Here is a 132,862-nt window from a genome sequence, read left to right as displayed (position 1 = left end):
AAGAAAGCTAACAGGTAACTTAGGGCGTATTCACACCTACCTCGTTTGGTCCGGACCAAACGACCAAACGGACCAGATTTTCGTTGGTTCGGACCTTTTGGGATGGTCTGAATACAAACCACCGAACTCTGGTCCGGACCAAACAAGCGGACCGAGACCGAGCTGAAAGGTCGGACTCGGTCCGGATCAAACGAACCCTGGTGTGGATCTTTTGGAGGTGTGAAAGCAGACCGGACCTAATCCCAGACTATTTGCTTTTTTGTACCTCGGGAGCATCCGTCGTTTGTCTGCTGCTTGGTAACAGAACAGAGCGTCGTTCTTCTAATTACTAGACCGGCTGTGGTAAAGCTAACGAAAGACCGAATCAGCGTTCTCCTCCGTAGCCGCCTTGCCCTTTGTCGTCGTTGTTGATAAATTACTTGTACAGCAGCATAGTAATTACACAGTTGTGAAAATAGCAAAACGTTGAAAAAACATATAGTTTTGATTATATTAAAAGCAATAACGGCACGGAAAGCGTCCATGAATACATTCACTTTTGAACTTAGCACTTTGTGTTGCGCGTGTCGATTCTGACCAATAGCCGAACGACTTCAGGGCGCGTGGCTTTGTTGACATATTTTGGTCCGTTTACTGAAATGTACAGTCTGAAAGCAAACCGCACCAAAATGAAAAAAAAAAAAAAGGTTCGGACCAAAGCAAGTGAACTATCGGACTTTCCTGGTGTGAATACGCCCTTAATGTGTCGAGCACAATCTCTTCTCTTTTGTAATTTTAATTTCCCCAAAATAAATAACACTTTTCAATACAACATGGTCATGTGATAAGACTGAGGACCAACGAATAATCAGGATTTAAGAGAGACCAGCTCGCTATGTAATTACCCAAAAACTCAAAGCGCACACTGCAGCATTTATGTTTCTTCAATCTACACATTCTTCCAGTCTCCCTGAGAGTTATGCACATACTACCCTCCCCCATTCTGCCCTGGCAAGTTTTGCCTTCTCACACAGACAACAATAACATCCTGGCCAGAAGTTCGAAGTTGTCTTTGTGGTAGGTTCAAGTGCTGTTTGTTTGTTCTGATGCTGGCGACATGATGAGACACGGCGAGGAAGTCTCTAGTCGCTGCTGGTCCTTCCATCAGTCTGGAGTATCGGAGCCCTATGATGGACTGGCTACACTCTTTTTTTGGCTCCATCACAACTGCTCTAGGCCTCTGCAATCCCTAATAAGATACAATAGTAGAGGATGGGTGGGTGGAATGTTAATCTTTAACCGTGTCATCCTGTTTTTTGTTGCTGTTTTTTTATTTTCCTGATATTTGGGGGTCAGTAGTGTTCACCGTCTTACTGTATGTCTAGTTTGGGATTAACATTTCTCGGTCTCTTTGCATTGTGATGACACCCATTGAAAATATCCCAGGTTGGCACAGGTGCTTTAGGCATGCCGAGGCAGCTAGCCTTGACCATCCAACCATTTTCTATACTGCTGAATCCGTCGGTCAGGTCGTGGGGGTCTGGAGCCCATCCCAGCGGTCAATGGCAGGAGGCAGGGTACACCCTGGACAGGCCGCCAGTGCTAGCCTTGACCAAAAGAGGCAATTCCAAAGTTGTCCTATTTAAATGTCGTTGGCTCTTACCTGCCGATCTATGGGACTAACATTCAAAAACCTTTTGTCCTTTAGATTTGGAGTGTTTGACTTGAGTTGCTGCAATAACAGAGGCTAATCTAGCTGCTGAATTCTCAATAAAACATCCCAAACTGCAAGGACTACCTGCTTATGTTTTGTTTTCTACTTCATAACACCAATATGGTTTGATTTGGAGTAGTTAATGAAGTAAAGTAACTGTCAAACTTAAACAATATCCTAAAGTATACCGAGGAACATTTGCCGATCTGATACAGAATGTACAACTTGTGATTTGGATGCTAACAAAGTTAGACAAGAAGGTGGGGCAAATGGACACACACTGACATAACAGAGTTGGGCAGGGGTTGAGTTAGATGGGGGAGGTGATGGGAGCAAAGCCGGTGTCGGGCTGGTGATGGTGGAGCATGAGGGTCTACTTGGGTGAGTGGCGCAGTGGGATAAGAGCGTGGGGAGTTCATGCCCCCGCCAGGCCCTTTTCGCACTGCCTAAACAAAGAGATTACAGTGAGAAGGGGCTCCGTGCTGCTAACAAGCAGGGATACTGCACACATTCATTTTAGCACAGAGGCACACACACACACACACACACACACACACACACAGTCATATTTAGGAATCATGCACCCAAACACACACGTATACACATTTTAAGACATAAACGCACCCACATACACGGACAAGCCCATGCAAAAAAAATGTGCTCTCACAAACACAAGACACAAAAAGACTGACACACACAACTAACAAGAAGCATCACAACATAGTGGCGCCACCTGTCTCCTCTTCACCAATTAATGAGCTCCAGGCTCCCGGGATGCTACAACGGGATGGCAATTAGCAAGGGCAAAAAGGGGGAGTCATGAAATGAGGGGGGAAAACAGATGACGAAGAAGGAGAGGGGGGTAACGAGAGAGAGAGAAACAGGGGGAAAAAAAGAGACCATTGAAAATCTGAGATGAGAAACAGAGGAGGTCAAAAAGGGTGGGGCACAAAGACAATGCAAGACTAAAAGATCTTGGTTTACCCTTTAAGAGGTTGACAAAGAAAGCAGAAATATTTCTGTAGTTTACCCCAATTCAACTATTGTTTTTAGTTTAATGCAAAGGGGTTATTTCTGAATGACTGCTTAAAGGCCTCAGTATTAAGACATGGAACACTATTGCCACATATCTATACTCATTCATCGTCATATGACTTGCGTGTGAAGAGCGTAACTTCCATTATTACAAAGGAGGCAATTGGTATATAAGATAGGTGGGTAAAGAATTTGGTGCAGGTGTGATTACATAACAGCCCTTTTTGTCTCCTATATTTAATGATACAGGTTTTGAAGCAAAGGCAGTTTATAAAGAACTAATAAACTTCGTCAACTTTCACTTGTTTAAAGAAACTGCAGCAGTTATGGGAAACACACCGTGCTTCCCTCAGCGATGCAGTCTGTTTTCATGTTTTCTTTTTTCTCCTGTTAGTGTTTTTATTTCAGTCAAGCCCAAACCTTTTGCCTCCATCTTCTTCCTTCTGTCACTCAGTCATACTGTTTCCTGTTCCTTTCTCTTAAATACATGCACACACACACATTCTTTTGTTCACCACCTGATAACAGTCAGCCATTCATATACCGCCTCTCGACCCCCATGACCCTTGAACTCTGAGACCTAAATACGGAACAAGAACTGAGAGACTGGTCATGCATTTGTTGGAGGTCACTGCACACAGACACGTACAGATTTAAAAGTTACAGATGTCTACTTTTTCTCATTTTTACAAAGAAACTACATTCTTGAAAAACGATAACAGAGAGATTAAAACAATCCAGATCTGATTAAATAAACACAACGGCACATGTAAATATACAGAACAAGTACTCACAATTTAGGCCTGAGTTCTTAAATGAGTTCAACACACACTCAAACCCACACCAAATCACAATGTAATAGAAGGAGGACTGGAAACTCCAAACCGGACGCACACACACAGAGACTCATTTACATCTCCCCACTCTATCCAGCCTCAATCATGTCCACAGACACACACAGTGGGCAGGTGTGGGGTCAGAGGTAGGGTCAGTGGTGTCGGTCCAGCTCCCAAATATAGAGAATCCACTATTTGGGGAGCCTTAAGTTCACCGCAGGTTCTCACATGACCACCACAGACCTTTTATGTTTACAAAAAAGCACAGATATAAAACATGCCTTCATTTATGCTTACATTCACACCCCTACAGCAGAAGTACCAACACTCTGGTGCTGCATATGTTTATGTTTATGCATTTGGTGCAGACACTTTTTATCCAAAGCAACTTACACTCATATCCCAGGTAGGCAGGTAGCGTAATGGGGGTCTTGCCCAAGGAGCCCTACTGGAGGTAAGACCTTTCATGCAGGGAGGGAGGTCAGGAATCGAACTCCGATGACCCACATGAAGGGCAGCAATCTTATCACAACACTATCCAGCCGCACATTGAGGTAAAATGAATGTATATACACAAAATACAAAAACACAATGACACATACAGTATATGTATGTACAGTATAACACACAATGTGTTACACACTCTGTTACCCTCACACATCATTAAGATGTCTATGATCCTGCTGCCTGAAAACATGAATGCTCATTTCTTCTCTCGTCCTACCCCCAAACCATTCATCCATATCAACTTCTCTTCGTGTTTCTATTCTATTGTTTGCGCTTTCCTGAATCCCACCTTATCCCTGTCTCTCTCCTGGAAAACACTGTGGACAGTGTCCATTCAGCGTGGAACAGAGGTCCTCTTCTCAGTGTGAAACATAAGACTAAAACTCTGACCTCTCAGGATGACCTTTGCACTCCGGACTTACGTGTCTGACACGTAGAAACACGGCTAAACGTGTGTGTGTGGGTGCATGTGCGTGTGTGTGTGGATGCATTTGTGTGGATGCATTTGCATCTGATCGTCTTTTACTTTTTATGACTGGAATCATCAGTGTAAGCATGTCTTCTCGGCAATTGCAGAAATGTGTGTACGAGAGAGAGAGAGGGAGAGAGTTAAATATTTCACCACAATGAAAAAGGATAATACTTTGCCATGGCAACAAATCACATTAAATTAAAATAAAGACATATTAGCTTTTGACTGTAGATAATATATCTGCTACTAATATTAGATCATACTTGGCTTAAGGAAGTTAATTCAAAAGGGAGAAAGATAATGAATAAAAATTAGGAGCATGAAACTCTGCAAATAAAGAAAGGTTTATAGTAAAACATCTGACACAAACCACATGTGTTGAGCAAATGGCGGACAGACAGCTTTTTATGTTACTGTATGAGCTTCAAAAGCTGTAGCAATACCAATAGTAATTCTGCTAGAAGGTATAATCATATAATCAAGAAAATAGAAAACCAAAGAAGTAGCACTACAAATACATACAAAATGTCATGGTTCATCATGCTACCTCTGCCAGTGGTTCTTATATTGTAGTTGAATGACTAAGGCAAACCAGACTGACTATTCGCAGAACACAGAACCAGCTGTGTCAAGAAAAGCTAAGTTTCTAAATCAAATCTTCCTATGACTAGAGGCGCATGCTATACTAACAAACCATTTAATGTGATTGTATGTGCATGTGCATATGCATGTATACACACATCAGTCAGAGTGACAGGCTGCACTCAGAGAGTTGTGAGGACAGGTCTCCACATTCCTATATTAAATCAAATTCTCCTATTGAGTCCGCATGACCTCAATTCATATGGAATGAACAGCAAACCGGTAACCTCTCATCCCATCCAGGTCTTCAGATTGTTGTTACACAACAAATTTCTGTTGGGCTTCTGGTCCATTTTATTCATTCTAAAATGTATTCAAGCCATTGCCTTTAGGTGCTCACATGTCATCATAACAGTTCATTATCAGTTGGAACTTTGGTCTACAACTTAAAAAGCTGTTAACAACGTGCGGAGCCAACATGGTTGAGCTGATGACATAAGCTGCAACACTCTGACACATTGGTGGGTTTAAGCAATTTACCAAATGTCTGGTTTATCTGGCTGCTCTCTGAAATCAAATCTAAATGCCACTTCACCCCGGTGTATGATGGATCATGCGTTTGCACTGGAGTGTTTATATGTGTAATGTAATTTTCAAAGTCATTCTTAACACAAATTATTAACATATATACAAATTGGGTTTTCAATCACTTCAAAATAAACAAGTCAATGTATGCTTGGCAGATGTTTTATTTTCTCTGCACAACTCGTAACTTAAATGCAGCTTGATATAATCAAGGTCAACAGAATGCACTGTAAATGTGTTGTATATTATCAAAAGCAGGTTACACAAGTCAACTCAATCTTTTGATTACTCCGTCAGGAATACAAACGACCACTGTCTGTGCAGAGAGGACAATTTAAAAACCAAGAGTAATTTCAGTGCACCGGGACATCAAAGCCAATCCAAGCTATGAGACAGTTGGAGGCAGGTTTGTAGAGATTGTTCAATAAATCCTCTATTCAATAGAGTACAATTGTAGACAGCTTGCTCTGGCTCCCTTTCCCCTTGCCTCCAACCTCTATAAATATTTAATGTGAAAGGGACCTGCTGACCAGTGACTGAAAATTATGATGCTGTTGCCTTTTTAATAAAAAAACACTTCTGCAACCTTTAGTTACTTAAGCAGCACGAAGCAACAGCCTGCTTAACTTTCCTCTGCTTTCTTTGCATCAGAAGACTTGCAGCGTAGACGGTCTGTGTGGTCAGAAATGCTGGGCTGCAGAGGGTGACACGGGCAGTTGAGGAAATTTACATCATGCAAATACAAAAAAAACATGAAATGACCCATTTCGAATCGAAAGATACAATCTATGTTAGTCCACAGCGGAGATATCAGTTTAAAACCTCCTGAGTTGCAGCCTCATGTAACAAAGTAAAACAAAATGCAATAAAACAAAATTGTTTAGGGTGGGTGTGTTTAATTTAAAAAAGTTTTAAATTGTATAATTGTTCCTCATCCTGGCAACAAAGAAAAATGTCTATCTCTCCATTTGTTTTTTTTTGTAAATCCAACCAGGTAGTTTCACCACGTTGATGGATCCGAACAATGACAGAAAGCATTATCTAATGTAATAATTTTGTGTGGAATCATGTGGAAGTTTGCATATCATCAACATGCACAATACCAGTATCAGAAAAGACTGTTTGAACTTCATTTTATTTGACCCAATTATATTTGAGAGTGCCATGCATTCATGCTCTGCATGTCAATAATATATTTAGCCACTCAGATGGACCCTCACTGCCCTACATGCCTGCCCCCGCCTATATGCAAGTGCCTGAGACGCTACAGCACAAGGAGAGTGTTGTGATCATCGTGAGGATAGAAGCGAAAGACGGGAGCGCTGAAATTGTAATATTCTTACAAATCATATCATGATTGCTGTACACCACAACGATATCACATAATGCAAGTTTTCCTTATATTGTGCAGGCCTACTGTACAGGCGTTCTTAACACAGTGTGTTATGGCAGTTGTGCTAGCTACATGTGCATGTTAACGCAGAGTTAACGCCGAGCGAGTTAACGCCGAGACTCTAAACTGAAAAAAAAGTAATACTTTGGCTAAAGGCCTCGCACAAACAGAGGCTTCAGAGCTGAGTCAACCAGGCTCTGCTTTTCCAAAGACAGAGATATACTTGTTGTTTGAAGGGCTCCAAGTGAGGTATTACATACAGTTTTGGGTCAGTTTGTTTAAGAGACTGTGAAGTTTTACCAGTAAATAGATAAATAACCTGAAAACAAAAACCTTATTACTTGAAACAAAAAAAGAGGTTGACTAATAAAACAGAACTCAGTCTAGAGATAATATATAAAACCTATTGGTGTCAGAGGAGACAAACGTGTTTTGTGAAGTCCTGTACATGAATTCTGGACCATCATCCTTCCTCCCAATGTCGATTTTATCGCTTTTTCTCTTTTGGAATGACACTTGACATATCAGGTTGACATTCACCAACATTTATTTTCTTTAGTTCAGATCCAATACTGTAAAACTAATATGTTTTGTCATATGAACCTGTTATACAATCTGATGTGAGAACGGTCCAAATGATAATAAAATTTATTCTACAAGAGTTCTACATGACAAATGACATAATGATTATCAAACCGATTGTTGCATAGATGGACACTATAATCTGGGTTTTAGATCTATATGATCTCATCTAGATGTTTCTGTTTCTCATGAACTGTTTCTAGAGTTCACCACATTTTATGTCACTCAACACAATCTGCCTCTGCATCTACTATACCTATAGTTTCATTTTTTTTGTTCCTGCTACATTTCTGTCACATTCATCCCTTTGTGCACTCCTACATAATCCAGCAGTCTATGTGTGGTTGTGTCTTTGCATGTGTGTGAGCATACATTTGTGTGTAGGTGAGGTAGGTGCCGGAATATTATTGGTTATTCGAGAAGATCGGCCTGTGACATTTAATAACAAGCTCCCGTCATCTTATCTGAAATACCATGTGATCCGACCCAGTATGAAGGAACAGATGAGACCCTGAACTAGTAAAGCAAAACTTCACATACACAGACACACAAGCATGAATGCGAACACTTGGCTCTAACTCAGCCTTCAACAATGCCACATTTGTCCAACAGCTGATCTCCATATGATAAGAGATAAAAGTATATTTGGCAGAACACCCACACACACACACATACACACACACACAATTGTGTCTATAGATGGTTATCGCATTTACATAATCATTAGTTGTGGGTGAGACTTTGTCACGATCTGTGCGGTGCACCCACAGCTTTTAGAAGTAATTAGTGTTTGAGAGACAGCCTGTGTGCACACACATGTTCATACTGAGGACTTAACACTTTCTGAACACTGAACAACATACAATACATTATAATTGTGATTATTTGCCATGAATATGAAGAGAATAATAATAAAGAAAATCCCAGATATAAACCACAAGCCTTAACTCAAATTTAAATGCATACACAGACACACTCAGGCACAAAAATGCTACCCTACTGACCCCCCCCCCATGGCTTAGAGAAATTACTGCCACCTGAAGCGGAACCACGTCCATCATGAGGAGGCCCCATAAAGCCCCACAGGTGTCCTTTAACATGTCCAACGGTCCCCTCCCCCGCAGCTCTCCATGTGGCCATTTATCTGGCTGCAGTGGAGGACATCAAAACAAAACACAGCCCTCAGGGGAAAACCTCACAGCTAACCATGCACATGAATTACTCTCCAGAGAAGACACAGCTTGGTGCTTCCAACATAGTGACAAGACAATCAGTCTATTAAACGTCTCAGTTTCTTTGAAGAGAACAGAACTATCACTCACAAATTCACTAGCTTTTTTGCAAACCCCTTTTGTCAAACCCCTTATTCTTCTGAGCCCTTATTTGACAGACACAAGTACAAAGACAGTTTTCACTTTGATTTTAAGTTTTCTTCTCAGACCACGTTTCCTTGGATTTAGGAAATATCAACTCATCAAAAAAATTGAAAGCCAGCAGCAAGTTGGGATCGGGGCAAAGTCCCACAGAAGCACCTATGAAAATGGACAGGTAACACTGAACAGATTCTACAATAAGCAGGTTAACTAGTGACAGGTGAGGATGTCAGGATTTGCTATAAAAACAGCATCCACCAAAGGCTCACCATTTTGTGCTAAATTTGGTCAATCATTCATGAGTTCATGAAAATATTTCCCAATGCAGGATTGGAAAAATGTTAGCTGTGTCTACATCTACAGGGATTATTGGGAAAAGATTTGTCCAAATGCTGCGGGAGCATGTTGGAAAATGATTGTCACTCAATACAGTCCGCCTCTGCTTCCAGAAATGTAACATGAAACATATCAACGCTGCCATATATCAGTGCCACCGACTTCTCTGAGCACAAGGTTATCTAAGATGGACAGAATGACAGTTTGCTCAGATGAGTCCAACGTTCGACTTCCTTTTGGGAAAAACAAAAAGGACTTCAGGGGATGCATTGGTGTCCAGGACATGGGCAGTTTGCTTATGTATGAAGGTACAATAACTGCAGAGGGGCATTTTGGAATTTAGGAGCAACATATGCAACTATCTTTCCCCATATGATAGAATAAGCTAAAACTTTGTATTCAGCAAAAATGAACACAGACGCTCCTTGCAATACTGCAACGATATGGATCCTCAGTTCCCAAACAATTAAAAAATTGAACTAAATGTTTTTTTTAATCTATTCATTAATTTATTTTGACATTTTTGAAAAGTCCCCAACACATCTGGAATTAGAGTCTGTTGTATTCATGCTACAAACTCATTAGAATCACATCTTTTTACAGTTACTGTTACTTAGTTCACACCACAACCTTGTGTTCTGTTTCTCATCTCCACTTGTGCATGTTTTTTCTAAAAGATCTGATCTCTAGCCAGGAACCAAAGCACGAACCACTTCACCCTGACCAGACTTGTTGTGTGAAAACTAACACAATGAGTTATGAGAGACAGGTGGAAAACACTCCAAACCACAAAGACCATCTTTGCATTCTTTTTTTTTTTACAAAGATTTCCGCCGGCTGTGGTTTAAAGGAATGCTACTAAGCAAAGGAAAATGGAGAGAAATTGAGCAATGACCAATTTCTGCTAAACGGCATTCAATGGAAAAGCACAGAAGAATTGGCCAAATCCAGTCATTCCACATTAACAGCCAGTGGGCTGACAATACAATATAAACGGGAACAAATAAACGCTAAGTCACTCACTCTGCAGTGAAAGTATGTAGTATTTTTTGATTTGTCAAAGCTAACCTACGTAAAATAACAAAATGAACCTCAGAGAGATTAAAACAAAGAGAGAGACAGCTGTACAGAAAGTGTACGCAAGTAATCAAACAGACAGACCGGCAGCCACTGCCAAAGACAGAAAGAAACAGACAGCAAGATAGTCAGTTTCAGAATAAACACAAAGCTTTCAGTGTCACCCAAGAAGAAATTATTTTCTTTGATGTCATGCCATGTGACCTTGCAGCAATCTGAGGGATTGAAGCGCCGTCCAAACAAACATCAACACTGCTAACACCCTGAAGGGTGGGTGTGTTTCACTCATATCTGGCGTGTGCCTGTGTGTGTGTGTGTGTGTGTGTATGTATGTGTGTATGTGTATGGGTAATGAGAAGATGGAAATGTGCACCCCAAAAATGTGGGCTGGTTCTGCATTTTCACAACTATTCCTCTTTCTCCACTCTTGGACAAAAGAATATATTAGAGAAACAGCTTATTGTATTTCTACCTTCTTAAGTAATCTGGTATTGTTCTGCACTTGCTTGTCAACCCAGTAATCAATTAAAGTATAATTTGTAGTTGTATTTAGTTCTTTTGTTAAAGGCTGTACATTTTGAAACTGACAGTTTCTGAATTATTGGTTCGCATTGAGGCCAAGATTTGAAACTGGAATGTAATGCTGAGTTCGGCTTTGATCATTAGATTAGCAGGATGTCACAGGCACAACACGTGCAAAAGACAGACTGAACTGTTGGTGGTTGAGCTGATTGTGGTATTATGGAAAACGTTGCTGCCAGGTTTTGACGATAGGTTTGCATCATTTTGAACAATTTCTCGTCCTGTCAGTCCAGAGACGTGCAAGATTCTTCGATGTTGAGAGAAACGTAAAAATAATGCAGTCTCTTTTGAATGAGATGAGATCAACCTGCAAAGCACAGTGACCGATATATTAATACAATATTAATAACAATAAAAATCCCAAGTTGTCTTAAAACTGGGAAAGCTTGTGATAAAAATGAAGCTTTACATCTTTGGCAGAATCTTATCGAAGCATTTGTTGAAAAAACCACTTCTGTGTGTTTCCCGCCGACCTTCATCACTGGATTACTTGAGCCATTGTGTTTTTGGTTTTGGTTCATCACAGCTGAATGAATCCTGAGACAACACTGTTACACTCTGAATACAATTCGCTTTGCTACTGGTAAACAGTGGTGTCCCATTGCAGAAGTTTATTTAGGAGCCTGTTCTATCCCAAACGGGGATTAGGTCAAAGCCCACTGCTCCCTGTTTTAGACCACTAACTGCTTTCTGCTGCTCCTGCTGAAGGCTAGCGGACTGCTGAAGCATACGAACAGCTGTGTGTGTGTATGAGAGAGAAAGAAAAAAACAAGAGCTAAAAAAGCACATAAAGACAAAGAAAGCAAAAACAGGTGACAATGAAAATAACTGCACTTGTGGAAAATGTCAGAACAGCAGCGTGCACACAACCTGCATGTCTGTTTAATAAATATCCATTATGCTTAAAACTCAGTAAAACCCTGACTACAATCCACTGGTTATGTATTCAGAGGAATGTTGAGATAAAGGGAAATGTTTCCATTCGATAGTACACCAAACTTTTACCATCTATTGATGATCATCAGACTGCAACAGGTAAAAAAATAATAAAGTGTGGTGCCCTCTTGGGGACAAATAACATGCAGCCCCTGTACCTTCTATGGCTTGAAACACATATTACTTCATGATTAGGCGGATGATTTTCACTTTTGAACAGTAACTGAGGACATGTTAAATGATCTGATTTATGAAAATTTGTCTTTTTGAGGAAATTCTGTATTTTGTACATAAAATGTAACAGTGCCAATAACTCCAATCTTAACAGTATTATTTCCTCTCAGAGGAAGAATAGGAACATTCATCAGTCTGGCTGGTATCAACAAAAATCTTTTTCTTTTTCCCGTCTTCTTGTTTAGAACCTCACCAGAACTAACTCTGCTCTTCTCTCTTAGTTTCACTCACACATCCATGCGCTTGTAAAGTTTCTGCAGTTGTCATTCCTGGTAAAACTTTGTGATGATGAAAGATGCTGTTGCCAGAGCACCTGTGAGTGTGTGTGTGTGTGCGCGCAGGTATATTTCTTGAAGTGTCTGTGTATTCTTAAGTGTATAGGGTGGTACTGTGCTCACATGAAAACAGCTTCTCCTGTTACAACAGTAATGGTCCTGACGAAACACGCGTCTCCCACTTAAAGGTTCCAAGCTGCCGTGTAATATGGACCACAAACAGCAGTGTTTCCTCCAAAACTGACTCTGCAGAGTGTGAGTCATATCCTTTATGTAGTCAATACACAAACTAAATTAGTTTGATCGAATTGGTTAGATTGATCAATAATCAAATACTGAATTTACACAGACTGAGAAAATGATTCAATGGAACAATGAGAGTAAACAACTTTTTTGGGGTATTATGAAAAAACAGTTTCACCAGAAGTTATTTCTAAAACTTGAAGATATTTGTAGATCTACGTAATTGTGGCATTAGAAGTCTCAAAACAGTTATGCTGGACTAATGTTAGTTATGAAGGCAAAGTGAGCGGAAAGAAACCTTTTCTCATTCTTTCAATCATTACACAATTTGTTTCACACTAAACTGAGGACTTAACTCAAATTTATATGTGAAATAACTGCAACAATAAATCTAAATTCAACACGCTTCCAGGGTATGTTCTTCACTTTTCTTTTCTTCTTTAGTGTTTGGCATAGTCGTTGTTACAAAAGCCAACATTTTATCAGGTTATAACCAGTGGTAGTAGATATTTGATTTGAACATCTTAAATTCTAAAACGCTTATAATGGAACATTTCACTCGGTTTTCTTGCTACAAATTTGAATACTTCTTCCACTACGGCAAAAAAAAAATCTTCCAGATAGTTAAATTAGTACTAAAAAAATGCTGGGTAGCTATGTAAAATGTAAATTCGAACAGTTTGCAAAGGGGGTTGGGGGATGGATGCATGTGCTGTGCGAGTGTTTGTGGATGTGTTTTTTTATTTTATTTATTTATTTATGTATTTATTTATTTTTTATTTTTTTCTTATATGATTTATGGGGTGACGGGGTCTGGGTCCTGCTGTCCTCTGGGCTGCTTGTGCTGTTCCTGATTGGGGGGGGGGCATTGCTTCTCCCCGCTGCTCACGGCCTCACCCACCTGTGGGCACGTCTTGACTCCCGGGGCGCTTGCCCAGGGGCACTGGGGCAGGCGCTAGCCCACTGCGGTTGGCTGTCTGGGGCGCCTGGCCCTCTCGGGTGTTGGGCAGGGCCCCTGCCAGAGGGTTTTGGTGGCGCTCGGGCTCGCGGGGGGGCGGTTCCGGCGCACAGCCCATGTCTGGGTGGCGGGGGCCTGGCGGAACTGGTAGGCTGCCACCTCTGGTTGCCGGGGGGGCTCTGCGTGGTTGTCCCTATAGTGGGCTTCCCGGGTTCTGTGCTCCTTGGGGGCTGTTGGTGGCCTGGGTCTGGGGGCCTCTCGGCCTGCTTCTGATTGCTGGGGGGGTGGGGATTGTGGCCCTATACACTGATATTTAAGCATGGTTATTATGTGGGACCATCTATGTGTATTGCATGTTCATGCACACACACACACACACACACACACACACACACACACACATTCATTAGCCCAGTAGCATGCTCACTAAGCAGTTGTTGTGCTGTACTGTAGTTTAAGGTCACCTGTGTATTATATGAGATTGCTGCTGCTTGTGGTTTTTTTGTTTGTGTGTTTGTTCTCTGCTTGTCTGCTTACAGGTGCTCCTGGTGCTTCTAAGGCTGGATTCCCCACAAAAGCCGTGAATCGTCTTCAGTTTTGTTTTTACAGGTGTAGCAGCTGGTTGTCTGATTTTTCATTGTTTTTTTATGTTTGTCTCTTCATGTTTCTGTTCCTTTTTTCTCTTCTTCGCTCTCCCTCTCTCTCTGTCCCCCGGTCCGGTTCGGCACTATTATCATATCATGTTAAATATTGTAACAAAAAAAAATAAATAAAAATGAGGAGTTGATGGGCATTAACTTGGCATTGCAAATGTGTTTAGCATAAACGGTATTCAGATTACAATTCTGCTGCCATAATGCTGGACAGGACAAGTGAAAAAAAAAAAAAAAAAAAAAAACAGATTGCAATGGTTTGCAAATAAAGTCAATATTTCATTCACAATGAGAAATGAGAAATGTTACTATTTACTGAAAACATCTCTCAATGTAAAATTCTGAAGAAAATTCCATTCTACAGCGCATAATGTTATGAAACGATTGCAGGAATCTGGAGACACCTCTTTGCGCAAAGTACAAGGATGATGATTAGTTTTGGATGCTTGTGATCTTGGGCCATCTTCGGGTGCTGCATTACAAACAGTCATGATTCTGTCGTGGAAATTGCTGCATGGGCTCAGGAGTACTTCTAGTAATCATTATCCTGTGTACACAGTGTGCCATGCCATTCACAAGTGCAAGTTAAATCTCAATCGAGCACAAAAAAAAAGCCATGTAAACATGATCCAGAAGTGGAAAACTATTATTTGGTCGGACAAATCAAAATTTGAAATTCTTTTGCAAGTCACGGACACCGCACTGTCCTCCAAATATAAGAGACACAACTCTTTTAGTTATGAATTTGTAAGTACAATACAGAATGTTTTCTATGTGAATGAATAAAACATTAAATTGATACAGCAACGCACCTAGCGGTGATTTTTTTTTTTTTTTACCAGTCACAGGCATAAATACCACATATACAACAAAGGCAACTACATCAGGACAATCACAGGCATGTATAGCTGCAGACATGAAGATCCACGCAGCTGCACTCCCACAGCTGCGCAGAAACTGACAAAAAGCAGTGTACCAAAACAAAACGACTTTCCACTATGAAGAATGAGGTGTGCCAGCTGAGTCTGAGAGATTTAACAGATGACCCCGCACATCAGAAAGGCAGAGGAGAGCACCTGTTGTGTAAGTTTAACTTTAGTCTGGGCCTCGGTGTCCTTGACTCTGTTCCCACTTGTGTCCTGCACTGACGCTGAGTATGATTTAATCAGCTTTTGTGCTCCCGAACCAGATTTTGTCACACAGCTGCTGGTGTTTTATTTCTTTTTTATTTTTTTATCAGTCACGACACGCTGTTGTTGAAGCTTTTGAAATTGCATTTTTTTTTGTTACCAAAGTTACTTGATGTTAGTGTGGCATTCCCTGTGAGACTAAAGTATTTGTTAGTGGGGCTCTACTGGCTGAAATGCTTTCAATGGTGTGCAGAAATGATCAAATAAAGTGGGCTATGCACTGAGAACATTTCTTCTCATTTTTTTCATCACAGGTTGATTTTCAGCATCTTGATGGTTACCAGTAAAACACATTGAATGCAGAGATGTGGCTGTAACAACTCAGAAGGCCTTGGGGCCCCTTAAAATATGAGGAAGATAACTCAGAGGAGCTCGTAAAAAAAGTAAGAAATTAACTTGAGCAAGTTCCTTTTTGGGGCAGTGGACTTAGTTCAGAATTTGAAAAGGTGAACTAGAGACATGAACCACTTTGATTTTAATCTGTGTGAACTTGCGTGGACAACGCAGCCTAGAAGGAAGCTTGGAAAGCTTAGGCCAGATATTTTAGGTCAAATGAAAAAAATTAATTGCAATTCATGAACGATACTGTGTCATTCCTTTCATGTTTTCATTGGCAAGTTTGAATTCCAGATCGCCATGTATCCTGATGCAATATCTGTATTTACCACCAGTAAAGAGGACGATAATCCCAGTGCTATGATTCATTTGGACTGATTTTGCTCTTACCTGTAATTGTGCAGTTGATGGAAGTTGGGTTCCACTTTTACAGGTGGAGTTGGACGCACAGCTCTGCAGTACCTACACGCACACACAAACAGGGGAAAAAAATGAATGAGAAATTCCAGAGGCCCTGAATAAAAACAAGGGTTGACCTCATAAAATGACATTCTCACTTAATTACCGAAGAAACTCACAAAAGAACACTGAATATAACTGGTTCTTTTATAATTGATGTTAAACCCTCAGCTGCACCGCAGTCATACTTTCTATATGCTTTAAAGTAGCTCATATGTTTGTTTAGATTTTATTTACTGTATCAAGTTAAATATTACATTAATCAAGTCATTGATTAAAAAAAAAAACAGAGACATACATGTATATAGTATGGCTCTCACTATTACTTTCTGTAATATAGAAACAGAGGCTCGTTGGCAAGGATTGCAGGCTAAATGGCAGTGATGAAGCGAGGGAGGGATCAGGTCGTACGGATTCCCACCTGTAGAGTTGGAAAATTAAACTCAAATAAAAGTTCCTTCTATAAACACAACTCTCTGGGTGGATCCATTTCTTAATCTCTAAGAAAACACAGCCTCAAAAATAAACTGCAACTCACACTGGATTCATTTCGCACGGCGCTTTCCTTTTATTGCCACACCATAAACCAATCCAGCCTTGTGTTTGAGAGAGTGCGTGTGTGCGCAGACAGAGTAAGCGTCTATGTTTTGTGTGTGTTTGTCTGTGGCCTTTTGTGCATGTGCTATCCCCCATAGTCAGAGCCACAGTTTCACAAAGAGGTCAATTCACCTTAGGTGTTAAAACAACCAAATCGTCCATAAATCAAAAGCGTCTACAAATTTTAACACATCTGTCAAACCGCAACCAGTGGAAAAAAGAAATTAAAAGTATTATATTTACCCCAATAAAAGTGTCATTTGGTTAACGACAAAGAAAATGACATTTGTAATTGCTGTGGGTCAGAAATGTCCAGAATAAATGCTTCTTTTAGCTCGCACGGCTGCAATAAAATCCAACCCCTGAGGACCAAAGCTCTCCATGCTTTAACAGTCATCACACGGCACAAGCCTTATCCAGATTAAGATAGAACGCAGCTCCAGATAAGGTTTTAAAAATTTCCCACTGATTAAGAAAAATAAAAATCAGAGTCTGTTTGCATTACAGAGAAAAAGAAGATAAATGATAATCGAGCTTGACTTTGACATGAAGAGATTTATGAAGCAAGATTAATTACTCAAACTCATCTTGGCAACTACTCAGCTATAAAGACGGAGACTATTTGTTTAAAAGTGACTGAACTAAGACTGTTTATCAGCTTCAAGCGAGCTCAAAAAGTCAACTTGAAGATATTGAAATCAAGGATGTTTACAAAAGTTCAACAGAGGACATCTACAAGGTCCTGTTTGACAGAAAAGTGAACAAGTCAATCTTTGTTTATACTATAAGTTCTTAAACAAAGTAACTCTATCTGTTTCTGTTTGACCTGACCTGAGTGGTTAAAACAAACCCATATTCTAACAAATAAGAGTATTATTGCAATTTTGCAAATTGTAATGCTGAATGACACAAAAGGCCTGGACAAAAATGACAACATTATTATGAACAATCTGAATGCGTAAACCTTTGGATGCACAACTCCGCCCACTTACCACCTTAAGTAGGAAACTTTAACATATTTCAGATCTAAGGTATGTGGACGGCAGCAAATGCCACTCTGGGTGTAAGTTTACAGTTCAGCCTTCAGGTATCAGAAGCAGGCGTGCTGTGGCGAGGAGCAGGCTGTGTGCCAGACAGTTGGTTGTTTCTGAAAAGGATCATTGAGGCGGATTACGGCTTAAATCCCTTCATTCACTGGGATCCTACGAACTGTCATTTCGCTCTCTGCTTCACAATAGGCAACAAAAACAACGGCAGGTAGGGTAACCGAAGAAAACCAGCAGCCAGCAATGGAAGCGCATACAAATTTAGACATTTCCTCACACTCCCCTTTCTGCACAAATCCTCTTTTGATAAGAGCTGAATATGATTTACTGTGTCTTGTTATCTACATGAGATCATCCATTGATGAGAGAAAGGTGTGGTTTGAAGAATACAGATGGAAATTTGATGTATTGGGATGATTGACAGATTGAAGAATCAACATACTTACTCTGCAAGTTTCACAAAGCCAAGAACAAATAAGCATGGAGCGTAAATTACACGAACACACACACACATCTAGTTTATATGACTGTGGGGACTCTCAATTGAGACAATATATTCCCTAGCCCCTCGCTCTAACCTTTACAACCCCAACTGAATGCCTATTAGGGATGTTAACCGATGACCGTATGACCGATGGTTGACCGAATCAACGTCGTCCGGTTAGAATTTTTCTGCCGTCGGTTTAAAAAGAAAAAAAAAAAAAAAACTCACTATATCTTTAGAAATGTTATGTGAGCATGAGCCATCCCACGATGGAAGAACACGCAGCAGAGCTCACGTAGCGCCCTCCTCAGACGTCCTCTCTTACACCGGTTGCAACTTGTACGCCGTAGCCTACATGACAGGTCCTGTCTGCGCAGTTAAAAAAAAATCGCCACTATTAACCTATATAAAGCCAATGTGGCTGCGTGTGGACTACAACATAATGATAATTGTAACATTGTAATGGCAAAAGACACAAGACTAACTTAGCCTACTTGTTGTGATATATTCATCTGTACTTAAATGGCATGACGACAGGGACTTATTGCAAAGGATTTTGTGCAGCATAGGCTACGCCACAGAGGCTGTTGGCATTTGGTAATTTTTTTTTTTAACAAAGTCATTGGTTAACCTACTTTCCTGTAACACCGCCAAATGCACCGTTCTCTGTTTGTGACTTTGTAACGTGGGCTTTTAACAGCCCGAGTTCGGTGCCGCGTTTGATTCGTGTTTAAAAAGTACTGTGACTGGAAGGGCGCCGTTGCGCGTAATGTGTGACTGTGCGTGTCTGCGCAGGCACAGCAATTATTTTTCTACCCAAAACCCTTATTCCTCCACAAGTACGCCTAGAACTAGTGGTCAATGACTGGGGAAAATCTATAATACCAAGGGCACGAACTAACATTGATTGTGTGGTGGGAGCCTAACCAGTCTAAAATGAGGGCATAACTTGTTCCACACGGCAGAGAAAGACGCGCGACAGGACACAGATATGGCACTTATAGAATTTTCGGTGACCGACTTTAATCGACTAATGAGGCTCAGTGGTCGGTCAAGACTTTTTTTAAATTTCGACATCCCTAATGCCTATCCAAAAAACCAAACCTACGTCTAAATGGTAGCCCTAAAATCACTTTGTAACCATGGGGACTGAAATTTTTTCCCATGGTTACAAAGTGATTTTTAAAGGGAAGTCCTCATAAATTGGTGAACAGTCAGATTTTCCTCCCTACCATGTAGGGAAACCAGCACACTCACACAAACATACATACCACACACAGTATTGTTTGCTCTATATTGAGCACAGCACATGTTTAAATTCTTCTTTTGCAGAAGAGTGTTTCTGGGTATGGCTCAATCCACTTGTCTTTTTGAAAAGAATCCATGCCACAACATTCACATTCACCGACACAGTGACTGCGTTTATAGTATCATAATATTCACACCGGACCAGCAACTGTACAGCTGTACTGTATTCTAATTATGTACCATTCTACACGCCACCACACCACCCATCCCCCCAACTTCTGCAGCGCTACCCAGTAAAACAGTAATGCCATAGAGGTTTTAGGAAATCCTAGAAAACCATTAAAAGAAAACACATGATCAAATTCATGTGAGTCTGTAAAAGCCAAATGTCTGAACAGAAGATTGATTCATGCTTATGGGTAATGTAGCAGTCACTCAGCAAACCTGGCGTTTTAGCCTGCACTCACACATACTGCTCTAAGGCACTTCTGTTAACTGTTCTCAAACACACACGCACACATACATATACATGTATATATATATATATATATATATATATAGATAGATAGATAGCTAGAACACACACATGGACCCCACCCACATTGTAAAAGAACACACCAGCATACGAGTGGAATCTATGTGTCACCTGGCAATGTATTTGATGCTACTTGTCCACACTTCGAAACTCACACAAGCACGTTCTTGTGGCGATAGCAGAGTAGCTAAGTGATGAGAATAAGTCACTTGGAATAAATAGCTAGAAGCTTTTGTCATTATATCAATCGTGACCGGCGATACAAAATTATCAGAACTCAGGCTGCTAAATTCGAAAACAGTTTCACAGAAAACATCTTGTTCCATGAAGAAAAGATTAACATGGACGGTAAAATAAAAATAGAAACCGACTTGGAAATTTTTTTATACTATTTTTTTTTTTTCAATTTAAATAAAGTACAAGATTTGAATTAAAATATTGATTTATTTTAGGAAACTGTGTGTAAATACTTTAAAGAAGACTGGGCGTTATCTAATGTTCAAAAGACTGCTGGTAGAGCATTTCTTAATGAAAAATGTTGATCACCAATGGGTCATAAACATCCCAAGTTTTAAAAAGAACATCTTGTACATGTAGGTTCTTTCAGAATAAATAGGAGTTGTGAATGACTGCATGGGCAAATAGCTTAAAATCAATAATTGTAAATGTAAAACTGCCAACAGCGTTTCAAATATTCAGGGAAACTAGCAAAATCTCTTTGAACAAGAGACCATGGTGAAACTGGATACTGATTATTAAACCCACATATAAACAAGATCCCGAAACAGAAGTGTCCCAGGGGCTGACGATTAGACATTCAAATTTCTATCTACAGTATTCTGCCATGCGGGTATTTACAGGGAAAGTCTTGTGTATTTCAGCAAGACAATGTCTCAACATAAATGTAAACACGGACACGGAAAACTGCAGAAAATAGGACAAGTAAATAACAGAGAAGAGGGGATATGTATTGATGAAGACTGACAACAAGGAAGATAACTGCTGTAATAGTTCAATCATTTGTAAAAATAGAGCATGCAATGTTTTATACAGTTCAACAAAAAAAGAATCTCACACACAGGCAGGCCTCTTTTAACTTGTACGCCCAATTAACATAGCGACATGTATTGCATGTATTTAATGTAAAACATTCTCAGGATCCATTCATGAGATAATGGCAACATGAATGCCAGTAAATGAAAACAGGGAGCTTTAGTTCTCTTAAGCAAACTCCCGCCAGCTCCAATAAACCCCAGGCAACCACGTTAACCTGACCTCGGCAGCTTTCCCCTTCCAACAGACTATTCTGATGTAATCTTTCCACCACAGATGGTAGATGTAATCTATAAAAATCAAAGCTTTTAAATTTGAACTTTTGTTACATTTGATGACTCATTTAAATCTGCTCGCAACTTCAAACCCCGTCAAATGTGATATCTACACATAGGATGTTGCTTCTACATAACTATAGGATGCGATAAATAATATTTCCATTTATTTCCTAACTGCTGCCCAGTGTCAGTCACTGTCAAAGCATCTGCAGACCACCCCTGCAGGATACCCCTGCCAGATAAGGCTGACTGTGTTTGAACAAGTTTGAGTGACAAGACGCTCAGATTGGCAACTGACTGCCTTGTTTGACCAGAAAACACTCCCACAGGAGGGAAGTACAGTAGAGTCGTGAACAGGTTAGAGGTGTGCTTTGGTACGTGCACGTATATGTGTGAGATGGTCACACTGTAGGGTGAATTTTAGGAGGTGTCTGAGATAGAAAACAGCAGTTTCAAGGATATGACTCATTGCTGCCTTTACAGTCTGTGCACTGTGCCCTTTCTGACTATGAGAGTTAAAAACAAGAAACAAATCTATTTACCTGCTAGGTTACCAAATATTTTCCGCCTGTTCACTCTGGAAACCGTTTTTAACTCAACACTGCCAGGTTGTGATCCGCTGCATGCAAAATGAATATTTAACTGTTTAAATGCGACGCAAGTAAGTATACCTTTTTATCTATAGCTATTTTCTTGTTTGTTGCAGTACCGTCTTTTTCTAATAAAATTAAATACAATAATACGAAACAAGATGACAGCATGTCATGTATTCACTTTAAATTTGTTATTCTCAGGGTTAACATTCCCATGAAGACATGTTTTTACAGGATATTACCCGCTGACGTAAAGCGGGACTAACAAGTTTATGTGTGGAGGTCTCCCTGAAAAAAAACAGTGCTGGAATAAAAGTTTTAGAAACTTAAATTAGTTTGATTTTTACAAAAACACAAGGCAACAGCTGAGTCACCCCTCAATCCATTTGTGGCAGGTTGTCATATAGCCTATAGGCTTGGAACAAAGAAAACTGCTGTAAACCTGAAAACAATGCTGATTCTGCTCTATACTCCATCTGTTGTGACAGAGGGTTAAAAATCTTAATCAAAATAGTAAAACTATTTCAGATTTGCATAACCTTGCAGTTTGCGATCAGTGCCTCTGATCTAGACTTCACGTCTTTATAACGAGATGGAGAAGACAAAATCAACTTTTTCTTTAAAGCTTAAAACATCTGACAGTGTGTATCATCAAGGCTTGAATCTTTCTAAAAGTGGATCAAAAACAGATTAACTGCATAATCAGGAGTTGTCAGTGCCAACGTTTGCGCCTGAAGGTAATTCACTCGCATTTCAAAAAGCGATTTTATCCGACCATAAGTAAACACACGCCGCCTTCAACAAGTGGATGGGACTCAAGTTGCCTTCAAAAGCCTACAATATTGTGGGCCATTCAAAGCTCTAGCCTATAGGCTCTCACCCTTTCATTCAACAATAATTTCATCTCACAAAAGATGACAATCAAAATGATCTTGCAGGACAGCACAGCGCTTTGTGGGATTCTTTGTTTTCTACGCATTCTGCTGGATGAGTGGGAAGTTCTTTATTTCAAGTTGGTCTGCTGTTAAATGAGCTGTGATGTGGTAGGATCTCCATTCGCAAAGAAATGAAAGAAAGAAAACAAAAGGTTGATGGATGGACTCACGTGACTCTAAGATCAAAACGGTTGAAACCTGACGCAAACCGTTATCAGCCACCCTCCCTCTTTTTGTCTTCTGAGACTTTTTTTTTTATCTATTGCATAAAACAACAAACACAGATACACAATACCACATCAAAGCATACCCACTGGGGAATTACATGCTCCTCCTAAAGTAAGTATCAGGAGTTATGCTCTGCAGCTTCTAAGTAGTGAGACAGTGAAATGTTTTCCAAACGAAAATTTATATCCACTGCTCAACTTCAGTGGAGGAAGTTGAACTCTCTGTATTGGGGTATCTTTTTACTTAAACACTGTAACACAAATTTGACCGATATTACCTGGAATTGTACTCCGTATTCATGCAAGAGTGACCGTAAGCTCAACCTTAAATTCATAACTGACTTTTGTAAATTTTTCAGTGACTGGTTCAAACCGTCCATAGCGCTATATTTCTGATAGAGCCTTTTGCTTAATGCATTCGTAAGGCCCTGTTAATAATCCTTTAAAGCGGCCATCCATGAACATTTATCCAATTCCTTCCTTTTTCGATCTTACTGGATCCCTACAAATGGAAAGAAGTCAAACAAAGAGACAAACAGAATGTACATATCCATTATGTGAACAACAAAACTGAATAAAAACATGCTTTCATCGGTCTCATCATTGCTTAGCTGTTTTTTTCCCCGCATTTTTTCGAGACTTGCTACACAATAATGGGATAATGGTCAGGGGTTATGAGCCAATGTACAAATAAAAGCCAGACACACGAGTAGGGAGAAAACGGCACAGGGGGTCGCGAGAGGGGCACAGTAAGCACAAACCCGCAAAACTAATTCATATGGGATGAAAACCAATCTCGTAGGAGAGCCACTTCACCTTGAGAACGCCTTGTGGCAACAAAGAGCGTCCACAGCCTCGAGATTATCCTTAATTTCCTGCAGCAGAAGACCTGGCTATGGCAGAGCTCAAACAAGTTCCCATTGCTTAATTACGTGCACTTGCACAAGGTCAGGAAAAGGTTTGCAATCAGTTTTTGAGAACTTCATTGCAGAGTAGCATCTCTGCCAGCGGAGGGTTCAGTGTGAGAAACTCAAGCAGATTCTAGTGTATTTTGTACTGTCAGATGTGCAAAGTTAGACGTCAACAGATATCACAATAACTATGTCAACTTTATATAAAGATGCAGGTTATTAGACAGTAACTGAAGGTTCCCAGATAATGCATTTTAACAAAGGGGAAAGGAAGAATTATTTGAAAAATACAGAAAAAAATTCCCGTCGGTGTGTCTTCAGGCATACTAGTTTTGTCCTCCTTAAGCATTCATTGTTTTACCAGCTGCATGTAGATGATTGTGTTTATATTATATTCAACATCCTTCACTAAACTCTGTTGAGTTTAGGTTCACTCAACAGAGCCTCTCACATGTGTCTGTGCCACTCTGAGCTTCTTACACCATATAACATAATGTGATGTTTGGTCAAACTGATTGTTTTTCTGTTTATGAACACATTCCTCATTTCTAAACCATTTGTGTCGAGACGTCAAACAACGTATGAAGTTCCTGGCACCAAAATATCTCCAGTTTTAAAGTAATAACTTCACTGGCAAAGGAAAATGTTCCCACTGCATGGGCCAAGGACAAAGAGTGACACCGACAGTCAAATCCTCCTTTTTCCACCAGAGGCAACAATTCACATAGACAAAAGTTTGGATGCACCTGCTTATGAAAATGAATGGGTAGCTGTGTCCAAACCCTTCACTGCCATTTGATATCTTGCCAATCAAATACATGACGTGCCTGTTTTCACTTCTCACTGAATGTGTTGCTGATCTTCAAACCCTGGCTTAAGCAGTTATCCAAATCTGAAAGAACACCAAAAAATTCCTGCATGAGCAGCAGCAGGAGTGCCAGCAAAGTGAAGCAGCGAGGACACCTTCTTCGTCTGGTTACTAGCAAGGTCTTAAGTTGTAAATCAACTAGCTCAACAGCTATAACCAATTTTTCTGTTAAGAAAGTAATAATAAGCCCAAAACCAATGCATGTCAGATTTTGAGGTTTGCTCAGTCTTTCTTTTCAGTCTTTTTATGAGATTAGTTCTGCACACTCAGTACATAATCAATAAAGAAACTTAAATTCACACCTGCTTTATACATTGTTTGATATCCCAGCAAATTAGCTGGATTCCTCTTATTCTTATGGTGTAAAGTTTTTCTTCAATTGGGAGTCTTTTCAATTCCGGACCGGTTAGTTTGTAAGATACGTATCCAATATTTTTGGATAAGAGAAATTGGTTTTGGCCCACAATAAGCCAGACTTGATCTTTCAATGACTTAATTCCTGTATGATATTTAAGTTTTATAATGATCTTACAACTGCACTGAAAATTAAATGTAGCCAATGCCTGTGTAGGCTGAATTGGGCAATAGCCGATAGGAGTGGGGGGCACTGAAAAGCTGGAGCCCCAAGGCCCATGGTCCCGTGGTCTCGTTCAGAATTGTATTTCAAAGCATTTTGCTACACATTCTTTGACACACGGAAGCATTTGATGCGTTTCACTGCATTTAGACCACCTCAGTTGCGTTTAGTCAACCCTCACTTGACAAAGTTTAGCTACAAGTAAACAGAATGCAAAAGAGTTCATTTATTTTCCATAAACATCGATAGCTACACAGCCAGTTCCGAAGCTTATTGACACTTCAGTACTGACTAGTCAGGAGCTGATCCCATTTAAAAAAATCCGTCAATCATCCTTACTGCCGACCGTGTTGTCACAGCATGCTGGGATGCCATCTTCATCTTTTTCGCCTCAACAATCAGTACGTAAACAATTTTAAACAAAAAATTTGGTAAACCTTTTTTTCCGTCTCGCACGTTTTCAGACAACAAAGAACAGCCTCGTTGGGTGGATTTTGCCCCCCCTCCAGGTGGCTGCAGGCCTCGTAAATGGCTCCAGACGCGAGGACTCTGCCCACCATCTGACAATGATTAGGACGTAGTCTCTCTGAAAGCAAGGTGAGCCTGCACACTCAATTGCTGAAACACATCTTTATATGCAGCAAAACTAAACATGTCACCCACAAGTTTCTAGATTGAAACTTGCCAATCAGCAGTGAGCATTCGGCCTCATCTTAGTCTGAGCATGCAGGGAGGAGGGTCAAGCCCTGAAAACTGAAAAACAATCTACAGAATAGATTAGCGTTCGCCAAGTAGGAAATATTGTGAAGATGTTGAAAATCTAAATCTTTATCGATCATCACTTTTACCTTTTTGTTTAAGTACTAACCTTACAAATTATATGTAGAAGTCTATTTTCATTATTTCTCTTAAGTGTAATAATTTCCCAAGGCATACTATAATATAAGCACATATATTCATCAGCAGACACTAAACTAAAAATCTGGCAGCCACGTTGGTGGGGGGGTTTGGGGGACTATTTTTCTCCATCTCTCTGTCTTCTGTTTCTTCTTATTTACACACACACACACCTCTTTATCTCTCCCTCTGTCCCTCTCCTCCGCCCTGACATCTGATAGTGATTATAGCACAGACTCAAAAACACCACTCACTTAACTCTACTTTATTAAGTGACTTGGAACCGCTGGCATAATTTGTTCATCTACATGTAGAATTAACTGACACACACCCATGAGCCCCTGGAGGTTTTTCCCCAGGCAAAAAGACACTGAGGCACATGAACACACACACACCTCAATCACGCGATCACATGCATTCTCTGCCTCCATCCACCCTTATGCACCCATTTCAAGTCGGACTCTCATCCTGTCCACCCCCTCCCTTCCTCCCTCTCTCCCAACCTTCCTCCCCCCATCTCCAGTCCCCTGGAACAGAACAGTCACGGCTGTGTGCACTGCTGATTAGCTAGAACCTGAACCTGGGGGAAACAGTAGAAAGCTCAGTGTTCTTTATTGTGTTGCCCCTTTAAACAAAGGGAGTCTCTGACAACTTGGCTTTCGCTGTCCTATTACCTTATCTTTTACTAATGTTACCCTAACATTAGGGCAACTTTCATTGCTGCTAAGATACCTTTTTTTCTTTAACCAAACTGTCACCAAGATTCAATAGAGGAAAGGAGAGCTGAACAGTGTGGTAGAAAGTAGAAACCGGCTTACAAGAGTTAATCTCTGCAGCAACATGTAAGATGTGTACGATCTGGAGTTGGATTTTAGGAAATCTTTTTCTTTTCGGCGTTGGTGACAAATGTAAAATGAATTTGGCTAATTGGAATCTTGAATGCATGTAAACATGTTGACAACTCCTATGGACATAAACTCCTGGGGTCCGTTTCACAAGCAGGTTCAACCAACTCTGAGTCTATTCCTGACCTCTGAGTTGATCTACTCTGAGATAGAAAACCCTGAGTTTCCGGTTCCAGAAACGCTGATTTGAGTGAGGTTAATCAACTCTGAGTAGGTTCACCTTGAGTTTTGCGTGTGCACCACAACTTTAAAAAGCCAGCATCAATGGAGCCCCGATTCGACGAGTCACCATGGCAACGGGGAAGAGGAGGGGCTACGTTTTTCACGAACCTCGAATTGGAAATCTTAATGCGCTCATAAGGCGAGTTTCAATACGTTTTTAGAAATAAGTGCACCGCTGCAGCAGTGTAAGTTTAAATGTAGTCCTTTGCAATCACAATAATATTACAGGGAAACTGCTTGAATGGTAGTCCATTCATTTATTTCATTTAGGTGCAATCCCACAGGGGAGAAGCGCACTTGGCAGCAGTTTAAGATGAAATATAAAAACATTGTTCAAACAGGTGAGACCTCGGCATGGAGGTACCTCATTTTGATCATGTTTTACACTGTAAAATAAACATTAAGTGGCCATTTCACTGTGCAGTTATTTTATCCCCAACATAATGCTGTTTTCACACACATAAACTATGTCTTCTCATCTATATCATGTTCTGTTAAATACTTATACCTATTTAAACTAACACAGACTTCTACTGAGCCAACAGAAAGAAGGCAGATGCCCGTAAAACGGGTGGTGCCCAGCACCGCCACCTCTAACGGAAGGCCAGTGGCTGAGGGAGTCCACCCCTATGAAAAAAGTGCCTTTATAAAATATAATAGGCCTATATATGTCTTTTTTAAGCCTATTCATACAAATATTTATTTGTCTTTTATGTCTTTTTTTCTTTTGTCCCAACAAAATTTTGATGGTGCCGCTCAATAAGATAATTGTCTGTAAATGCAAAAATCTATGCACGGTCTGATAACCATCTCCGACGAATATTTATTTCTCTGCGCAATAATGCTGCACCTTCATCCACGGGATCGTTGTCAAAAGGACATGTTCGTGAAAAAAGTCGCCTCCTACTGTGCCTAAAGGACTTCTAGAAGTAGAAGAACTCGCTCTGCTGACTGAATGAATGAGGAAATCAAATGGCGTGTGTGGCTGAAAGAGGGCGGAGACAGAAAGAAACTCAAGGTTTCTTGAGGAAAACCTGGTCCCGACCAGGTTAGGTTCAGAGATTCTGTTACTACGGTAACTGACCGAGAGGTTAAGTTACCTCTCTTTGTGAAACAGGCTAGAGTTACCCCTCTTTCTCGGGGCTGAGTTACCTCCCTTTGTGAAACGGAAAACTCAGGGTTTCCCTCATTTCAGGGTTAATCAACTCAGAGTTTTCACTGAACCTGCTACATGAAACGGACCTCTGCTCAGAATGAACGCATTTTAAGCACAGAATTCAGAATAGCTTTAGAAATAAAATCATAACATCAAGTTGTGTATAAACTGATTATTTTTACTAATTAAGTTTCAGGAACCCAATACTTGGTTCAGAGTGTGTTGTTTGGTGCAGGCTGAAACTCCCGCTCTGGATTACTCCTGGTGGGCCTGAGGAGTGTACTACTAAATGGGATTAGTATGTTGAGCTGAAAGTCAGAGTTTTCAGTGCTATGACATAACCTGCTCTGGAGCGGTTTATGATCAGAGATTAATCAACTAGCCCTTTTATCAATGGTGGATAAGAACATTTAAGTTTTCTTTCGGTCTGGGTTCGCTGTCTGGAATATCATCAGCACAAGAATTGGTTAAAGCCTGACATCATCTTGCAACCTTAAGCAACTTTATTAGCAGGCTTTAGCTACGCTTGGAAAACCGGTGGCAAAAATTGAGAAATGATTAGACACAACCATGTATTGCTAAATGTGCCGTAGCCAGATAATAAATGGCTTTCAGAGGGTCGGCATACACTGTAACATGAACCTGTTACATTGCACACATTTTTCTCTATTACTGCATCACCATGAAATCGTGGGGATAAGAGGGGGCAGACCATATGGTACATGCATTAGGAAATCTTAAGTCTGAACTGAGCTATTAACCCCCGTGTGAGTACCGTTCTACCGTGTCTTGTGTCATCTGTTACTTTTACCGAGCAGAAAGCCATCGTTTAACTTTTGCTAACTTGAATGAACTACACGCCGAAATTCAGTAAGATTCAGCAAGGTAAGATCGCAGGGTGGATGCAGGGATTTTTTTTTTTTTTCCCCCACAGGAAGCTGAGTGGACATGGTTCAGAGGGCTCTGCTTGTAAAAACACTGCTCCCAGCATATCACTTTAAATATAAAACTGGTGAGCATGTGAAGCGGGTTTGGGCACATGCATGCAGCCTCTGATGTTGACATAAAAGTGTGACCGGGAATAATATTTTTTAAGCGCGGACGCTTAAGCGCTTACTGAAAGGTCTCTACAATGTAAACATTTGAAAATGATAAACAAAAAGTGAGCATAGATTTAAAAAAAAAAAAAAAATTGGTTCTCTTTTCAAGACAAAGCAGTTCAGGGTTTTTCAGTGAGGGATGCTTCCTGTACAGAGCCATAATGCTGTGGTGATGTGATAAGCTGAAAGTGTGTGTGACCTAATATGTAGTCATCTGCCTGATAGTGTTTTGGCCTGGAACTTACAGGGGCCTGTTATGGACATCTGTTCGCTCTTGGACTCTCCTACTCTAAGTTCTAAATTTATTCCCCAATTTGTATCTTGCCTTCCCCTGATCTGGCAGACCTGATTCGGCGTTGGCCATCTGTTCAGCTGTTTTTAGTTTTTTTAGATCACCTTATTAAATCTACAAACAACAGCCCGCCTCAAACAGAATCTGGCATGAAGCAACTTTGAAGTTTTCCTTTATCCTTACATTTTTCCTCCATCCACTTCCTGCTGATGGACTCCAATCAAATTCCTTGTTAAAGGATGTGTAAATATATTCTTCACTGTCATCTCTCGAGCAGATGTCAGTGAGCAACAGATTTCCCCCTAGCAGCCATTATCGATAAGGTGATGCAATGATCTACACTGTCACACAAGACACAACACAAAGACTCCCAGAGGCCTGCTTCACACTGTAATTGCCATTTGAGATGGATATGTATGAATTCACCAGACGTGCAAGTGAAGAAACAGGCCCACTCGAGATTTGATTTTGTATGCATCAGATTCAATATCTTAGAAGTTAGATTCAATTTTGTATCAATCAGATTTCATTTCTGTGGAATTATGGCTTTGGAAAACATATTGATGAGCCCATCATGAATTTATGTCTCATGGGAAGGTGGTGTCTGCACAAGCAACGTGGATGCAATTTCAACCAGGCAGGTATCAGTGATAGGGCACAAAACAGTACATCTGCAGCAGCACATTTGCTACTTATCTGTGTATAGGCAGAACTAGAGATGGAACGACAGGCAGAGAAAGAGAAAGAACAGTAACAACCAGTGGCCTCTGAGTTTGGTTAAACACATAATAAACCATCTTTTTTCCAAAACCAGAAAGAAAGATCTGCACAAAATCAAAGAAAGCCATTTACCGTACCTGACTTAACTGCATGTGTGTGGACTGGACAAGTTAGTCAAGACTGACTTGTCCAGAGACATGGAACCAGCCAGAAAGAAAGAGAAAAGATAATGAAAAATGATAGTACTATCATATAAGGCGGAGAGATATTATTGTACATTCTACCTCTACTATTTTTACCAACTGGCAATTTACAAATGTACAAAAACTAAGTGGGGTCAGGTTGGATTACATATGTTAACATGTTGAAATATGCACAGGACACCGAAATGCTCACGTGTTTTATACATCCTGTCTTTAAAAAAGGAAGTGAGAGTTTTCCATCACTCAGTCTGACCTATAACCCCTGAGACGTTCTTGGAAAATTAATAACAAAGCCACAGCTTGAAGTAATTTATATTTTTTGCTGCACATATTGTCGAACCCCCCCCAAAATTGACACTTGATGCCACTGTCTATCAGGAATGACTGACTCTGCTTACCCTGTTTATTCAATGTGTAATTAAAACTCCAGAAAAAATAGATATCCAGCCACCCATCATGCAAGTATTGGTCCTAATAAGAGGCTTCAGCAGTCCAGGGATGTCTAGACCAAGACATGAAGGCACTTCCTGAAAGTTAACAATGACACTTGCTCTTAGGCAAATATTTCTGCCGTAACCGGCGGAATGGCACCTCAAAGGAGACACCGTGGAAATTGGAGTTCTCTGGTTTGGGGGGCAGTGGGATGAAATTGTCCCAAAGTGAATCCAGATGGTTATCATTCTTTCCTCAGACCTGTTTTTCTCCTCAGTGTCTCACTCATCACTCCATCATTTCTCTCCTTTTTTCCCCCTCCCTTTGAGGAAACCACAAGGCCAATGATTACTTACTTGGTAAGAATTGAGCCAAACCAAACACAAGACGAGAGAGTTGGGTCCACAAAATAAAGAGCAGCCTCACAGTTCAAAGAGAAACTCTATGAGCTAAAGCATCCTCGGGGCTTAACCTGCTGATGTTTGAGATCTGGGCTGTTTTTGCAAAAAAATATAGTCATTAAAATGTCCAACAAGAGAACTTAAAGTGACCAAAAGTTAGTAAGAGCTTAGAATGACCGACTGAGAGGAACAGTTTAAACACACAAAGCTCCAAAAAGGGTGTAAACGCAAAAAAACAGAATAGAAATAAAGGAGTGGTTTAGCAATTAGACCTGCTTGAATTAGAGCAGTAAAAGAAAACAGCCAAAGCATGAGATCAGAAGCTGGCTGATACTATGTTTTTATATCCACCCTGTGGGACACTGGGCTGAACTGATCCTGTGGACTATTAATCAGGCTAATAAATCATCACTTAAACATGTTTTATACCATAAAGCTATATGCTCCGTTGGGTATGGCCAGCAGCTCTTTTGCTTGCTTTATTCATTCATTCATTTACTTATTCATTCATTGTCATTGTTATTTAATGATCATTAGGATGAGCTTGAAAAGAAAAGACTGCAATATTTCACTTTTTTTTTTCTCTGAAGGTGCAGATGCCACATCTTTGTCACACCACTGAAAGGAAAGAAAAGGGGGAACACCAGTAAAGGAGTGGCTGAACTTTGTGCCCTGAGTGAATTATAGAGAACAGGGAGAGAATAACTCCATCAGCAGATCAGGAGATTTAAAGATCTGTCACGTGTACACTCTGCCTCTCACCCTGTGGCAGCTGAGCGACCCTGAACTGGATAAATCAGGTATAGAAAATGGATGAATGGAGATCAGGAGAGATTGTGTGCCTAACTGTCCATCGTAAGGGGGGAGTGGGAGAGTTATGAAGCTATCAATGAAGATAATGAGATGGTGCAAATTAATGACCTGGTTCTAATGAGGCAACACTGCCTTTATCATAAACAGTATGTGTATATAGAAACTAATTACGTCTCTCACACACACAAACACTCGTCTGACACCTACTGAGTCTTTCCTACCAGGAAGTAACATGCAAATTCTTTATTCACAAATGTCCATAATATCAGCACACCTAGAATATTTACATGTAGACACTAAGGTGCTCGTAAAAGCAGGCAAAGAAACTTTAACTAAAAACTATCAATGCATGCATATAAAGACAACCAAGTGGCTCATTTTATTAAACCTCTTACTCACATACACACATTAGAGTTGTAGACAGTTCTCAAAATGAATCGCAAAACAGATCCAGGAGAGCCTCATAGATGCAGCAACTTAACATAACATAACAATTTGCAACAACCACAGCATTATAGCTTCCAACCATTAAGTGCTGATTTTCCAGCATCAGCAGAACAATACAGGCGCAGAGAAGGGCCATAATGCTACCTTCAACTGTTGTAAAATCCCAAGAGGAAGTTATGAACCTCTGTTACATTAAAGGTAGGGTAGGAGATCCTGGATTTTGAGTCCAGCGAAGCTGCATTTTGAAAATACACAGGTAAAAAGTCCCAACCCTTTTCTTCACTTTTCCCCCGAAGGCACGCCTCTAGAGTACATGAACGCGCACGAGCACGAAGGTGCACGAGCGCTGTTCTGACAGCAAGCATCGATCGTTGCCGTATTTAGTATTTAGTTTATGCTAACTATACGTTTAATAATGCTAGGTGCTAGCCAAGCTGGCTCTAGTTTAGCTTCCTGCCAAGCTTCTGGACGTTCACGGAGCAGGGTACGCGCACAGGGAGAAGGAGGGGGAGGGAGGAGCAGATTGCAGTTTGATAGACGGCATCAGTATCCAATCATTGTGAACGGTCCGTTCACAATGATTGGATACTGTTTTTCTTAGATTGTACGTTCTAGAGGCCACTAAAACTTTTCATATTTGTGTCAAAACTTTTAATTAATTGGTTGCAATGGGGGTGTGAAGAGTATTTCAAGCAATATGTAAAAAAATGTTCCAGAAAAAGATCCCCTACCCCGCCTTTAAGTGCTTGGTGGAATGTTATTCTTGTGTTACTGCGATATGTTGGGCAATATGATGGAGACGGTGCAGGAATCAGCAAACAAATTTTGAAACGAGAGAGACTGACACCTCACACACACGTTAGGGCAGATCTCGCTGTACACCGACTATCCCTTTATCATTTTCCTTATCATTCTTTTAGTACTTTCAGCTGCATTTAACTCCGTAGGCAAATTTTCTGTCAGATCATATCTTGACTTTGCAGCTCATGCTGACTAAGTCTGTATCAAGACAAATGGGATATGTACTAGTTACTACAAGCAAGAGCAAATACATGTTAGCTTAACAGTGACGGTAGAGATCATGCAAAATGAATATTTCATCTGAAAGAAACTGAGCTGTGGGCTGACTAAGGGCTTCGATTAAACATAAAGAGAAGTTAAAAACATGTAAATTATAGTTACATTTTCCTGCTGTGCAATACAACTGTATGACCTGTATATATTTACAGGTAAGACTGACAGACTAGCAGAGGCGTTGATAAATAATAACACACAGTAGTAGTTTCACTAAATGCTTAAGCACACTGTTTAAGTCACTTTACTGTGATGTTTCACCTGGCAATTTTATGTGAAAGAAAGACGAAAACAATGTAAATTAGGTATATTCAATACTGGGAGTAGCCTCCTCGGTTGTATTTCTTAAAGTCTAAAATATTTTAAAAACTATGGGAAAAAAAAGAATTTGTGTACAATTGAACAATCTCATCCTTTTGTAGTGCTGGGCAACAAAGTAAGCTGTACAGTCTGTAACTAAAAGACATCTACTGACCTACAGTGTGGATATTGTGTGTGACGTGAGGGGAAAAGCTGAGTGTGTGTGTGAGTGTGAGTGCACATTCTTGTTTGAACAAATCAAAGAAGAAGAGGCGATACATCACTGCCTCCATCTAAAGACTCATGCGTCATATTTCTAACTCATCTCAGCTTCAGAGGGCAACTGAGAAAAACCTGATGGTATCCATGTGTGAGAGGAGAAACATCACACACACACACGAACACACGCAGACACCCGAGCATGAACTTCAATCACTTCATTTAGGATACAATAATGAGAATGGACTTGAACTAGAAAAACAATACCGGCTTTTAGAGCATGATGCCACATATCTGCAGAGGTTGTAAACACTGTATGTCCATGTCACCGAGCGCTCTGTTAACATTAAGTGTGCAAAAGCTATGGGGTGATTTCTGATAGCTGAGTGGTTACAGCACATACCATTTGGACACAATGTCAAGTACCAAGTGTATATATGCCTGTGGACTCACTACAAGTAATTCTCCTGCCCTCTATCCCGTATTTCCTGTCCATCCTTACTGCCCTTAATAACGCCAATAAAAACAAGGGGAAAAAAAAACATTATGTACCCAAAACCGCTGGGAGATTGTAAATCATGGTATCGCCTGAGGGAAAATGTTAATGAAGAAAATAAATCATCCGTCCACATCTAGCATGAATGAATCGGAATAAATCCACATGGTGCCAGTTGTTAAGAACCTGTCAGAGACAGAGACACCTTGTAATGCTGGTGGGGAGCTCAAGTGCTGCTGAATAGCTTGTTGTTTGCTTCCAGTTTGGTTCTGTCTGCCTCCTAATCTTGAGCGCAATGCAATTCCAAAAGAAGAGTCTAAAGCCAATAGAAAATAAAGCTGATTAAGCATCCTGTTGTGCTTCTGGTAAAGTATTAACTAAACGCGGACATCTGTATAAAATATAGCAGCATCATATGAACCATAAACTGTGGCAACTTCCCCAAGCCACAGTTATAAAAAAAGATTGTATAATTAATTAAATTTGAACACAGCCCGAAGTACACTTCCACGCGTTTGAACCTTTTTATAGAAATACAGTTGTCGCACCGTGCATGGCTGTGGCTTCTATCAGCTGCCACGCTTTCCTTCATGGACCCCAATTTGAACTCCTCAAATGTCTCGGTCAAGTTTTAAGGCTTTAAATCAAGACAAAAATGTCTGAAAGCTGTCTGTTTTAGCTCCGAAATGTAAAGATTGTGAGGAAGAAAAAAAAACAGACCCCAACCAGAACCATCCTAAACTGACTGCAGGTGTAACAAGTCTTAGAGGAAAGTTAGTTGAGGGTCGGCATGGAGTGTGTTTGGTTTTAACTGAGATTAGAATGTGGTCTTTATCGACATTTAACCAATATTTAGCCACAGTTTTATAGCTGTATCATTTCAATAAAGAGGTAATGGATGGTTGAAGAGCTGTATTAGCGTCTTAGGTGAACCTCAAACTTCTTTCTCACGTGATGAAGGAAAGCAATAATTATCCTGTAGTTGATTTTCCTTCTTGCTTTCCGGAGGACAGAGCCTGGGACTTGAGGCGGTCTGATAAACATGAAACCATAAGCAGGACAGGTTATATAGTGGGATCTCAGATCTATAAATATAAGGGGAATTTTCAAGGGCTGCAAACTCCAGAATAATTCTTTGGGAATTCAGGTAAAGATAAATGCCGGACCATCTCAATAGATCAAACTGACACTGTAATTAAAAAGAGAGTAAGATCTTCAAGAAGACGGCCTCGGGCTCAAGGATCTCATCTTTATCTCTTTGTGATCGTTATCAGCTCCATCTCCAAGTTAAGGAAATGGCTGTTGGGAGAGGCTTAGCACTGTCAAACTGTCCTCAGGTTCACCCGAACAATTGTTTTAAACAATCATTACCCTGCGATCCTGTTTAAGTTTATATATTTTAGCTCTTTTTTTGACTGTAAAGCACTTTGGTGCGGCTCTGCCACTTGTAAATGTGCTATAAAAATAAACATTTACTTACTTACTTACTTATTATCTGTTATCCACCAGGTACATCTAACTCGGCTAAAGAATGTAGCGACTGATCTGATTTGGGCATGAATGCCACGTGACGAAAGAAAAGCATCACGACAACAAGGCTTTGCATGTCAGTAATTTGTAACCTTGTGAGAATGGGCTTAATGTGCATAAACGTCCCACAGGGAGATATTTTGGGGGTATTTGCCTGTTATTTCTTTATTCTGATTTTGACAGACGTCATAGTAAATCAATCACACTTCACATGACATTTGCTGAAACTGGATTTTTCTCAACTGGGCCGTGAAATCTACCCCTTTGAATCTATTCTTTGTCAGCTTTTTCTTCTTCAAGCTCCATTCATCTTATCTCTCCAGACAGACATAAATTGAGTTTGTTTTTGGCAAATTTGCTATTCTTGGCATGAGAATTAAGCTTCGGCAGTGTGATCTGAATTTCCAGCAGTCAGTGTCAGACAGCTCGTCTCGTATCACGAGGAGTCTGACACCATTAGGTGTCTAAATGGCCCTCTCTGCCCATCTCTCACATACATGCCGTAGATACAGAGGTACAGAAAACAAGGGAAACGTTTTTGTTTGCAGCTGCTACACGAAAATCAATTACACAACCAATTTAGTATACGTGGCCGTTTCTCAGATTTGTACGATGTGTTCCTGACCTAAATAAGAAATGCAGTTCACACTGAAGCCTAAACAACTGCAAACACTTAATAGATTGACAGACAAGAGGAAACGGCTTACACTAGAACACATGCACACACAAACACACATCTGGACCGATGTTTCACTCGCTCAAAGTTGCTGAGTGTTTTCCTGCGTGGTCCTCCTGCCTTACTGCCCCCAGACCCCTCAGATGAGGTAAGATTTGGAGCCACGGTATTGTGCCATCTGGATAGACAGACATTCTCGCATGCTTGCTCATGTGCACACGTACGCACACATGCAGATATACTCTTGTCATAACCCACACTGACAAACACCTGGGCCTGATTACTGGACTCAGAGGGAGATTGAATACTGTGTGCATGCCTGTGAATATAAGTGGGGTGCATGGGGAATACTAGGCTGTAGGTTATTCAGTGCTAGAGGCTGTGTTGTTCACTTTTTCACTTTTCTCCTCCTGTGCTTTGTGCCCTTGAAGAAGGGAGCCCATTTCACAACTTAAAAAATAAATAAATAAATCAAGGGGGGGGGGGGGGGGGGTCATTGCTACTACAATATGTAAACGTATCCCAATCAAACATACACGTGATATTCTGAGGTTGAAAAAAAAAACTGAAAACAACGTCCATACTTAATAATTGGCTGCAACACATTCAAACGTGTATGAAAACGTAAACGCAAACACGATGCTGAGCGGATTCCAAGGGAAGCATCGCCGTTAGAGGGTAAACTATAGCTTCAACTTTCCTCCCCTCGGTTTTCAGTGTTTGCAGGAGAAAAATAAGTGGCATAAGTCTAGCTCCAATAAATAAGTTAGTAGGCTAGCCTATCACGCGCAAACTGTCAACAACAGCCAGCAGACCAAAAGACGTCTGTCAAAGTTTTCTCGGTGATTGTGGGCAGTCGCGTCTAAAAAAAGCGGAGAATCGTTGCTAAGAACGCAGCAGCCACCCGCTTTGTTTGTTTCACTCATCCTTACTTCGAGTTTTACTCACCCTGCGACGTTTTCTTGCTCTCTTTTCTCGACAGCGAGGGAAAAGTTGCAGCTCCGGGTGCAGATGTGAGTCGCTCTGATTCCACGCTGCTGTTGAAGCGTTTCGTCTTGGCTCCGTCTCCCTCTTTGTCATTGACGGAGAGTGAAAATACGGGCCCCTGGGCAAATACACATGCAAGGGCACCCCGCTTGACCAGGGAGTCAAATAACCAGTCAAAAAGAGACAGAAAACAAGTACAAACTACACATATTTGATTTGTGGTTGTTTTAGTCCCAACATGAGTTGGAAATGAAGTGCATAAAATTGTCCATGGTTATATTAAATCTTTATATGGCGGACTTTTTATTCTCTGTGGTCATTCTGTGTCTCATTGTGGCTTATCTATTTATCTACTCATTCATTCATTTCTGTCTTGCAGAAGTATCTGAAACTATCATGAAACATCATGGCTTATTTTGATTTGTACACTGGGATTTTTTTAATATATATACATACATATTATAGAAGTATATTACATATTTCCAGAAATTGTCAAGAAAGGAGGGATGATCAATTTAGGCTGATTTACGGTCGCCTACGGAGAGCCCTCTCCTTCAGCGGAGACCCTCCCGGTGACGCCCTCCGTCGCTTGCGTGCGCCGGCCAAAATTCCTATCTATCCGTCGAGGCGACGGAGACCGCAAGGGTTGTGATTGGTCGGCTAATAACATCATTTCCGGAATCACTTTTCCGGTTTAGCTCCTTCCTCTCAGAACAACAACACCGCCATTTTTGAAAGAGTTTACTGTGTCAACATTTAATCAAAATTATTTGCATTTCAAAATCAACAAGCTCCAACTCCAACAACAGTCTTTCTCTCGCTCGCCAGCGTTCACTGTGAGGAGTGGAACGGAGCCGGAAGGTAAACAATCAATCAACGACTTTTACGATAGACGTCGCGAGATTCGGTCATTTAACGTAGAGACGCCTACTGATCGGGAAGTGAACTGCCTTGCGTATCCGACATCCCGACGGAGAACTTTGAAAGGACGGACTACGGAGACGGCTCGAGGGATAGCGACGGAGAACTACTGAGGCCTTTAGATTTACATACATGAATGTCAACCAGGACGGATGAATTTGACACCTGTCCAACTGCGTAACCCACACAGCCTACTTTTTACTGTAGTTTTAAGTTGCCATACATCTACATGCCGTACAGTTTTAGGCATTAAAACAAAGTTGTTGACGTAAGGCACTAAATGTTAGATGGTTAGGCTCAAAGGCAACTCATGGTTTTCAGATCCGCTTGACCACAAAGCTTCTGTAACACAACTTTGACCATCCTCAACTGCACACAAAGCCAACCACCTCCCTCTGTGGCTGACTTTGTACAGCCTATGTATATGTAACTCCTCACAATGAGGTTGCCAGCTATGTATGCATCTAGTTTAACATCCATTCATAAAAGCAACATGCCAGAAAAAAAGGTTGAGGAGCTTGTATCCATTTTTTTGGAGAAGGGGTCGCGGAGGTGTGGGGTGGTTCTTTTATTCATCTCCTTTGCGCCACATTTCAGACTTTTCATATCTCACTTCAATCAATTCCAATCTCTTTGGACCCATAATGTCTCTTTATGACTGGTTTGTGTCTCGTTTTTGGTCACTGTAGTGTATCTTTCTTTGTGATCATTTAGTGTCACGTTTTAATTGATTTTTGTCTCTAATTTGGCTTTTGTCTCTCGAGTCTGTTAAGTCTGCCTGTGTTTTGATTCAGTTGTTTTGTGTCCCTCCTGGGACATCTATAATACATCTAGGACCTTGGGCTTGTAACTGTTTGGTACCTCAGCACTGTGCTCAAGCCTGCCTTTCTGTAAACTGTCTATTGCCCACTTTCTCTCCTTACCAAAGCACTCACACCATCATGTGTTGGCTGTGTTGGCTCTATCCTTCTAGAAGTCAATCAGTTGTATGAGAGTTGATTCAGTTCACAAGAGAAAAAAGGCATTAGCAGGGAAATGTTAAGTCCTGAAAGGATTCCCAAAATTTAAAAGCTGCTCTGCATCTTTAATTCAAAGCTCAAAGTCAGGGTGTGTTTATTTCTTAAAACAAAAGATTGTCTTTGAGCAAAATATTTTATTTCTTTGAGATTAATAGAATATTTCCTGATGCCAAACTTTCATTTTAATGGGAAAGTGCATGTCTCTCAGCAACTCTTAATTAACTATTAGTTAATGAGAGACAAGAAACCTGAAATGCATCACAAGACTGTTCAAACATTTATTAAGCAACTTGAGTCTGCGTGTCTATTGCACCCTTTTAACCATATTTAACCTATTTTCGATAGATTCTGAGTCACCAAAATCACTCACATTCTTCAATCCCAACATGGTCTTTATGTTTCTCTTTCACGGTCCCTTTTGACCTTTCTCAGCAGTGTAGACATGTTAAAATTTGTATGTCACACTGCTGATCTTAGAATTTTCTGCACTTCTGTGCGGTTTCTCAAGCAATAATACAGGAAGTTTAATATAACAAGATAGTATTACACTAACAAAAATTAAAGCAGACATAAAGAAACACAGGATGTTTCTCTTTGGGGGTTTAAATGAGCATCATTTATTAAACACAACACATCAACTTTAGTAATTCCAAATATAGTTCTGCAGGTGAGAGTTAGGTATCCTTTTCTTAAATAAGGTTTGTTTACCTCTGTACAATTTACTCGCCCCCCTTTAGTCTCACACAGTAAAAACACAGCTTTCCGTAAGAGTGAAATTTATTGCCATTTGCTCTAGTGTTGGGAAAACAAAACAGAATAGGCTATACGTACCCAGCAGGGATTGTAACAAGTAAATATCAGCATGGGTGGTTTGTGGATAATCAAATAGATACAAAAAAAGAAAATATTAATAATAATAATAATAATAATAATGATAATGAAAACACACACGCAGAAAGGAAACCACCCTCCAGCAGTCCCTCAAAATCACAAATAGTTACCCAAAAAGTTAAATATTTATAGTTAAATCAGACATTTTCCCCTTCTCTAAACAATATATATCATAAAATGTACTAAACACCATATTTCCTGCAGGTCAGAAAGAAGTAAACACAACAATGAAGCATACAGAATACTGAATCATTTAGAATATGTTTTTAATCAGAAGTCAATGTAAATATTCTTTTAAAATCATGTTTGAGGTGAAAGAAAAATAGAAATGTGAATTGTAAGCGATTTGGCATAGAATCCAGAAAATCTACACATTCACATTCCCAACTCATCACATACTGAAGTTTTGTCATCAGGTCTCGACACACCGGGCACACCTTTTTAATAAATTTTCAAAGGCACAGGTAACTGTCTCTAGCTGCATATTACCAGTAGGCCTTCTGCTGTGGCAAGCGATGCACTGCTCAAAAAGTAAACAACAACAGGAAAACATCCTTCTGGGTAATAAACAAGTGACACGGACCTAGTAAGGCAGTTGGAGAGGAGATGAGAAACAGACACTCAACTCCCAAGCATGCAGCTTGTGCCCGAGTCCATCCTCCAGTCCGCTGTCTCTTTTTTGTTTTTATTTTGATCTTGAATTTGATTTCCTTCACTCGCCTGCTTCGTTAGTCATTAAAGGCAGTTGGTTAAGGTTAGAAAAAAACATCATTCTAAAATAATAATAATTCACAATTCAACCATTCATAAAAAAACACGAGAACAATATTGCTGCTTAAACCCAACCAGAAAGAGACAAAACTTTGTTGCAAGAAGCTTTGTTTACATCTAACCAAGGCAACCAGTAAAGTGGCAATCATGCGACTGACGGTCATATTGTTAAAAAAGAAAAACCCTAACCATGATTATCTTATACCCTAAACAAGTTTAAACCTCACAATCTAAATCCAGCTGGGAACTGACAAAAGTTTTTCATTAACGTGCTGATCTTTTGATTGGCGGAATGCATGTCGGTCTCAATCTCATGTCACACATAGGCCCATGGTTGAAAATGCTGGGATTGACTACACAATTCACCCCAAAAGTGTAATTGATATTTTCCTTATTGCTATGGCAACAGTCCCACCACAGCCCACTTTGAGGGTTTGTGACAAATTGGAAGTGAGAATGGGTTGAAAAAATACATTTATATCGCGTTGTATAGGATTTACGCATCAATTATTAACATATGGATATATACGTGAGTGTGTGTGTATATAATAGTCCTTCTGTAGTGCCTTCTTGTTGCAAATTTATTGTATTTGCAAATGTTGTATTTGTTAGAAAATAGTTGCATTTTGTCAAATATAACCAAACAAACAAATTGAAAAGATCAAGATAAAAGATAAGAAGAAAAAAAAGCTTCAATCATTAGCTCAGACACTCAGCAAAATCTGAATTTAAATAAAGGCATTCTAAAAACAAAACCATTGGGAAAATTTTTTTATGTAAATTCTGATCATTTCAAAGTTTTTTATATTTGTTGATAGCAAGGACTGCAACAGTAAAAAAAAAGAAAAATTCTAGTTAATTCCATGATATTCTATTAAGCGTGTGGTAGCTAAATGCCTGCGTGGACGATAATCAGTGATATCATTGACTTCCATTGCATTCTGATAGAATAACTATACATTTCTTGCGCTGTTTATTATGACAATGAGTGATATTAAGTTTGAAAGGGTAAAACAGAAAGGGTAAAACAGAAAACTGACAGTCATGCTGCTCATGTAATTTAAACACTTGTGCATGTGTAACCCAAAAATGTCAAATTGTCCTATGTGTATAAGTGAAATCACCATAGTGCATGAAAATCAAGTTAAAGTCACGTGTTATTTTGTCTTGTCAAAATCGGTCAAAACTAAGAGCTATCATTAACAACCGGAAACTTTGTTGCTTCGACAGGTAGGTGAACCAACCGATGTGCAGGAATGAGCTTTGATTGAGTTGAATGTGTCGAGGTTTTCTATAGGAATCCCTCTTACAGCTTGAGAGAACATGGGGCCAGTGAAGTGTGAGAAGGGTCCAAGCTTCAAATCTTCAGTGTGTTAGCATGTTTCTTGCATAGAGGCTTGTCCCTCTTAGAGAAGAAAGTATGGCCCTCCAGAGTGGTACAGCACACCTGTGAAGAGCCCACCATACACACACAAACACACATAAATTTAAAGAACTAATATGACTTTTCCACCATCAAAGATATTTGGTATCTTCCTCATCACTGTGAGAGGCTGACTCCGTTTTGCACAAAAGATTTTAAGCTTAATAGACACTATCTGTCAGTAGCATTGGCCACCATTAGCATGTTTGTGTCTGTTTCTCTTGGATGTGCAAGTTTTACTCACGGAGTGCAAAAATGTCCGAGTCAAACCAATAGAAGTATGTCAATCGTGAGAATGAGATTAAGATTATGCTACATGTGTTAGCCATGTGATGGAGTGAATTTACAGTCATGCTCGAGTTTGATCTTCACTTACAGCACAAACAAAGCAGGTGTCATGCCAAGTGTAACCAAGCGCCTCGAGGAATTTGTCTCCAGCCTCAACGGGGAACTCACAGCCATGGCAGCCAGTCCCAAACAAACTGTAAAAGTCTTTTGAAGAAACAAAGGAACATTGAGTACATCAAAGAAAGCAGTCAGCGTTTACAGTTGTAATGATAAAGCCCAATCAAACTGAATTGAACAATAATAACAACAAAGGGATCATTAGGGGGAAGGAAACTAACAGAGCATGATGGATGAGAAGGACAATAAATCGCAGGATGTAATAAACACTTTCAACACATTTCACATTTAAAATCAAAACTTTCACAAGTCAGTTAGTGATAAAAGGAAACTGTAATCCATCTCCTGATTGCTGGTTTTCATTTTATCATGAAAAACATTAACCAGCCAAGACAGCATAGTGAGTGTGTCCAATCAGCACACTGTGCATTGATGTAGTGCATCACAATACCCACACCTACACTTTACAAGCCCACAGCTAGTAGGCAATCATGTCTCATGTCAGGATAATGCTGACTCACAATAAACTTAACCCCCACTTGTCCTAATTCTGTTTCCAAATGGTATTCAGAGCTAATTATATCCAGCAATTCACCACAGCCCACTGCTCTACACAAGTCTAACTGTTCAACCAATCAGTTTCACTTTTTTCTGTAGCACTTTTCATGTCAAATGCAACTGAAAGGGTTCATTGCAACTCACTGCAAGTCACACAACTCAAAGATCTTTACATGGGACTGGGCAGGATACAGCAACAGATAAAGGGATTAATGTCCATTGTAAGGGCAACGTAAAATAATAAAAAACACAGCTGAGTTTTAATAAAAACAGTACGTTATAAGAACTGAATAAAAGTCCAAATCAACAGTACAGTCTTCATAAAATAAGACAGATTTAAGCTATTCAAACGGAGTAAAAGAAGTATTAAAATGCTTATGAACAGATAGAAATACTATATAAAACAGATTAAAATCGTCAGAAAAAAGTAGAAAACCTAATATATGCTCAAATAAAATATAAGATGAATATAAGATAAAAAAAAATACTAAAAGTCAGGCTGAATAGATGAGAAACTGAGTTTGTTTTAGCTCAACAGACTCCATGTTGTCAGCTTGTGTCACATCCTCTGGTAGCTTGCTCCAGCAGCTTGGAGCATAATGGCTAAAAGTAGCATCACCAAATGCATTTGTTATGCTTTGTGGAACAGCAAAAAAAGAGGAATTAGAGGATCTGAGGGCCCACACAAGTCCAAAAACCAACATTTCTGAAAGTTAGTCTGGTGCAAGGTCATTTATTCATTCATTCATTCATTTTTCTATACCTGCTTATTCCAATTCAGGGTCGCGGGGAGGCTGGTTGGAGCCTATCCCACCAAAATAATTTTAACCAGTGTAAAATCCTTAAAATGGGGGTAATGTATGCCCTCCTGTTGGTTCAAGTCATTACTCGAACAGCTGAGTTGTGAATTAGGTGTAGTTGATTAGTGGTGCTCCTTGGTCAGAAAGTAGAGCATTACAATAGTCCAGACAGATGGTTTTAATTCTCTCTGTATTACTCAGAGTGAAAGTAGAGATTTTTTAAGATTTTTTTTTAAGATGTGATAAGCTAGAGCTTTATTCATTCCAAAAGGGGAAATTCCAAAATGTTAATATGAAATGCAATGTGAGTAATGCAACTACAGGCTGGTTTTAAGGTCTGATTGATTCTAACAATCTATCCATCCATTATTCATACCTGCTCGAAGTCTATTACTGCTGAGGCAGGGTATGCCCTGCACAAGCTGCCAGTCATTCACACCATTCACACTCACATTCTCACCTACAGACAATTTCAAATGACTAAGTACAGTGCAAACCACTAAAGCACTGTGCTGCCAATATATTGAATGTTTCATTGATTAATATCTTAAATGATTAGTAACTGACATGCAAAAACTGAAATTTAATAAATGGCGGATCTGTCTAAAAACAATTTCTCACATTTAAACAACATATAATGGCAGAGCCTCTACGGGTATATATGCTTTAAGATAGTGTAACCTCACTTCATTGCTTCATTAACTGTTTTCTTTTGTGTATTATTTCAAAATATCTCAGGATACTCATAGTGGATTTAAGGATTTGATGAAGCCACATGCAATTGTGGTCATAGCTTCTTGGAGACTGCTGCAATTACTGGAACTACCTCACACATTTTCAAAAACACTGCAAACATGGGTATTGCGGTTGCCCCTTTATCACTGACCTTGCTCACAGTATGGTTCTCCATCCTCCAGGTGGAAGGTGTTGTTCCTGATTGGCTGCTGACAAGCAGCACACAGGAAGCAGTAGACGTGCCACGTCTGCTTGAGGGCATTTATCACCTCCTGAATGCAAATAGAAAAAAAAAATTTGTGGCGCGTCGAGTCGTTATACATACTTTTGGTGTGCTTCTTTCTGTGAATAGACACCATAGGATGCTGTGGTTTCTGGTGGGACGGTACAATGTGACCTTTCCTGTGGGCCATTTTTTGTAACATTTAAAAATTGTCAAGAAAAGAATCTCTGCAATTGATAACTTTTCGGTCAGGGCGAATAAATGTGCGTGAGGTACATATATCTGGGACATCCTATAGTCTGTCTTTTTTTTCTCATGTCACCTTTCAGTGTATCCTTTCTTCGCATGAAGTCGCATGACCCAGCTTAGCATACACAGACTGATTTCTTTCCCAGCCTTAAAAACTGTGAGAACAAGATAGGACAGGGTATCCATGGAGAGTTGGTGGGCTGGAGTACAATGAAGGATTAGGAGAGAGGCAGTGAGAAAACAGGTTAATAAGAAGCTGTGAGCTGGTGGAAGATGTGTGAGAAATAGAGGGTTGAAAGGGATTGAGGTGAAAAAGGTTAGAACATGTGAGGGATGAATGTCAGAGCTGCACCGAGAGCAGTGATTTCGTGTTTTTGACACTTTGGCTTCAAACCACACCTGCAGCCTCTAGGTCTCTCAGCCTAATTCCCTTAACATCTGAGCATTAACTACATTCCTGAGTTTCAGTGGGGTTCACTCAGATACATATATATATATATATATATATATTCAGCTTTCTTGCCCTCTAGGGTAGTGGCTACAGTGAAGCTTTATTTAATGATTTGATCCTTTGATGTTGGTAAAATGAAAATGTGTTTACCCACAGAAGGAATGATAAAGATTATTCAACAAGTACCACTGCAAATAAAAGAGGAGCTAAGACAGCTGAAGTTTACTCAGCAACAATTAGAATCTGCAATCAATAGTGGTAAAGAAGAGATTAGATTTGGAGTCAGTCAGGCAGGCAGCTATTTTGCAGTAACTGAGCGACAGTGGAGAGGGGGTATAAAGACAAAAAAAAGAGAATCCACCGTCATCTAATCATAAGTCTCGCTGAGAAGTTTTGAACCCCAAACATCAGGAACTGCATGTCTATAGTTCTCACAATTGAGACCATCTTTATGTCATCATGTTCCTTCAGTGCCTTTAAATGCCTTAACCTACAGCTGGCCCAATTTGAAAAAGAACAACACTGACATATGGCTCATTTAGTAGTTAGTCTCATGTAGAGATTAACATATACAACATGCTGAAAGACTTAAAGCCTACTATTACTACAAAACAGTATTAGATATTATTGGAACAAAGGAAAAAAGCACGAGAACACAAGACAGTTCAAGTAAGAAGGTAGATGTGTGACAGTCACAGCGGAGTACTGTTGCCTTTGCTCTCCAAACAGATGGTGCGTTGTGAGAGTAGAAGGCGCATGTTATGTCAAGGTAATTTACAGCTAAACATTAAGTGATTGTTCCTGACAAAGTATTCCGACACATGGTTGTATATCTTGACTAACAAAGCTTTCTTCCCTCTCTGTGTCCATACTGGAAGTCGCAGCTCTGTCTTTCTTTTCACACATCAACTCACCCCCAGTATTTTGGCCTGGCAGCGGCTGCAAGCTGGAGCAAAGAACTCTTCATAGCAGTGTTCACAGTACACAGACCCCTGTTCCTCCACAAAGCCGACATCTGCCAGGGACGCACGGCAGTGGGCACAGTTAAACTCCTCCTTATGCCACGATTTCCCCATTGCAACCAAAAATGGCCCCCTGAAAAAACAGACAGTCGAATGGTTGAGAGGAAAAGTTTAAAAAATGACTCGATAGTCACAATAAATAAACCCCTATACATAAGATACATGCTACATGTACTATACATCTCGTCATCAAATGAATGATGATGTTTTCACAAAGCTGTGAACACGAATGTTTCTTTCAAAATTACCAATGAATGGTGACGACAGCCTTCTTTATTCCCAGTGATAGAGCTGGATTCTACATAGAGTCTCAACAATAGAAGGGTGCCAATATTACAAGGATGATAAGATTCTTCTCAAAATAACTTTTCATAGTCACATCTGTAATTACTAATCAAAGTCATGAATAACACTTGTGCTGCTAGTTCTTTTCCTTTTACAGTTTAACATGGATGCTACACAAATGTGGCATGTCCAACATTTTTGTTGAATTTCAGCTGAGGTAGCTCAGTTCCTCAACAAACACACAGTTTTTTCATGGAGCAATTGACTTTTGGAAGTGATGCTACTGGTCATTTTATATTTTTTAATTGTTTATAGTTGTGTAAACATTTTTATTGCTTTATTGTTATGTTTTGCTACTGGATGCTTGAATTTTCTTCGGGATCAATAAAGTATCTATCTATCTATCTATCTATCTATCTATCTATCTATCTATCTATCTATCTATCTATCTATCCATCTACAGCCACAGCCAAAAGAGCTGAATACCAGCGTTTTCATGAAGTGTGCACATGTGAGATATTCTGGCTTGAGAAGCTGGAAAATTGGCCTGGAAAACTACTGCACTTACAGGGGCAGGGTCGGGGGAAGTTAAGGTAAATATATAAGATTCCTTAAACACTTCGAACTTGTCTTGAGACTGCTTCTTAGATATCTTTGTATCATTCAGAGTACACAAACTAACTGGAAGTTTAAAAAATGCCCAAAAATGCCCTGTTAGAAAAATGAGAAAATAAAAGTTGATTTGAATAAGCAATACTTGTTACAGTAAAGATAGGGAGCTGTGCACCTACTTAAATCATGAAAATAAGAATATGATGACACAATGTGTTATATGGTGTGTACCTTCGAAAGTTAACTGAGGTGCCTCTATAACAGTGACCGTCCAGACGGACGGCTGTTGATGTTATCAAGCTGTTAGTTAACCTGTGACAAAGGCAAGTGTCTTTGTCCCTCACCTGATGACCATGTTGCAGTGGGCACACATGGGTGTTCGGGTCCCAGCAGGGATATGTTCTGCCATCTGGACCAGGGTATCCTCATCTTTAGGGTGGGGCTGAGGCACAGGGCGAGCTGGGACAGGACCCCGCGGGACACTGGCGCTGCCGTTTCCCTTTATCCCAAAAGATGGAGTGATCAAACCAGTCCGTGGACCATGGCCTGCAGGAAAGTCGAAGAGGCATAAAAGACTGCAATGGTTAAGACACATAGAAGCAGAGATGATAATAGGAATATAATAAAATTAAGCACTTTTGGTGTAATTATTGGTGTGAATATGAGTGTTCTGCCCCGGTTCGTAAGTTATTTGACCTCTGCCCTCGAGGACTACAGACCCAGCAGGTGTCATGGTGCCGCGTGCAGCTGGCTGACTACTGTTGTCACAGCCATGGATTCATCACATCAATCTTGAGAAATGCACTGAAATCTTTCTACTTTCAACACATTCCTATGGCCCATGTGCATGCACACACATGACCAAACGCACACAACCACACACAGACCACCAAAACATTCCATCCGAGAAAATCCAGACACCTGGCTAAACATGTAGTTTGGCCTTTGATCTCCACTCCACAGATGGAAATGTTGGTGTTTTTGGATGTGTCTTCATGGGGAGGGAAAGGCAGCATTGGGAACTTGACTTTACAATTGAACTTCATGCTTATGTGTGTCTAGTAGGAAAAAGACAGAGTTGAGTTTAGAATTGTTTTGGGTAGCATGCAATATTTCTTTAATTTAGAAAAGAAGGGGTTTAAGTTTAAACATGTGTTTATCACTAGGCTAAAACCCCTTAGATTTAGATAGATATGAGTCTTTTCTTACAAGAGGATTGCAAAACAAAACTATTCTGCAAAAAGTTTTTAGAAACTTGTTGAATATCAGGAGTTTCATTTTACAGCTTTCAGCCTGTTAGCAAAGCTGCCATTAATGCTGCTAGCATGCACTTGAAGAACTGGATGTCGAAAATGAAGATACACAGAATGACAGGAGCAGGCATCAAAAGGATGCAAGTGAATATATTTCTGTTTCTGTATCTCTAAATTATTTCTACTGTACTAAAATTATTTGTCAATGAAAAATAGCAACAAACCATCTGCTGAAGGCCCAGTTTCTTTAAGTACACCGTAAGATTATAAATGGGATATTGGCTTACAGCTGTTGGCAATAGATTTTCATGAGCCTCTGTCCCTAAATAATTGACTGCGTCTATATTTCTTGCTGAGCGTAAGCTACCTCAGATGGTATAGCCTAAGTAGAGGAGAAAACAGGTGTTTAAAATGATCGAATGGCGTAAACGCTGAAAATAAGGCAAGCTAATTTTTCAAGGAAAGAAAAAAAAACAGCATGAAAAAACTAAAGTCATGTACATGAAAAACAGAAGAAAGAATGCCCAGAACACGCATTCACACTCAGAATCTACAAGCTTGAGCACTGCTGGGCATTGTACCGCAGCTCTGTTTTTTGCTTCTAAAATCTTATTCATAACTCCCAACAGGTCCACTCAGTAAATATTATCTTTCTCACAAAGAAGAGCCGCTGCACACATGATGAAGCAAAGTGCCAAAGGCAAATTTGAGCCTACTTTACGGCCTTCCACAAAGGAAAAAACCCAAGAAAAGGAAAGGAGACTCTGCAATGACCTCTTTCACAACACTTGTCAAGCCGCAACCATGGAAAATAAGCTTTTTTCCCCTCGCTGACTCGCTGTTACAACATTCAACCCAACAGCTCTAAATTAATGCTACGATTGGGAGTCATTTGTTGGTGTGTGGGTCTATGTGTATGGGACAATAAGTTATTCTTTCCTTTAACTGAATATATATGTACATTTCCACCTTGGCTTTGTACGGTGGCCGACACGTGCAAACGCGCTGCAAACGGCGAAACAAATCCAACAGTAAAACGCTGCAAGAGAAAAATGCGGCAATCACAAAAACGACCGGAGCACACGCCCTGCAAACCCCAAAACACATGCAAGAGAGAAACGCTGCAAACCCCAAAACACATGCAAGAGAGAAACGCTGCAAACCCCAAAACACATGCAAGAGAGAAACGCTGCAAACTTCAAAACACATGCAAGAGAGAAACGCTGCAAACATCAAAACACATGCAAGAAAAAAACGCGCTGCAAACATCAAAACACATGCAAGAAAAAAACGTGCTGCAAACATCAAAACACATGCAAGAAAAAAACACGCCGCAAACATCAAAACACATGCAAGAGAGAAGCGCGCTGCAAACCCCAAAACACATGCAAGAAAAAAACGCGCCGCAAACTTCAAAACACAACGGAAGTTCGCCAGGCCACGAGGCGGTCTCGACCTGTGGGATAGGGGATCGACTATGGGAGATCTACCATATTAATGAAAGAGAAGAAAGTCAAAAGGTACGTTGTCATCTATGTCTTTTTTAAACACTTGACTGTAATCTTTTACCTTATTATAGAAGAGCAGCGGAGTTATGTCGCTACATAAATATATATAAAACTTGTGTTTTGAAGTTTGCAGTGCGCTTCTCTCTTGCATGTGTTTTGGAGTTTGCAGTACGCTTCTCTCTTGCATGTGTTTTGGAGTTTGCTGTGCGCTTCTCTCTTGCATGTGTTTTGGAGTTTGCAGTGCGCTTCTCTCTTGCATGTGTTTTGGAGTTTGCAGTGCGCTTCTCTCTTGCATGTGTTTTGATGTTTGCAGCGTTTCTCTCTTGCATGTGTTTTGAAGTTTGCAGCGTTTCTCTCTTGCATGTGTTTTGAAGTTTGCAGCGTTTCTCTCTTGCATGTGTTTTGAAGTTTGCAGCGTTTCTCTCTTGCATGTGTTTTGAAGTTTGCAGCGTTTCTCTCTTGCATGTGTTTTGAAGTTTGCAGCGTTTCTCTCTTGCATGCGTTTTGGGGTTTGCAGCAAATGTGCTCCGGTCGTTTTTGTTATTGCCGCATTTTTCTCTTGCAGCATTTTACTGTTGGATTTGTTTCAGCGTTTGGAGCGCGTTTGCACGTGTCGGCCACCGTAGCTTTAGGACAAACAAATGTGTTTTACTCACTGAAAGGCATTTGTCATGTATTCTAATGTATATTCACAATTTCACACAACTAATAGGAGACAATTGTGCATTAGTGTCCATAAATCAGATTTCATTCAGGGTGTAATAAAGACAGTAGTCTATAACTGTACCCAGTGCTCCCTTAAAGTGCAGTTGAAGGAAAAAATAAATTAAAAACAATAAACATGGCTATCATAAGTGAATTAGACAGAGCACACAGTGTTTACCCTGGATTGGAGAAGGTCCTTTGATCATAGTCTTGACAACAGCAGACTCGTGGGAATTGAGCTCAGGCTCCTCACTCTCCTCACTGCACAGATGGACAGAGGTAAACACAAATTCTATTTAGATAACATCATATGTTCTGTGATTAAAGTCAACTTCACTTAATAATAAACTGTGCCCTAGCAAATTAAATGGCAATCTCTTACCTGCATTGCTTGAATTCCAATATACTTAGCAACTGAGTCTCAGTGAGGGCCGAAAAATTTATAGCTTACTATAAATGGAAAATAAACATGGAAAACACACCTGTACAATTTAATTTCTGAAGGACATGTCAAAATACACTCAGACACATTCCAGACCATGTACCTGCTGACAGAGCAGAAATTGTAAGGTACCAACCAAAACACAGACTGCAGCTACAGCCAAAACACTTCAGTACTCAACTTTCTCCTTATGAGTACAGTACGCACAAAGTGTTGCCTGTGTGCCCCAATCGAAACACAACAGAGTCCAGACCACAGGTTTAATGATGGATGGGAGAAAATTGGATTTGTCTAGCGTTGTCAATAAACAACATAAATTCAAAAAGCAATTCCAGAATATTCATTCAAGAAGAGAGCAACTGACTACAACTGGAGGGAAAAATAGTATGATATAAGGTCAAAAAGTTCCCATTACAGATGACCAGATGGAGAGGAGACAAAGTTTCCATCATGCAGTGGAGAATCAGATAAGATTTTTTCAAAACCTTCAGTCAACAATTTGTATGCTATTGCAGCCGATATCTGCACCAATAAGCATGGCTGTCTCCTGTCTTTATAGTTTGATAAATAAATACACAATGTAAGGACATGTTATTCAGAGACAAACAGAAGGACAACGTTCCACATGTAAGAAAGTTATTAGTGGAGTTTGTTGCTTTTCTTCCTTTAATTTAATGACATCACCATGAAAAAAACATTTGCACAATACCTGCCTGGCGGCCAAAGAATGAACAACTCTCTAGCTCTCTGCCATTTTTAAATCAACGCGTACTGAAATGTTGAGGAGAAAGGCCTCGTAGAGACAGCGACTAAATGAAAGCTATCTATCTATCTATCTATCTATCTATCTATCTATCTATCTATCTATCTATCTATCTATCTATCTGGCTATCTGTTTATATATATATATATATATATATATATATATATATATATATATATATATATATAGATGTATGTGCGTGTTTCTGTTATTAAAGCTTGATTATAGAAACACAGTTTGAATGGAATTTAGTTATTTATAAAAGTTATTATAAAATAATATTTTACAACCCTCTGATTAGCTTTCTGTCTGTAATGATCATTGCAGAGGGCAGAAGAATGTTTCTTCGCATAAATCAAATGAGGCACCGATGCTTCAAACTCTCAACTTCCCTTTAAAATGATGCTAAAGGAATTACTTCTCGACAGCATTAGGAGTGTGTGTGTTTATCTGCATGTGTGTTTTCATGTATGCCAGCAGAGAAGCTTTGGTGGGCCAAGAAGGTCTACCCTGACAAATTACAGCCATAATGCATTGCTGTAGTCGATGCCAACTGTTGGATCACTGCAAACTCCCCTCCGTGCTGGGCTATTAGGGGACTCACGGCAGACAAGTGTTATGGCAACAGCAGTCATAGCTACGTTGAGTTGTGCTTGTATATTTTCGGCAAGTGAGACAGAAAGAGTGAGAGGAAAGAACTGAGAAAGATGGAGTCAAAGCAAAGAGATAATATGAAGCTAACTGACACACAAATAGAGGCAAAGACATAGAGGGGAAAAAAAAGTTGAACTTGTTTGTATGAAATGGCTCTGTGTTTCAACAGGCCTTGCAGTTTCTTATGCGAGATATTTGGACACACTCAAATAGAACAAAGAGGACATCCAGACCATTGAAAGATTCCAACAAAGTAGGGATGGCCTCAGCTTCCCATGCAGGGTCACCTCTGAAATTAATGTTCCAATTTTCCCAATCAGTGCTTAACGGTGTATATGTGGAATATAGCAGTTGTAGAATAGTCTATGAATGAGAGAGGACATTTTAAATTGACCTAAAGACGTAGACAGCATTGACAGGAGAGGGAAACAGAGGGCAACCCTCTTCTGTTGCAGACTGGTGCCAAGACAACCTCTGATTTGAGAGGCAAAAATATCACAAAAACCAGAGCAATAAACAGAGCTTCAATGTAATTCATAAACACAAAGTGACAGAGAGGGTTACGGTCAAATGCATATAGGTTTTAAACTCTGAAAATGTGAATCTAATAATAAATTATTTAAGGGTTGCCAATAAATATACACTGTGGTGAACAGTAGACACACAAACTGCAGTACTGTGCAGTGACAAGGATTGTGATGAATGCCCCCAGATAATTGAGTTAGCATCGATTCCATCTCATCAATCTATAGGAGGTACAGTCCTCTCCATAGGAAAAAGGCTGTCAGGCTGCAGAGCATAGCCCTTCATTCTCATTATGAGCTTATCATTTTGTATATCATGTGTCTGGTAACAGGAGCCACTGGATGTGCTTCCTATTGACTTCTGGTATCTACAGCAAGAGCAGCTTTTTTAATTAAGAAAATTTTCACAACTGTTGAACTTCATCACCGTAGCTATTGCACATTGTTTTTATCTAAGGATGTGGAACAGATTGCCAGGAACCTGACTATTTCATGTTACATTGAACATGTAGGTAATGACCAGCGTTACAAGCCACAGTTTCAAACTAACCACTGTTCAGTTTGGGACTGTTAGCAAACCACCATTGTAACTAACCACAAAGGCTGAAAAGTAGGTATTACATTAAGCAAGTACATAAAAAAGATTTCTGTTTATCAACCAAGCTTAATTCAGTGTTTGCTCTAGATGGAAAAAGAAGCAAAAGCATCAGTAGCTATCAGCTTATCAAGCAGAATAAACCTGTAAGGAACAGGAACGACCTCACCCTGATCATGCTCAAAGGCTACTAATCTCTGGGAGATTACAGACTGTAGAGTCATCTGTTTAAATTATCTTGGCCAACATGTGAACAACATTCATTCACATTCGCTATGGTAATTGGCTAATGACAGGTGACAAATAGAGCAGGAAATAAGATGCGCCCCAATCCATCATTCATTACAAGCCATTACAGTGCAGCTCATTAATATTCTCCACCAATCAGGCAAATTACATATGAGCTTGATTGTATTCTGCTTGACTGTGATGGATTTTACGGAGAGCTTTGCTGTTTCTGATTCAGTTGTAGCCAGTTAATGTTGACCATCTGGCAGCACTGGGCCACATATGAACTCTGTCAAGAGAGGGAATGAATGAAAGAGGGTGACAAATGTAGGTGTAATCTTTTGTCTTTTACTTTTTTGTTTTGTAATATTACCCAAACAAGACCTTGAATTTTATAATCATATACACTAACAGTACATTTTCAGTGGCATGAATCTACATCTCTGCTGTAGTTCCAATTGGTCTAATCTGAAGTCTATTTTAAGTATCACAATCTGCAGTTTCTGTTTGTTGTTAATAAGTGATAATGAGGAAAATTAGTACATTAGTACATTTCAGTCCCCCAAGTGTTTACATATGTATAGTAACCCCTTGTGTACTGTAGCTCCAAAAAGAACTTGTATTCTGAATCTCATAAATGTGTTGATTCCATTTGAGCATTGCACAAATGGACCATTAACATAGCTGACTGCTGTCCAGCAGCTCGCCCTACCACACAACAGATGGTCTATAATTTTGCACGGCAATATTCTTTGGATGAAATTCTGTCCTCACACACTATACCATCCATGCATGTGCGTTCACACTCATTCTATGATAAAGTCATCCCTCCATATTTACACCCACTCAAACACACTTTTTATACTTCACAGTTTGAATGTTTACAGTTTTGTCCACTAACCAATGACTGATTTCTATGAGTTACTGCCAAGGTGTTTTACAGTGACCACAGAATGTCATAGTTGTCTTGAACAGTCGCCACACAGAGACATATGGACCATGTCTTTTGGTGCTGGCATGCTCTGAATAAATATGGCTTTTTCACTGCCATGAAGGCAATGTCCAGTGGATTCAAGGCCCTTCTTTATGTTTCAGTTAAAAATAAGTACACATCCAAACATCTTTCTCGAAAATATTTATTATGGCATTGAAATTACTTTATGATGAGAATGAAAGACCCGACTCTTCACTAGAGGGATGACAAATAAGTACTATTAGCTATCAGCCACATTATATGTGAGCTGGATGATTAGAACAGTATTTGGGTGCAGACCATGACAAATGTATTTACAAGACTTTAAATGAAAAAAGTTTAAAAACTATGATAAAACATCAGAATATAAATGTCTTTTTTTAAATGTGAAACAATGTTAAAGGGAAAGTTTTGTCTAGGTCTGCTCTGTCTACCTTTTGCTTTAGTCAGGTGCAGCTCACTGCATCCAAAACGGACCGAGACACTGAGGTGGATCACTTTAATAAGTCAATCAGGATGAATTCAGGAGGAATTTACCTTGCATGTACTGGGCTATTAGGTCTGTGTGTGGCTGGTGGTCTAAAGGCACTGGGGATGAGAGGAGGGGGGCAGGGGGCTGCTCTGGACAGGAAGTCAAGAGGTCTTGACAAGAGTGCTAAGCTGTAAGAGCACCAGAGTAAATGTTGTTTTTATCACTAGTATTAGCATTAGAAAGAAACCAGCGCTGTGACTGAATTGTAGTAGCATAGTTACACATTCCTATCAACACAGGCTGAATGCAGACTAATCTGTAGATCATTCAAAAGTTAACTGAAATTCATTATAACATTGTGCCTGACTGGTTTGGTTGCGAGTACATGATGACGCTGCGAAATGGGAGATTGATGAGTATTACCTTCACATGGGTCCCTTGGAGGTGAGATAGGGGAAAGGCAAAGTTTGGAAACAATGTTTACTTAATACTTTGTGTGTGAATTACGTATCATAATTGTTCTGAAGTGCCTGTATTGAGATTAACTGAATGTATCACTAAATTTAAGTCCTGTCCCACTTTTTCTAAGTGTATGCTGCCATCTAGTGGTGTCAAGGATGAATCACTACACAAGGGGAGGGAAAGAAAGAAAGAAAGAAAGAAAATTATTATTTTTATTATAACCAAAGTCTTGACTTTGTTTGGCTTTATGCTTAATTATTGCAAAAAAGCATTCATTTTATATTGGATTGTAACAAAGATCCAAATCCAATGTACCTTTCAGTAGTGTGCAGATCAAAGGTGATTGGTGGAGCAGCAGGTCTATGAAAAATGAATGGATCAGAAGAGGTCTCTGGTAGTTGGCTTTGAGTTGATAAAGAACTGTTACCATGCAAGAAGTATGGTCCTGCTGTTTGGGCTGTTTTCAGGCCAACAAGCTGCTGGAACCTGGGGACTGATACGACTTGACCTAAGCAAGGAATGTGGCAATTTTGCTGTTTTTTGACTCTACATCATGAACAATTTCAGTTGGTTTTAGATCATCTGGGAAGCTGCAATGATCGGTTTCACATGATGGAATTTGGTTACGGACGGTGCAACCGTATTCCAAAGGTACCAGCATTTGAGTAAATGTATGACTTTGAAAAAACATGTCAACAGTATTAAGTGTGGTGGCAAATATAGTGTTTGTGTGGTGTTTTGTCAGTGAAAGACTTTTCCCTCGATCTTGGTTGTGTAAGAGGCTGTCAGGATCTGAAATCAGGATGTGGCTTTTGACCGTTACATTCCTTTCTGGGCAGTGGTGATCAGCTGAAGTGCCTCCAGTCTTTGGCTGAGGTTGGTCAAAGTGAGCAAATGTGGTCTTTGCATCATTCATGCCACTGATCATTGGGAGAGAATCACCAGAATATTGGTGTGCTGGACATCTGTCGCTGGCAGATAACAGATTACAGAGAGCAGTGTTAATTAGTTACCAGTAATGCTTTTTTTTTCTTTATTGCTCTGAATCAGTGAATAAAACTGAAGTTGATGTTTTTCCAGTAGAGTCAAGTGAGAGGTGGAAAATTATAATAAACACTGAAGTGAAGTTGGTATCCATCCATCCATTTTCTATACCCGCTCAATCCACTTTAGTGTCACGGGGGGGCTGGAGCCTATCCCAACTGCCGAGGGGGGGGGGGGGGGGGGGTACATTGGGCAAGAGGCAGGGTACAGGGCCACACAGACAAATGAGACACATAACCATCCACACTCATTCATTCCTAGGGACAATTTTAGAGTCACCAATGAACCTGGGGAAAACATTCAAACTCCACACAGAAAGGCCCCAGCCGGGAATTGAACCTGGAACCCTCTTGCTGTGAGGCGACGGTGATAAACCACCACAGCGCTGCCCTGAACTTGGTATATTTCGCACATAACAGATTGATCTTCAATTTGTATCACATCAAATGATTTCTATCCACACACAAACTACAAAAAGACTAGTTAGTTTTGTGATTTAATAAATTGTAAGTATATGAGGTTTAGGTGATGACTTATACCTGACCTCCACACTGTTTGTCTTTGATTCAATGAGATACCACGAAGAGGGAAGAGTAAATGGAGGAGGAGAAAGTAAAGGACATTAGAAACAGAGAAAGAAAGGAACAAAAAGAATGTCATCAGTTTATTAGCTAAATTATAGAGTTTCCAGAACACAGTCAATAAAGATTCAAGCTGTTTTCAAAATACTAGATGGGCACTTGAAAGGAGTTATTCTGATCAAATTTAGAATTATCTGCATCAAATAAACTAATGAGCATTTGAATATCATTTGTACAGTCAATGCTAAACCGGCTTCTCAAAAAATAGCCTTGCTGACTTGGAAATAAATGTCTCAAACCAGTAGGAGGGCATATCAGATATCGGTTTGTGGATACTGTACAAACAGGCATGACGAGTTGAAATATCTTCAGAATTTTCAGATAGCCCTTTATGTGAGGATATAAAATAGCTTACATATAAGTTTAGATAAATAGCATGAAGAAACTGAAGCAAATAAGCCAACAAGCCTTTTAAAAGGTGTCTTCAATAACATGTGGGATATAGGAACATAATACACACTCATGGTGAACACTCAGGCAGCCTGTGGCCAGATTTCCTCTTTTCAGTGATTCAAGAAACAGACTCTAGCCATGAAATCCCTCATACATTTACACTACATGCTATGCTACAGATCAGTGGTAAAGAAGACAACAACAACAACAACAAACAGCAGTGTAGTATCGTGAGTCCTTTGTGTGCGTTTCTCATTTAGTAGATTGTATGTAGACACATACATCAATGATTTTGCTTATTTCACATTCAAGTGTTTTGTGTATCATTTATATGTTGTCTAATTGAAAATTAATGTATACTGAATGATTTATTAACATAATGTCTTTGCAGCTTTCAGCAGGCCATGTCAGACTGCTTCCCTTTTCTTATTACAATGGAAATAGGTAATGTGTATTGTCTCTAAAGTACATACAATGCAAATTAAGAGGTGTGGATTTGCAGCTGTATATCTGAGGGAAGGTGTCCAGACCATCTACCTATATCCTGCAGAATTTCACACTTTTATTTGAGAATAATGATGCCCAACATAAGCTGTTGTATCTGCTGTGATTAAAGTATTTCCTGCAGGTTTTTTAGTCACGTCGACCAGTCAACATTGATTCTTTGGTGTTTATTAAGATGAAACCTTGTCAGTTAAATCACTAATAGGATTCCAGTTCTGCTCAAAAGCATAACAGAAATGCACTAAAACATAAATTTTTGTATATTGAGGTGAAAGTACATGCAGATCATTTATGCATCTACACAGTTAGCATTGTAACCAATGGACCACTCGTTAGCAATACTAATAAAATGTCTGAAAACGTCAGGCAAAATTCAAAGAACTTAAAGAAGAGGCAGGTGGACTCCTTTTTGATTGTTGAAGATATTTCACTTCTCATCCAACAAGCATCTATGGTTCTGACTGGTTGAGAGATCCCAACTATTATTTTCATTCCAAGTACAGTGAGTTTTACATACAAAGAACATTTCTGGCATGAGCACTTAAGACCTTCAAGCGTACAAAACCTAACTTGGTTCAGAAATATAGATGACACCTGGATCCTTCACAGAACATTTGGTGGAAGTGTAGACATTTACAAACGCAGACTAACACTTGCTCTTTTATTCTTACCGCCCTAACATAAACTGGGGGGGGGGGGGGGGGGTCCTCAGAACCCTACACCTTAAGGCTGAAAATATCATCACCAAGACAAGGGGAACACACCAGAAGTTGGAATAAAGATAGCACTACTGTCTAAAATGTCATTACTGCACTCAAGTAGAATGTTAAGGTACCTCTACTTTAACTTACTAACTTACTTACGTACTTATATTTCTGACAACCTTGTACTTTTACCTGCCAACGTTTAACATAAATGCCAGGATATTCTACTGCCTATATTTTCAAGGGGCTTATTCTTTTTGTTTTCATGAATTTTACGAGACGATTTTAAATTTTTTAATTTTTAATTACTGTGTACCTTACCAATTTTAAAATTGATTTCACTCTGTACAGAGGGGCTGTCTTATTTAGAAATGCCAGTCCCAGAATATCTGCATGGTACATGACAGAGGTAACAGGACATCACAATGTTATATGATGGAGAAAAAAAAGATTAGACTGTAAAGCTGCATTTTATGACAATTTGGGACTCTGTAATTCAAACTATCTACTGGGAAAAATCCCAGAAAATACCACCAGAAGTTGGGTTTCCTGGTTGTGAACCATGTATGTCATTCTCCAGAAGGATGAAGCATCATTAGATAATTTCATTATCTAGTTAAAGCAAACTATATGGGTGCTGGCAAGAATGTGTTGTCAATAGCAAAGAAAAAGAAAACCTGGACTCAGTCGTGTTTCTTTTCTCACTTTTTACATCAAATGCATGGAGTTTTTGACTTCCCACTTCCAATTTACATCAAATGCAGCAAAATAGCCGCATTCGGACAGAGCAGTTCTAAGAATGCCGTTCTAAGAACGGTCCTCCTCTAATTTTGTTCTGATAACTGTCCTTCCCCAGCGGAACTGTTGCAGTTTGCATTCGCACATGAGTCGGGACCAGGTCGGGACTGATGCGATGCAGCCGTCTGCGACAGTGACGTGTTACTTTAGCGCCACATTCAACAACAAAACAAAACAAAACAAAAGCCGCGAAAAGTAAGGAGAGAAGGAAAAAAACACCACCAAGAAACTAATTTGGAGAGCGGGGAGGCCACCGTGTTCATGGTCTGCATGATGGTGATATTAATCATGGACGATCACATCAGGCGTCTAACATCGAGGCTGGAAGAGCTCACAGAGAGAGTCAGGATCGAGCGCAGGCCATACTTCTTCGTTTCATGACGTAAGAAAGGAGAGCAGAGCGCCGCAGACAAAGGAGACGACGTGTAAGTTTAACTTATTAAACACGCGCCAGTTGTGTCTGTGTCGTATGAGGAAACATTTCAGTTGTGACAACATGACATGGGGCGTAGCTACCGACCACCAAACACCTCCTTCAGATGTGTTCCTATTGAACCTAGAACAGACCCAGCCTCGGAGAAGGAGCTAAAATGGTTATAGGAACTGAGGGCGATGGTCCCGAGTTCCTGTATGTCCGAATGCGGGAAAAAAACAGCCCCGTTCCTTAAAAGGTTATAGGAACTGCCAAAGGTTCCTACAGTGGGAATGCGGCTAATGTCTGTAACAACAAGAACCACCACCAACAACATGGATAAAAGTGAGTCACAACATTGCAAACAAAGCAGATTTTGAGTGGTAAGTTATTTCCCCATCAAGTTGTTGCTTGATTGATTCCAAACAAATTTAATCTGAACTTCACATCACTATGTAATTAGCATTATATCTAATGATGAATATTTACTAATAGCTTCGCACTGAAGCAGTTGATAGAAACTGTCATTTAAAGGGGAACTTTTTCTCATATACTTTAGCGTGTACTTTAGTTCAATTTGAGTGAATAAGCTGAACGAGTACTTCTACAGTTATTTATGTACTTCTACTAGAGTGAAGATTAAGTGTGCATTTGCAGCCTCTGGTACACACATAGTAAGAAAGCTCCTAAAATGAATAGTTGCATCAGCTGGAACTTCATCAAGACATGGAGAAAATCAAAAAATAGAATATGGCATTTAAAGAGAGGAAAAGACGAGCAGGTAGAACATTACTGCAATTCCGTGTTTGATTTTAGTGTTTGCCAAACAGAGGAGGATTTTCTCGGTGCAATTCAAAAAACAGCACAAAGGGGCGGTCGGTGGCGTAGTGGGTTAAGCAGCCACCTTATGTACAGAGGCTACAGTCCTCGCTGCAGCTGGCCCCAGTTTGAATCCCGCACCAAGCGGCCCTTTGCTGCATGTCTGCCCCCTCTGCCCCCTGCTTCCTGTCTATCCATTAAAGGCATAAAAAGCCCAAAATATAAAAAAAAAAAACAGCGCAATGAGACAAAATCTAATTATCCCTTAGAAAAACACAAGCTGTTTTATGCAGTTTATTTAGTGACAGGTTTACAGACCAGATCAATCCTGACAGGAATCTAAACAACCACTCGACAAGCACTTGGTTGAATACAGAAGAGACAGCTTTTCTGGTCCAGACTCAACAGTCCACCGACATCTAAAGGGCAACAGACTCTACTTTAAAGACACTAATGTGCACATTCTGGACAGAAAAGACATATGGCTTGAGAGAGACGTAATGGAAACCCCCTATGTCAAACTACAGAGACAGAGTTGGTGGCCTAAGGCACCGCCCACCAGCTATATATATATAACAAATCACCTGCAACCCAAATGTCTCACGTTCAAATGACCCACATGCAACTTCATCATCTCCACAAGAGGCTGAGAACCCAGAACTCCAAACCAGACATTTAGAACTAAGGAAGCTTCGTGGACGAGAAATGAAACACTGCGATCGAAAAAGAAGTCCAGTAGGTTTTTATTTAAGCTCTTTGAATACTGTGACTTGGAAGACTGACAATCCACTTGATAAAAACAGTGAAGGACGTGCCCACACACATAAAGACACAAAGAGATCTCACTCCAGTATCGTTGCCTTAACTTCCTTTACGTTTGTCAATTTACAAGATTTTATCTTCTCAGCAGTCAACGACTTAACTGACGTCCAAATGCGGCAGACACCCATAGATGCACAAACGATGGAAAGATGCACACTCAAAGTCTACTGGACATTGAGGGTGCGAGCAGACACTCCATGGTGCCAGTCTCTCAGCTCGTTGTACTTGGGGCCCATCACCAACCGAGTGGTGGTCTTGTTCCCTCTGCCATTCAGCACAGAAGAGTAAAAGGAGAGAGGAAGATATGAAAAACACCAAAAGAAACACACAAGTAGAATAATTATCCTGCAAACTACAATCAAAGTTGGCACAGATGGGAAGCTGATGATACACAGCAAACAGGTTAGCGAGGGAAGATGGAAAGTTTCACCGTCACTCAAATTAAAAAAAAAAGAAAGACACGATGAACAAAACTGGAAGGAATCCTCAGTCCACAGACAATTATCCTGTCAAAAGGCAGCCCATGAATCAAGATCAGTACTGACTGAATGAATAATGAGTTAATTCAACCATGGAGCCACAAGCCAAAAAAACCCACAGGAAGGCCTGCATGTTAGCAGTCCACACAGGCAGACAATCATCACATGTACACCACAAACCATTAAGAATAACAAGACTGCTGATAGATCCATCACATAAGAGTCAGACGACAACAGAGACGTGATACAGATACACAATCCCAGGTTATACAACATGCAGCACAGCAACGCTGTCAGATCCACAAAATAATTAGGAGTACAACAGCCGGTTAATACACACACTTTTACTTGTTACTACAAAGTGAGACACTTTCTGCCATAGACTAATTTAAAATCAACCTTTAGCAATGCTCAAAATGTCTCGTTGAGCTTTTGGAGTTTTTTTAAGAGTGACATATTACAGCACAAAGAAGTCTGGCTTTTGACTTCATGGATCAATTGTGATCCCTAATTGGCAGTCGAGACAGGAAGAGCTCACACAGTATTGCTTTGGTTGCCTGATCTAAGGTCAGATTTTCTGTTTGCTCCATAAATGTAGATTTCATCTTATGGGCATCCAACTGTGTCTCTTAAATGAATTAACAGTATGAAAAGCAGAAAAAAAAAAATACATATATTATATTGTTACCACACACACTCATTCATACGCACAACAACAAACAAAATGGAAGCTTTTTCAATGAGTAGCACTTACTTTGTATTCTTGGCTGTGTCTGCATCCTCAATTTGGACTGCAAGGGAAATAACAGATAAATGAATGAACGTTTTGTCAAAAGAAATCATCTAACTATCTAAATTAGATACAAACAGTAATAAACACGATTGTCACATTTTGTCAAAAGTTCAGGTACATCAGCTTTGACTGTCCGTGTTATTACTGCATAAAATGATCAGTGTGTGCATGTATTGTACCGTTCTCGGTGCCAGTGATCTGAGCCAGAATCCTGAAGGATCTGGACTGGGTGGTGCCTGTGCGTGGGCGCCAGTCCTCCGTGTCCTCCATTATACGTTTTCTGCTAGCGTCAGCATGAGTGGGTACATGGTAGAAATGGATGTCTGTATCCACAACATGTTTCCTGGGAACTCTGAGGATGGACAGGTGAGCGAATGGATAGTATCAGCAAATATTTCTTTAAAATGTAACCATGCTCTCTTACACTGTATCGCAGACAAAGACTGATGAGCTGATCACAGAGGGGTGTTTTACTTTCATTTTTAGGAGGTTCATTTCAGTCAAGGGCTTCAAATTCACACACACTAGATGTACTGATCCTATTTTCTAGATGATGATTAGATGGTTACAGCTTACTTGGGATGAAAATGTAACACACTGTAGACAGAGCAAGAGCAAGGGGGGAAAGTTCACACCACACTTTGTTACATGTATTTGGTGTGAGGGTTTAAACTAGAGCGATACCTTGGAGGTTGCTGATGGGGTTTTCTTAGAATTAAATGACAGAGAAAAACAAAGCACAAGAAAGTACGACATAGATCAAATAAAGTAAAGACAACATAAAACAGCAACTTTCATGAAGGTCATAAAGGATTGATGGATTTGTGAAAGGACTTACTTCAAAATACTGTGAGGTCCACTAATGGAGAGTTTAAGAAAGCAGAAAAACAGACACAGAAAAAGGGGAAATAGGTAACTTTGAGCAACTATTTACAGAAATGGCTTCCAATTGCAAAAAGTGAAAAAAGATATGGTGGTAAGTAAAAATGGCCAGCACATGCACAACTAAGAAAAATGATCCATTTAAGTCAAAGCTACTTTTAACCACATGGTGGTGCTTTTGAGCAGTTTGAAATTCTGCTAGGGCAGAGTGACTGGTCATTTTGGACAATTTGGAAAATTGAATTATTTGAGCTTTTAGTCTTGAATCAAACAATACTGAACATGCATTTTCACTTTGATAAGTCTGAAGCATTACTGTGGTTATAATATGTATGGTTACTCTTTGCATCTGTGGGAGGTCAGTAAAGAATAAAGGGGGCGCAGACATGCCTGTTTAAAAACTGGGTGTCAATAAACCACCTGGCGGGAAACACACACACACACATACACAGAAATTGATGGTTTCTCAGGCCCTGCTATCGATAAATCACCTTCAAATGCACTCCCTCTAACAACTCACTTGGCAAATTGAATATTCTGATTTATGGGAGTCTCTCAATACATTCTTGTTACAGCAGCAGTCATGTAGTAGTGTTGACGGGTCTATGTGAACCTGGCTCCACACGTGCAGCTATACTGGAAATATTTGACAATACAGTGTTGGTGTATAAGAGAGTGGGTGTGCATGTGTGAGCCACTTTGTCAATATCAATTTTTGAGAGTTATTGTTGTGATGAAACTTTACTGCTGCTTGAGAAAAATGTGAGTAACCCACTGCATTTGGAAAGCACTTGGAAAGCTTTTAATCAGAAGTATGTCTTCTGCAGTTCTTGCATCGTGTGAAGAAAAACTGACAATATATGCATTAGGATTAGCAATTATGCTAAATTTTGAGAAAGAATATTTAAAAAACAGATGGCTTTTAAGCCCAAGCAAGGACACATTATGTAAACTGTCAACGTAGACAGCTGGCAGTAAACTATGTGAGTAAAGGCATGTGGTGAGAGAGGTGAGAAGGTACAAAGGAAAAATGGACCGTTAGACACTCGACATGCTTCAGACACTAACTTTGTGACTGGAGGAGATGCCGCAGGCTGAAAAGCAGGAAAAACAAAGATTGGAAGAAAGAGAAAGAGACAGAGAACACTGACCTACAAATTCATACCTCTTTACAGGAAAAGACTGAAAGATGTGATTCATATTCCCCTCTGAAACAAACTACGCAGTTTACAGACAGCATGCGCAAAAAAAAAAAACGCAAGCAAGATTCAAGGATGAACACACGTGCTGTTTCTAAGGTCCGAGCTGTTTTATTATGTTGCATCCGAGTAACAAAATAGAACAAATCGACTCATTCATACTGTAATGAAGCCCCTGCAGCGAAGTATATACGGAGAAATTAAAATGAAATTAAAATTTTGAGAGTAACCTTCAAATATCATCTACACTTCCTAGAAAGTGCATTACTCAAGATGCATTACACTCTGCAAGAGGCAGAATATACTTAATCACAGTGCTTTAGCAACATCCCATTTATGTAGTGTAGTAAAGTAATATGGATTACAGAAAGCTGAAAAATATGACAAACACTACATAAAAGCAGGGAGGATGATAAAAAAATAGGAATGTTTAAGTGGATAAAGCGAGTTCTAAAACCAGACAAATGGTAAAGAAAGATCAAGTTTTAGTCAACTAGTTTTTGTCATCTAATGGGTCGATAGATATCATCTGTGACACTTATCCCTAATGGAATGCAGCCTGTGTGGTAGTGTGCATGGCAGCATGGTGTAAGATTACTGTATGTTGTGCAGATCATTGGTGTCTCCTAAGTCAGAGAGAGTAACCACCAACCATTTTAAGAAGCGTGTACAAAACAGGTATGTTTTAAATGATTTGAGAGATTTTACCAGCTGATATGTTATCAATCAAAAAAGCATTTAAATGTCTTCTTAATTTAAGAATAATAACTAAAAATAATGAACCAATGGAATGAAATGACTGTGTGTTAAAGGAGGCGTATTATGCCTCTTGTTCATTAACTGACTGAAACTGACTGTTACATGCTTTGTTCAAAATAACACAGAGAGAGATTACAACAATTTTTTCCCTCCAATTATTAACACCTCTATTCCAGAAGATCATTTAAGCTGGGTGGAGTGACCCACTTTTAACACCACTGAGAGCGTGCATTGTTAGTCCTCAGTCACATATCGGCTCCATAAACTCTTGACTTTGCTGTCACTCCATTCCTTTGTGATTTGTTTAGGTCTTTAGCGGGCAACAATAGAAGCCGTTGCTTTTTTTGGCCAACATTATCACCAGCGTTTCTTTTTGTAATGGCTGCTACTGGTGCTGTTCCGATGGAGCGTTCTATAAAAAAACGAGAAAAAAAAAAAAAAAAAAAATCGAACATCTGACAAGTAAAACATTAAAAAGAATGCGAATCAGAAGTCTGATTTCTTTTACGGGACACAAAATATCAAACAGAATACTCGCAGAGCATTACTTGCTCATTTATTTCTTCAGCAAAGTGATTCGTATAATCAAGTTAAAGTTAGAGAATGGCGAAAAAAGACTTCTAGATAAGCTTGCAAAGGTTTATAATTGCTCGTTGGGGTTAATTAAGTTTTTTTCTCCATTCATTTCTTAATTTAATTTCAAAGAAACATAAGTTTTTCTTGCCAATCTGGTCGGCTCTCTGAATGAAACATTTTTAGATATTTGTGGCCCAAAAGCAAAATGCCAGGGTTTTTCTAAGTTTTTGAGATGGAAGTGACATCAGCACATATGCTCTCACAAAAGAGGTGGGTTTTTTTTCCATAGCATGTCTCTGAAGACCATAGCTTATGTGTAAATCTATATGGATTTAAGCCTCAAACCTTTGGCTACTGACTGATTTGCAGGATGAGCAAAGAGAATACCACACAGCTTAAGATGCCAACACGGGCTATATGTACACAGCTGAGTGGAATCATATCTTAGTTAAACTCACTATGACTCAGAAGAACTGTAGTTGTGACAGAAAAATTTGAGGGTGATGGTGGTGTATATCAGGTCTACTAAGATAGGGACAGGCAGCTTGGTATGAAGGATAGCACAGGAGGTAAAAAAAAAAAAAAAAGACTCTTTATCAGGATCACCCGGGAACAGGTAGCAATGGAAAAATTTAACAAAATGCATTAGCAGATTAGGAGGGACGAGGTAGAGAAGACACATGTATGGTATAAGGGTGGAATTTCTCTGATCAATATTTCCTTTCCAATGCTACAAAGTGTCACGCTGCCCTCAGACATTCAACCTCTACAGCAAATACAGATCTACAGTGGAGAGCTCCATTTAAAAAAATTGTGATAAAATGGAGGCAAACCTTTCCTGGTTGTGACTGAACCTGGAAAAGGGTATAACTATATTTCAGTGGATTTATTCAAGATAAATAGATTAATTAGGTTTGAGGTTTTGATTCACCATCATCAAAACTTGTTCTAGGGTTATGCTTCAAAGCATTTCAAAATGATTCTCACTATCCATAACTAATTTACTGGAAGGCCGTCTTTTATAACTTTTTGTCGCTATATATAAAATTCCTCCTTATGTTCTTTGTAACTTATATTTAGGTTACTGTTTCTGGGGTGCAGAGAGTTTTTATTCTTAAATGCACAAGATTGTAATTTACAAAACCTGAAGTTTCTTGCTAGTCATAGACATGCTCAAGAGTGGAAAAAGAGTAGCGTGAGTTTGTTGGAAAAAGAAACAAACCTTGCATTGATACAGCCTATCAACAAAAAAGGATGATGAAAGACACAAGGCAACATGAAAAAATGGAAGGATCACTTGAATAATTTAAATAAGCCCCGTGTGAAATCTGATGTTAGCCCTTTTAATTTTGTGGACCACAGAAGTAGCCTCAAGCGGCAGAAAATGAAGTTGAGAAGAATTAAAACTGGACTTTAAAGTTCAAAAGTGAAACTCCCACACAGCCTCACATATGTAAAATTTTTCAGTTGCAGACATGTTTAATACATTAAACTGAAGACTGGAGAAGGCGGAAAAAAATTCATGGAACCACTGTATGCATAGCTCAAATGTGTGGGAGCAGTTAAATTCAGCGGGAGCTGGATTAAGGAAACGGTCCTGTGCAGGACACTAGGACAATGATGTTTTTATCATTTTCTTTTGTAAGAGCTTTTTTACCACAAACCGCAATACCAATAGTTATATTACTCTCAATCTATGATAGAACTTTACTAACCATAGCCAAAAATGTCAAAATTGGAATCTGGACAGCTTCTTTGGTAGAATGGAAACAAACTGTTTCCAGTGAGGAACTGAAACTTGACAAACCATCTTTTTATCTTTTTTTTTCTACCACAGCAAAACAATATTTATGTAACCTATTTACAGTATAAATAGTCTGAAAGGTGCATTTAAAAAAATCTTTTGTATTCCCAGTTTAAAGATGCGAAGGAAGCTTTAGCAGGCACCAAATGGCGATGGCAGTGGCATGTTGAGTAATAACAGCAAGGAGGCGAAAAAGTAAAGGGTCTTGTCAGAGCCTCACTAAATTGGGGAATGTAAAAGGACACCAAGAACTGATTAAATGGTTAGCAAGGCCACCACTCACCCATTAAACTGAAGTGGTAAGGCTCCACCCTGACTCTCCAAGAGGCCCCGCCTCTGCCCCACGGCCACCTCACACGCATTCTCAGTGGAGTAGAGGTTGATTGGTGTGTTATACACCGACGGCTGAGGTGGAACGAGGACAGGAGGTGAGGAGGAGGCAGAGGATGGGTAAGAGACCGGAGGTGGAGAAAGAGGAGGACTGGTGTGGGATGAGGCAGGTGTAAAGGCAGAGGATGGGGAGGGAATAACAGTGGCAAAAGGTGACTGTGAAGGAGTGTATTCACTCTCTGATCTGCAGTCCCCGTAAGGTCTGGGGGCCTTGTTGTAGGGGGCAGAGGAGTGCAGGTGGGAATGGGGTGGAGGAGGGGGATGAGTGATGGCAACTGGTTTTATGATGTCTGATCTGTCGCCCTAGCGGTATGAGAAAAAAAGCATGCAGAAACATACAACAATCAATCAAATCAAACCACACGTTATATACTGTTGTCTCCCAGGTTGTGATCTTCGGATATGCATTTGTCCAATTTGTTTTGGTTGGGGGAAGGGAGTATTAGGGAAACATCAGTATACCTGACTGTATTTCACAATGAAAAAAAAATTATTAAATGAATGAAGGCGTGCAAAGACAAAACAAGCAAACAAATAGAAAATAAAAAAAAGTCTAGTATTGTTTCAGAAGGGTGTAATTACCTAAAAGAAGAACATGGCACTCCAGGTGAGTTACTGCACATTTGTGTTTCTTTTTGTTATAGTAACTCCCCAACTGCTACATAATTCATTTTTCTTTTTAGAAAAACATATACGTTCCCATTGCAAGAGCTGGTCACACTCAATGCCTGATGTTAATACATGAAAAATATCAAAATATCAAAACGTTTGCTCTATCACATGAATGTCTTTCTCGAAATGATTTATCGAAATATGCTATAAAACATTTTATTTTCACCTGGAGTGCCTTGTCTTAATTAAACAGAAATGTTTTCTAATTTGCTCAATGGAAATAATTTTACAGTACCTTTGGCGCCACAGGAGGGGGCTTAGGAACACTGGAGGCCCTGGAAAGAAGGAAGAGTGCATGATTTATGATTGTGCAGAACTCTTTTTTTTTTTTCTCATTTCCTCATCTACCTTGAAAAAAGGTGACTGATAGCCAGCGCCATATGGGTAAAATTACACAAGCTCTTCTAAAGTGTTTACTGATATTTATGGAGACCATTCTATCAATTTTGTTTAAGATTTCACAGAGGTTTAAAAGAAAATGTGGTTATGGTGACTTATGACTCAACCTGAGTGCTCAGAGTAAAAACCAACATGGAGAGGTTTCTGTCATCGGCTGTGACAGGATCCAAGAGAGTCTCACTATGTGTGCGTGTCAAACAAAGAAATCTGAGTTGCTGCAGCTGGAAAAAAAATTGCTTTTTTAAAGCGGCTGTCTTTATATTATAAGGGCCAGTATCAATCAGATACTCTTGGTGTTTGATTCTCCTGTTGCCTCGTTCAGCCACGATCCCTCCTGAAGATCATCAAAGTAACATTCCTGTATCTCCTCACACACTTAAATGTATTTTTAAGTGATAATGGCTTCACACTTCATCTCAATATTAATTTTTAATCTTTTGACAGTGGGTTTGGCTGAACTGCCCGCTTTGCCATGGCACCAATGCCATACAGTACTTTGTTAGTGCTACAAGAAACTGAAATAGATCCAGTCAAACTCCAAATTGAGTGTATGATTAAAGAAATTTCCTCAATATCACCTACAACCAGTTACACATAGCCAACAAGTAAATGCAGCTCAGTTCATTGTGCAATGTTCAGCAACTTGATCAAGCATGCTATTAAGGGAAAAAAAAATAAATGAGTTGACATGAAGGAAAGGCTAGGTAAACTGAGCAGTAACTGAAGACATGCAAATGTCAGCAGCCTTGCATTCCTTTCAGAGTAGCCCCTCTGGAAACTTCCTCAGGGAGGTGCATGTCCTTCACTTCTGTAAATTTAAAACCAACACTTTTGTCGTGGTAAGAAAGACATCAGTCTCAAGATACAGACACTCGCTTGGCCTTTTCTGTCAGCCCCTTGCGCTCTACTGGTTTGGCAACTGCATCCTGAAACTATTCAATATGAGACGAGATCATCATAAGTAGTATTTTTAGAGCACCAACAGTACGAGGAAAATGTAATCTTTGAGCCACTTCTATCATACCTGTGAATATTAGGTATAATGTATGATCTATATAGTACTTTCAACATCCAACAAAGGTGTAAATGGGAGTATAGAGAATTAACAGGTCAACAGGAGTTAAATTTCAGTGAAACTTTTTTTTACCCCAAAATGTGCCTCCAATAACCTTCACTGATATAAAATGGTTAGAGAACCCTGACTGTGGTTTAGGCATGTCTACTAGAAAGACATGATTTTATAAGCAGACTTGGAGGCTATGTACAGTAAAAAATCCATTCATCCATCTTTTATACCCCCTCAATCCAATTCAGGGCCGCTTGTGGGCTGGAGCCTATCCCAGCTGCCATTAGGGAAGAGGTACAGTACATCCTGGACGGGTCATCAGTCCATCACAGAGCTACACAGAGACAAACAACACTCACACTCACTCCTAAGGTCAATTTAGAATCTGTACAGTGTCAATGCTCAGATATATTCTGATATTAGCCCAATTAAGATCTCACTCTAAATAAATCACAGCCATGTAAACAGGATTTTTTTTTTTACCAGAGTTTTCAGAGCATTTTGCCACACTGCTGTTGTACAACACATGCTCTAAGCTCCAGAGTTGACAAGCCTGCTTATAATGAGTAACTTGAGCATGTCCTTTTAAGAGCACAGTCAGTAGTTTTGAGCTTGTTTTCACAGATCAGATTGTTCGTTTCTGTCACAAAATCTGGCAACACTGACACTAGTGGAGTTAAGCGCAGAACGGGTAGGGTATGGTAAAAAGAAGACATACTTTTGGGCAAGGGGATGCTTTGAAGGATATGGATGTAATTTCAAACTAGGATGGCCACAGATATTGCATTTGCACAGAGGGACGTAATGTTGGAACGACTAATTAATATGAATATGCTTTCTTTACATACAAACAGGAATAAAATTTAATGTCTGCACCTGACGCAAACACCAAAGAGGGAACATTGTCTTATTTAGATTGAGACTAATACACAGGATACTGTTGTGCATGTACACAAAGCCAGGGTTTACCAAAAAGGGTCAAGGAACAGCAAAATATTGACATTTCCGATTGAGACATCACACCTCATCTTTTTTTATTTTTGTTACTTAGACTTTGACATCTGTATCCCTGCCCTGCAAGTTTCCATGGACATACTATGCTGTAAATAGTCTACCAAGTACCCAGAGCTTATCTGGGGACAGCTCTCACTTGCAGAATCTGTGGCATGGAAATATGTGTGGCACATGGAGTATGAAGGGGAAGACTGGGCTATCAAGCAGGTATTTCAAATATGACTCAGTCACCCCTGTGTGCTGTTGCCTCGATTACACTGCAGCTATAAATGGATAACACCAACATGGAAGTGTGTCATGATCATATGTTAAGCTGGAAAGATTCCAATCCAACCTTTTCTAACCTTTCCTTTGGGAATTTACATTTTCAGATTCATTTTAGTAAACAAGAAACCCACAGTTTTATCAAGATTCCCTTTGTTAACTGAGCAAAATTCATGAAAAAACTATACCATATATTTTGCATGTTCATGTTCATGCACACACACATACACACACCAATACACTCAGTCACATACTTATTACACAGTTGCTGTGTCATCCTGTGGTTTCAAACCATCCACAGTTATGTTATATATACTTGCTGCTGGTGTTGTTACTGCTTATGCTTTTTTTTTTGTCTGCTTGCAGATGTTTCTGATGGTTCTCCACCCCACAGAGGCCATAGGATGTTTTCTGTTTGCTTTCTACAGATATAGCAGCTAGTTGTTTGGTTTCATCTTCTTTTTCATTGTCTTCTCCGATCATTTCTTTTATATCTCTGTCTCGTTTCTCTTTCTTTTTCTTTTCTCTCCCTCTTTCCCTGTCCCGTCAGGTTCGACACTATTACATGTAAAGTATTGTAACAAAAATAAATAAACAAGCAGTACTTTCTAACTCGTACAAGAGGAACGTGAGGACTTGCTCTGTATTAAAAGCAGGAATATCTCCTCATAAGGGTCAGAGATTCAGTTAGGTTTAAAGCCACTGACAGTGTGACAAACATGGCAGTCCATATATTTACCTCCTGCACACCAAATGAAAACATTAGCTGGCCTGCAGATGTGTTTGAATGTGTTCGTGTGAGAGTGAAGATCCAACAGCAGTTTAACTTCATAGTTTAAGAGTTTCTGCAACGAATGGTGTGTCTGTTCCCTGTCTGTGCACATGTAACTCTACATGTTTCATGTTAAGTGTGAAGGTCGACATGTCTGTTTTCCTTTTACTTTGTTTCATGGAATTATATAACAGCGTGGTCTGTTTGAATCTGTAATCCTGCAGGAATTCGTACATGCTACATTGTTATTGTATTTATACTTTGACAAATCTACATTCAATTTACATTAGGTCATTATTTTTTTAAAGGTACATATTATAGAAAGTTTGTATGTTGTCTTTGTCATCTTGGTTTTATTTTTAGATGTTTTGCCACAATATCTGTGACACACAGCTTTTGCATGATTATGCTTTCATGGGCAAACGTGCAAGCGTCTATTTAATATTTTGGGTCAGCTGCAGCAAAGCTGCATAAAGCATGTGTGTTGATTGATCCAGTTTCACATTTCAGTGGGGTTGGTTGCAGTGGTTTCCCAGCCACCTGTTTAAGGCTATTTAAGCATATTTAACTATGTCCTTACACTCTTTCAGTGAATGAATTTCAGATTCGGGTCTCATCAAACAGGCATTGATATTGCTGTCCTTCCTCTGCTCACTGTCTTCTTCATCTGCTGTGTTTTTAGCACTACTTTTTTGAAGGGAGACTGATCCAGATGTGTGCATAGTCGGAGTGTTTGCAATAGGCACAGTCGACATTGGATGCAGAGTTTTGGGCTGCATGTAATTGGCTGTAGAGGACCACAATAGACCCTCTCAAGCCACGAATGCCATTGTGGCTATCCTGTCTTCTTTGTTGGGCATTTCTTTTTAATCTCTCCTTTCTATTCTTACTCAAATTACATCATTGAAGATGTTTCCAGGGCTGTGCCTCGACATGCCATCAGGATCACCAGCTGGTAACCTGAAACACTCAATCAATAAGAGTTTGTGTGTGTCTACTACGAGGGCACAAACACAGAAATAGAGGTTTAAAAATACTTTTGTTAATGGAATATTTTAGTCTTTAAACTTAAAGAAATGAATAAATGAATGAATAAACTTATACTCCAAAAACTGACTGTAGACCCATGCATATAAAAGTGGATCTGGCACAATAATGAAAGTGTGTAAAAATGTTTCTCAATTTTTTTCTTCATTCAAGCACAAAAATAGTCAGCGTGAAAAAAAGCTGTACACACACACATATGTACTACACATTTTCAAGCAAACATATCTGTTTTTTTAGCAGCTAAACACCCACGATTTAATTTTCCCATAAAGTAGGTCTTTAATGACGTGTCATGCCATTGGGATGACTGAATCCTCCGAGGAGTAAATGGACAAAGGCAGGTTAACATTCATACAAATACATGCAGAGAGTGATGTAGAGTGCAGGGTGTGGTGACGGTGATTCCAGGCCTCACAGGTTGGTCCATTAAATGTTGCTGGGGTAGTGTAATAACATAGGCTACAAGGACCAGTTCATTCACTTCACGGCATCTGTACTGCAAAAGGTTTTCATAAATGTTAATGCACACACAGCAACACCCAATGACACACACACACACACACACACACACACACTATGTCTATCCAAGTTTATTTTTAGATTTAATGCACCTTGGACATTCATGAATGTTTCTGCTCCAAATACCTGAACTCCTTCTGGAGGATCTTGGATTTACACATAATTTGTCTTGTTGAATTATTTGCTGGCAGACTGTGAATATTTTATGTGGTAACGTTTGCACTCCTGTCAACTATGGAAGGAAATGTTCTTATCCAACTTGAAGTTATAGTATTTTGAACAAATAAATCTGACATTCAAAAACACTTCTGGGATTTTTTTTCGAATTCTTAATTATTCAAAACATTTAATCGAAATCTTCATTTTTTTAATTAAACCTTTTTGTAGTCTACTTCCTTGTTCAAAATTTACCAAGGAAAGACATAATTATACTTATTATATCTTTGCATAACTATGCATTCATGAGTGTGTCGGTTTGTCACTCAATGATCATTCCAAACTTTCTTTCTCATAGGATCAAGGAACTAACTCAACAATTCAGAGAGGAGACATTTCCCCCTATCTGACTTTGGCTACTTAATATTTATGGTCATACAACTGTGACCCTTGGCCATTAACTCAAAACATAAGTCATCTGTTTTATTCTTAAAAACAACAGAATAGAAAAGCATTAACTGTACCTACATCATTTTCCCCATCTTTCTTTCTCTGTATTCTTCCATCTCTGTGCCTTTGCATCCTTTTGCGTTATAATCATCCTTTCTCCCTCCACAGACTTCCCTTCCTGTCTTTCCTGCTGTTAGAATGAGATCACCCTTCTTTACACAAAAGTGATAATGATTAAAACCCAAAGCATCTAAAATGCATGCAATCGTCATTCGTGAAGGTCAGACACATGCTCTCAGCCCTCCTGAATTAATTTAGTTTTCTGTGCCTTATTATGAAAAAGGAGAAAATGAGGCTGGTTTGGTTTTAGCCATTTTTTTTTCAGTTTTACCTTAAACTGAAGCAGACGGACCAATGTGACTGGGAGAAAATGTCATGGCACCACAAAAAACGCAGATACTGGCAGAATTTGTGCCACGTGTGCTTTTATAAGCGAGTTTATGTGTGTAGTGACTTCTCAAATGGAGAAACTAAGATTAATGTTGTAATTTATCTAGAAATGGTCTTTAAATAGATCTGGAAGCTCAATCTGCCTGTCACTATCAGTCCTCACATTACCAGAAGACCAGAGAAAACAAGGGTCTTAGATCGAGTGCTGTAGTGTCATAGGTCTGCGTTTTATGTTGTGAACATGTGTGTGTGTATGTGTGAGCTCCGAGCCATGACAATTTATCTGTGTACAAGTGTGTTTTTGTGTGATCATCTACATTCTCTATCCACTACGTCTCAAAACTATCTTGACAGAGGCCACGATAGGTCTTTCAGCTGAGAATTACATCACATGAAAAGCTTAAAGAGGCTTTGACACTGACCAGACCAAAGGAAAAAACTATGTTAAGACTGCTTCACCCTCCCTACAATAACATTACTCACTTAAATAAACTGAGTGAGAGAAAATTCTTTTAGTACAATATGTTTGAACAGTCAGAGTCACATTTTTAATTGCAAAATTCCAGTGATTTTCACAGTTAGAATTAAATCAGTTTATATAATTAAAAGTTGGTGATACATAATTTGGCTAATGTTCAAAATTAGATCACATTTGCTATCATGTATTAGTTATGGCAGAGGATAGCTCTGCCATCCATTAGTACTGGTACAAAAAAATCCCAGGGGCACAAACCCACTGTGGTTTTCATGAATGGGAGTTCCCAACACAATAATAATGGCTCCTTGTCTGCTAATCTGATTGAATAGAAAAGTTTGCACACAGACCTGATCCAGCAACCAAGCTGACCTGACCACAGTCAGATCAATAAGATAGTCATGCGCAGATAGACACGTCACACAACTTTCAGTTTTACAAGATCCATTTTTAAATTGTGTGTTGAATGCAGGAATTGTAGGTTATTTTCAGAAAAATAACAGTGACAGAAAATGCCTATCCCTAAACCAACTGTGTTTCCTGTGGTGACATAGCAACAAATTGGCATATTTAATTGAAACTAACTGTCTAACAAAAACACACAGCAGTGGACTGGTACCCTGAGGAGTCTTAAATGCAAATCACAAGAGGAAACAGACACATTAAGTTAAACCCTGCCAGAGCTGGAGAAAGGAGCCAATGTTTCCAACAGCCTGCCGGTCAACAGTCCTGCATCAAAACCCAAACAGAGCACAAGCCAGGGGCGGGGTGGAAAGGAAACCAACAACATTTCAGCTGGAGAAGGAATATGTGTGTGAATTAGAACCTAAACATGAGAGATGGAAGCTAGAATAAACTGCTGCTACACACATTTTAATGAGCTTGGACAGTGGTGGACATAAAGTCTCTTAAACAGTGAGTATACGGAATGGAAAAAGGGATATTTGAGACAAGCAGATGTAAAAATCACATCTGCTGTTATACAAAATAATTGCTGTAAAATATACATCCAATGACACCGCAAACTTAAGAATATTCATTCCAATAAAACATGTGAACGGTGTACTTTTACAGTATGTTATACCTTTTTAGAAGTTGTCAAAAGATCATAAAAGTATTTTTATGAAACGTCGCCTTCTAGCATGCATGTCCTTTTTAGACAAATGGCAGACGTTTTATTTTAGATGAAACTATAATGCAACAGCTTGGTTTAGTGGTAGTGTCTGTAACAGTTAGTTAGTCTGACTGCTTGCACTATGTCTGGAGTAGCAGGGCAGTAAAACACAAGATGGCAGGACTGGAGTCTTGTGCTGCCTTTTGAAATCTAAATTAAAGTTTTACAGCTCTGTTTCACTGCAAAGTGACCATGAAGTAAAACTGAACATGCTCACATGGAGGTGTTACGACAGACACACGCACACACAAGGACAGACAAGGACAAATGTTGGCAATAGCAAAAATGGAATACCTATTCATTTTAAACACATTTTTCCTCCAACATCTTCCATTACGCTGGTGTTAAAACTCCTTTTACTATTGTCAATGTACAACAATACCTCTTTGCTTTCTTTTTGACCATTTCCACACTTGCTGCCACCGCTGTGAGATTTAAAGTACAGCTGAATAAACCAATCAGTTTGTGTAGCCCTATGAATTTGCAATGAAGTGGGCCTGTGTGAAGACTTTTTTTATGGACTGCAAATGAACAAATAATAAGAAAAAACAGAGCTTCCTTGCATGTCGTAGCTGACTGAGAAATACATTGTAATCTCAACTAGAACCAGGCAGAGACCAGACTGATGCTCAGAGAAATTCTGGGTTAATTGAAGTCAAATTGTCACAACAAAGGTCAAACCCAACACAACCAAAGCCCTATCAGATAAAGGGGTCTCTGCCTTAAAGGCAAACAGAGTACACGGTGTGGCTCCATAAGGGAAACCAATAGCACAGGGGGCCAAACTGGACGATGACGTCCGCACAAGTGACTGGGGCTCCAAATGGGATGATTTATTTTTGTTTGTTTGTTTTTGGGTGCAGGAGTCTAAGACCTGTTCCTTAATCATGATTTAAAAATGACCGCTTATGTACTACATCTATATTGTGGGTAATCATATCAACAGTGTTACAATGAAGAGTGCAAATCTACTTGAGAGAAAGATCATATTTAGCTCACAGAACAGAAGCACAATGTAATCCATCAATCAGAGGAGAGAAAGACAGGTTAAAGTGACTCCAACTGAGTTCACAACTTATCACAATGATCCACAGTTGCACCAAGAAGTATTTTTCATATTTAACATCTGGTTTTCGGTTTATTCAAAGGTTATGGATATCAGTGTGAGTCAGGACCACTAAAGAGACATTTACTCACAATGATCTAAGATTTTACAAGATTAGTTTTGATAATTTCTTTCTCTGTAATAGATTTCTCTATGTTTTTGATTACCAGGCTCATTTTTTTGGTTTGTCTCTTTGGCTCTGTTCCTATCACACATCTACCAACGAGTTGCTCCCTGAGTGACAGTCACTTGCTTTAAAAACCCATAAACTTGAATAACAGTGATGTGATGGTGATTGTAAAATGATCCTGGCTCTGATATAGACCAAATACCTGACCTTTTTTTCAGCTTTTTCTTTCCACTATAAAACTGCAGCACTCTGAGCAGATGAGCATGAAGAAAGACTGTGGAACTGGTGGAGAAATGCACGTCATGTTGGTACAAGCCGGCACATTTAGAGGAATCTATATGCATGCAGTATATTCTATGTTTGTTTATCGACACACAATATATTGTGTATAACGTACATGTGTCCAAACGTTTTGACTGGTATTTTACACACAATATCCCTAAAAACACATGTATTCAAAAACCACACATACTCAGTAGGATTAACCTTTCTGGCTGACTTCAAAATGGTGTCATCTGACTTTGTAACTAAATGAATAGACAGTGAGGATTTTGGCAAAATCTAAATGTGACCTGGACAATCTGAGCTGATAACACACACAGAACTTAATGTTAGACCTATGACAAAAGATGGCAAATTGTGTCTTTCACATAGCTACATACTGAGTTTCAAAACATGTTAATTGCAATTGATCATACAGTCATTTGTTTGTTTTATTTGGAACAAACCTGCTGAATGAACTGCCTCGACTGTTCTCACTGGACTGTGTACTCTCAACCTCACTTAAAGTAATCACACATCACATTTGAGATGTAGTTTCATATTTTTCTATTTTAAACAGTTTAGATGACTCTTGACCCTTTTTCTCGTAGCTGGATTGAGTATCAGACTGAGAACTGAGTATCCTTCAACACCAAATGGCCTGAAGATGAGTGCTTTTGGATAACTGCGAGATATATTTGGCAAACAGCATTAAAGAAAAAAAAAAAAAAAAAAAAAACGGCAGAGATAGATGAGTTTAACACAGCGACCTCATAATACCGATGGCTTTCCTTCACAAACCCTAACGTTCCTGGGATTTGTATTTTCTTTGGCAAAAACATCAGACTTGAAAAAGACAGGCAGAGACAGGTGTGTCGAGCCGTAGTCTCTTGGCAATGGGATATCACAGTGAATTCGAAAGACCTCGCCAATGATGACGGCCATCATTTTTAAATGATCTTTGGCAAATACAAGAGACCAGTTAAAGACAGAGACAGGTGGACCCAGTTTAGAACTCTTGGCTTCAGAGCATCTTTGGCAAACATCAGAACTGAGTAAGTGACAATGGCAGCTGCACAGGGCGCAAATCTAACAGTACAGAAGATCTGACCTGTGAGTTCTGCAGCAACAGTACAAGTCTTTCAAGTTATTGCAGATCAAGACACAAATAAAATTGATATGCTTCCATTATATGCACATTATATATTGAGAATTGAGCATAAATGGTTACCATTTTCTATAGTTTTTAAATCTAAAAATGTATTTCTTGGCCTCTAGATTACTTAGTCATTCTATGCAAAATAAGTAAAATAATTCAGCAAAGAAGATGGTTAGGACGTATGTATAAAAATACCATAAGTTACTAGCCTGGCTGACGCGTCCACATCTCGATGAGATGGGGTCTGGGAACTAGGTGTGCATTTTCTCGTATTTGAGGCGTGGTTTACGAATGCCTAGAGCCGTTTATTGGGCGCTACGAATGTCTATCAAATGGCGTCTGGTTCCTCCCATGCTGCTTTACGCGCGATTCATAGCCAATTGTATCACTTATACCAGATGACGTATGTAGAGCGACAGAAATTCGACCGAATGAAATCTTTCAACGCCAAACGTTGCTCTTTTTTAAAAGTAAACTTGCGTTCTAAGCTACTTAAAACACTTTCTAAGGCTGCATCGAACGGTAACGTTGTGTCCGCTGCCATGTTGGATTAACACTCTACAAGCTTCAGTGTCGCGTATAGACGTCGTCATCGTCTTGCTGCCCCCCCCCCCTCCCGTTCTGTGATTGGTTCCCTAACTCAGGCAAAAATAAGGGCGATGGTTTCCAGGCTGCCTTTGCAGTGTGAAATCGCGAGCAAAGCAGCATGGGAATTCCCTGGCTAATAAGTTACTGCTTTCAGACAAACACTTCCGAAATGTTTGTCTGTGGAATTAATCATTTACCTCGATATTTGTGTAAACAAAGAATCCAATCATTTCTCTCCATGAAAACTAGGCTCACTCAAACATGCCGTTCTTGTTAGATGCAGGTCAGTTCCAAGTAAGCATGCCATCAACACTGGTTCTCTGGTTAAAAACAGGCCATGCATTACCTTGTCAAGGTATCAGTGCTCCCTTCAATAAGGTAACTGACACATACCTTTGAAAAATCATAGAATCAATTATCTAACTCAGGGTGTCCCATATTTCTGACACGCTGAATGGCTGTAAGTTTGGTACGCACACATAGTGTCAGCTTTTACTATGAGGATAATTACATAGTGAAAAACAGATCTGAGATAGAGCAGATGTTTTTCTGTTTCAAAATGTACTATATATATATATATATATATATATATATATATATATATATATATATATATATATAAATAAATAAATAAATAAATGGCCGTACATTCTAAAGTTAGCCACTTTGACACTTAATGGTGTACCAACAGGCAAGGAAAATTTACCGATGTCTGTGCGCTTGTGTTTTCATGTTTTATGGTTACACAAGCATCAGCACAGCTCAAGGATTGTGTCATTACTTTTCAGAGAGCACAACATAAACAAACTGAAATCATATACCCCAACCCTGCGTAAACTTCCATCACACAACCTCTTGACTGCGCTCAGGCTCACTTCCTGACTCAAAATAACTGAGACGGCTGCTTGACATTTTTTTCATTTGAGATGTCTACATGTAATATGTGCTGCCTGTGACTTTCTGCACATGCTTCAGTGTCTGAGAAGTAATTAAGCTGTACCGAACATTCAGTTTATTCACAGTTGCTTTCTGTTACTGGTGAGTGTATGCTTTTTCTACACAAGAGGGATGAGGTTAAGGTGAGCCAAACTTTTTTTTTAATTCAAACAGATACTATAAATCAGAGCCGCTGCAGCAAAACAACGATGTAATCTGATGTTACCACACACACACAAGATATCTAAAATCTGGTTATGCATATTTAATCCCTATTATGGCCTATACTTTCTACATGAATGCACAACATTCCACATTAACAAGTCCATGCCATAACTCCACCATTAAGAAACTCTCAAAGAAAAAAAAAGACTTGCCAGTTGGAGATCTCCACTGTGATAAAATAAAGAGAAGTGGAACCAATAAGTACAAGACAAAAGCTGCTTCAAAACATTTCTTCTTCGTGTCTGAACCTGTTTATTCATTCACCATGTGCAACGGTCTACCCGCAAACAATAAATGTTGGTGAGCACATCAGGTCAACCATGTTTTTGGTATTTACCCCTTAACATCGTTGGACACCTGAACTTTAGGCTGTGCCATTATAAGAGAAAACACTCAGAGCACACACGTTCACACAGACCCATTAAGTAGTCATGGCCTTTCAAAAAGACTTTACTGTGGGGAATAAAACATTTAGCCAGACACAGTGTTCAGTGGAAGAGCATAATAGTAAAATAAAAAGGTGGTTTTGTTGAGGCACAAAATAATTGGTTGAAATGAACAATTTATTCTGTTGGCGTACTTCTACAAAGAATAATTATATTACTAAAGAGGTTAATTAAAGTGTTGCAACTTTGTCATTAAACCATAAAAGCAAGACTGCTTCAGCACAAAGCCTTTACCGAGGAAAAAAAACAAAAAACCTTCTACTTTGTTATCTTTCTATCTCAATACTTCTGTGCAAAATATAGTTTTTTAAGCTCATCGGCAGCTGTTTGAATTCCTTAAGACCATTAACATATTTTTCCATATCTGTTGCTCCTTTGTCTTCCTTCATGTCTGTTAAAAATAAAGGCGCAACAGCTGGTTGATTGGAAGGATTTTTAATCTTTACTTTTTGGCTTCAGTATTCTTTTTTTTTTTTTTTATTAAAAATAACACTTTTCAGGCACTTTTTTTCGTTCATTGTAGAGTGAATGTTCATGAAAATTAGTACATGTTTGGATTGTGAAATAACTGTCAAACATAACAAGCAGTTGAAGAATATAAGATACTTTTCTTCAAAGGGAATCTGCGTTGAAAGTTTTTTTCTTTCATAGTTAATAGTTTAAATGATTCATCTGTAGATTAATGTGTGGAAGAATCATTAAGTCAGATTATAGCAGTCCAAGCCCCTGGTATTCAGTGGAATTTGCCAAAACCTTCTCTTTGTGTCTCTGTGTGTGTGCTCATTTGTGGTAGATGTGTGTGGATGTGGGTCTGTTATGAACACGTGTGCTCCACATGTGCCGGTTGTCCCTCTCACAGTAAAACAGTCCGTTTAGCAAACAAGATATTGGTTGTTTTTATTGGTCTCATCAAACGAAATTCAGTTTGACACCCATGATAAGAATGGAAAATGATTCATTGAAAAAAGGAATTCCCAGAAACCCAAGGAGATTTTTTTCCACAGCTGTGCGCAAGTAATCATAGTAAAACTTTACAAAGATATATGAATCTAAACATGGACCAGTGATGTTTTAACATTCTCGCCTGGTGCCGTTAAACAGGGTGATGTATGGTTTACAGATGTCAACCAAGCTGATCAAAAATTGGTGGGCCTTGGAGAATCCATCATAATCACTGTTTATACGCCTCGCTTTCATCTCTTTTCTGCATTGTTACAGACATTTGCCTCCTTTGACTTCTTGCCGCTTTTTCCACCCCTCTTCTCTTTCCTGTTTGTACAACTAAGTGTTTATACCCCAGTGTCATTGGAGGAGCATGGCAATAACATGCACGAAAGCTCAAAAGGCCATGAGCCAAAAGTTTGTTCTTTGACAGCGATTATCAACATAATACAAAGTGCATTCCTAGACAGAAGAAAAAGTCAAACCCAAACGGAAATGTTTAGTAAAACAACAACCAAAGTGTAGCCATTTCCTTACTGTCAGTCAACCTCTCGGGGGGGGGGGGGACAAATACATTTGTTACTGGAAGCAGCTAACCTGTAAACATTAAATGAATCATTGTGTGCGAACGTGAAGTCTACAGACTGACTCATCTGATCTCTTAGGTCACACTGCTAAAAACAACAGACTTAACACCATGTAATTCAATTTACACGCCACATTTGCAATGCATAGAAATTTTTAAAAATGTATATGCCTCCATCAACCGGTCAAGATGCAGTTTATATTCATTGTTGTCCCGATTAATAGACTTACTGAAAAATTTAAAAATTTAAAAAACTATAGAGTAGAACAATTGGGCGCTCAAGATTAATGTCTTGAGAATTTGACCAAATGTAAAACAGGGTCACAGTCTACCCTTCTGTTTCTGAGTTATGGCGTTGAATGATAGCCAGAAAAGGATTCATTTCTGCACATTTTAACGTCACGTATTACTTTTGGAAATAGAATGTCATCACTTTTGAAATTTGTGTAACACCCAGACTGCCTCTTTTAAGCGGTTGACCTTTGACCTGCAAAATCTGAGGAAAAAACAGGAGGAACATACTATGGACGCACACCCATATGGGCTGACAGGCATGCTAAGCTGCCAATTTTTGTTTGCTGTTTGCAGACACAGCATTCAAAATCTGCTGTTCCCCCACTGCTCAACGAACATTTTTTCCAGTGAGTTATGATCTACAGTAAAGCAGTAACTAACTCTCTAAACATCCACTGCTCATAGCCCAATTACAAAATGAAAAAACAGCCAAATTAGAGTTAAAAGGAAAACACAGGCAGCGAATAGAGTAATGTCAGCAGATAAAAATCAACATCACAAACTTCTAGTCGCCCATGACTGACAAAGATTTTATTTGTACATTTTCACTGTGCCGTTTCCACAGTTCATGGTTCAGAGAAACTGCTAAAGTTGACTTTGATGTGTTAAATATGTGCCTATAAAGCATGAAACCTGTATTGAATCAAAATTGTTCTGAATCATACGAACATTTCTAAGCTAAAAGTTGGTGATCTGAGAGGGTATTTGTGGAACAGTAAGTGCACAATAATGTTGTTTTTGTACCTGTTATCTTTACTGTCACACCATAGAGGCATTTATGCAAAAATAAATAAAGCCCCACAAATAGCAAAATGAATGTTGCTCTGTGAATATTACACTCGTAACCATGGAGTTTGCAATCATGCATTTGCAGTTAATAAATCCCAGTTCTGCTCTAGCTTGTTACTTGATGGTTAAGTGAGTCGGTGCCAGAATAAATCGCCCTTCCTTGCATCTGCCATTCTTGAATATAGCCAGGATAAATTGTTCTTCATGTCAGTTTAATATCTTATTTCTTTACGGCTTCTTCTCTCATGTCCTTCAAACATCTGCCGTCCATCTCTTCCCCACATCAACTCTTTATTTGGAAAAAGAATAACAACCTGTCTCCTTTAGAAATACACAGACATGTAGACGCCACATGCATTGTTAACCTTTCCCTGTATCTCCTAGCAGTTGTCATTCCTTTTGCTATGTGACCCATCGACAAACCCAATCAAAATATGCTGGCAAAAAGGAAAAGAGAAGAGAGCGATACCTATAAAAGATACAAGAGATTAGATTGGTTTGTTCCACGATGTAAACCCAAAAAAGCCCAGATGTTGACCTTGGCATGACACTTGGTGAACAGAAAAACTGTACACCAAAATGCCAGCGATTGCCAACCAATGGACAAAAAGAAACCCTGAAACTATTATTTTGTTTGTCTTAAATAGTCTGGAGAAAGGATGTGAATTTCTGTCAATCTTTTGGTCTTTTTCTAGTGGAGTGAAGACAGCAAGAAAGTTGTCTTGTAAAGCAGAGGTTGGTCACACAGCCTTGCTAATACAATAATGCTACAAACAGTTTCTTCCATGACTGTCTTATGGGTCATAAAACATAGTGTTTCAAAAGACATAATCCGTGTAAAAGCTCCCTGAATGGGTGCCCGTGCATGAGATTTGTAGAGATTTATACAGTTACACTCTGGATTTTAGAGCTTAAACATGAAGAACAAAAGTGAAATGGCCTTTTAACATCATCTAAGTTCAACAAAGCATCACGCAATGTTTCTCATGCACCCATTCACGATCATTGAAACGATTCTTCTTATGTATTCGCACTCTAAATATGGAGCACTTCTTTCTCTATAATCATACACTGAACAAAGGACACTTGGACTAGTAGAGGGGCTTGTGATCAAACTACTGATCTTCCAGCTGGAGGATGACCACTCTTCCCCCTGAAACTTGGTCACTGTTTGTTTTCATTCTATGTTTCGCGGATCCCATTTGCACAGAGGCCGTCACTGAAACTAACCTTTAGGATTGCGTTTTTATGCACACACTGTAGGGCTAAGCTGTAAACTCAATATCTCAGTTAATTCATACTTGAGATAAGCAAAGACTGAATATACCTGCAAGTCAATAAAAAAATAAATAAAAAAAATACATTTATCAACAGGGTCCAAGATTACAACAACATTTTACTATCAATAATGTGACTGCTAAAACTCACTGGCAACATTGTAAATTGAACACAGAGCTCAATGCTTTTTTAAATGTACTTATTAGGTTAGTTTGGTAGTTCAGCCAAAAACAAGGTTGGGAAAGCCAGTTTTCTTGAGCCTATAAAAAGTCCATCCTTTCGGTTCAAAAGCATAGTTTACAATGTGCAGGAATGTAAGCGAGTTCAGGGTAGAACTGCACGATTGTGGCCGGGATAATAATCACAATTATTTTTCATCAATATTGAGATCACAATTGTTAATCAGTGTTATTCACTAATTTTAGTGAAAAAAAGTTTTCATTACACTTTTATGTAAACATAACACTGCTTTTACATCCATACTGAGCTGCATTCCCGCCAATGTGCAAATCCGGTCTTCTTATCAAAATAAAACATTCTTATTCAACTAAATTAAGCGCACCACTTGGAGGAAAAATATAAAACAAAAATAGCACTTAAACATAGAACAAAAGTAAATCAATAAGCCTCTGCGTTTACTTTTCACTTTAGTTTGGTAAACATTCACTTTAACATTATTGCGCTGTTTTTTTCTTTCTTGGCCTTTATGCATTTGTCTTAGTTTGTGGTTTGTTTTCATGTGGTTGAACAAGTTAGTTGTGTAGCTTTGCTGTGCAGACACAATTTTACAGCACTCTTTGCATATAATTTGTTCTTGGTTAACATCACTTGACCCAAAGCTGAAATATTTCCAAACAACAGATGATGATGCACATGGAGGGACAAGTTCTTCTCCCTCCACTGTGCCAAGCATTTGAGTTTCGTTTCGACACTCTGCTATCTGTTCTTTTGTATCTCTCCTTTTATCACTACTTGTCCAAACTTCGTCCAGGAAACATCTAGCTGTGCCATGCCGGAAACAGCTGTTATTGGCAAATGCAGGTATTTTAATATCTGACGGTCGTGTCTGTTGAATTGTAGGAAGTCAAAATTGAGATTGAGATTAAAATTCAATTAATTGTGCAGCCCTACATCAGGGTCAGTGATTCAGACAAGTATGTGGACCCATGTTGTTTACTATGCATAGTTTGGCCACGTACTGTTGGTATTGTAAATAATTTTCTCACAATTATGCTCTTTTCCTCTCCCCTTTCCTGTTTTTTCAAAAACACAAAGGATAACCACAGTAGCAGGCACAGGAACTGGCTAAAACAATCTGCAGCACTTAGCTAGCAATATCAAACAGAGCTACAATCTATTTACATGAAATAACATTACAACATATCACAATATGATTTCATGAATCATAGGCATAGTTTCTACAGATGCCGTGTCAGGCATCCCTTTAAAGCTGACACCGATGTGCATTGCACATCTGTGTTATATGTGAAAATACAGAGGTTGAACGGGGGATTAAAGTTAACCTGCAGTGGAGGCAGTCAGAGAAGCAAAACAGTCTGTGGTGAGTGATAGAGAGCCAGCATCGTGACTATGCTGTAATCACTTGGCTGATATGGGGCTGATGAATGCTGTGTGTTAGCACACACTGATACAGCACTGAGTCCCCTCTGTTTGGTCATTGTGAATTATCAAAGAGGAACAAGAGGAGCCAAATGTAGTTTTTTTTTGTCCCAATACCATGTGACCTCTGTGTAAAGGGCTTTAGATTTTTCTGTGCAGCATGCATGGTAATAAATTATAATATACCAAATAGTGTACCTAAATGGTATAGATGTGTGCACTGATATATGATAATCTTTCTACTTGTAGTCAGTGTCATGTCATGTAGCTGTTGGACCACCACAGTTTCACGTACAAATGAGCTGTCTATATATTTTTTAGTCGTATTGAACAACAAAGATTGTTTTTTACATATATTTGACTGGTCCTTTATTATTGGTACAGTTAAACTGCCTTAAATCAGGTAACTGTTTTTTTTATTTCGACCATTACTTAAGATCATATCACTGTCTCGTCTAATTTACAAGGTAGGCCCACTACCAACTACTAGAAACAGTTTTAATTTCAGAGGGTGCATATCATTTACAGCAATGTCAGCAAAAAAATTCCAAACAGCCTCAGTGTAATAATCAGCCTTTCATCTGAATATGAGCCTCGACTTTGACAAATGACTGATTCACCGATGTTCTTTTGCCAAGTGATGCCTGTTTCTCTCATCATAACAAGAGAACTCGATCTTGGACGTCTTTGAGCCACAGCAATGCACACACAAAAAGTCACAGACTGACTTTGAGTTCTAAAGAGCCATGTAATAGTTTATGTATGGGTTTTCCTCTACTTGCCCAAAAGTAAACATTTTCCATCTGTCAACACATGGACATAAACTAGAGGACATGCTCAGTTAGGCTCAAATGAGAGGAGGGTGACAGAAAGACAAACAGGCAACATGGGAGGACAAAATGTAAAATCCAGAAACAGTGATGAACTAAAACAACAAAACAGGGAAAATAATGCAGTTCAATTTTTTTTACATCAGTCCACTAAATTCTCTCTCTTTATGGACTGTTTACTATAACTCAGCTCTTTCTATCTTGAACTTGAGTCCAAGAATACAAGTTTTAGAGCCTTGAACATCTTTAAATAAAAACACACACACATCTACAGCTGCTGCCAAAGAACTAGACAATTCAAACCACATGAGAACTAACATGAAACCACACATACACACACTTGAACAGAAATGCTTGAGATAAATCAGCAACACTGTACAGGATTCCACAAAATATTGAGGAGTAGGCGTTGGGGAAGAGGTGGTGGTCCATATGTTTGATGCTCTTACTGTGATTTTGGTTATTCCTCTGTCTATCAGGGAAAGAGAGATCAGGCAGAACTAATGGTGTTGGAGTGTGTTAGAGCTAAGACAAACTCCGATACCAACAATGAACATCTGCCTCGATGTGGGATGTCCGAGTTGGAATGGAGAGGCATTTAAATGTGAAGCTGTTTGCTCTGAAGGGAGTGAGTGGATCTTGTATTGTCATGGATACAAGGACAGCCTGCTAGCATTCACACATTAAATCATTGTAAAGTGATGTGTCTTGGTTTTAGTTTAACAACAAGAGACACAGAATGTGAGGTCTTTGCTTACTTCTGCAAAGTGAGGCCGAGGTTTCCGGTGCAACTCTTGATTTTGTTCTGTGCTTCCAGGTGGTTCATGCCATCAGTAGAGATGCCGTCAATGGAAAGAACCATGTCTCCGACAGCGATACCGCCTTTAGCTGCCTTCCCACCATCCGTCAGCTGCACAAATACAAACCCACAAACAGCTTTAATTATCTACATCACCAGCAACATTACAGTGAGGCTACCGGGATGCAGAGTCGGAATACACTTCCACGCTATATTTATTAGAGAATATATCAATTCCCTCAGATAATTAAGTTTTTGGAAAGCTAATTAAAGATCTGGCTCTCTACCACACCATGATGGGGTTACAGTATATTTGCTGATGCATGAGCCTTCATGTCCGAGTTACCTTTGATTGTTGTTTATGGCTTGTTTTCATATTGGGCTTGCAGCTTGTTCTAAGCCACAACATATGTGAGAAATATAAACATTTGTCCAATTTCTCAGTTACTGTTTCTAATCAAGTACTCCTTTGAATTGGTAGATATAAACTAGCAACAATTTTTACTTTTTTGATAAATATATGCCCTAAATTTTTTTTGAAAGCTCAGAACAAAACAGGATACTAAAAAAAATATTAAAATTGATAATAGAGGGTGTTATTTGTCCACAGCAAAATTGCAACAGCAGCAGAGGTGTCGGTATCACCACAATACCTTATTTATCATAATGCCTGCTTGTGTAAGCTAAAAGATTACACTTATGAAACTCAGAACTGTTACTTCACCATAAAGATGGAGTAAAGTGAATTTAGCCACAGTAAAAAGCAATTATGCAATTAATCTCAGTACAAAAACGTTGTTAAAAAGGTGACAAACAGATAATGGGACACTGCACGGTGAGATGCATACTGGCATTATGGGATTTAAAGAAATTGTAATTGAAGGCTGTCCAGTTTACACGCTTCATAAAATATAAGTACACTTCTCTTGTCTCTAGTTCTCAGTGTCTTACATGATTTTTTTTTAGGTACACTTTAAATTTCGAAACAAAGTTTAATTGCTGCACTTCCACTGTGGAGGAAATTAGTTAATTAGAAACAGATTCAAGACACACGTACAAGCACACAAAAAAGACCCTTGTGCTGTATAAACCCTGCTGTTCAAAATAGCTTGAACAACTGTTGTGCAACTGTCATTTATTTTCTAATTATAGAAATAATGATCAATACAAATTCATACTTACGCAGGACGAAAATCTTCAACTCAAAACATTTTTTCACAGCCACAACTGGTTGCAATGTCCATCTATTTTTAAGCAGTACAGGGCATATTTAGTTAACAAGTGTTGGAGAGCAGTTGCCAGGCAACCAAACATTTAACAGGCACATAAATGAGCCTGACTCTGCAGGAAAATCAAATCAAACTAGATTAAATGTCACGTATTCTACATTTTTGTGCACTGTGCTGAAGCCCTGTGTCCTTTTTGGTACAATTATAATATCTGTTACCTGAGTCAATGTAAACAAGCAAGGGGAACTAGGTTAGATTAAATTTATCAAAATTCGTTCTGCACTTATTCTTCTTTATATCAATAGTTTACATATGGTGATTCTTATGCTTAAGTGTCTGTTTTACACTAACTGTCACCATCACAAACATGTGACGCATAGGCCAGGGCCTCACTTATCAGCAGGTTGAGGGAACACAGTGATAGATTTGGAAATGTGCGTAGGATGTAACTTGTTTTTTTCCCATGACACCAAAGCCTTTTATCCAAGCCAAACATGAAAGCATATGTACAAAGGAAAATTCTCATTATATCTTACAAATTACCATTACCAAATGTGCAAGAAACTGAATAGAAAAAAAGAAAAGTTAACAAAACAGGAATTAGAATACATTTGAAGTTCTTAGTTTAGAGACACACCTTGCAGCTGTAGTTCGGACCATTCTTGGTCACACAGAAGGTTTAAATGTGTCCAAATGGGAGTGAGGTCATATGTTTCTTTTGACACCATGAAAAAGGACCACACATACCACTTCACTGAACACACACATACACACACAAACCACATTTGTGGTAGTTCTGCCTATGAAGTGGCCCTTGTACTTACTAACAATGTAGCACTTGAAATGTAGCTGTTGATCTTGGTGTTTTTACAAGACAGCATGTTTCTTTACCTCTTTCTTTGTCTATCATTCATAAACATACGCACATACACACACACACACGCACACACTTACAGACAGACCCAGGCAAGGCTAATTAAAGAGGCTCTGCACCCGGATTAGTGTTAAAGCTCTGCGGGCCTAACCTTTTATAGTCATATTAGCTCAACGCACGCAACTTCACTCACCAACACTCTCAAGAACATAGAGCCGGGGGAACAGAAATAAGGGATTGACATAACATTGATTAAAATTGCATGAAGGGAGAAAAATAGCAAAAGGGGAAATGACTGCCACTGTGTATATTAAATATGTGGGGTTTTATTTGTCACATTTTGACCTGTTTCCAGGGGTTTCTTCATACTAACCACCAAACAACTGTTACGGATCAAGCCACAAAATGTTCTGCAGTATGTTTTGTCATATCAGTTCTTTACTCCTGCCCTATAATCACAGAAATACCGCTCCTTCCTCATACACCACTCAGAAAACGCTAATGTTTTCCACTGCACCAAAGTAGGCTGCAGTTTTATGAGAGATTTCAGGTACAGTCGAGAAAAACATTTTTAATTTGTGTTGCAAATCGTTTATGTATGTCTTCCTTCCAAATGTCTGAAGTGGTTATTTGTATTGGTTAGAAATCTGTTTCCAAAAGCAAACATTTGTTTTCAATCACTGTGATAAAAAAAAAAAAGGTTTCAGATCTCAAAGAAGTTTCAATGCCCATATCAAAGACAGTTCAACAAATCATTTAGAAAATTAGAAACAGAAATACAAATAATCTCAATGTACATGAAGCCAAGGCTTCAATTTTCCCAGGGTATTTAATTCATGACTCCAATTCTTTGGCTATGAAAAATTACAGAAGATTTAACACTGTACATATATCCTCTGGTGGTTATATACAGAAAACAAACACACACATCGAGTACACATACATGTTTATAGGAATCTCACAAGAACGGATGCTTAAGAGCAAAATCTTGAAAATATGATAATGCTTGTTTTTGTCTGGGACTGACTGAAATAAATTAACAATAGACACCTCATCACTAATACAGATATTGCCCTATGACAACCACATGTAGAATGGTGGCGGCAAGAACAGTTGGCTGCAACATGTAAGAAAAGAAAGGATTATAAGTTTAGTGTCACTAAATGCACTTTAGATCCTTCATAATGGTCACCCAGATAGTGTTGCAACACTCCAGCAACTCACATTGACTGCAGGCCACCAGATCTCTACACACAATTCAAAGTGAGCAAGTATCCCCTGCTAACTTTATATTGATGACATGTCATCACCAAGGCTAACATTATGTTTAGCACAATGTAGTGATAGCTCATAATGTGAGGTGGGTGCTATTTATAATGTCATTAGGCTGATGTCATTCCTATTCAATCTGTCAAAATGTCACCATGTGTGACTGTTGTTGAATGTTGAACTAATATATTAGTTCTCTGCATTCAGCAATCCACTGTGTGCAGCAGTATTTCATTTCCCATCACGTCTTTTTTTTCTTCATCAGCATTCACATCGTATTCCACAATGACAAAACAAAAACAGTCTCTTGGCGTGTTTGGCGAAGAAAAAGAAAAGCAGCATTGACAGCTGTAAAGTTTCTCTCATTCTTCTTGGCAGAAATGCTCAAGCTCAACCAGGTCAATTCACTACTATTTACAGGTCTCTCCAGAGATGCTCCACATGGCTCAGGTCCAGAGCCTCTCCAGGACTTATCCATGCCAAGTTATCTAATCCAAGTGGGACCCAAAGTTTTCCCAAAGCCAACCTATGTGTTGTCTTGTTATTCCTTGGGTTATGTTCAACATAACCCCTCAGCCCAGCCTGGAATTTTAAGCATTCTGTAAGAAGTTTTCACTCAAAATTTAGATATTAGATATTGTTCCATATCCATATTTGCCTCCATTCTGACTAGTCTCCTAGTCCCTGTCTCAGAATAACTTCCCGACAGAAAGATGCTGCCAACGTCACGTGTGACTGTGAGGATGATATAACTAAGGTGATGCTCTGTGATTAATTTAATGCACACATGCCTTTGGGAACTGTGATCAAATGATTCATTGTTGCATCAGTTAAAAGGTTTACACTTCTCACGATCTAATTCCTTCACAGCATCTTTTGGCAAATTCAGAGGAAGGCTGCTGTGTGCATTTATGTGACAAATGTTCTGAGGGTCGCCAAGCTCACACTGAATCCAAACTAGAGTGCATGTCATTTGGGAACTTCAGGGTTGCATTTCTGCTCTTTAGAGATGATGTGCTTTGGTTGGCCTCTTAAAACCCTGAACTCCAGTGCACAGAGCTCAAGTGTGAACCGGCAGCAGTCAGAAATGTCAGTCCCTCAAAATCTGAGGCCATGGTTCTCAACCAGAAAAGTTTGAAGTGCCCCCTCTCTCCTTTGGAAGAGTCTTTACCTCGAGCAGAAGAAATTCAAGTACCGTGAGATCTTGTTCACAAGTGATGGTGGGATGGAGTAAGAGATAGACAGATATATCGGGGCTTCATTATCTGTAACTAAGGTGTTGCTGTAGTCCATTACGGTGAAGAGGGAGCTGAGCTGAAAGGTTTCAATAAACCCTTCTATGCTTCAACCTTCACCTTTGGTCAGGGGTTTTGGGTAATGACAGCAAAAATTAGATTCACGAATAATAGTAGTTGAATTAGTTTATTTCTGTGGGTGGATGTTCAGGCTGGAGATGGAGTGAGAAGCTTTTACACCCGGGAAAAGTTGGGAATAAAGCCGCTGCTTCTCCACATCAAAAAGAGTCAACTGAGGTAGTTTCCACTACAGGTTAGAATGCCTCCTGGTCGTCTCTCTTTGGAGGCTTTTTGGGCACTTTCAATTAGGGCGAGACCCCGGGTTAGACCCAGAGCTTGTTGGAATGATTATACATCCCTTCTGGCCCAGAAATGCCTTGGGATCCCCCAGAAAAAGCTGTAGAATGTCAGGAGAGGAATCGCTGGGTCCCCATGACCCTAACTCAAGTGAAGTGAAGGAACAGCTTTTGGGTATTTGAAAGCTCAAAAATCTTTTTGGTTCTTTTCACAGATCTGCGTCTCAACACAATACTCTCTCACTGGGCATTGATACAGTCTCTCAAGACTTGGTTTTCACATTGACAAACACCATTAACTGGGAGGCCTTTTATACAGGTGTGTGCCCTCTTCATTAAGTCCAATCAATTCATTTAGGTACAGACTCCTGTCAGGTTGTAGGGGGATTTCAAAAAGCTGATAAAAGTTGAACAAACCAGAGCTTAAGAGCAAGTGTGATCAAGTCAATTAATGTTTGGGAATTTCAGCTGCAGATGAGAAAAGAAAAACTCCTTCTCCTGGGTTTGTTCGGCGCAGCACTTTTCTTATGCGCCCAAGAATGAGGAAAAACAAGATGTGTGACGCAATGTTGGTCTGTTTTTGATGGAAACTTTTTCATGGGTGTATATTTAAGTCTGGTTTTGAGATGTTGAGGAAAAATGGCAAGGTGGTGAATAAATATTGTCACTGGCATTTGCACGTTTTTTTTTCCCCCCCAAACATCCACCCCTTAGTTTTCAGCATATAATACACTTTTGTAAAATGCTGCTGTCTTATTATACATTCGTGTAAAAGCGAAAGGGTCAACACTCATGTCTTCGCCCGCAAAAAAAAATAGAAGCACACATGCCTTCAAAAGTAGATAACTTGCCATTTTGCTTCCAGCCATGTTAGATTTCAACTCAAGCGCAGTCTGATTTAAGTGCTTTGAAAAAAAAATCTGTTTTTCAAAACAGAAGAATCAAGCTTTAATGGAGAACTGCAACACTGTCTGGTTTGAGCATACACTGAGTGCTTTGAGTGCTTTGAACAATGCCTGCTTTCAGCACTTGGAGTGACCGAGATGACAGGCAGATGGTTCACATCACGCCATGATTCAAACAAAAAACAGCTAACCTCATCATACATCAAAGTTGCTTCCATATGCCAGTTTTCAGATATATTCAGTCAATCTTTGCTTCAAGACAAGAGGTTAGATTTTAATGATTAGCCTGACAAGGAATTAGAATCCATTGTACATTCCAATCTTAAATAGGAGGCGAAAAAATTCAGAACCTCTCAAATAATCATTTTTGGGGGTATATCTGTAGCATTACTGTTTAGTGTCTTTAATTAAGTAATGAAGGAGGCAGGAAACAGAGACAGGAGCTGACAATGTGTCAACCTACATGTGTGGATCCATTGGTAACACTTTAACTGTTAGGCAATGCTTCATTTACAATTTATGGCTTTGAAACATGAAATCCAAAGCTATATATCAGCTGTTTCAGTGAAGACATTTCAGGTTAAATGTTTGGCTGAATTGTTCTGCTGGCAGACTGACTACTGGAGACTTTTTTTTCTAGTTCTTGAAAATATTCAGCAGAAAATAGATACAAGATCCTGCATTACTTAAGTGCTGAAACATTCATCCTTGACATAAAATCCAGAAGTAAATTTAAGATTATGTCACACATGATGAGAGGGAGCAGTGTTTTTAATGCAGACTGGTTATCATACTCATAAAAAAAAAAAGACAAAACTTCAACCACAGACAAAATCTATGTAACATTAAACAAAAGGTTTTTAAAAGTCATCAATCGAGCAACAGAACTCTCAAAGTGATTCTGTTTGAGTATACAGGATGTATGGGTGTGCTAACATATGCACTCCTATTCTACCTGGCACGCACACTTACATACATACATGCTAATATTCTTTCAATATTATGAAATTGTTTAAAGCAGCTGTTTCCTCCCCCTAAAGCTACTGCATGAGATCCTAATAAGAAAAAGCTCTATCGGATTGAGTTCCCATAGCCAACTCATTGCAGCTACAGCTGCCAAAGCCACATAAATATATTTTACACATTAAACACAAAGCTTTGGACAGGAGATCTAGACTAGATATGCACCATACTTACAAGCAGTCTCCTCATTCAAGTAGAATCCCATTGATCTGATCCAGGTTAGTCAGTATAATAATTGTTGTTTTTGTTTTCTTTTGGTACTAAAAAAAGGAAACCAAATAATCGCTCTGTTATTAGTCTGAAAAGTGATTGCTTCACCGAAAGCGATAAAATATCCTGTCAAATGGAGTTTGAAATCAGGCTGCTGAGTCTTTTCTTAATCTAATAGATGAGGTGTTGAAAATCGTATTATATATAAGAATAAATCCAACATAAAAGAATAGAATAAAAGATCAATTAAATCAATTCGGTGGATATGTAAATTCAGTACATAAATGCTATGCTTCGGTGCACTTTTAGCATCTACTGGAGCATCCTTTGTAAGAGGAAGTGAGATAATGAAGCCAACATTTCTTTGTGGCAGCAACACTCTGCTGAGCCATTTTGATGAATGTGAGTTGACAGCAGGTTGAGCAACAATTCTTAAAATGTGACCACCATTTGGTTTTAATTTTACGAATGGTAGCTGGAATGCTTTCACAAGACGCAGTTGACACTTGATAGGGTCAATCTTTCCTAAGACAAAAATACATCAGATTAACACATTTGTTCCGATTATATCTTTTCATACATTCACCTACTTTTTAATTCCTCTTGTACTTCAAGACATGCTTAATAAAGGTGAAGAAAAGCTGGTATACGAACAGTTGTCCTTTGCCTCTTATGGACTTTTTAACAACAGCCATTTCAATTTTTTTTTCTTTTGGACACAGTAGTCAGACAACATTGTTATGAATAAACATGATCAAGCCAGGCAACCAGTATCCTGAGAGGAAGGCAGAGGAGACATGACGGGATTAACAGCTACTGTGGAAAATACATTATAGCCGAATATAACAATAGGTTATTCTAGTCTCTTCGTTGTGAATTCAGAGCAACAGTATGTTATGACCTGGCTCTGGTGTTCTGCTGGGGTTGTAAAAGTTTTCTGGCCTGAAATGATTCTATTCATTACTCTATACCAGCCCTGCTTAAAAACATGTGCCACTAAAATTAGCAAAGAGATACAGTGTGCTGGTATGTTGTCTGTAACCTTTTCTTAGCTTTTTTTCTTTTCATTTTCTTTTTCCTCCATTATCTTTTAACAAAATATTATAAAGCATCACAGTCTAAAAAAAATAATCGTCACAATGAACTTTTACTGAACTACATAAGAGACATGCTGAAATACCTTGTAATTTGCATTCTCTATCTTTAATATATCTCAGGTGCTACCAGCAAGTCCCATTCTAGCTTTCTAATAACCAGCTAATAGTCTTTTTTTTTCCATGAATTTTAACCCCCAAGAGACATCCATGCATTTATTTTCAGCCTCTCGTGATGCAATGGTCAGTTCAATAAGATCTCTGTTGCCAAACAAAGTTATAGGCTTTAAAAACATAGCAGCATTTGGCGTAGAAGCATGAGAACAGTCCCCAAAATCTCTGCAAACCAAATCACAAACATATTTAAACAACTTGATGAAATGTATCAGTGGGGATATCACAAACATGCATATCAACTGAACCCAAACTGAGACTTGTGATGTCAAAGTGCACAAATTTGAAAGAGTGCTTGCTTAGTTGTCACACTTCTGCGAATACATAAAAGTTGAGTTGAGTTACCATGTCCAAAATACAACGAGCCCAAATGTGCACCAACACACACACGCATGCGCTGACAGATTGATTAGTGGGAGAGGAAATGATAAGTTGTTGATTTTGGCTCTGGGACTGTTTCACTAAGATAAACAGATACTCTGAGGGGAGCATGGGACCTGTTTAATCAAGACAGATTTAAGTATCATTATGTCACATGGGGCACTGTCAGCTGAGTTTTGTAACTATGTATTGCAGGTATGAATACAGCACAAATCTTAACCTTTCAGAAAGACAGGTTAAAGACCTGGTTAGTTAATAATGTGAGTTTAAGAGCAATTACTGTAGGAGGAAGAATTACAAACAGGGGGAAGAAGGGAGGAAGAAAGACAGACTATGTATAGAAGGAAAAAGTCTGAAATAGATTCATCCCTGTGGGCAGTTGTTATCACCACTTGTTGAAAAGCATCTTTGGAGAAGCAGGAGGCAGCCATCACTGATGCAGTTACAGAGAGAACATTCTTCCTTGACAAGCTTAAATAATAGATTAGGTGTCCACTGACTTTGCTGTACTCGGTGTACAATTTTGTCTTCTAATTTTTCAAAAGCAGCTCTTGTGTTTACAGTGATTGCACTATGCAGGCATCCTAAGGTGAGTCTCAAGATATCAAACTAATCTAATTAAAAAACATTGAGGAGGAAGTAAATGTATACAACAAATCCTCAAGTAGTGAACATGAATCCATTTTGATTGTTTACTTTTAAAGAACCTGTGGGGCGCTAGTGAGCAGGCGATGGAGTAGGCAGCACAAGTGACATGCTCTGCTGAATTTCGTTTTAAATTCCTTTTCTAGGCACAGTATTCAACAGGAACCTGCGAAACATCGCCTCAGTCACTATTTTTTATCGTAATACATTATTTTTTTCTGTGATACATGGCCTACAATTTGCGGAAATTCGAGTTCACCGGAGGAGCCTCTGCAACTGGGCCAAAAACCTCGAGCTCGAGTGAGCCGCCACCCAAGTGTAGTACACCTCAGCCTGCTGACCAAATGGACTTGGCGGACCTGAAGACCGAAATCCTCGCGGCGTTGAAATCAGAAATAGCCACGCTGCTCAGGTCGGAGCTTAAAGCCGCTCTATCTGAAGATTTTGAAAACATCAAATCCGAGCTACAGGCAGTAAAGTCTGAGCTGGCTAACAACACCGCCGCGATCCGCTCCGAAGTGGAGGTGATGAAAACAACGGTGTCGCACATGGAGCAGGGGCTGTCATCCTGTTCAGACGACATTACCTCGTTGCTAACGAAAGTGGGGAAACTTGAGACGGAGGTCGGCAGTTTGCGGGAGAAGTGTCTTGACATGGAAGGAAGAATGAGACGCTCCAACATCCGAATATTAAACGTCCCAGAAACCCCAGGCTCAAGCTCACCAACGGCTGTCTCCAAACTGCTAAGAGAAGCGCTGAAACTGGATAAAGACATCCTGATCGACCGGTCTCACAGAGGTCTGCAGCCGAGAAGCCAAGACGGAAAACCCCGGGTCATCGTGGCGAAAGTTCATTACTACCAGGATTGCGTGGACATCCTCCGCCGCGCCAGGGAGTCCGGACCGCTCCGATTGAACGGGACAGATGTTTTAATTTTCCCGGACTATCCCCCAAGCATCGTACAGGCCAGATCTGCCTTCAACGAGGTGCGACGACTGCTTCGTGGTCGAGACGGTGTTAAATACGGTCTCCTTTACCCAGCGCGACTCCGGATCACGTATAACGGAACTGAGAAACGGTTTCAAAGCCCGGGAGAAGCCATGGCTTACGTGAAAGCCGAAATCTTACCAGACTGACTGTGATTTAAAACGGGTGATTTTTCTAAATGCTGCGCATGTATAAGGTTGGTACTTTAAACTCTATCACCCATACATATCACCCTGACTGAAGGGAGTGAAGTCAGTTAAAGTTAAAACTCCTGTTTCTCATGCTTTCATTTTATTTACAGCAGATATAACAATCTGATTTGTCAGATTACTGTAATGTGCTTCTGTTACCTTATTATTCTCTTTAATTTAGACAACAGAAGAAATTATGTTTATCTTAGGCTGTTTCTTTGGTGCCTTATTTGAAAGTGTGCTCTTTAACAGCAGAGCTTGTTCTTTTAGGACTAGTGCAACCCAACAAGCACTTAAATGTGTAGATGTTTTTGCGAGGGGTTTGGGATTCACCTTGTTCTGATAGGTGAGGCTCGGGGAGTTGCTGTACCTGGTCAACCTTTATTAGGGACCGAGCAGTGAAACTGCAAGGACCCTATTGTATCTGTAAGGTTTATTATTATTATTATTATTCTTATTCTTTGCAAAAGGTATGCGAAAACTCAGGAAATTTTGCAAGCGCCACGTGCCAGTCGACGACATGAAAGAATCTAAACATTATATCTTTGGGAGTTGCTCATTGGCTCTGTAGCGCCCCCTACGGTGCATAAAAATGGTCCCCTTAATAGGATTAGTTTCGCGTGGGACGACGAAATTCGGTACACTCATTCATCATGCCCAGACGCACCAAAAAGTCTCTTGCCATCACGGTGCCACGTACACAGGAAGGCGGCCATTTTGGATGGAAAGTGCGTTTTCGTGCCATTTTTGGCCGATTCCACGCCTTGCATAAGATCGAACTTGTCCTACAGATTTCATGCTACAGACTTCAAACTTGGCCAGGTTACTCTCAAGACATGGGGGGAGAAATTCATGGAGAAACTTTTTCAAAACTTAAAGGGCGTGGGCGTGGCAACTCCTCAAAGTTCGATGACTCGCCATCACTCGCCACAACAAATGAAGTCGCTTATAACTCCCACATACATTATCCAATCTGTCCCAAACTTCATACGGTGAATGCTGGACCCAGCCTGAACGCGTACATATTATCATAACGACATCCACCTATAGCGCCACCTGCTGGTGGTCGGAAACATCTCTTTTTTTCCACATCTCGCATTTGATCGAACTCGTCCTACAGATTTAATGCTACAAGCTTCAAACTTGGCCAGGTTACTCTTAAGACATGGGGGGAAAGAGTCATGGAGAAACTTTTTCAAACCTCAAAGGGCGTGGCCGTGGCGACGCCTCAAAGTTATGACTCATCATGAAAAATTAAGTCGCTTATAACTTCCACATACATTATCCAATCTGTCCCAAACTTCATACGGTGATAGCTGGACCCAGCCTGAATGCGCATAGATAAAATAGTGACATCCACCAACAGCGCCACCTGCTGGTGGTCAGAAACGTCTTTTTTTTCCATACCTCACATTTTATCAAACTCCTCCCACAGATTTAATGCTACAAGCTTCAAACTTAGCCAAGTTACTCTTAAGACATGGAGGCAACAATTCATGGAGAAACTTTTCCAAACTCTGAACGGTGTGGGCGTGGCCATGCGGTGAAAATCGTGTGATGGCGTTTGTGATTTGAAAGCCTTATCATCATCTCAAGGTAATGAAACTTGGTACACACGTCCACCCTGACGACCTCGTACGTATGTAAAGGGCATCGTGTGTGGGCGGAGAAAAATGGCTCAGTGGCGCCCCCTAGAAATTTTCAAAAACCCCTCCGCATTGGGGTTATGCTGTGCTCGTAAGTACACAGCGGGTATCGTGCGTGTGGGCAGAGATGCAGCTCCAGCGTCCAGCGCATGCCCAACGTACGCACATCCCAACGTACGCACACCTCGGTCCCGCTCACAGCTGCTTGCAGCTTTCTAGTTATTATTTCCGATTCTTTGCAAAAGGTATGCGAAAACTCACGAAATTTTGCGAGCGCCACCTGCCAGTCGACGACATGAAAGAATCTAAACTTTATATTTTTAGGAGTCGCTCATTGGCTCTGTAGCGCCCCCTACGGTGCATAAAAATGGTCCCCTTAATAGGATTAGTTTCGCGTGGGACGACGAAATTCGGTACACTCATTCATCATGCCCAGACGCACCAAAAAGTCTCATGCCATCACGGTGCCACGTACACAGGAAGGCGGCCATTTTGGATGGAAAGTGCGTTTTCGTGCCATTTTTGGCCGATTCCACGCCTTGCATAAGATCGAACTTGTCCTACAGATTTCATGCTACAGACTTCAAACTTGGCCAGGTTACTCTTAAGACATGGGGGGGGAAATTCATGGAGAAACTTTTTCAAAACTTAAAGGGCGTGGGCGTGGCAACTCCTCAAAGTTCGATGACTCGCCATCACTCGCCACAAAAAATGAAGTCGCTTATAACTCCCACATACATTATCCAATCTGTCCCAAACTTCATACGGTGAATGCTGGACCCAGCCTGAACGCGTACATATTATCATAACGACATCCAACTATAGCGCCACCTGCTGGTGGTCGGAAACATCTCTTTTTTTCCACATCTCGCATTTGATCGAACTCGTCCTACAGATTTAATGCTACAAGCTTCAAACTTGGCCAGGTTACTCTTAAGACATGGGGGGAAAGAGTCATGGAGAAACTTTTTCAAACCTCAAAGGGCGTGGCCGTGGCGACGCCTCAAAGTTATGACTCGCCATGAAAAATTAAGTCGCTTATAACTTCCACATACATTATCCAATCTGTCCCAAACTTCATACGGTGATATCTGGACCCAGCCTGAACGCGCATAGATAAAATAGTGACATCCACCAACAGCGCCACCTGCTGGTGGTCAGAAACGTCTTTTTTTTCCATACCTCACATTTTATCAAACTCCTCCCACAGATTTAATGCTACAAACTTCAAACTTAGCCAAGTTACTCTTAAGACATGGAGGCAACAATTCATGGAGAAACTTTTTCAAACTCTGAACGGTGTGGGCGTGGCCATGCGGTGAAAATCGTGTGATGACGTTTGTGATTTGAAAGCCTTATCATCATCTCAAGGTAATGAAACTTGGTACACACGTCCACCCTGACGACCTCGTACGTATGTAAAGGGTATCGTGTGTGGGCGGAGAAAAATGGCTCAGTGGCGCCCCCTAGAAATTTTCAAAAACCCCTCCGCATTGGGGTTATGCTGTGCTCGTAAGTACACAGCGGGTATCGTGCGTGTGGGAAGAGCTGCGGCTCCAGCGTCCAGCGCATGCCACAACGTACGCACATCCCAACGTACGCACACCTCGGTCCCGCTCACAGCTGCTTGCAGCTTTCTAGTTTTTCTTGTCTTTTTTTTCTTTACTTTTTTTTCTCCTTGGTTCCTTGTTCAACTTTGATTTTTTTGAAGGTCCTTTCCAACACAATAAATATAGGATACTTAAACAGAATATCAATCCTTCTCACTCTTGATTATGGCTATAACTAAGACAGGTTTTTCGGATAGTTCAGCTGATTGCTAGGTGGCTTTTGTAAGCTGGAATGTAAAGTCCTTGAACCACCCCACCAAACGAAAAAAAGTATTAACCCATCTGAGTAAATTAAAGGTGGGAATCGCCTTTCTCCAGGAGACACACCTCCGAACTTTTGATCATTTTCGACTCAGGGGAGGTTGGATCGGACAATCATATCACTCTAATTTTCATTCTAAATCTAGAGGTGTGGCCATCCTTATTAATAAGAACATCCCATTTGTTATGTCAAAGGTTGAAACGGACTCCTCAGGCCGCTACATAATTGTAGTAGGCAGACTGTACAACACACCGGTTGTCCTGGCCAATGTATATGCACCACACTGGGACGACAACTCCTTCTTTATAAATTTCTTTGCGCACATCCCCAATATGGACACGCATCATCTCATCTTTGGAGGTGATATGAATTGTACGCTATCACCTACTTTGGACCGTAGTTCATCTAAGACTGCGTCCAAATCCAGTGCAGCTGCTCAACTGCAGCTTTTTCTTGATACGTATGGTGTAGTTGATGTGTGGCGCTTTCAAAACCCTACAGCTAGAAGTTACTCCTTCTTTTCTCCAGTCCACAAAACATACTCACGCATAGACTATTTGTTTTTGGATAAAAAACTTCTCTCACTAATTAAAAAATGTGAATATCAGGCCATAGTTATCTCGGACCACGCACCCTTTTTGATGACACTATGCATACCGATTTCCAAAGCCAATTATCACCCCTGGCGTCTTAACACTTTACTTCTTTCAGATGAAGACTTCATCAAGTTTATCTCCTCTGAAATAACCTTCTTCCTGGAACATAACCAGACTCCAGGAATGTCCTCTTTAACGGTGTGGGAATCCATGAAGGCGTATTTGAGAGGACAAATAATATCGTATAGCGCACAACAAAGGAAACGTCATAATATGAGACTTGAACAGCTAACAAATGACATTCTCAAACTTGATGCTACCCTTGCTGTTACCCCATCCGATGATTTACTCAAACTACGACTAACTTTTCAAACTGAGTTCAACCTACTATCAACGAGACACATTGAAAACCTAATAAATAAGTCACAGAGTAAAATATACGAAAGTGGTGAAAAGACAGGGAGGATTCTTGCCCAACAACTCCACCAGAAAACTGTGGATAGGACAATAGCTGAAATAAACGACGAATCTGGCATCAAACATACAGACCATTCTGAGATTAATTCTTGTTTCCACAAATTTTACTCGAAGCTGTATGATAGTGAATCCCTTAGTGACCACGCTTTGTTTGACTCTTTTTTTAGGAAAATAAAGGTTCCTACAATTGATGACAAAATTGTATCCGAGCTAGACAAATCACTTTCTGTAGAGGAACTTATTAAAGCGATTAGGCTCATGCAAACCGGAAAATCCCCAGGACCCGATGGGTTTCCAAGTGAATTCTTTCAGAAATTTGCAGACCAACTCTCTCCCATCCTGCTCTCTGTATTCGAGGAGTCATATGCCACTGGCTCCCTTCCTCTAACAATGCGACAAGCTATCATCTCCCTTATTCCGAAAAAAGATAGAAACCTTTTAGATTGTGGTTCATACCGTCCCATCTCACTCTTAAATGTGGATAGTAAAATTCTCTCCAAAATCCTGGCTTGCCGCTTAGAGACGGTGTTGCCCTCAATTGTAGCCGATGATCAAACTGGCTTTATTAAAGGTCGCCATTCCTTCTTTAACATTAGACGCCTATTTAATATTCTTTATGGTCACACTCCACCCGACTTTCCAGAAATATTACTATCACTTGATGCCGAGAAGGCGTTTGACCGGGTGGAGTGGGATTACCTTTTCTACACTCTCAGACAATTTGGCTTTAGTGAAAAATTTATCTCCTGGATTAAAATTCTGTACTCCTCCCCACTAGCAGCCGTCCGTACGAACAACAACCTCTCCTCCTACTTCCCTCTCCACCGCGGCACCCGGCAGGGTTGTCCCCTGTCACCCCTCCTGTTCGCCATTGCAATCGAGCCACTAGCCTTAGCTATACGTGGTGAAGACAATATAAAGGGAATACAGAGATATGACTCAGATAATAAGGTGTCCTTGTATGCTGACGACACGCTTCTATATTTGTCTCAGCCTTTGACTAGTCTACCTATTACTCTGAACCTTCTTGAAGAATTCGGCAAAATATCAGGATACAAAATCAATCTACAAAAGTCTGAAATTATGCCAGTAAATGCAGCAGCAAAACAAATTGACTTTGGTTTGTTCCCACTTAAAGTCAGTTCACACAAATTCAAACACCTAGGAATCTGGATAACACATGACTTAAAAGACATATTCAAAACCAATTTTTCACCGCTATTAAACCACCTTAAGCAAGACTTAGAACGCTGGAATTTTCTCCCTCTGTCACTAGGTGGCAGAATTAACGTAATTAAAATGAATGTTTTGCCTAAATTTTTATATGTATTTCAGTGCATCCCCTTGTATCTATCCAAATCTTTTTTTATGTCAGTGAACAATTTGGTGTCAGGATTTATATGGAACAAGAAAACCCCTCGTATACGGAAAAGAATCTTACAACAACATCGCCGTTATGGAGGATTATCCCTCCCTAACTTTCAGTTTTACTATTGGGCAGCTAACATAAGGACTATGCTGTTTTGGAAAGATCCTCCATCTGCCACTAATCCTGAGTGGTTACGAATGGAAACCTCCTCGTGTCTTCATACCTCCTTACATTCACTTCTATGCTCAAAACTCCCCCTCTGGGAACCAATATCTAAATACACCTCAAATCCGATTGTGAAGCATTCTTTTAAAATATTGACACAATTCAGGCGAAACTTCTCTCTTAAGGATTTGCCCACTTGTGCCCCTATAATAAAAAATCACCAGTTCACGCCATCAGTTATGGACGGTGCTTTTTATGAATGGACTAATAGAGGGGTTGCCACAATAAAGAATCTATTCATAGATAATATCTTTGCAACCTTTGATCAGTTAAAGCTCAAATTCAAAATCCCAAACTCTCAGTTTTTCAGATTTTTGCAGCTCCGTAATTTCATATCAAAAACACTTACACATTTCCCATCCCAACCGCCTGACTCCCTCTTAAATCACATTTTGAAGTTTAAAGCAAGCTCCAAAGGGGTGATTGGGAGCATATACTCCCTACTAAATTCATATAATTTGGAACCGTTGACATCACTAAAGACTCAGTGGGAGGCTGACTTGGGGTCTGAACTTCCTGACAATATCTGGGAAAGAGCCTTAGATAGAATACATTCCTCCTCAATCTGCCTACGACATATAGTTATCCAGTTCAAAGTTGTACATCGCCTTCATTGGTCTAAAGTGAGGTTAGCAAAATTCACACTTAATATTGACCCCATTTGTGATCGATGCAGACTAATGCCAGCCACCCTCTCACACATGTTTTGGTCTTGTTCGAAATTAGACAACTTCTGGCAATCAATATTTAAAACTTTTTCAGATGTTTTGCGAATACCTATAGAGCCTTCTGCCATTACAGCCATATTTGGAACAACTCCTTATGACGCTCACCTTAATCATAAGACGAAGAGCATGATAGCCTTTGCAACTCTCATAGCCAGGCGACTGATACTGTTTAAGTGGAAGGAGAAACTTCCCCCAACCTTTAAAATGTGGATCAACGACCTTCTGCACCATTTGGTATTAGAGAAGATTCGTTATTCCACAAAAGGGTGTATTCAAAAATTTTATTCTATATGGGAACCATTTTTGAGTCATTTAGAAAAATTAGATGTCTGATTTTGGTGGTGTTGTATGTGATGGATCCTGAACTGGAATGATCTGGAATTTATAAGGACTATTTTCTGTTTAATTATTTATCCATTTACTTTCCCTTAATTATTATTTAATTAATTTATATACTTTTCTTTTTTATTTTATTCTTTTAATTTATTATTGTTTTCTGTTTTGTTTTTTTTGGGTTTTTTTGTATATGGACGATGGTACGGGGCTATTGTTGCAGGGATGGGGCTCTGTTGGAGCAAGGGGGGTTGATGTTTATATTTGTAATGCTTGTAATCATCTGGATTTACGTACTCTGTACAATGTCAATGTATAAACATTAATAAAAAGACTTGGAGCAAAAAAAAAAAAAAAAAAAAAAAAAAAAAAGAACCTGTGATTTTCATCCCAAATATTATGATCACTTTTTTTTTTCCACATACCACAAATGCAGTCTTAAGTAACACTCAGTATTGACCTGAGGCAGGAGTAAAGATCTGAAGCCAGTCTCGTAAGTCAATGTGTGATGCATCTATTTTTAGAAGTCTAATGCATTTACTCCCATGAGCTGTTTTCTCTTAAAGGTATTTGAGCAGTGGATCCTGTAAATGGGCTGCCACCTGAGAGGTTTGAATTTTAACTGGGAATAGTGCTCCAGGCTGGTCTTTACACATGAGGAACACTGGTATGGCTTACATTGGCACAACACTCTTTAAGCCAATAAAAAGCTACTCATCGCTGGCCAAACCCTTTGTTCTTACTGAAATCCTCTTTGAGTAAGAGCATCAGCATTCATATTAACTTAAATGGAAATTAGGCTGGCAGTATCCAGATAAGTATGACAATACACGAATGTCTAGTTATTCTAAAACATTGTTTTTAAGAATTCCAAATAGGCTCAATCTGCAAAAGGTCATAAATTAATTTCATTGAGGAAAAGTGGGCAATCCATCTCTTTAACTCTGTCTGTATTTGCTTTTTCTCTCCATTTCGGTTTATGGTCTACGTCAAAAGGGGAAGCCGTGGTAAAATGTTTCACTGGCACTTAGAGAAGCAGCACCATCAATTTTGCCCACTTAAAATGTTTCTTAAAAAAAGATAAAAGAGGAAGGGAGGGCAATCTGCATAAAGAGCAGTCTCAGGACATACAGTGGTGGTTACAGCAACTCAACCCAATGATGTAATACTGGTACAATGTGATAATACTGTGGATACATTTTGTGCCATAAACAAAACACATAGTATATTCACATATGTATCGAGCTTAGCAACAGCAGCTGTTAGGGTAACTGTGGTTTGGCAGTGGTGCGGCATTCCCTAATAACCCCTACTCTGTGGTCTCTTCTTAGAACCAACACTATGGTTAGACTGGCAGAAAGCACCCTGCGTGTGTTTCTATTGTGTGTACAAGTGTATACCGGTACATGTGTGTATGTGTCAGTGATCAGTGGCCAAAGGCCAGAGGCACTGCCCTTCATCATCATAAACTGGATTTAATAGGGTGAATAAGATTAGGGTTTGGTCTAACTCTTGGTATCTCGGCTGAAAACTTCATGTTTGTGAGGAGTGAGTCATGGGTTGTATAAGATCTGCGAGCTAGAAGCAAAGTGAAAGAGAGTCACACAGATACAAAGGAGGTTATCGACAAAGGAATGATAAGAGTGGCAGAGGAACAGAGAGGGTGATTTCTCATCGCCATCTGCTTTTTTCCATGACAAAAATAAAGAAATCATATTGTTTAATACTAGTTTGTGATTTGAAACATCAAGACTTTTTGGCCCTGGTATTCAGAATACTTTAAAGTTGATTATCTGTAGTCTCAATTCAATATTTGCATTTTGCAACAGCGGACGACATATGCTCTACCCACTAACACTATTTTCAAAATGGTAAAAATAAATAACTGCCATTCAATTCTTTTTTCACATTTAATATTCTTTTGTTAATATTATGCAGAATCTTGTAGACACGTTGGCCTTCTGTATTCCCCACACATTTAACATTCTCTTTACAGCCTGCTTTACATAATTTGGTGTATGATGTCCATTAAATTGCTGGGCATGCAGTACTGCATGCTTTCGATAAAATGACAAATAATTCCAGTCATCAGCAAGGTTGAGGAATTACATCAGGCAAACATAAAAGACCACAAAACTTGTTTGCAGCCACAGCAATGGGCTAGTATTCCAGAGAAATGAATGCAATCTCCCTTTCTGTAATCCTCTTTGTCTTATTGCTACCGCGTGGAAACTCATCTTTTCTCCAAAAACATTGAAGTTGGAAGTTTGTAGCTTCCGATTCAGCATTTATGGGGAAAGAAATGGCTCTTTTCTGTTGCGAAAGTGAACTTCTGGAATTCAAGTTTATTTTAAACTTTAAGTGTCTAATCAATTTCACAGCACTGAATGGAGTCGTCATTAGCACCTTGAAAAATGTTCAAATTCCAGACAAGTGTCCGTCAGACTGCTTTCGTTTTTCACTTTTGAATATTTCCACACAGCAGGAATGTTAGGAAGTTCCTACCGCAACTATTTAGGACAGCTGTATCACACCGTGGCTGACGTAAAACAACAGACATCAAAGTTGAAGTGTACCCAGTCACCCTGACACGGATTAATGAAAACAACTGCTCAGTGGGGACCCTGAATTGACACTTGACACAAGATCAGGACATTCCCCACAATAAACAATTGTATTTAATTGTATTTAAATGATAAGAAAAGAAGAATTCAAAAAGGTTTGTGATGCTCGATGGTGATTGACATCAGCTAAATTTGCCCTTTAAAAGCAAAAATGATGCTACGAAGCTGTTACTATTATGCACAGGAGCCGACATTTTTAGAAATGACATATTGTTGCATGGATTTAACAGTGAATATAAATGTATGTGTTATGTCTACTAATGCGCAGATGTAAAAAAAACACTTGTCATATCTTTGCCTAAAGCTAAACCAATACTTTAGCTACACTCATGCCAACATTCTCAAACCTTGAGCTTCATAGCCATCATTGTGATGTTGCAGTTCAGGGCTAAGTGGACTGCTGATATGGTTATGGTTTACATGCTGCCAACCCCACTCTGAAAAAGAGAATCTTTTTATAACAGCATAAAAACGCTCTTCGGAAAGGTTTTTACAACGTAGAGTGCATAACAGTTGCTGTTGTTTCAGATGTGACAGAGCTTATCTGTTTAATATATTACCATTTTAGCTTATTACTTTTACTTTCCATCTCTTTCTTTATTATGCTTTTTTTTCTCCATTTTACAGACAGTGCCTTCCATAATTCTGTCTACACACTCGCAATCCCTGACTAAAACACTGATGCAAATACACAACTGTGGTAAAAAAATTCACATGGCTTTAGTTAGTGGGAAAAGTATCATGTCCAAAGTAATAACATAAACATGGCAAACCAAAATGGCCCCAAGGGATGTTGGCACAGGATCTGGCAAGCAATTAATCATGATACTCGTGTTGCCATAAGTCTGTAAACTGCCAGTGTCAACGACTTTCGTTCGGAATCTGCGTGTGTGTTAATGTCAGAATTTAAATTGGTGTAGGGCATATCCCAGAGGAACAGAACAGGAGCTTTGATAACCTCAAAAAAAACAAAAGAGTATCTTCTTTAAGGACACAGTACAGTCACAATACAGTTAAAATGACGAGGGAAGCATACTCATGTGTGCGTGTGTGAATAAGCAGCACAGTGGGAGGGCAAAAAAGAGTAATGCTAGGAGCAGACCCTGAAAGGAACAAAAACCAAGGGACCATCAAGTTACTAGTTTCAGCAGAAGGACTGAGGCCAAGATTTGTGTGCCAGAACTTTGATTGCTGCACTTGACACTCGAAGTGAAGTGGAATTCAAAAAAAGCGAGAGAAGGTTTCCTGTGTGGTCAATACATGACAGATGGCATTTGATTCAGCCAAGCTATCATGGGTGTGGTGGTGAGGTTGATGAAGGGGCAGCAGAAGTGAGGAAATGGAAAGATGAAAAGGTTGATGGGAGAAGGAAGAAAGGACAGAGGTCAGGTTTCACCAGCCACACGGCATCGCTGGCATGCTGTTTTACCGTCATCCTGAGCTGGTTAACTGTATGGGCATGTGTGTGGAGATAAAATATGGGTATGGTTAAGTATGGCTTAAGTCAGACTAATGACGATCCTGAAGTTTGAGATCAGATGATTTCGAGTGGACCTATCATCATCTGTTAACATCTATGTGTCCACATTGTGAGTGTGAGTGCGTTCTGTTTGTGTTCTGTTTGTGTCTTACCCTGGAGATGGTGAGGGGCATGTTGAAGTCCTTTCCTCCTTGCAGCCTGAAGCCCCATGGGGCAGGGCCTGAGAGAGTGACGCTGTAGTTGCTGCTCATGGTCTTTCTGATGATGTTGTTCAATCTATGACAAGCAATGATGTTGATGGCAGGGGAAATTATGTTGCAGATCAAGTGGTGATGTTACGTTAGCAGCTTTTGGTGGTTTTAGACAGAGGTGCTATGGCTTCCTTTAAGATGTTTTTTCCCCAGATCTGGGGAAAGATATGATGGACAAAAAGGTATTAGATTTTTTATTGTTTGGTGACAAAGACAAAGGAGTGGGAAGGGAAAATTTTGGAATGGATGCTCAAATAAGGGAATTTGGGGGTCAAGAGGACAATGCAAAGGAAGGAGACAGGAAGAATAAGTGACAAGGAAATTAGGCACAGAAACGTGCACAAATAGTAACAATAAATAATAAAAATGTAAATATTCAATATGACTATTCATAGTTATATAGATATAAATAATTCATCTTACAGCTGGCTGCACATTTAAGAAGAGAAAAACAATCTAATTTCTACAGTAAATATTATTATTACTGCAAGACATTTCCAACAATTCAGTGACATTAACGCGGGGACTGAAAGTCTTTACCTCTTTAATGGAAATTCCAGAGAGGAAAATTATTGCTTCACAGGCAGGTAGACAATGTAATTCCTTGTTTCCCTTGGAATATCCCCTTCCCATGCAGCAAACACACTGTGTGTGTGAGAGTGGTAGAGTGGGATGCAATGCTCTTTTATACTAGTTAATGACAGAGGGGAGGAGAAAGGTGGAGGAGGGGAGAGAAGAAGAGGGAGGCGAGATGAAGAACGGGTAGAGGTTAGAATGGGAGGAGAAAGGGGAGGAGATTCAGCCATGGGTGGAGTAAGGGGGGCATAGAAGAGGAGGAGAAATGAAGGAGATAATATGAACGGTGAGATTAGTGTATGGGTGGGTATGGGTATGGGTGGAGGCAACACGGGGTAGAAGGAGGGTGGGCGGCATGGGTAAAGGGGAGATTATGGAGAAGAGTGTGGGAGCATTACACAGAAAAAAATGACAGGGGGGAGAGGGAGAAGGAGGCCTGGGAGAGAGGAGTGAGGAGCAAAGAAGCGAGGGCAGTTTATCTTTCATCTGGGTATTTTGGGAACATTGAGTCAGCACAGCAGGCTGCTTCATTTAAGGTGGGAACAGCCAGAACGAGATCATGACCCATGAACAAGTCTTCAATGAAAAGGTCTCTGTGAGGTCACTAAAGTAATTGTAGATCTACAACACAGGATGGTGTAACTGCTGTATGTTTGTTTCACCACTGCAGCTCTATTGAGAGTAGCATACAGATGATCAATGTTCTCTATCCCACATGGTCCTTATCAATTTCTGCGTACAGTGTGCGAATCTACAATGTTATCGTTCACATGACAAACCTCAGCATCCCCATCTTGAAAATAAAATTACAGGAACAATTTTAACCAATCAAGTAATTAAGTAACATAAACTGCTTTAATCTCTGTGCACTTTGGCTTACATACATAAGCACTGTAGAGCCAAAGTGCAGCACACTTTATTTATTTATCCGTTCCTCCATTATTTATGTCCAGACAGCTGACAATTCTTTGCCTTCTGCGATTGATTTAGTTCCATTCTACTTTTTTAGCCTAGACAGATCAATATTGACTTTATATTTATACTGATATAGCAGTAGCTCAATTAAACACCCATCCCATTCCTGCCTTGGCCCTGACCACACATGCACACACAGAGTTCTTGCCAAGTCATAGCTTTGCACTGCCTTCACTGCAGGGCTCGTTACAACAGTCTAATAAGCCCTCAGCTGAAGCAGATTTCTCGAGAAAGAGCAATAAATATTGAGGAGGAGATGGGGAGCTAAAATCCGAGAATGACCTTGGACATAAAAAAAGTGGCTTGAGGAGAATGGAACAGCTTCCAGACAGATAGGGAAAGAAAGGCATGCAGTGATCTAAGATGGAGAAACCAGAGAGGGCCATAAACAGGTTGATACTGCAACATGTTTCACATTAAGACCTACAAGAGAGTATCATGATGAGGTGGGTACACAGTGTACAATTAAATGGAATCACCCAAACACACATAAACAGAAAATACTTTTCAGTATCTGGCTAATCTCAAGTGCTTGAATAGCAGGCACCCAGACCTCTACTGTGGGTTATTAAAGACAATTAAATTGTCATCTGAAAGACTTCTTTGGTTCTTTCTCACTGGTGGGGAGATTAAGGAATATAAACTGTCATTGGGACTAAAGCAGACTTTGGGATGAGTGAAAATGTCTATGATAACCAAGAAAAGAAGTTTGGTTGCCTGCAATTTAAACACTTAGGATTTCCATGTCCTGAAAAATTTTAATCTCTTCACGCTAATGAACATTTCCACAATGTTTCTACAATCAACAGGTTGAACAATAGCAGAGCAGATCCCACGAGGAGCAAAAACGGAACAGTAATTGACCTCGCTTCCGGACCAGAGCTGAAGGCTCATTGTCCGACTTAGAACTTAAGAATTACAGCAAATGTAATTACAAAAGGAAGTGTTTATTCATAGCTGTAGCACAAAAGGTGGGATTCTTGAAATGTAACCTCTCTCGGGCTGTATTCTGAGAAAGGTTAACACACAGTGAACTGCTGATCTGTACAGAAGTAGTCATCATATCCTGCAGCAATGGCCCCAACAGCTATAGCCACAACATAATTTTCTCCCCTATCTATATTGGATCTCACATTTAATCCAAGTCATGAGGTCAGGGAAAAGCAAGGTAAACCAAGAAAACACAGGAAATCATGTGTCAACCACACACACACAGGAGAGGAGGGAAAAAAAATCAAGTCAACAGCTTGGTCTCCATTTATGAATTTAGCTAATCTGAAGCAATCTCTCAAAAAGCTGCACAAAATTAAATGTGTATCAGATGTGTTTCCATTGACTGGCTAGTGCATAAACTCATCTCCATAGTGTTGGCAAAGAGTGGCTATACACTTGTAACACAGCAAAGTGGTTATTGTAGCCGGAAACAAAACTTGAAGATGAAAAAAATAGCAACTGTGGTGAAAATCCTCAAGAAAAATAAGGACAGCTATTCTTCAGGAATTACTCTTATGTCTAGGAATATCTGATAAATCATATCACATCTATTCATATATTCTGAATTCAAATAAAAAGAGTAATAAAAACCTTGCTAATGATTTACTGCAGATGGTAAACTACAATGTAAAATTACAAAGGGTGCCCTGATCCTATACTGGCCACGGCGTATATCATATACCCCAACAGTAGGGTATGGTTTGGTTTTGCCATCTAAAACCCCTCAGTTAAAGCGATACAATGTAACTTCTCAAAAAGCCCACTCTGGAGCTCCCCCTACAGGCTTGGAGGTAATGTACGGTTACACTGTCGTAAATACAACACCCTTTCACTTTCACTTTTCACGTTTGTTGACGAACCGGCGAGGAGTCAGAAGGTGCAAGCTATGTCGACCGAGAAGGTAAGAGTAATCAAATGTACCTGGGAGCGTGAGAGGGGTCTATTTGTTTTTGCGGTAGGTGTGCCAGAAAGCAAGTCGAAGTACTTCCGCTCAGCTCCCGGGCCGCTACCGGGCCGCTACCGGGCCGCTCCAGCAAAGTTACATAACGCAGTTTTTCCAACTCAGACCCCCGAAGGGCATAGGAGACAGGCCAATCGTAATATTAAAACTCATTCTAGCCGCACAAATTTTTTCAAGTTGTTATTTTAAGGTACAAATGTTACATAGTATTGCTTTAAAGTAAAGGCCATGGTGATGAAAACAAATCAGTTATTTATGTGTTATGACTAAAGCCCGATCAGTGTTAGGAAATGCAGTGAAGGTGGAAGGCATCCGAAGGGGTGGACTTTGACTCTAAAGCCCTGACCATTGCCATGGGAATGGGTGTCAAACTCAGTGCTGAGATGATTAATTTTGTTTTTGTTGTTTTCTTTAATATGAGTTACCATTAGGCATTGTAATCCAATATTATTCATCATCCATCTAAACTTACGATTAGTTATTCTCAGACACAGCTGTCATTTAACTAGCCTTAACACTGAGACAGGCATGTGACAGGCTTACAAGTTACAGCCACGATAGAAATATGTCAGAAAAGCCTCTGTGTAGCGAACTGCCTGGAAAGTCAAGTTGCAGACATTAAACAATAACCATCTCTCAAACTGTGAGTAACAGCTTGGCAGTGAAATGCAACCTGCACACCAATAAAGTACTGAATCTTTTTAGGTTGTCAATGTTGTTGTAGGTAAGTCTATTTGCAAATAACCCTCAATGAAGCTTCAAAGCCCCAAAGATAGCATTTTAGAGTGACACCCATAATGCCACCCTGTTCTGCTCAAAAGTCATTCACCACTCCACTCTCCAGGATCTATTACTTAAGGATCTGCATTGATAATGCTACAATGTTTCTTACTTTTTTCTCTGAATTTATTTTTAGAGGTCACAACTAGGTGTAAAAGCAACATCAGCATTGCATCATAGGAATAGACTGTCTTCACATGAGACTTAAATCTTTTTCAGCTTTGTCATTCTATTTAGGGCATAACTGGAAAATACCCCACTAAGGTGATGCTATTTAACTGTTTTACAGTTACTAAAATGACTAATACTAAGGAAAGTGGTGCCCCTTTTACCTCATTCAATTACTTTTTTTCCCTTTTCTTTTGCATGACATAAAAACTCAATCATGTATACGTTTTATGAAAACCCATAAATAGCTTTTAATCACCATTTTAAATCTGACCTGCCAAGTAACATCCCAAAGGTTGATTCATAGTCCTATATATAGATGGATGATTTAATTAATACATTTACTGTGCAGGCAACATTGTGTCGCTCTCATATGACAAGAGTACTGGTTCTGAGTCCCATGGAGATATCATTTCTAAGACATGGGCTCACTCTTCTGTTTCACTGCCTACAAGCTATTGATCAATTGCTTGCATTGTCAAATACAGCAAATGACTAAAAACTGCATCAGAGAGAACAAAAGGGATTTGTGGGCCACGGGATAATGATATCAAACATTCACAATGGAGAGAGTGCTGCAGCACAAAACCCTCAGACACCCTGCAGTCCTTTGTTCTGTCAAATGGTTTTTTCCAGGCCCCATGTGCTCACCTCTTTACATTCTAAATGATCACAGCTTAGAAGCCTGCAGCCAGACACACATGCTCACCCTGAGATCAGCCCCTCCCTTTGATTATATGATAATCTAATCCTCTAAATGACATCTAATGCATCATCTATGTGAAAAATAAGGGACACCCCCCCTACAACTCCCTATTCTGCAACATCCACCCATTGATTCTGACAGCTGCCCACAAATACACTCACACATGTGCACTAGCAACCTCTATTGTGTATAAATCTTGTATCTACGGTTAAACTGAAGACGACAGTGGTTATCTGAAGAGCGTTCAGATTTATGACGTTTAGAATATAAAGTAAATCAAATATAAATATAAAAAAAGCAGGGCCAAGACATGATCCTACCTACCAATATGCTGAAAACTGCTAAGTTCATTCTCTATACATTTCTTGCAAAGTGAGTGTAAAATTATTTCATTTTCAAGTTGAAGACTTAGAATAGGTATAATTCTGCTTACAGGAATAGAAGACTTAACATTTAGAAAATAACTCATTGAAAGAGCACCTATAAATCATAGGCTAACAAAAAAACTTGATGGTTACATAAATTATTCTACATCCACAAATATCAGTTCACTCACAAACATGCAAATGCTTACAGTATCTACAGACAGAGGGACAAACAAGGGTATGGGTGTTTATTTTGGGGTGTGTATTTGTCTGCCAGCCATCTAATCGGTCTGACCCTTCCAGACTGATATAAGCCTAACTAATCCCCCAACCCATCTCTGTACAGTGAATCATGCACAGATAGGGTTAGTCCAGTCCAGTAGCCTTCACTCTAAAAGCTTTTCCCAGCACAGTCAATAATGTATATGCAACTTTATTTATAGCTTTAAATATGAGCAAAGATTATTATTCATCTTCCCAGTCAAATAACTGAAGAACTCTACTTTGCTATAAGCCTCCTAATGTGAATGTGAAGTCAATGTCTAAAATTCATTGGCTCTTCAAAAAGCAAGATCCCCAGCTATTAGTGAGGTTAGCATTAGGGCCAAAAATACTGAAAGCATGATACAGGAAGCACGAATGGAATCCAGATGATTATCTTATCAGAAGCCTGTACCTCCTGTCTAAGCACAATCACTGTTTATAACTGCTTACTATCACATTGAAAAATATTCCTCTGGGCTGTCCAGCCAACCAGTCAAAGACAGACTGACAAACACACAATGGGAGACAAATATCTAAGCCCCAAATGATTGTCCAGACTAAAAAAGATAAACACCAGAGAAATCTGGCTTCAGACATGAACACGCAGGTGGTGTACACACACAAACACACAAATGTGCAGATAACTGCTCAATGCTTGGGTCAAATCTGGGTCAGTCAAAGAGAGACATTTAAAAGCCAAGTGTTATGTTTCCTTTGGGACATACAGAGCACACATTTCAAAGAGACCATCCACCACTTAAGACCTTTGGGATCGTCTGCTCTTAATCATTCTGTTCATGTTTGGAGGCTGAGTGATAAACAATCATGCCAAAGGGCTCTCCTTTTCAGCAGCATGGCTAACACATATTTAAGGTCATGTATTTATGCTGAAGTAGACAGTTGAATTACTACAGGCCAGGAAGCCCAATTAGTAATGGTGCAGTTACTGTTTCTTACTAACTTGGTCACTTCCACTTAAACTGCTTCTTTTTTTTTTTAACAAATTGAAGATGTACATGTAGTACTTGCTGTGGTTTTAATAGGAAATGTGAAGGGCATTTAAACAATGGATAAGCTCCACATTGTATAAGAAACTGCATCCCTTTGTCACTCAACTGTACAGCAAAAGTGCTGAAAATATCATAAGTATCATAATCCAAATAATATAATGATGCAAACTGTCTGTACTTTCTAGATGCATAGAATAAACAAAGGTTCATTTGTGAAGGAGATCGAACCCTGCAAGAAGTTTAAATGCACTTTGATTTATGTATGTGTACAGGTCAATATGACTTCAAATAGTCATACGAATCCCTGGCTATCAATTCACAAGACGTAATGGTAGTCTAGCACATTCAGAGTAATTAACAACAGTTAATCATGCAAGTTTCCATTAAGTCAATGATGCACTGTATTAAATCGCTCTAAAGATATTACTTTACTACACCCTAAGTCTTAGGAAGACGTTTTTATTTTTACATAATTAATTAAATGTATTGGGAGAACTGTTATTGATGAACTTAGGCGAGAACATTTAAACATTTTCCCCTGAAATTAAACCATGAGCTGTTTCTAAAAGGGCAAATTTAATACCAGTAGCCTCACATCTGGAAAGACTGTGATGTCGTTGCTCCACCACTTGGCATAGTTTAACTAAGCACCACTCTCCATGTGTTTTATCTGCTTTTAAATTGTAGATGGTGTCTGCTACAGTATATATTTTTTAGTATCTGCAGCACAGAACTCCTGCACACACTGTTACAACTCTTTGCTCTCAGAGGAGAGGTGTGCACCCCATTTACAAATCTGTGGTTATGGAGTGTAAAACCATGGGTACGGAGTGCATATAGGTTTTCATGGATAATGAATCTTAGAGTTGAAGGCACATGGATGTTGTTATCCATGGTGAAGAGACAGAGGTGGAACCAAATGCAGATCGACCAGAGGCAAACTTAATGTAGAACCAAAAAGTATTTACATATCAAACTAAGGGCACTGTACACTGGAAATCCAAAAACTGAACAAAGAGGACAGATAAACCAAGGGATTGAGAAAACAACAAACTGTTAAATGACAGAAGGAACAGGAGATCTGTAAATACTGGGAGGGTTGATGAGTAAAGTGACTGCAGGTGTGTGATAAATGGGAAAAAGGTTTGCATGGAGGCTTAGGGACAAGACCATGACAACTGAGGATGTCTAGAGACAATGACAGGAATAGAGGAACACACATGGAATACAAACTCAAAAGAAACACGAATATAAACAGGGTTAAACATGATGACACTAAACTAAAGACTTTGGGGAACAAAAAATAGAAACCAAATAGGCACAAACAGAATACAAACTCTCACAAAAAAATCTAACAAAGAAGACTGAAAAAGATCACGCCAGGAATAAAGCTCAAACAACATACCACAGCTACAACAGAAACAGAAGCAAAACACAGAACAGAGACTAAAACAAGGCACTAAGAAAAACTAACCAGAGCGTGGAACAAAAATCTAAGCAATAATGATCAGGTAATAATCAGGTAACGACACCCAAAACGTGGGAAACTAAAAGACTAAAAAGCAAAGAATCAGAGCACCAAAACCCGTGAACATAAAGGAACAACACAAACCCTAAATAGAAGTAAATGCCAGATTTTTTCCATAGCTTGCCCGAGGGGAGCTTTGAAAGTGAAAGTGTTGAAAATTATCCTGAAAATATTTCCAATAATGTCCCTGTATATAATGTATATATAATGTCCAATAATGTGGCACTGCTTTACTAATCAGCTAATCCCACGTCCATTGATGGAGTAGTCTGTGGTGGAAAGTACTCTGTCGTAAAAGACAGTTGCATCGAACCATACCTTGTAAAGCAAAAGAGGCATTAAATTGGCAAAATACTGCATCTTTAACATTAAAGAAAATAAAAAGATCTTCATTCAAATAATATGTGTTTAAGTAAATACTATGTCTATTTTTAGTGTAATCTTGTAGTGAGTTACACAAAAAAAATAGTGACATTGTTTAGTGTGGATTTTTTTTTTTTTTCGGGAAAATTTGTCTTTGTCCAGGTCTTGGCATTCATTGTTTTACCGCTGATATTTAGTATCTTGTTTCATGATATGGAAGTTTCCTTTCAAGAGTGAAGAATAATGGCAGATGGTATCTAAATAAATCACGCCAAATGATTTATTAAGTTTTGCGCCACACTTCTTACTAACAGTTACATCATTACTTACGGTCAAAAGAAAGCATTTCTTCAGGTGGCTTCAGGTGGCTAGAACTGCTTTGTGGAGGAGCTATACAAAGTGTTGTGCAGCACTGATGGGAGGACAGAGTGTGTGAAGAAAGAGATCCATGTAAATTTGCATATGAATTTATTGGAATTTCCATAAGAAGACGTTATCAGAACATACTATTGATTGCCAAGGAGCTTAAAGATGGAATCTCTTACGAGACGGGATCATGCAATATCACCTCCATCAAAACTTGTTGGGGCTCTTCATGGTCTGCTCTCTGCATTATGTATGTTGTATTGTTTTAATGGATGCATAATAAATGCTGTAAGAATGTCATTGTGCACATTTTCACCTGCATTGTTCCTGAGTGAAGGGTAATATAACATTACTGAATAAAGAAGACACAGTGGCGCACCTTTAGTTTCATTTTTTGGCTATTAATGGTATTACAGGGGTACAAAGAAGACTCTGTGGTGTTTAGCTATGAGGTAAGCTCAAACTTTTGTCCATATTATTGTTATTTGGCTCATAGGCTTTATTCACTCTTCCATATGTTTGCTCTCTGATCCTGAACCAATATATAACTAATTTGAATGTAGTTAAACTACACTGATTCCACTGTTAAACTTCACATATTGCCAGTTTAGCAACGTGAAACAAGCTGTGTTTCAGCTTGCAGGCTTAAGATTATGCATTTGGGAAAAAAAAATAAAGTAGAGGGAGCAGAGAGTGAGCACTTCTTGGAAAATTAAACATAAACACAAAATCAGAAAAATATTCAGCTTTCTGTTTTTGTGTCCACGTTTAAATTTGGCAGCAGTAACATTGAGTTATGATTAACACATTTATTTAGATTTTCTGCTTGCAAAAGTATGAAAAAAAAGCAAAAAGAAGGATTTTTGTGCATTGTTCCAAGTGCTGGAGTAAAATTGCAGTTGGAAAGTATTCCATAGTTTTTAGCGTGGTAAATACTGTTGAGTACAACTGGGACAAATCCCCAGTCTTGTTTGCAGTTAGGGGAAGGAATAAACCAAGAAACATAGACAGGCACATTCTTTGACTTTCCAGCGCTTCAGTTCCTCCTCTCTAGTAGATGGCAGCTGTTCTTTGTTGACTACAAGAAAAGATGGAAGAAGTCAACACAAGATACTGAGAGGAGAGAGAAGTAGGTTATATAGATATAAAAAGAAAGAAAGCAAGGCTGAAGAATAATTCATCTGAACTTAAACCTGTGATGTTTAACAATAATAGAGAGTGCTTATGTGTGCACCTCTACATCTACGACCTTCTCAAATAAAAATTTGAGTTTGGTGAAAAGGGATGTCACTCCTGGCTGGTCAGACAGACCTTTAAAGAAATGTGTCAGTTTAAGAAGATAAGAAGTAAAGATTACATTTTCTCAGGTTGGGAAGGCAAGCTATGGAGTGAATTATGTCAGTGAGAGTCTTCATAAACACAAAAGTACAAATGTATGTGTCTATGTAAATAAACTTGCCATTTCCGCCCATATATCAGTGACCGTGGGCAGAGTTTTACAGGCAGCAGGGTCCCAGGGGGACATAAAAGCATCTGCTACATCTAGCACAGCCTAAAGCACCACTGAACATCAATACTTCAACCCCTCCTCCCAACTCACACACACACACACACACGCACGCACGCACACACACACACACACACACACACACACACACACACACACACACACACACACATTTCCTACACCTCCCATCTCCCTTCCTGGACAGGCTGTATCTGTTTCTTAGAATGGCAGCCATTAGCCTGAGCTTCACTTTAAAGGAACACTAATTCAATAGCCAATCTAACTATAGTTAGGACTAAATATAGTCAGACAATGACAACATTTTTATTTCTTCATTCTCGTATTAATTTGGTAAGTATTCACCTGTAAATTGGAGGAAGAGTTCAAGATTTACAGCCTTTTTTTAATATAAAGAACATTCTTGTAGTTGGACAATTGATTCAAAGGCTGTTTCAGTGAGAGGTGTACGCTGTTCATTTCATATTTCATAATAAAACAGGTCAAAGATCATTGCCTGGAAAAAAAAAAGTCTCAGAAGAAAACAGTGGTAGATGATGCCAGAGACCTTTCCATAGTAAAGACACACCCCTTTCTAACGTCCAGCAAAGTGGAGAAAATTGTCCGGGAGGTAGACATATCATTACCCACGTTGATCATAAGGATAAGACTACACAGAGGTAAGCACAGAGGGTTCACCACAATGCGCAAATAACTCATATGATTATAGAGAGCTGCTTGCTGAGGACAAAGCTAATGGCCGGGCAAAGCATCATAAAGGAGAAAACCTGTTTCTTGGTGATGATCATGGCCTTTGTCTTCCCAACCTTAGTCCCTGCAGATGATTCTCAACAAAGTATTGTAAGTGAGCACTTCATACATGGAAATGCAAATATATCAAAAGACAATTTGAGTGCCCTTGAAAATAAATATGAGCATTTCTTGACTAAAGTTCACCTGAATTGTATTTAATAAATCTTAAATCCACAGTGACACATCAAACTGTCAGTACCAAAACACCAGCAAAAATAGCATGAGCAGATTTCAGTATAAATATTAGCTACACACAAACAACACAGTTAGGATTATTAAGGTAAAAGGGCCTTCCAGGAAAGCTTATAAAAAACAAAATATGACCAAAACCAAATAACGTCTCCAGCTTAAGAAAAACCCCAATGAGTGAGTGCAAAGACTTGGGGCTGCATTCATGGGGCCAGCAGGTGCTCCGACTCAAGGTTTCCGGTGCAGACTCTCCTTCCTGCTGCTGCTCTCAGTGACCCTGGGACAGTTATCTTGACGTCGGTGGCAACTTCTGTGAAATGAATCCTCCTTAGTGGAGTAAAGTTGTTACGCACTCAAATCAAGAATAGTTTCAATACTGTGTGAAGTTAAAGTCTTTGTGTGTAAATGGGTAAAGGCCTTAAACTATGTGTGACACTTAATCTGGTAGTTTATTCGCTAATACAAAATCTTTTTAAGCGCACTCTCCAAGGTTTGATATTGTAAACACAAGGGAAATACTGTTTCGCAAACATGTTAAATTACATGCACCTCAGCTTAATGTGGAGAAAAACTGAAGGTGGGCTAATTATTATTACACTGTGCGTCCTCGTGCATGCAAATAACCTATAAACACTCGCATGACATGAACTTGTCATAATGTAATAGTATTTAGTCGACTGAAGGTATGACTTACATCAGAAGCAAGTAATGCTTGTTAACTGGTTATACTTTCTAGCACGGTGATGTAATCTCTGGAGTAACACAGGAGTAACACACATTCAGTGCGTGTTGGCACAAAGTTATTGAATCAAAGTAATGAAAACTCCCCAACAAATGCATGTTGAAAACTTTTTCCTGATATTACGAAATATCAGGAAAATATTCATTTGCTTCTTCTCCTCCCGAAATGACCACAAAGGTCACAGAAAAGAGAATGAATTCATCGTGACGGAAAATGTAATTTTCTACCTCCCTCCAGTGGTTATTTACTGCCGTTACATATGAAGTGTTACTCTTCCAACTCAAATTATTATTAACACAAAATATTACATTTAGTAAGGGATCGCTATGATTTTATTAATAGTGACAATGTGTTTCATCTCAGTATACAGCCATTTTATGGCAGATATTTTGACTCAAAGGAATAAAACTAATGGGATTATCAAAAAAAAAAGGTACCTTCAAATGGTCAGCAGGCCAACTGTTGGCTACAAAGGAAGACATTAGCGTACTGTATAAGACAAAAGGTTGTGTAAAGCAACAGGATGAAGTGGACTTACATTTATGCCCATATGTGATTTTCATTCCATGCAGCTGTTTTAGGTTATTTGTGATCACATTCAGAGGACTTTGCAGGAAACCTGCTGAGTTTCCGTTATTTTTCATCTCTTCCAAATACGTAAGGCCTGAGAATACAAAACTTCATGACCTGGTGGGCAGTGGTTCCCACCGACTAGAATAAGAAAAAGAAGTTTGTATAAACACTTGTTTTGGAATTTCTAATGAGAATGGTTTCAATCTGATTGAAGAAACATTTGCCCATGTAAACAGAGTTAATGTGTTCACTATCATAAATATAAGCAATCTCTAAAACTTGGCAAGCAAGTCGGCACTCAAATACTTGTAAGTGGGACCCAAACAGCTTCCACTGTTCCAGTCAAAAAGTAAACATATCTCCTTCATGCCAGGTTTGAAAATGATTCATGTAGCAAAGCTGCTTCCCATCAGCTCTAACAACATCTCTCTTCAAAAAGGGGAGATGATTCACCCCCTTCTGAGAACATGCAGGTAAACCAACCGACTTATATGGGTTACAGGCAGCCTTAGTTTCACATTCCTCTTCCGTTTTTGTGTTTTTTCTCCCCAAAAAATGCCCCTAAAGATATATCAATATTAGTAAGATGAAAATTTATGTTGAAAACATTCCCTGGTACTCAAAACATTTTGGGCTATAATAGTCAAAATGATGTTGTTGTATTTGTTTTAAAAAGCTGTTTGGGCTAGTCCCAAAATACTTTTATTATTTTAATCTTTGATGTCGTCTGCAAATTTTCTCCACAATTCTAATCTTATCTAATCTAATCTTATACAAGCATGTTTTCAAGAACCTCTGGGTGCTTAATTGTGAAACTGTCTTATATTTGTGCCATCTTTGTTGATTTGAAGTTATCATGTTCCACTTCATACGATTCTAGAATGTGCCGCTGAGGGTGGCAGCACGTTGGAGTAGCTCTGTACCTCACATTGAGATTTTTTCTTTTTTCTAAATTTCATTCCTGTTTTTTCTTGGAAGAAATTGCATTTTTTGGACAACTGTTCCTTCCTGCCTTGGATGCTGTGCAGCTGGATTGATTTTTCCCAATACTTTTGTATATTTTGCTCTTTTGTTATGATGCATAACCATAGCAACAAGGTGGTTTACAACAGGGAGCAGCTGATTAACATTGGAAAAGCAGAAATAATTCGACAACTGAAGCCAGAAATCCCACTGGAATTGAAAAGGAGGCGTCGTGGATGCAGAGCACGAGCAAAGAGGAGAGAGAGAAAGAAGAAGTTCAAACGATCTCTGCCATCCATCATCATGGGCAATGTAAGATCGTTAGCTAACAAGTTGGATGAACTTCTTGCCTTGACAAGGACTCAGCAAGAATATCGGGAATGTAGCATAATGTGTTTTACTGAGACATGGCTGCAGGATCATATCCCTGACTCCAGCATTTCTCTGCCGGGCTTCCCGACTGTACGAGCAGATCGAGATTTAAAGAGTAGCAGGGAAAGGAAAGGGGGTGGATTGGCAGTGCTTGACAACAACAGATGGTGTCACCCAGGACATGTTACTGTGAAGAGTCGTCTCTGCAGTCCTGACATTGAACTATTGGCAGTAAGTTTTCGTCCATATTATTTGCCAAGAGAGTTCACCAGTGTTGTTTTGGTGGCTGTTTACATTCCACCCTCAGCTGTTGCCGACACTGCATGTGATGTCATCAGTTCCGTTGTTGCTAAGATACAGACACAACACCCCAATTCTTTTGTGGCAATATCTGGTGATTTTAATCATGCCTCACTCTCTGCTACACTGCCAACTTTTCAACAGTTTGTCAGCTGCTCTACCAGAGAAAACAAGACATTGGATTTGTTTTACACAAATGTCAAGGATTAGTACATTTCCAAATCGAGACCTCCCCTGGGTAAATCAGATCACAACCTTGTTTTTCTCTGTTCAGCATATAAACCCCTTGTCCAGAGACTACCTGTCACAAAAAGGACTGTTAGAAAGTGGTCACAGGAAGCTGAAGAAGCCTTACAGGGTTGTTTTGATGCAACCAATTGGATTTCTCTTTGTAAGCCACATGGAGAGGACATTAATGCCATGATTAAGTGTGTGACTGACTATATAAACTTCTGTGTGGACAACACCATCCCCACCAGAACAGTGAGATGCTTCCCTAATAACAAACCCTGGATCATGTTGTGGAGAAAATAGAGACGAGTACGCGGTCGGTCAGCAGTCCATTGGGGAATTTATTGAACAAACTGTCACAGCAAAACGTGCATACAGAATGTACAAAATGTCCACCGTCTTCATTCTGGGACACCCTTTTATACCGTTTTATCATAACAAGTGTACGTGGCCCTCTCTGGAGGCGCCTAGCTTTCGCAGTTTATCATAAACACGCTCATTCTAACCATCAACAAGGCCCAGGATGTAACTAGGCCAGAAGTCATGAACATGTCATGACATCCTTCTCCCACATAGTCCCCCCTGAAATCACTTATCAGTGATTTAATAAAGAAATAATCTAAAATGAAAGAAAATCATCCCACATAGTCAATTAAGAATTAATTAACATAATCACACTAAATTATTCTAATAATTCTACAATATCAATCAACGGGACCAATTTGAAGAACTGAAAAGGAATATATATATGCGTACTCTAATCACATCAAATGATTAAATTAATTTACACGATATTGCATTCACCAACACTACAAGTTTTACATTGCCAACATATTTGTCCACTGTTCGCAGTGCATAGGTGCGAAAAACCCACCGACTGCTACTTCCGTAAGTCATGTTCTTATCTTGGGAAAACTCACCTACGGCCCCACCCCACCTGGCGACCGACCACTTTACCAAGGTCGCACTCCGAACAGTTGACTGACACAGTTGGCAATGGACATATCAGTGATCAGTTTTGATTGATAATAAACATAGAATGAATACACGACCATCAAACCGATTAATCACAGTTTCGTCTCGAGTACAATACATAAAATTATGGATTATCACACAACAAAGGTAATAAAAAGCAATGTAATGCAGCTCTTTCAGTCCCGTCCCATCTCCTGTGCTCTGGTGTCATCTGCTTCTGGCCGAACATCCGTCCGGCTGGGTCTGGAACTGCTAAGCTAACTCTGGGAGGAGAGGTCGCCAGTACGTCACTCCCAATCAAAGAGATCTTCAGCATCTCTTCTCCCTATCCTACTAACCGTGGTTCCACCCTCGAGGAAAGAATCATGTGAACCGTCCGTTGATAACCTTCATTCGTTGGCCCGCTCTCCCATGCGCTGGTCCTCAGACCTGGTCCCGCATGGTCATCTGCCTCCTGGTTTGTTCCATACTTCGTTTGAACATCACTTGCAGCAACCACCTTCTCAGAATGGGTATAATGCAACACACCAATAGGGCAACCATTATGAATATTGACAACATAGCTAATCCCGCCTTCACTGCCATCGCTCCCCACTCTCCCAAAATCCCATCCAGACCAGTCCACCACCCTTCACCACCACCAGCATTACCCTTCAGCTCCTCTTTCAGCTCCCTGATCTTCTTCATGGCCGTTGTAAACGTACCATCAGCTGCAGTGTTCCCGGGTATAAATGTACAACATTTTTCCCCAACCATCTGGCAAACGCCACCTTTCTCCGCTAATATCCAATCCAAAGCCTGTCTGTTCTGCCAAGCCATCCTACTCGTCTCATGTAGTTGTTCTCCAAAGGCTGCAAGCCCTTCACTCGTGTAGTTAAGAATTCTCTGTAGGTTGTAATAAATGTAATTAATCCACTCCACATTTTTGTTAATCGTGATCCACGGCAAAATAGACTCAAATCCAGCTGCAACCTCACTGCGTGCTTTGAACTCAAAAGGAATCCCTCTCGGCTGCCCTATCGCATCCAAGTAAACGTGCTTATCCATGATATAATCACCACTAGATCTTTTAACTCTCCCATTTTCCACATCCAACCCCAGTAACTCGTTTACCTTGTCGTACACTAACACAACCGAAGTCTTCATCCTCACAAGTGCACACAGACCTATCCACCTGTTGGGTAACACATTTAACAAAACATCATCTCCACACATCCAGTAGCTATCAGCTATTGGATGTGTCTGATCCCCAAACAGGTAGAGAGTCGGAATTGTCATTTCGATATCCTCACATTTTTGATCCAAAGGAACTGGATTTTCAAACCACACAGGTTTCCTGATAAATATTGGTTTCATATTTGCGTGTGGAAACCAAGATAAAACCCATGTGACGTTGCATTTAACGGTAGTGTTTCCTACGTGAGTTCCACTGTCATTAGTAAATCCACCACTCGTAAAGCATTCAAACTCACCATCGTAATCTACTCTATAATCAGTCGGAGGCCCATCCTGTGTTGTACTAAGATTAAATTCAGCACAGGACGACTCCAATTTGTGGCCCCTACCTTTTTTGAAAAAGTCCTGTAATTTATTTGCCCCAAACATCAATCTGCACTTAATCCCACACATAGGAAGTTCAAACAATAACCATTTATCCTTCTGCGGTGTAAACCTACCTTCTCTGCATTCCCGTTGCTGGACCACTGCACAGTCCCTGAAGGTGTGTGGCTCTGGAACAACAACAGGCAATGCCCCCGGAGCGTCTGCGCATATGAGGCACTCCGTCGCCGTTAGTTCTCTTGTAGTGTACCATGCCCATCTATACCACATATTCTGTGCTGCCTTCCCCCACAAACCATCTTCCACACTTACACTGTTTTCCTGCCTCTTCCTGTGCATGTACCCTCCATATGTTCTTGGATTAACATGATTCTTCCGTCCTGTAGTGCTAATGGTATCAAGTCCCCCTAGATTCTCACGAGACATCTTCCTATTCTTACCACCATTGTGAACAACTCCTTTCTGGCCCGAGGACACCCTGATTTTCCCAGATTGTCCCTTCGTTGTAGCGTCCGGAGGCGGTGGCTTGGTCGTCTCCTCCACCGGACCCATGATCCACACTTCCTCACCATCCTTTATTCCAACATACTTAAATTCAAGCTTAACATCTGCCTTCTCATGAGTAGCTCTGGTGTGCAATGCTGGCAAAGTTTGTGGCGTGGCATGGTCCGAGTGGGTGTGTGTTGTTGCATCATACTCATCTGACCCAGGCTGGCTACTTCCCCCGCTCGGTGTCTTCCTCACTGGACCCCTTCCCGCCTCTCTTGGATGTGGAATCCCGTCCCACACCTCCAGGCCTTGCTCTCCTGAGCCCATACCGTCGGCCCACACCCACACCTGGATGCTCATCAGTGTCAGAAATCTTAACATCTTCCTTTCGTTCATTCTCCCCCTCGGACTGAACTCCGTCTGTGCCTTTAACCCGAACCTTAGTGCAGTGATTCAAATGGTACCATGTGTTGCTACCTTCCACTTGAACTGCTGTTGGCGTTGCTCGCACCACTGCGTACGGTCCTTCTCGTCTTGGCTCGTGCCACTTCCTTCGGAACACTTTGATGTACACCTGGTCGCCCGGCACCACTGGTCTCTCAACCGGCTGTTCGAGACTCACGCCTCTGGACTTCTCCCGTAGATAGATTGTTCTGTGGATTGCAGTCAGCTGCCTCATGTAAGCTTTCAACTCTGTTTGCAGCTGCTCCAGTGGGGGCCCTTTAAATGGCCCTCTCAACTGCGGTGCCGGCATGGGTCGACCCGTTAGCATTTCATGCGGTGTTAGGTGCGTGACTCTATGAGTCTGCATACGATAGCTCATTAGTGCAAGCGGCAAAGCATCTACCCAGTTTAGTTTAGTTGAAGCACAGATTTTATTCAATTTCACTTTCAAGGTTCCATTGATTCTCTCAACCATCCCTTGACTTTGTGGGTGATAAACGGCCCCACAGCGCTGCTTAATTCGCAGCTGCTGCAGAATGCCTTTCGCCACCTTCTGAACAAATGCTGAGCCGTTATCTGAGCTAATCTCTGCTGGAATGCCAAACCGAGGAATCACCTCTCTTACCAAAAACTTCACGACCGTCTCTGCTCCCAAATCCTTGGATGGAGTTGCTTCGACCCACCGGCTGAAACGATCAATCACCACTAGCATGTACCTTTTCCCTTGTACTGTTTTAATCATGTCCACATAGTCTATGACCAATGACTTAAAGGGTCCTTCTGGCACCGGAATGTGTCCCACTGGTGTCTTCACACCCTTTCGCACATTATTCTGTGCACAGATTTCACATTGACCCAACACTTCATCAACCATTGCATGCATGTATGGTGACCAATAACCTTGTTGTTTTACCTTTTTCACTACCTCTGCCCTGGCACAGTGATCCACACTGTGAACATCAGAGATCAGCATTGTCAGCAGAGCCACTGGTGCCACCAGGAGACCATCCTGTGATCTCCACAATCCCTTTTCGTTCTTTGTGGCGCCCCTCCGCATCCAGACATCGTGCTCCCCCACCCCTGCTTCCTGTTGCATTAGAATGATGTCTTCTGGCGTGACAACTGGCTCCAGTGACACCATCGGTGCCAAAACAGCCACCTGGCATCCTGATGCTACTTTCGCAGCTTCATCAGCCGCGTTATTACCTTTACTGACCATCTCGTTACCTTTCCGATGTGCCTGACACTTTATCACTGCCAGTTTCGAGGGGAGCATCATGGCTGCAATCAGCTCCCTCACTTGGACCTCGTGCCGCACTGGACTCCCGTCTGCCCTTCTGAATCCTCTCTGCTTCCAAACTGCTCCAAACAAATAGCAAATACCATGAGCATATGCAGAATCTGTGTACACATTTGCAACCTTACCCTTCGCCAGTCGACATGCTTCCGTTAATGCCCTCAGTTCAGCCAACTGTGCCGAACATGGCTGTTCACACTTCTCAGCCTTCAC

General features: G+C 39.8%; 1 protein-coding gene across 4 annotated transcripts; it reads right to left on the bottom strand.

Moving 5' to 3' along the window:
- Positions 1 to 42,417: 42,417 nt before the first annotated feature.
- pdlim5a (PDZ and LIM domain 5a) lies at positions 42,418 to 113,814 on the bottom strand. Of its 4 annotated transcripts, XM_075467859.1 has the most exons (15): positions 113,683 to 113,814; positions 113,044 to 113,297; positions 90,928 to 91,079; positions 71,430 to 71,469; positions 66,863 to 66,888; positions 65,751 to 65,771; positions 65,597 to 65,620; positions 65,092 to 65,264; positions 64,874 to 64,910; positions 52,569 to 52,651; positions 49,269 to 49,470; positions 47,920 to 48,100; positions 46,234 to 46,354; positions 43,961 to 44,076; positions 42,418 to 43,608 (listed from the first exon to the last, which is right to left on the bottom strand). In XM_075467859.1, exons 2-15 carry the CDS (start codon positions 113,140 to 113,142, stop codon positions 43,519 to 43,521), a joined length of 1,365 nt encoding a protein of 454 aa, XP_075323974.1. In that variant the 5' UTR covers positions 113,143 to 113,297; positions 113,683 to 113,814; the 3' UTR covers positions 42,418 to 43,518. The 4 variants fall into 4 exon arrangements, with proteins under 4 accessions (XP_075323974.1, XP_075323975.1, XP_075323973.1 ...); XM_075467860.1 differs by lacking the exon at positions 65,597 to 65,620; XM_075467858.1 differs by lacking the exons at positions 65,597 to 65,620; positions 65,751 to 65,771; positions 66,863 to 66,888 and adding an exon at positions 70,416 to 70,825.
- Positions 113,815 to 132,862: the final 19,048 nt, after the last annotated feature.

The sequence above is a fragment of the Odontesthes bonariensis genome, chromosome 6, assembly GCF_027942865.1.
Source record: "Odontesthes bonariensis isolate fOdoBon6 chromosome 6, fOdoBon6.hap1, whole genome shotgun sequence".
NCBI classification, from domain to species: Eukaryota; Metazoa; Chordata; class Actinopteri; order Atheriniformes; family Atherinopsidae; genus Odontesthes; species Odontesthes bonariensis.
The sequence above is the reverse complement of the archived record's forward strand: the minus strand, read 5'-3'. Positions and strand labels throughout refer to the sequence as shown.

What these genes read in the sequence shown, in the direction of transcription:
- pdlim5a (XM_075467858.1), bottom strand. Translation starts at nt 113,142, where the DNA reads ATGAGCAGCAACTACAGCGTCACTCTCTCAGGCCCTGCCCCATGGGGC. An exon ending in GACACAGCCAAGAATACAAA is followed by an intron (nt 52,652 to 64,873) that starts GTAAGTGCTACT and finishes CCATCTGTGCAG; the next exon opens with TGAGGAGAGTGAGGAGCCTG. An exon ending in AGAACCATACTGTGAGCAAG is followed by an intron (nt 44,077 to 46,233) that starts GTCAGTGATAAA and finishes TTTCTTCAAAAG; the next exon opens with ACTTTTACAGTTTGTTTGGG.